The sequence below is a fragment of the Oncorhynchus gorbuscha genome, linkage group LG06 (genome assembly GCF_021184085.1).
Source record: "Oncorhynchus gorbuscha isolate QuinsamMale2020 ecotype Even-year linkage group LG06, OgorEven_v1.0, whole genome shotgun sequence".
Classification (NCBI taxonomy): Eukaryota; Metazoa; Chordata; class Actinopteri; order Salmoniformes; family Salmonidae; genus Oncorhynchus; species Oncorhynchus gorbuscha.
In genome coordinates this window covers 76,484,078-76,628,256 of record NC_060178.1, presented here as the reverse complement: position 1 = coordinate 76,628,256, position 144,179 = coordinate 76,484,078, and the positions used below count along the sequence as shown (strand labels likewise).

The 144,179-nt window shown below is 43.8% G+C and overlaps 1 protein-coding gene across 2 annotated transcripts; it reads left to right on the top strand.

Annotated features, from left to right (window-relative positions):
* The first annotated feature begins 47,944 nt into the window (after window positions 1-47,944).
* Window positions 47,945-126,240, top strand: spock2 (SPARC (osteonectin), cwcv and kazal like domains proteoglycan 2). 2 transcript variants are annotated; one of them, XM_046351939.1, is made up of 11 exons: window positions 47,945-48,283; window positions 80,111-80,119; window positions 80,943-80,991; window positions 111,219-111,333; window positions 112,382-112,487; window positions 112,960-113,071; window positions 113,254-113,391; window positions 113,840-114,058; window positions 115,486-115,548; window positions 122,583-122,720; window positions 125,922-126,240. In XM_046351939.1, the coding sequence occupies exons 1-11, from the start codon at window positions 48,095-48,097 to the stop codon at window positions 126,047-126,049; spliced, it is 1,266 nt and encodes a 421-aa protein (XP_046207895.1). In that variant the 5' UTR covers window positions 47,945-48,094; the 3' UTR covers window positions 126,050-126,240. The 2 variants fall into 2 exon arrangements, with proteins under 2 accessions (XP_046207895.1, XP_046207896.1); XM_046351940.1 differs by lacking the exon at window positions 80,111-80,119.
* Window positions 126,241-144,179: the final 17,939 nt, after the last annotated feature.

Here is a 144,179-nt window from a genome sequence, read left to right as displayed (position 1 = left end):
TATATCTACTACACCAATAGCTCTGGCCATGTCAGCACTCTGATGAACTACACAGCTTTCTTTTGATAGCTCTGAGCCTGAGTATGTGGGTTTCTCCCATTCTGCCTCTGGGGGGACCCAGGCCCTAAAGAGCCTCTGCAACTTGGGCCACAACCCCCCACCACCTCTGGCTGTAACACCAGGGTGAGTTGGAAGGTAGGAACCAGGTTAGGGTCAACAATTTTCTTCTCCACACTGCACAGTCATCCCCTGAATTCCCTTTGTTGGCCCCCCTGCTCCACACACAGGTCAATGAGCGCCCTCTTCAGGCCGCAAGGCTCATTAGCCACTAGATGGGGCAGCTCCTGGCTGATGTTGGGCAGGAGATGATCTGGTAGGAACAGTGCAGGACAGCGTCTGTGGCATCAGAGAGGCTCTCAACAATGGGCTGTAGAAGAGACCACTGTCAAATTCTGATATCATGGAGATGTCTGTGACTGCTCCTGGAACAGAGAAGAAAACCATAGGGTTACTTTTAATTCATTGTACAGTGCTGTTACAATCAAACTTGGGATCAATTTCAAAATGAGATTTCATATGAAGCCTGTGGATAAGCAACTATTGGAAAACTGTACATGCAAATATTTTTGGCAAAAGTGTTATGCTTTTTAGATCTATTTTGAATCAATATTGGACTGACTATTGCTGCATAGCTTTTGTGTGATACAATATTTTGTAACTTTGTAGCAACCCTCCTAAATAAAGCAAAGACTGTACTCCCCACTCAGCTGCAGCTCTACACACCAATTTCACTGTTGCTACCGCAATAATGGGGCCAGAGGAGATGGCTGCCATTTTACGGTCTCCTAACAAATTGTGCTATTGTGTGTGTTTTTTCATGTTATTTGTAACTTATTTTGTACATAATGTTTCTGCCACCGTCTCTTATGACCAAAAAGAGCTTCTAGATATCAGGACAGCTTTTACTCACCCCGTACAGGAAGATTTTTTTCTTGAATAAGTCGGACGTGAAGGATCTACTTCAGACGTCCGACAAGGCCCTGATCCTCGTCATTCATAGGAGAAAGAGATGGAGATATTGGGAACGTAGGTCTGGGTGCCTTGTAAGGATCCGACGGCGAATAGGTAATCTGCCTTTACCATCAGTCCTATTAGCCAACGTACAATCATTGGATAATAAAATAGATGAATGTTACGAATCCCTTTTGGCCCGACAGTCTAGGGGGGGATGGTAATGAGACCCGTAACATAACTCATGCAAATTATTATTGTGACAAAGTAAAAGTGTGCACGAAATAACCACGACAACAGAAATCTACCGTCAAACTCTAGGTTTATTTATAAACACACGGTAATGGGGGGAGCAGGAAAAGGGGCTGAGCTGGACCCAAGGAAAGAAACAATAAGTATTCAAAAACACCCCTAAGCTAGACTAGCCTACTTTAACAACAGCTAACTAACTAAGCAAAAATACAGTGGGTGGTCCGCCCAGTTCTAACTAGTGTATTTAACAAAGTTCAGCTACGGGTAGTGTATGCCCATGGGCGACTTGTCTTGGTTTCCCCCTTTTCCCACCAGCAATCAAACACAAACACCATAAACAAAAACAATACTCACAGGTGATGACAAAGTGCTATGAGGTGCTTAAACAAAAGAGAGGTTAAGACATAAAGCGAGAGTGAAACACAGAGACCTACAGACATGGCATTTACAGAGAGATTGAGCTGAGCTGAGCTTTAGAACAAACAAATGATGGGGTTTTTAAACCATGGGGAAGGAACTGTGATAGGTCAGGAAATAGGAGGAGGTGTGTCTTCTGATTGATGATTGATTGTTGACTGATTGGGGAGTGATGATTTTCACCTGTGAGGGGAGAAGGAGAGAAAAGGAACACACACACAGGATACACACACACAGGATAACTGTATCCGTAACAATGAACTACGAGCACGTATATCCTAACAACGGGACATTAAAAACTGTAATATCTTGTGTTTCACCGAGTCGTGGCTGAACAACGACATGAATAACATACAGCTGGTGGGTTTTACGCTTTTTCAGCAGGATAGAACAGATGCCTCTGGTAAGACAAGGGGTGGCAGTCTGTGTATATTGGTAAACAACAGCTGGTGCACAAAATCTAAGGAAGTCTCAGGGTTTTGCTCCCCTGTGATAGAGTATCTCATGATAAGCTGTAGATCACACTAATTACCAAGAGAGTTTTCATCTAAAAAGTCCAGACCACTTTTACTCCACACACAGAGACGCGTACAAAGCTCTCCCTCGTCCTCCATTTGGTAAATCTGACCATAATTCTATCCTCTTGATTCCTGCTTACAAGCAAAAACTAAATCAGGAAGTGCCAATGAATTGGTCAATAAAAAAGTGGTCAGATGAAGCACATAATAAGCTACAGGAATGTTTTGCTATCACAGACTGGAATAACCCTAACGCTCACCCTGATGTTCTTGCCGTGTCTGAATCCTGGCTCAGGAAGGCCACCAAAAATTCTGAGATTTCCATACCCAACTATAACATTTTCCGTCAAGATAGAACTGCCAAAGGGGGAGGAGTTGCAGTCTACTGCAGAGATAGCCTGCAAAGTAATGTCATACTTTCCAGGTCCATACCCAAACAGTTCGAACTACTAATTTAAAAAATGACTCTCTCCAGAAATAAGTCTATCACTGTTGCCGCCTGCTACCGACCCCCCTCAGCTCCCAGCTGTACCCTGGACACCATTTGTGAATTGATCGGCCCCCATTTAGCTTCAGAGTTTGTTCTGTTAGGTGACCTAAAGTGGGATATGCTTAACACCCCGGCAGTCCTACAATCTAAGCTAGATGCCCTCAATCTCACACATATTGACCTCATCCCGTCAGTTGAGGATGCCTGGTCATGCTTTAAAAGTAACTTCCTCACCATTTTAGATAAGCATGCTCCGTTCAAAAACTGCAGAACTAAGAACAGATACAGCCCTTGGTTCACTCCAGACCTGACTGCCCTCGACCAGCACAAAAACATCCTGTGGCGGACTGCAATAGCATTGAATAGTCCCTGTGATATGCAACTGTTCAGGGAAGTCAGGAACCAATACACGCAGTCAGTCAGGAAAGCAAAGGCCAGCTTCTTCAGGCAGAAATTTGCATCCTGTAGCTCTAACTCCAAAAAGTTCTGGGACACTGTAAAGTCCATGGAGAACAAGAGCACCTTCTCCCAGCTGCCCACTGCACTGAGGCTAGGTAACATGGTCACCACCAGCATTTCTCAATTGCTGGCCATGCCTTCCTCCTGGCTACTCCAACCTCGGCCAACAGCTCCCCCCCCAGCAGCTACTCGCCCAAGCCTCCCCAGAACCTGAAGAACCTGGACCCGTACAAATCAGCTAGGCTTGACAATCTGGACACTCTATTTCTGAAACTATCCGCCGCCATTGTCGCAACCCCTATTACTAGCCTGTTCAACCTCTCATATCGTCTGAGATCCCCAAGGATTGGAAAGCTGCCGCAGTCATCCCCCTCTTCAAAGGGGGAGACACCCTGGACCCAAACTGTTACAGACCCATATCCATCCTGCCCTGCCTATCTAAGGTCTTTGAAAGCCAAGTCAACAATCAGGTCACTGACCATCTCGAATCCCACCGTACCTTCTCCGCTGTGCAATCTGGTTTCCGAACCGGTCACGGGTGCACCTCAGCCACGCTCAAGGTACTAAATGATATCATAACCACCATCGATAAAAGACAGTACTGTGCAGCCGTCTTCATCGACGTGGCCAAGGCTTTCGACTCTGTCTATCACTATATTCTTATCGGCAGACTCAGTAGCCTCGGTTTTTCTAATGACTGCCTTGCCTGGTTCACCAACTACTTTACAGACAGAGTTCAGTGTGTCAAATCGGAGGGCATGCTGTCCGGTCCTCTGGCAGTCTCTATGGGGGTGCCACAGGGTTCAATTTTCTTTTCTCTGTATATATCAATGATGTTGCTCTTGCTGCGGGCGATTCCCTGATCCACCTCTACGCAGACGACACCATTCTGTATACTTCCGGTCCGTCCTTGGACACTGTGCTATCTAACCTCCAAACGAGCTTCAATGCCATACAACACTCCTTCCATGGCCTCCAACTGCTCTTAATCGCTAGTAAAACCAAATGCATGCTTTTCAACCATTCACTACCTGCACCCGCACGCCCGACTAGCATCACCACCATAGATGGTTCCGACCTAGAATATGTGGACATCTATAAGTACCTAGGTGACTGGCTAGACTGTAAACTCTCCTTCCAGACTCATATCAAACATCTCCAATCTAAAATCAAATCTAGAGTCGGCTTTCTATTCCACAACAAAGCCTCCTTCACTCACGCCGCCAAACTTACCCTAGTAAAACTGACTATCCTACCGATCTTCGACTTCGGCGATGTCATCTACAAAATAGCTTCCAATACTCTACTCAGCAAACTGGATGCAGTTTATCACAGTGCCATCCGTTTTGTTACTAAAGCACCTTATACCACCCACCACTGCGACCTGTATGCTCTAGTCGGCTGGCCCTCGCTACATATTTGTCGCCAGACGCACTGGCTCCAGGTCATCTACAAGTCCATGTTAGGTAAAGCTCCGCCTTATCTCAGTTGACTGGTCACGATGGCAACGTCCACCCGTAGCACGCGCTCCAGCAGGTGTATCTCACTGATCATCCCTAAAGCCAACACCTCATTTGGCCGCCTTTCATTCTAGTTCTCTGCTGCCTGTGACTTGCAAAAATCACTGAATTGCAAAAATCGCTGAAGTTGGAGACTTATCTCCCTCACCAACTTCAAACATCTGCTATCTGAGCAGCTAACTGATCGCTGCAGCTGTACATAGTCTATCGGTAAATATCCCACCCAAGTTTACCTACCTCATCCCCATACTGTTTTTATTTATTTACTTTTCTGCTCTTTTGCACACCAGTATCTCTACCTGTACATGACCATCTGATCATTTATCACTCCAGTGTTAATCTGCAAAATTGTAATTATTCGCCTACCTCATGCCTTTTGCACACAATGTATATAGACTCTCTTTTTTTCTACTGTGTTATTGATTTGTTAATTGTTTACTCCATGTGTAACTCTGTGTTGTCTGTTCACACTGCTATGCTTTATCTTGGCCAGGTCGCAGTTGCAAATGAGAACTTGTTCTCAACTAGCCTACCTGGTTAAATAAAGGTCAAATAAAAAATATAAAAATATGTTCTGGGATTCTTCCGATGGCATTGAGGAGTACACCATATCAGTCACTGGCTTCATCAATAAGTGCATCAATGACATTGTCCCCACAGTGACTGTATGGATTACAGGCAGTAGAGCTTCCGCTTTCAAGGTGCGGGACTCTAACCCAGAAGCTTATAAGAAATTCCGGTATGCCCTCCTACGAACCATCAAAAAGAGGCAAAGCGTCAATACGGGACTAAGATCAAGTTGTACGACACTGGCTCCAACGCTCGTCGAATGTGGCAGGGCTTGCAAACTATTACAGACGACAAAGGGAAGCACAGCCATGAGCTGCCCAGTGACACAAGTCTGCCAGACGAGCTAAATCACTTCTATGCTCGCTTCGTGACAAGTAACACTGAAACATGCATGTGAGCATCAGCTGTTCTGGACGACTTTGTGATCATAATCCACAGCCGATGTGAGTAAAACCTTTAAACAGGTCAACATTCATAAGACCGCAGGGCCAGACGGATTACCAGGACGTGTACTCCTAGCATGCCCTGACCAACTGGCAAGTGTCTTCACTGACATTTTCAACCTCTCCCTGTCTGAGTCTGTAATACCAACATATTTCAAGCAGACCACCATAGTCCCTGTGCCCAAAAACACTAAGATAACCTGCCTAAATTACTACCAACCCGTAGCACTCACGTCTGTAGCCATGAAATTCGCTTTGAAAGGCTGGTCATGGCTCACATCAACACCATTATCCCAGAAACCCTAGACCCACTCCAATTTGCATACTGCATCAACAGATCCACAGATGATGCAATCTCTATTGCACTCCACACTGCCCTTTCCCACCTGGGCAAAAGGAACACCTACGTGAAAATGCTATTCATTGACTACAGCTCAGTGTTCAACACCCCTACAGCTCAGCTCACCACACTCAACACCAAAGCTCATCACTAAGCTAAGGACGCTGGGACAAAACACCTCCCTCTGCAACTAGATCCTGGACTTCCTGACGGGCCGCCCCCAGGTGGTAAGGGTAGATAACAACACATCCGCCACACTGATCCTCAACACGGGGGACCCTCAGGGGTGTGTGCTCACTTCCCTCCTGTACTCCCTGTTCACTCATGACTGCACAGCCAGGCATGACTCCAACACCATCAATAAGTTTGCAGATGACACAACAGTGATAGCCCTGATCACTGACGATAATGAGACAGCCTATAGGGAGGAGGTCAGAGACCTGACTGTATGGTGCAAGGACAAAGGAGATGATTGTGAACTACAGGAAAAGGAGGACCGAGCACGCCCCCATTCTCATCGATGGGGCTGTAGTGGAGCAGGTTGAGAGCTTCATCATCTTGGTGTCCACATCATCAATAAACTAACATGGTCCAAGCACACCAAGACAGTCGTGAAGAGGGCTAGACAAAACCTATTCCCCCTCAGGAGACTAAAAAGATTTGGCATGGGTCCTCAGATCCTCAAAAGGTTTAACAGCTGCACCATCGAGAGCATCCTGACGAGTTGAATCGCTGCTTGATATGGCAACAGCTCAGCCTCCGATCGCAAAGGCACTACAGAGGGTAGTGAGTACGGCACAGGACATCAACGGGACCAAGCTTCCTGCCATCCAGGACCTCTATACCAGGCAGTGTCAGAGGAAGGACCTAAAAATGGTCAAAGACTCCAGCCACCCTAGTCATAGACTGTTCTCTCTGCTATCGCATGGCAAGTGGTGCCGGAGCTCCAAGTCTAGATCCAAGAGGCTTCTAAACAGCTTCTACCCCCAAGCCATAAGACTCCTGAACATCTAATCAAATGGCTACCCAGACTATTGCATTGCACTCTCTCCTTCTACACTGCTGCTACTCTCTGTTATCATCTATAGTCACTTTAATAACTCTACCTACATGTACATATTACCTCAATTACATCGACACCAGTGCCCAACACATTTACTCTGTACCGATGCCCTTGTAACCTCATGGGAGTCACAGATCATCTGACAAAAGAAGTAAAATCATTACATTTAATGACTGTTTCTGAAAATTATTTGGTTTGGTGTATAGGCTACAGTTTTTAAAATATGTTCTATTCACATAGTCTCCTTCATTTGGTCCAGAGGGTCTTTGAATGGGGAATGTGTGTCCCTTCTATAGCACCAATGGTCTTTTGGTATAATCTGTGTGATGAATTAGGATATTTTCCATTTGTATTTAGTTCCCTAGGTTTATTCATGTGAGATCAGTAAAGCATCGCTGACCGCAGTCAACTCTTCAATTCTGTAAAAGTCCTCCTTGATTATATGGACAGCTTTATGGCCAGGGAATGCAAGAAAGACATAAAAAATATATCTGCAATACCAGACAGACTTATTATGTCTCTACACACAGTTGCCTTGTGCTTTCCTACCGCTCAACTATACACTGCTCCATGCTCACAGGGGGGAAAAACTGCTGCCCCAATTCGCTCCATTCATTAAAATCACAATTTAACCAACACCCATCTAGTTTTGTGACTACCTGGACCTACCAATTGTTTTTTAAGTATTTAAACCAGGTGGATTTAAATTAAACGTATTTGAAAGAACATGAAAATGTGAATGTAAGACGCGAACATCATTTCAAATAGGATATAAGTCATATTAAACAGCATATAAACACTCTAAATAGGTCAGGAGCCAGACAGGGAGCCTAGGAGGAACGAAAATGAATTATTTAGGCTATATTATTTAAATGATTTCAAGGCTATAACCTACAAAGAAATACATTGTGAAGCATTTGCCAGTGCGACACAATAGGCTGGTAGGGACATAAAGTGCTCAGCGGTTAAACTACATTTTGTTGTATTAAATAATTACAGTCTATAAATTGCGCATATAGGCCGTGACTTACTTATAATTCAATTACATATTAAACGAAAAATGACTTATTAGTGCATTTGAATTCATTTTAGAATTCATTTTTAGAAACAAGATTTTGGCCAGTCTTGTGATGGTGCCTGGAGAGCCAGCCGGCAGCAGAGAATATACTCTGCACACTTGCAAAGCCACTGGGGATGCTAAACACCCCTTCGGCCACTCTTGCCAGGCTGGGCAGAGATGCAGAGTTGTTTATTTTTCTATAGGTAGGCATAAAGTGTTTTAGGCAAAATAACCCAATCAAAACGTACAGCTCCTTAAACGTGGGAATATGCCAGGCCTATTGGGCCAAAATCAATATGTTCTATTCTATAGATAACATAATGAAAATGAACAAAACCTTAAGAGATCAGATGTTTTGGTTTATAAATACTTTGCTACAATGACACAGTTATCTACCCACCTCATTCCTTTCTTTTAGCATGTGTACGTAGCATGCTTTTGGGATACATGGCTTTTCAGATTCCACAATGATTATTTATTTGTGAACATGACATCATCTTTGTAAATCGCCTTGATTTAGCACCTGTGTGTTTTATCAGTTTATTTTTGAACATATTTATGGAACTTCGCGACAGTATCTAAAGCAAGGGGCTATCGCAGCACGCAAGTAAATGCATGCTGGGGCGGGCATTCCCTGAGTCGGTGAAGTGAGCGCTACTGGAGTGAAATTGGAGCGGGCGAGAAGCCTTTGGGAATCTACCTTCACGTTCCAGTCAGATTGGGAACCTTCCACTTCTCGCTCCGCTCCAGCACAGCTCTGCTCACATACTCTGGTTGGGTTACATTTGCTACTGTAGCTAGGTGGGACAACCACACCACAGTCATAGTAAGTCAATATTTTCTCAAAATAGCCATCAGCAAAGTCAGAACTAGTAAGCGCTGAAAAAAAGTCAAGTGTGAGTGTTAGTTGACCAAAAATATTTTTATTGGGAGGGTTGAGGAGGAGAGGGTGGGTGCGGTGGGATTATTAATGATTTTCTTTGAAGAGGTAGTGTTTCAGATGTTTTTCGGGAAGAAGGGGCTGGGACTCTGCTCTCATAGCTTCAGGGGGAAGCTGGTTCCACCATTAAGGTGCCAGGACAGAGAAGAGCTTGAACTGGGTTGAGCAGGAGCTACTCTCTCATAGGGGTTGTTGGGAGACCAGAGGTGGCAGAACGTAGTGCTCGGATTCGGGTGTAGGGTTGGAGCAGAGCCTGAAGGTAGGAAGGTGCAGTTCCTCTTGCTGCTCCGTAGGCAAGTACTACATTCTTGTAGTGGATGCTTGCTTCGACTGGAAGCCAGTGGACTGTGCGGAGGAACGGGCCAACATGTGAGAACTTTGGAAGGTTGAACACCAGGTGGGCTGCAACCTTCTGGATAATTTGCAGGGGTTTGATGGCACAAGTGCTGAGCCCAGCCAACAGCTCGTTGCAATAGTCCAGACGGGAGACAAGTGCCTGGATTAGGACCTGCATCGCTTCCTCTGCGAGGCAGGGTCATACTCTATGGATGTTGTAGAGCATGAACCTGCAGGAGCAAGTCACTGCTTTGATATTTGCAGAGAATGACAGGTTATTGTCTAGGGTCTGTAGTGGCAAATCGGTTCAAATATGACACAACCAAGAACTTTGTGAAAATCAATATAGACTTTTAATACAACAGTATCATAAGCCGGAGCGGTCCGCGGAACACACACACTTTTTCAGAGCACTCGCTCTGAGTTATACACATACCACATAAGTCCCTCCCATATGCAAATTAAGTTACATCCCAATCTGTGCATCCTGCTTGTTCAGCCCAATAACGCCCACATCTGTTGTCCGTCAGATTATAATGATGACAAGACCCTTGCTTTGACCTAAAGATAATATACGTCCCTCTTTCCTGTGGCCTGTGTTTAGACCCTGTAATTAACTCCATGTGTCCTTTTGTATGTGTCTTTCATCTCCTTTAGGTTTAGGGTGTCCAGCTGTTCTGGTGCCCATGTGTCGTCTTCTCTTCATATGGTTGTCTAAGATCAAACAGACTTATGTGTCTATGTGTCTAGAGATATCTGCCAGGCACAGACATGAATGTCGCCACCTGGGTGTCAAATGGGGGAAGGAGAAAAGGCTAGAAATTAACGGTAGAACAGACAGTTCACCTTTTCCATTGATGTGTAAGCTAACGTTACTACTGTATGTCTGAATACTGTCATTTCTACTCAATGCATTGTAAATTGCAGCTGAGGATGATTTCATCAAAAGTGCATTGCAGTGGATTGGAAATACAGTGATATTTCTAAAGGAGGCAAATAATTAGTAGGGAAAAAAATAAATCATCATTTTAATGTTGCCAGAAAGACTTTAGATGCAGTATAACTTTCACTAGCTAGCTAAGATTGAGGGGAGACCACCAGATCTTAGATAGCAATGCTCACGTTAGCTAGCTATTTTTGATGCCATCTGTCTACAGTAAATTTGACGACATGATAATGATGACAAAGTTGTTTCCTACTAAATATTTGCCTACTTTAGCAATGTTATCATATTTGCAGGCCACTATTGTGTAATTTAGACAAAACAACCATTATCCCCCGTTCAGAATGACTGGGTTTATTATGACTTTTGGGCACCACTATGGCAGAGGTCGGCTTGAAAGCATTCATAACAATGACTTGACCGAGTGGCGGAGGTGCAACCTATGAATATATTCCCATCTCTATTTATTTGGACAGCCAAGTTAAATGTTTGAATTTGGCACTATACTCCAGCATTTTGGATTTGAGATCAAATGTTTCATATGAAGCGACAGTACAGAAGGTCACCGTTTTATTTGAGAGTATTTTCATACATATTTATTTTAACATTTAGAAATGAAAGCGCTTCATCTTTCTAGTCCCCCCATTTGAAGAAGTCATAAGTATTTGGACAAATTCACTTATAATGTAATAAAGTAGTCAGGAGTTAAATTTACTCAGACAGAGTTAAATTAACACTCATTGGTGTAAAATAGCCCTTGTGTTGGTGTTAATAACCATTGTTTGAGTGAAACAGAATGAAACAATCCCATCAAAACCACACCCATCATTATCATATTTACCAGCATGCTATGAAGGTATATATTTTTTCCAGGATTGTTTTTAATATTTGTGTTTTTGGATGTACATTGATTGGTTTATTTCATCTTATGCTACACAAAGATTAATAAAACAATTCTAAACGAATCCAATCAGTTAGTTAGATTTATTGCACCAGTTACTGAAATGGTTGTTCCCATTAAAATAGTTTAAGTATTCTCCTGTACCAGAGATTCTAACCCTGGATGTAATTCTGAATGCAGGTTGCGGTTGAATAAAAATGACAACGTTTGGATATCCTAACTCCTACAGGATTCCAAAAGGAATTACCCGTCACTTTGCCAGCTAGTATAATAAGAATTGCAGGCCTGATGTGGCCTGTAATTTGTAAACCAAGATTTTCCAAACACAGTAGGGTAAAATGAGGCCACCAAAGAAAGGCCTTATGATTAATTGTAATAATGTCTTGAAAACATTTCCTTAGGTACTCATTTGGTGAAAGCCACAGGCATTTTTAAAGGGAAGTAATTCAACAATCATGTGTCACGCACTGACATTAGAGAGCCTTTTAATGTCTCTATTTTGTTTGGGTGTGATTTGGGGTGGGCATTCTATGTTTTGTTATCTTTGATTTTGTATTTCTATGTTTTGGCCAATGTTGTCTCTGATTAGGCTTCATGGTATGTTTGTAGTGTTTATTGTTTTTGTCATCTTAAGTAAAGAATACATAAACTCACCACGCTGCACCTTGGTCCTCCTCCCCTCAACAGCCGTGAGATGTCTCTGTCACTAACAAAATACAGTCATGGGTGGTAACTTCACAATTCACTCAAAGGCACCATGGGAAATATGCAAATTAGGATTTACACCATAGTGTTAAAACAACACTCAAAATCACTTACTAAAAGTGTTTTTGCATGATACTAATAGCAATTAACTCTGGATTAAAGGGATACTTCGGGATTTTGGTCACACATACACAAATCTATGTATTTATCAAAGTTAGTCCACACGACACACTGCTTTTATTTTTATTTTGACTCCAGTGGGACACAATGATCACAGAGAAACAATCACAAAATTGCAACCAGATGGCCACCAGATTAATGCCATTGCCCAGTTTTTGAGATGTTGTCATCAGAATGATCAGGATTCTGTAATTTTTTTGTTGTTGAAAATAATCTGATAGGATCATTCTGATCCAGATACCACAATATCAAAATTCCATAATACAGATTTTCAGTGCTTTGAACAAGGCCTACACCATGCTATTGTTACGAGACAGATTATGGTACTATTTCTACACAGTCATAGGGAAACAGAAATTAGCAAACTACATGAATAAAGGTACCTAAGATTTAAAAAAATAATAGAGCCTGCATTTACAGTTGAAGTCAGAAGTTTACATACACTTTAGCCAAATACATTTAAACACTTTAGCCAAATACATTTAAACTCAGTTTATGACAATTCCTGAAATGCAATCGAAGTAAAAATTCCCTGTCTAATGTCAGTTAGGATCCCCACTTTATTTTAAGAACGTGAAATGTCAGAATAATAGTAGTGATATATTTCAGCTTTTATTTCTTTCATCACATTCCCAGTGGGTCAGAAGTTTACATACACTCAATTAGTATTTGGTAGCATTGCCTTTAAATTGCTTAACTTGGGTCAAACGTTTCAGGTAGCCTTCCACAAGCTTCCCACAATAAATTGGGTGATTTTTTGCCCATTCCTCCTGACAGAGCTGGTGTAACTGAGTCAGTTTTGTAGTCTTCCTTGCTCACACACACATTTTTAGTACTGCCCACACATTTTTCCATAGGCTTGAGGTCAGGGCTTTGTGATGGCCTCTCCAATACCTTGACTTTGTTGTCCTTAAGCCATTTTGCCACAACTTTGGAAGTACGTTTGGGGTCATTGTCTAATTGGAAGACCCATTTGCGACCAAACTTTTACTTCTTGACTGATGTCTTGAGATGTTGCTTCAATATATCCACATAATTTTCCTCCCTCATGATGACATCTATTTTGTGAAGTGCACCAGTCCCTCCTGCAACAAAGCACCCCCACAACATGATGCTGCCACCCACGTGCTTCACGGTTGGGATGGTGGTCTTCAGCTTGCAAGACTCCCCCTTTTTCCTCCAAACATAACAATGGTCATTATTTACATTTACATTTAAGTCATTTAGCAGACGCTCTTATCCAGAGCGACTTACAAATTGGTGCATTCACCTTATGACATCATTATGGCCAAACAGCTCTATTTTTGTTTCATCAGACCAGAGGACATTTCTCAAAAAAGTATGATCTTTGTCCCCATGTGCAGTTGCAAACCGCAGTCTGGCTTTTTTTATGGCGGTTTTGGAGCAGTGGCTTCTTCCTTGATGAGCGGCATTTCAGGTTATGTCGATATAGGACTCGTTTTACTGTGGATATAGATACTTTTGTACCTGTTTCCTCCAGCATCTTCACAAGGTCCTTTGCTTTTGTTCTGGGATTGATTTGCATTTTTCGCACTAAAGTACGTTAATCTCTAGGAGACAGTACGTGTCTCCTTCCTGAGCGGTATGTCGGCTGCGTGGTCCCATGGTGTTTATACTTGCATACTATTGTTTGTACAGATGAACGTGGTACCTTCAGGCGTTTGGAAATTGCTCCCAAGGATGAACTAGACTTGTGGAGGTCTACATTTCTTTTTTCTGTGGTCTTTGCTGATTTCATTTGATTTTCCAATGATGTCAAGCAAAGAGGCACTGAGTTTGAAGGTAGGCCTTGAAATACATCCACAAGTACACCTTCAATTGACTCAAATTATGTAAATTAGCCTATCAGAAGCTTCTAAAGCCATGTCATAATTTTCTGGAATTTTCCAAGCTGTTTAAAGGCACAGTCAACTTAGTGTATGTAAACGTTTGACCCACGGGAATTGTGATACAGTGAATTATAAGTGAAATAATCTGTCTGTCAACAATTGTTGAAAAAATTACTTGTGTCATGCACAAAGTAGATGTCCTAACCGACTTGTTAAAACTATAGTTTGTTAAAAAGACATTTGTGGAGTGGTTGAAAAACTAGTTTTAATGACTCCAACCTAAGTGTATGTAAACTTCCGACTTCAACTTTAGCTTAAGTACATAAAAACTGACCACATACCTATACTTCAATTAATTTACCATAATGAACCTTTGGTTTTCAGATGTAATAACGTTTTTTAAACCTCATCTTAGTTACATGGACATTTCTTGTTTGTAGTACATTTTTTAATTCACCCTTGCAGTGATCAAGATTATCCAGATTTTCGCCAACAAAACTATCCTAATCACTACTTTTGAATGAAATAACAAAAACAAATTACCAAATACGAATCCCTATCCAGAACGATCAGAATCTCCTTTTCCAGTCCAGTACCAGATCAATGTGCAGGGTATCCCTTGATAATGACTCTCAGTTTCATAGGGTTAGGGTCCCCACACGGCTGTATTTCCATGTTTACAGCGCTGGTTTACAGAAAACGGACGGAAGACAGACTGGACTGCAAAATATTGTCAGCTGCAATTGTGTTAAAACAGGTTGAAACAGTTTACAGTAAGTGTGTATTTTGCGTTTGAGAAATTATTTTGATGTGATATGAAAGAGTGATTTATGCTTCTAGAAACGTACCGCAATTGAGAATCGATTCACATTTAGATGGAGTATTTGGCGGTTTTGGCTTCTAGAACCAATTCGCCTTTAAACAGAACATGTAAGGTCTTAAGTGTTATGCAGGTGAATGAGGACCCAAAAGCGACTTGGCGAAAACAGAGTCTTTAATCCAGGTAAAGGAAATAGCAATACTCCTAGACAAATCGGAGCGGTAAATAAAGCATAAAAAAAACAATTCCACTCGTAATCACGAGAACTGACTGGAGACTCGATAATAAACTGCAGGTTGCCTCGGGAAGGCACTTGACCGTAGCAGACTCAGACACCTGCTCACCACGCAGCATCTGAGGGAAACACGACACGACAGGGCGATACAAAGACACAGCACGGTGAACAATCTACAAGGATCCGACAGGGCAGAAACGGAAAACAAGGGGAGAAATAGGGACTCTAATCAGGGGAAAAGATAGGGAACAGGTGTGGGAAGACTAAATGATTGATTAGGGGAATAGGAACAGCTGGGAGCAGGAACGGAACGATAGAGAGAAGAGAGAGAGGGAGGGAGAGAGAAAAAGGGGAACGAACCTAAAAAAGACCAGCAGGGGGAAAACGAACAGAAGGAAAAGCAAAATGACAAGACAATATAAGACAAAACATGACAGTACCCCCCACTCACCGAGCGCCTCCTGGCGCACTCGAGGAGGAATCCTGGCGGCAACGGAGGAAATCATCAATCAGTGAACGGTCCAGCACGTCCCGAGACGGAACCCAACTCCTCTCCTCAGGACCGTAACCCTCCCAATCCACTAAGTATTGGTGACCCCGTCCCCGAGAACGCATGTCCATGATCCTACGTACCTTGTAAATAGGTGCGCTCTCGACAAGGACGGGAGGGGGGAGGGAAGACGAACGGGGGTGCGAAGAAAGGGCTTGACACAGGAGACATGGAAGACAGGATGGACGCGACGAAGATGTCGCGGAAGAAGCAGTCGCACAGCGACAGGATTGACGACCTGGGAGACACGGAACGGACCAATGAACCGCGGAGTCAACTTACGAGAAGCTGTCGTAAGAGGAAGGTTGCGCGAGTGGAAAGCCACACTCTCTGGCCGCAACAATACCTTGGACTCTTAATCCTACGTTTATTGGCGGCTCTCACAGTCTGTGCCCTGTAACGGCAAAGTGCAGACCTCACCCTCCTCCAGGTGCGCTCACAACGTTGGACAAACGCTTGAGCGGAGGGAACGCTGGACTCGGCAAGCTGGGATGAGAACAGAGGAGGCTGGTAACCCAGACTACTCTGAAACGGAGATAACCCGGTAGCAGACGAAGGAAGCGAGTTGTGAGCGTATTCTGCCCAGGGGAGCTGTTCTGCCCAAGACGCAGGGTTTCTGAAAGAAAGGCTGCGCAGTATGCGACCAATCGTCTGATTGGCCCTCTCTGCTTGACCGTTAGACTGGGGATGAAACCCGGAAGAGAGACTGACGGACGCACCAATCAAACGACAGAACTCCCTCCAAAACTGTGACGTGAATTGCGGACCTCTGTCTGAAACGGCGTCTAACGGGAGGCCATGAATTCTGAACACATTCTCGATGATGATTTGTGCTGTCTCCTTAGCGGAAGGAAGTTTAGCGAGAGGAATGAAATGTGCCGCCTTAGAGAACCTATCGACAACCGTAAGAATCACAGTCTTCCCCGCAGACAAAGGCAGACCGGTAATGAAGTCTAGGGCGATGTGAGACCATGGTCGAGAAGGAATGGGGAGCGGTCTGAGACGACCGGCAGGAGGAGAGTTACCTGACTTAGTCTGCGCGCAGTCCGAACAAGCAGCCACGAAACGGCGCGTGTCACGCTCCTGAGTCGGCCACCAAAAGCGCTGGCGAATAGAAGCAAGAGTGCCTCGAACACCGGGATGACCAGCTAACTTGGCAGAGTGAGCCCACTGAAGAACAGCCAGACGAGTGGAAACAGGAACGAAAAGAAGGTTACTAGGACAAGCGCGCGGCGACGCAGTGTGCGTCAGTGCTTGCTTAACCTGTCTTTCAATTCCCCAGACTGTCAACCCGACAACACGCCCATAAGGAAGAATCCCCTCGGGATCAGTAGAAGCCACAGAAGAACTAAAAAGACGGGATAAGGCATCAGGCTTGGTGTTCTTGCTACCCGGACGGTAAGAAATCACAAACTCGAAACGAGCGGAAAAATAACGCCCAACGAGCTTGACGAGCATTAAGTCGTTTGGCAGAACGGATGTACTCAAGGTTCTTATGGTCTGTCCAAACGACAAAAGGAACGGTCGCCCCCTCCAACCACTGTCGCCATTCGCCTAGGGCTAAGCGGATGGCGAGCAGTTCATGGTTACCCACATCATAGTTGCGTTCAGATGGCGACAGGCGATGAGAAAAATAAGCGCAAGGATGAACCTTATCGTCAGACTGGAAGCGCTGGGATAGAATGGCTCCCACGCCTACCTCTGAAGCGTCAACCTCGACAATGAATTGTCTAGTGACGTCAGGAGTAACGAGGATAGGAGCGGACGTAAAACGTTCTTTTAGAAGATCAAAAGCTCCCTGGGCGGAACCGGACCACTTAAAACACGTCTTGACAGAAGTAAGAGCTGTGAGAGGGGCAGCAACTTGACCGAAATTACGAATGAAACGCCGATAGAAATTAGCGAAACCTAGAAAGCGCTGCAACTCGACACGTGACCTAGGAACGGGCCACTCACTGACAGCTTGGACCTTAGCGGAATCCATCTGAATGCCTTCAGCGGAAATAACGGAACCGAGAAAAGTAACGGAGGAGACATGAAAAGAGCACTTCTCAGCCTTCACGTAGAGACAATTCTCTAAAAGGCGCTGGAGAACACGTCGAACGTGCTGAACATGAATCTCGAGTGACGGTGAAAAAATCAGGATATCGTCAAGGTAGACAAAAACAAAGATGTTCAGCATGTCTCTCAGAACATCATTAACTAATGCCTGAAAAACAGCTGGCGCATTGGCGAGACCAAACGGCAGAACCCGGTACTCAAAATGCCCTAACGGAGTGTTAAACGCCGTTTTCCACTCGTCCCCCTCTCTGATGCGCACGAGATGGTAAGCGTTACGAAGGTCCAACTTAGTAAAGCACCTGGCTCCCTGCAGAATCTCGAAGGCTGATGACATAAGGGGAAGCGGATAACGATTCTTAACCGTTATGTCATTCAGCCCTCGATAATCCACGCAGGGGCGCAGAGTACCGTCCTTTTTCTTAACAAAAATAAAAAACCCGCCCCGGCCCGGAGAGGAAGAAGGCACTATGGTACCGGCGTCAAGAGACACAGACAAATAATCCTCGAGAGCCTTACGTTCGGGAGCCGACAGAGAGTATAGTCTACCCCGAGGAGGAGTGGTCCCCGGAAGGAGATCAATACTACAATCATACGACCGGTGAGGAGGAAGGGAGTTGGCTCGGGACCGACTGAAGACCGTGCGCAGATCATGATATTCCTCCGGCACTCCTGTCAAATCGCCAGGTTCCTCCTGAGAAGTGGGGACAGAAGAAATGGGAGGGATGGCAGACATTAAACACTTCACATGACAAGAAACGTTCCAGGATAGGATAGAATTACTAGACCAATTAATAGAATGATTATGACATACTAGCCAGGGATGACCCAAAACAACAGGTGTAAAAGGTGAACGAAAAATCAAAAAAGAAATAGTCTCACTGTGGTTACCAGATACTGTGAGGGTTAAAGGTAGTGTCTCAAATCTGATACAGGGAAGATGACTACCATCTAAGGCGAACATGGGCGTAGGCTTGTCTAACTGTCTGAAAGGAATGTCATGTTTCCGAGCCCATGCTTCGTCCATGAAACAACCCTCAGCCCCAGAGTCTATCAAGGCACTGCATGTAGCACCCGAACCGGTCCAGCGTAGATGGACCGACATAGTAGTACAGGATCTAGATGGAGAGACCTGAGTAGTAGCGCTCACCAGTAGCCCTCCGCTTACTGATGAGCTCTGGCTTTTACTGGACATGAATTGACAAAATGTCCATCAAATCCGCAATAGAGGCACAGGCGGTTGGTGATCCTCCGTTCCCTCTCCTTAGTCGAGATGCGAATACCTCCCAGCTGCATGGGCTCAGTCTCTGAGCCAGAGGAGGGAGATGGTTGCGATGCGGAGCAGGGAAACACCGTTGACGCGAGCTCTCTTCCACGAGCTTGGTGACGAAGATCTACCCGTCGTTCTATGCGGATGGCGAGAGCAATCAAAGAGTCCACACTGGAAGGAACCTCCCGGGAGAGAATCTCATCTTTAACCACTGCGTGGAGTCCCTCCAGAAAACGAGCGAGCAGCGCCGGCTCGTTCCAGTCACTAGAGGCAGCAAGAGTGCGAAACTCTATAGAGTAATCCGTTATGGATCGATCACCTTGGCATAGGGAAGCCAGGGCCCTAGAAGCCTCCCTACCAAAAACTGAACGGTCAAAAACCCGAATCATCTCCTCTTTAAAGTTCTGGTAATTGTTTGAACAATCAGCCCTTGCCTCCCAGATAGCTGTGCCCCACTCTCGAGCCCGGCCAGTAAGGAGTGAAATGACGTAAGCAACCCGAGCTCTCTCTCTAGAGTATGTGTTGGGTTGGAGAGAGAACACAATATCACACTGGGTGAGAAAGGAGCGGCACTCCTTGGGCTGCCCGGAGTAGCAAGGTGGGTTATTAACCCTAGGTTCCGGAGGCTCGGCAGACCAGGAAGTAACAGGTGGCACGAGACGAAGACTCTGGAACTGTCCAGAGAGGTCGGAAACCTGAGCGGCCAGGTTCTCCATGGCATGACGAGCAGCAGACAATTCCTGCTCGTGTCTGCCGAGCATGGCTCCTTGGATCTCGACGGCAGTGTTACGAGCGTCTGTAGTCGCTGGGTCCATTCTTTGGTCGGATCCTTCTGTTATGCAGGTGAATGAGGACCCAAAAGCGACTTGGCGAAAACAGAGTCTTTAATCCAGTTAAAGGAAATAGCAATACTCCTAGACAAATCGGAGCGGTAAATAAAGCATAAAAAAAACAATTCCACTCGTAATCACGAGAACTGACTGGAGACTCGATAATAAACTGCAGGTTGCCTCGGGAAGGCACTTGACCGTAGCAGACTCAGACACCTGCCCACCACGCAGCATCTGAGGGAAACACGACACGACGGGGCGATACAAAGACACAGCACGGTGAACAATCTACAAGGATCCGACAGGGCAGAAACGGAAAACAAGGGGAGAAATAGGGACTCTAATCAGGGGAAAAGATAGGGAACAGGTGTGGGAAGACTAAATGATTGATTAGGGGAATAGGAACAGCTGGGAGCAGGAACGGAACGATAGAGAGAAGAGAGAGAGGGAGGGAGAGAGAAAAAGGGGAACGAACCTAAAAAGACCAGCAGGGGGAAAACGAACAGAAGGAAAAGCAAAATGACAAGACAATATAAGACAAAACATGACATTAAGGAGTAGGCTCATTTAGTCCAATATTGGGCTATGTGCAGGGGTATGAGGTATTTGAGGAAGATATGTACATAAAAGCAGGGCAAAGTGACTAGGATATATAATAAGAAGAATTGAGTAAGAACAGAGTTGCAGCAGCATAGGATGAGTGTGAAAGTGTGTGTGTGAATGTGTCGTTTTTTGAGTGTCAGGTCCATCGTGTAGACTAGCCTAGCCGCACTCTATCTGCGAGCTGTTGGCAGGAGCAACAGTTTTTGTACGCTACTGGTAGGCAAATGCTGCGTATTTCTTTATGCAAATGTTAGAATAGTCACACAAATCTGTCGCCAATTGGATGGGAAACCTATCTGACATTTGGAAGGGAGCTATAATCCAGTTATAATAAAAATAAACTGTGTGTCGTTATTGTTCGAAATCATGTTTGGCTGCACTTACTTGCCGTACCTCGCTCCTCTTCGCACATGTGCATTTAGTTGAAAACAGCAGTATCACTGCCATGTGGACCGATTTGTAGTGAAATATGGCAGATAAATGAAGATAGTTCACTCAGGCCTTTTGCCGCTGAAAATAATTAAGTTCCGGTCAATTAAGGGGGTGGTGCTCCCATGGACACCAATGCGATAGCAGCTGTGTCTAGTCTACTTAGTTCATTGACTTCCATTGAAACAGAAAAGATAGGGTGTTGGATGTCTATTCTTCTGTAACTTTTTTGAGTAATGTTTACTGTTTATTTAACTTTTGTTTATTATCTATTCCACTTGCTTTGGCAATGTAAACATGTTTCTCATGCCAATAAAGCCTTTTGAATTTAATTGTTTCCCTTCCTCTTCCATCTCTTTTGTGACAACCTGGGACAACATCAGAGCTTGATGTTGACTGTAGAAAATCAGGAATCTCTGAAGTTTTCCCAGCTGAGGCAGGCATGCAACGGAGGTGCAACTGCAAAGACGCAGTGAATTGTTTTAAGCAAAGGAACAAGGCCTTATTCTTGTGGGTTTTTTGGTTGTAATCAAATTTGCTTTGCGTGTAATCTCCCATTCGTAGGGTTTTAAGAAATTCAGCAGTAATGGCAAAGATGGTGGATAATGAAGATGTCGCATAAAGGTTGTTTACCATTGAGAAAATTGGTCAATGTTCTTGTCTGTAAGTGGGCGTCCCTTCTCTCGCATGAGCATATGTTCAAACATCCTCAGAGGTGGTCACGCGAGAGAGGGAATACCCAGAGACAATGGGGAAACTGCCCAATAACAGCTGGCACTGCTCTTATTATTCCGTCTCTGGTAATAGCTATGTTTGATGGCATCAAATTTATGATGCATTTTGGCTGAATAGTGGCTGACTGAATTACATTTAACATTTACATTTAAGTCATTTAGCAGACGCTCTTATCCAGAGCGACTTACAAATTGGTGCATTCACCTTATGACATCCAGTGGAACAGTCACTTTACAATAGTGCATCTAAATCTTAAAGGGGGGGGGGGTGAGAGGGATTACTTATCCTATCCTAGGTATTCCTTAAAGAGGTGGGGTTTCAGGTGTCTCCGGAAGGTGGAGACACCTGAAACCCCACCTCTTTAAGGAATACCTAGGATAGGATAAGTACAAATAATAATGAGTCGTTATGATGCAAGGTGATTTGTAGAATAGTCCGCCTGCACTGTCGGTTGGAATGTCGAACAAGCCCATTGCATAGCACAGAGCTACATTGGTTGCACTTGGTCACTTACAGTATGTCTCTACTTGGAAAGTCGACCATTTGCAGGTTTGCATGCCCCATGTAATACTGGATCTGTCCAGAGGATGGCCTCAGTTTATCACTGAACCACCTTTGCATTCAACCCAACTTAAACATCCTTACCTGGTTGGACTCTGCAGTTTCCGATGCCTTGATCCAGGACTAACTGTCTGTGTGTCAAATCCATGGAGATTCAATACTGATCAGTAATAAGGGCCAAATGTATTTCCCCTATGCTTGTCTTCACCTATTTTTGTTGCTATAGGCTACAACAACAATCCCATGTATAAATTAATCAGGGAAAACAATGTGTATTTTGAAGCAGAAAGGGAATCAATCTTGGTCTAGTTCCTATCATTTGCCAGTGTGGTGGTCTGCAGCTGACCCTGTGCCTCTCAACCCTTGTGTGTGTCTAGAAGTGTATTGATAAAGGCAGAAGACTAAGAATTTCCGCTCTAACCAAATGGATGATGAAGTATATTTTATTGTATATTATTCTATTGCATCCTATTCTATTCGGGTGTAGAGAGCCAGCAGTGTGGTAGTGGTTTGTACTGTTGACATATAGTGCCTGGGGTAGAGAGTTAACTGTAATGTTACGAAGGAGAGGAAATCAAGTGTGACAAGGCTTGTGTTGTTCTTACAGTCTGCTAGCAGGCCTGTGAGGGATGTTAGGCTGCTTTGAACTGCCCCAGGTTAGGCAAACCATGAATAATACATGATTACACTGGCAAACAGATGGTTAAGTATGGAGAAGTAGTACTGAGAACTGTTCTACATCAAGGTACTGGGAGTGGTTAATTGTGGCACACTGACTTGAGCACTCTGTGTGTACATTAATTACAATAGGCTATTCAGAACAGCCATTGGCATTCAAACAATCTCTCTCACTCTCTCACTCTCTCACTCTGTCTCCTTTAGTTGATACAGTAACTGTTGAGCTCAGATATACAGTATGTGCATTCATTTGCATCCCTGGTCTCCTAAAATCAAGAGCTGTACTGATTTTTATCAGCATCACAAGCAGGAAGTATACTTATGGCCAATGATGTGCATAAACCCTGGATGACTGACCATATTTTAGCCTCCGCGAAGCTATGTTGATACTCCTTGTGAACAAATTTGTGCACAACATTTGAAAGAAATAAGCTTTTTGTGTGTATGGAACATTTCAGGGATGTTTTATTTCAGCTCAGGACCAACACATTACATGCTGCATTGATATTTTTGTTCAGTATTAAAAAAAATGTAAGCTACAGAAATGCATTTATTAAGGTCTACATTCGATTTTGACACGTTTATTCTATTACAGAAACATTAATGCATACTTTTACATTATGAGCTAAACATACATTTTTTCCTTAAAGTATCTTTTTTAGAGTGCTAATGTTACTGTCCCCATTTCAACAGAAAATGATACTTCAATACATGTAATTTTGTTCTTGAATTGAAATACGGTAGAATTCCTTTCATTCCTATGGAGGACTGCTCCTACTGGGAAGTGCCAATATGACTGACCGGTGGATTCCTGATCTTCTTGGCCTTCCTGTGACATCAGGTTTTGTAGGTGTCCTGGAGGACAGGTAGTTTTCCCCCAAGCACCACATCTGGAGGAAACCTGGCACCATCCCTACAGTGAAGCAGCATCATGCTGTGGGGATATTAATCAGTGGCAGGGACTGGGAGACTAGTCAGGATAGAGGCAAAGATGAACTGAGCAAAGTACAGAGCGATCCTTGATGGAAACCTGCTCCAGAGCGCTCAGGACCTCAGACTGGTTCACCTTCCAACAGGACAGTGACCCTAAGCACACGGCCAAAACAATGCAGGAGTGGCTTCAGGACAAGTCTCTGAATGTCGTTGAGTGGCCCGGACTTGAACCCGATCGAACATTTCTGGAGAGACCTGACAATAGCTGTGCAGCAACACTCCCCATCCAACCTGACAGAGAAGAATGGGAGAAACTCCCCAAATACAGATGTGCCAATCTTGTAGCATCATACCCAAGAAGACTCAATGCTGTAATCGCTGCCAAAGGTGCATCAACAAAGTACTAAGTAAAGGGTCTGAATACTTATGTAACTATCATATTTCCATTTTTTAGCAAACATTTCTAAAAACCTATTTTTGCTTTGTCATTATGGGTTATTGGTGTGTAGATTAGTGAGGGTTAAAAAAACAATTTAATCAATTTTAGGCTGTAACATAACAAAATGTGGAAAAAGTCAAGGGGTCTGAATACTTTCCAAAGGCACTGTGTATCATTGTTTACAGCATGGTTGGCCATAACCATAGAAATGCCATACTTTTGTGGAGTGAGGGCCTCCAGGTAGGAGAAGGGCAATGGTTGGAAAATGATGACTGTGGATGCGTTTTATAATTGGGATGTGCTGTGTTGAATGGGAGTAATATAATGTGTTGTGTTTTGTTTAAGCATGTTTTTAACAGAATCCCTCCTCCATTTGGACAGTGGCAGCAATACTTGTAAAGTCAGGGGTGTATTTAGTTTAGGCTGTCCCAATGCTGGCTAGCCTAACATTGCATAACGCTGCAGATAGAAGCAGAGTTTACAGATTGGATATGGTTCTCTCCATGCTACTATATCTGTCTGTAGAACATTGCAGTGTTCAACCAATTAGTTTCTTCCCAAGTTCTCCTGAAAGAGTTTTCTCTTCACAGTAAAATATGACAAAAGGACTATTATAGAACATGTATGCATTCCAAATGGCATCCTTAGGGCTCTGGTTAAAAGTAGCGCACTATATAGGGAATAGGGTGGGTTGAATTACACATTATAAACGTATAAAATATTGCCATTGACTGCCCAGGGTTTCCCTTACGGAAATGTGGCGCTGGACAACGTGGCCGGCAAGATTTTAATTTACCAGACATTTGAGAAATGTACCGGTCATCCATACCCATTGGGTGCTTAACGCATTAGGGCGTCCACCCACGGTGCTGAAAATCACATTCAGATTATTCTAATTCATCTTAAAATAATAGAAATTAGCATGTAAAGTTGTAATAAAATAAAGTAGAACGATGTTCTTATATAAACATGAAAGGTTTTATTGAAAAGCAAAACATTGCCTGTTGCATCTTCATCATAAATTATAACTGAATATAATTTTTTAAAACAAAAAATAAACATTTAGCCTAGAAGAACAAGTCACCTACACAGTAAAAAACACAACTTCAAAAATATAATATTTGTATAATATAATTTGCTGTTGGTATGGACATTTTGAATTAATAAGTAACAAAACACAACTGTTTTCTAGACATCTCTAATTGAATTTAGCCTAGGCATGGTCATTTTAATTAGGCCTAATAAATAACAAAACATGGCTGTCTACAAACACCAGGACCGGCCCGCCCCACTCCCCAGTCCCGCTTCGATTCAGCACCACAGCAGTGGAAAGAGGCCACTCTAGGCGGCCACAAAATGAAGAAATTGTAAAGGCTGGTGCATTGAGAGAAACTATGAAACTAGGACCGCTCATGCATTTATGAAAGCACTTATTTCCAAAGCTCAAATTATATATCACTTTTTTACAGTTGTACTGGAAGATGTTAATAAATGTTCTGTTTATTGTAATTTGAACTATCGTGGGGCTGTGACTCATGTCATGTGTGATATACGCGGCTTATTAATAACTGGTTCCTACAATAGGCAGTTGACTGCCTAGAGATTGCAACATTGTAACTCTCCTATGTGAATAGTTGGAAACGATGTTTCGTTTCCAAGTGCTACTGAATAAGCTCATCTGAAATGTACCAATTGCGCATGATTAACATCATTACTCTACTCTAGTTTATCAATCCATTCCTCCAAAATATGTTTTACTATATATGACACAGGCGGCATATGCTGATCTTGCCTAGGGCAGCAGCAGAACTGCTAGGACTGGGCCTGACAAACACATTTACTGCTCAAAGGGAGCCGCTGCTGTTGTGAAGTCTAAACTGTCCAACTCCTTGGAGCAACTTGTGACGCGCATCAGCCTCCTTTGTCCTCAAGAAGGTGTGATCTTTACACTGTTTTGGAGAAAGAATCCCCTCTCAGCGGGCACACTGGAAACGGGGTTAATCAATACAATCATTGCCAATTGTGCCCAGTCGAGGACCTCGTAAAAATACAAACACTCATTTCCAAGCAGCTTGAGGATGAAGTATATTTGCCTTTCGAGTTGGATCACATCGACTGATATCTCCATCAATCAATAAAAAGCATTATTTTGTAATGGATTACATTTTTTTCTGACAATTCGCCCTGCACAATTGTATTATAGACTTTTTTTTTATTCTGCCAAAAGTCTGCATTTACATGCTAAAGGAAACCCTGTAACTGCCATGCTTTCTTTAACAGATAAGATTGGTTTGATAAGTGTGGCAACAGTTCAAGATATTAACCCCTAAAACGAGTCCAGTCCAGAATGCCCAGATAGTCTCCAGTTACTATACATTGGGCTTAAAGCGCACCAATGCTATATCTAAAGTTGCTGTGGGCAGTGTAACACAGTGTTGGTGTTGGGATAAAGAACAGTGGGTCTCAGCAAGATTCGCCAAACATCACAGTTTCTCCTGTCCCCCCAGGGAGAGCAAAGCAGATTTGTTTCTGCCTCCTCAAGCAATAAATCACACAGCCCTAAATGGTGCATTGCCTCCACTCCAGTCACAAAGGCAGAGGCAGAGTCAGACAGAGGCAGAGTCAGACAGAGGCAGAGTCAGACAGAGGCAGAGTCAGACAGGGGCAGACTAAGGCCGAAAGAGTGACTTTTGCTCTGCTCACAGCTACAATATTTTTTAATTGAGGATTGCCTCTGTTCCAAACTCCAGGTAATTCCAGAAGAAGAGACAGGGAGAAAGAGAGAAGCAGAGAGAAACAGATGCAGACAGAGATATTTTCATAGTATTACTACACAGACATCCCATGTCTGCATAATATATTCCCTTCAGATGTTTTCTCCATACAATGTCTGTATAATAATACCTGATCTGTCCCTTCAAGCCGTAGGCTTTATCTTATATAATTAGATGTCTCTTCAGTACTGAGTCATGCAACATTAGCCCAGAGGATTGTCATGGACTGAATTGTCCTCATTATTAGTCCTTGAGAGAGGGAGGCTTTGTCTGTTTGATCACATAACCACTGTCTCCTGCTTAGTTCCAGTTAATTTCGACCAGATATTTTTGACTATTTTCAGATCGAGGACTTTTCTATGGCCGTATATTCTTCATAGAAGCAGTAATACTGTATGTACAGTATGTGCTGAGAAATACATGGGTATGGGAAATGTAAATTCAAGACAATTTGTAAAGGGTGTAATAGGTGCAAAGGGTGTGACAGTACACTGTGTCTTGCATAGCTCCCATTCATAACGACAAGAAATGTATTTCAGACGTGGAACTTTTGAATTTAATAATACATTATATAAGCACATTTAATGACTAATGAGCTATGCATGTTTTATCATGTTTCATTTTTCTCATAATACATTTCGTTGGTGGATGGAGCGAGACATGATGTCCCAGATGTGCTCAATTGGATTTAGGTCTGGGGAACGGGCGGGCCAGTCCATAGCATCAATGCCTTCCTCTTGCAGGAACTGCTGACACACTCCAGCATTGTCTTGCATTAGGAGGAACCCAGGGCCAACCGCACCAGCATATGGTCTCACAAGGGGTCTGAGGATCTCATCTCGGTACCTAATGGCAGTCAGGCTACCTCTGGCGAGCACATGGAGGGCTGTGCGGCCCCCCAAAGAAATGCCACCCCACACCATGACTGACCCACCGCCAAACCGGTCATGCTGGAGGATGTTGCAGGCAGCAGAACGTTCTCCACCGCGTCTCCAGACTCTGTCATGTCTGTCATATGTGCTCAGTGTGAACCTGCTTTCATCTGTGAAGAGCACAGGGCGCCAGTGGCAAATTTGCTAATCTTGGTGTTCTCTGGCAAATGCCAAACGTCCTGCACGGTGTTGGGCTGTAAGCACAACCCCCACCTGTGGACATCGGGCCCTCATACCACCCTCATGGAGTCTGTTTCTGACCATTTGAGCAGACACATGCACATTTGTGGCCTGCTGGAGGTCATTTCGCAGGGCTCTGGCAGTGCTCCTCTTGCTCCTCCTTGCACAAAGGTGGAGGTAGCGGTCCTGCTGCTGGGTTGTTGCCCTCCTACGGCCTCCTCCACATCTCCTGATGTACTGGCCTGTCTCCTGGTAGCGTCTCCATGCTCTGTACACTACGCTGACAGACACAGCAAACCTTCTTGCCACAGCTCGCATTGATGTACCATCCTGGATGAGCTGCACTACCTGAGCCACTTGTGTGGGTTGTAGACTCCGTCCCATGCTACCACTAGAGTGAAAGCACCGCCAGCATTCAAAAGTGACCAAAACATCAGCCTGGAAGCATAGGAACTGAGAAGTGGTCTGTGGTCACCACCTGCAGAACCACTCCTTTATTGGGGGTGTCTTGCTAATTGCCTATAATTTCCACCTGTTGTCTATTCCATTTGCACAACAGCATGTGAAATGTATTGTCAATTAGTGTTGCTTCCTAAGTGGACAGATTGATTTCACAGAAGTGTGATTGACTTGGAGTTACATTGTGTTGTTTAAGTGTTCCCTTTATTTTTTTGATCAGTATATATATACTGTACATGAGTATTTGTTATTTTTTCTAATTTTTTAATTGTTATTTGTAAAAAAATAGTCTTCGGAAGGATTTTCAAATGCTTTTCTCAAATACTATTTTCAAATATCTGGGTAAAATGGGATTGTATTTCAGTCTTTTCAAATACTTTCCAAGTGTATTTCCAAGTACATTCTAATATTTAACTACTTGTTTTTTCAAATAAAGTTTATCTGAATACTTCGGAATGTATGTAAAAGTAATTTATTTGCACCCATGGCTGAAAGGGATGTACAGTATGTATTAGATCAAATCTTATCCCCGAGATAAGAAAATCAGACCATGTCTGGTTGTGGCTGCCTGGCTCTCATTGATAAGAAGAACATTCCACATCCCAGAACCCTGTAATATCTGTGAAGTAAACAAACCAGTGGTGTGGTAGCCTAGTTATCAGATCAAGCACTGTAAAACTAATGTGTGGGAACTAGCTGGCAGGCTACTCTACTCACTGCAGCATTTAACTGGTCTAGAAAGAAGTCACACGGAGGTCGGTTGGTGCAGTCCCTCAGAAGTGCTGAGAGTAGGGAAAAACACACACGCATGCACGCACACTGCCACGCACGACACACACAGCCCTTTCCTCCCTGCTTCGAAGAGAAGAGCTGTTAGGTTGGGTGAGTCATTGATATTGAATCAATGTCAGTAAAGAGGAAAAAGCTACTGTAGGTGTTAAGTGCGAGAGGGAGGGGGAGGAGGAGAGAGGAAGACACCCCACTGTACTGTAGCCTATGTAGCGAGCTCTGCTAGCAGCATGACATCAAGGCCAAGGACAGGAAGGAAAACGATGATCATCATCATTTATAAGCAGCTAGCCTTACCTTGACTTCTCTCTCGCTTCGAACAGCACAAGCTGTTCCATGATGCCGTCTCTCTCTTCAGCACCACCTATACATTATTTAAAATATAGGATTGTCTCTATATTGCACTACTTTTGGATGCATTCATAATATATTCTCAGAGATAACTCAATCAATGCAAATGACTGCTGCTGTGACTGGCTTGGTGTCATGATGTAATAATTTTGTTATAGAAGGTTATTCATCAGATGGACCCCATATCTTTACATTACTTTCTTTATGCTATTTTAGACCAGGAGGTGTAGTCATAGGTAGCAACCCCATAAATGTGTGTGTGTGCACTACCGTTCAAAAGTTTGGGGTCACTTAGAAATGTCCTTGTTTTGAAAGAAAAGTAACGTTTTTTGTCCATTTAAAATGACATCAAATTAATCAGAAATACGGTGTAGACACTGTTAATATTGTAAACGACTATTGTAGCTGGGAACAGATGATTTTTAATGGAATCTCTACATAGGTGTACAGAGGCCCATTATCAGCAACCATCACTCTTGTGTTCCCAATGGCATGTTGTATTAGCTAATCCAAGTTTCTAATTTTAAAAGGCTAATTGATCATTAGAAAACAAGTCTCTGCCTTCTAGGCAGAGTTGCAAAGAAAAAGCTATATCTCAGACTGGCCAATATAAATAAAAGATTATGATGGCCAAAAGAACACCGACACTGGACAGAGGAACTCTGCCTAGGATGCTCACATCCCGGAGTCACCTCTTTACTGTTGACGTTGAGACTGGTGTTTTGCAGGTACTATTTAATGAAGCTGCCAGTTGAGAACTTGTGAGGCATTTGTTTCTCAAACTAGACACTCTAATGTCCTCTTGCTCATTTGTGCACCGGGACCTCCACCACTCTTCCTATTCTGGTTAGAGCCAGTTTGTGCTGTTCTGTGAAGAGAGTAGTACACAGCGTTGTATGAGATCTTCAGTTTCTTAGCAATTTCTTGCATGGAATAGCTTTAATTTCTCATAAATGTCAGGATTTGGCCAGGGTTGTTCCGGTTTTTGGTCACTAGATGCCCCCATTGTGCCTTTTGACCTTTTGTTTTCCCTTGATCCCCATTATTATTTGCACCTGTGCCTCGTTTCCCCTGATTGTATTTAAACCCTTTGTTTTCCTCAGTTCTTTGCTCTGTGTTTGTATTTTAGCACCCAGCCCTAGTACTCTGAGAACTCTTGTTGATCCCGGTGGACTCTCTTTGTGGAATTCTGTTTTTTGTTCTTGTTTGTTTGTTTTTTGAGTATCTTTTGAGGCTTTTTGTGCTTTACCTTCCACCTTGTGGATTTACCTTTTTTGTCTTGGAGGATTACCTTTGTTCTTGTAGGATTCCTTTTGAGGTTGTGGAGTTACATGTTTTCCTGAAGAACTTCACTTTTTACTTCATTAAATACACCGTCTCAAGTATTGCTGTGTCTGCCTCATCTTCTGGGTTCTGCCGACTATTCGTGGCTCATTTGGTTAAGTGACTGTTTCTCACTCCGGAGACCCGGGTTCGTAACCGGGTCCTGACAATAACATGTATATACTGATGTGTTTCAGAAGAAAGTCCTTTGTTGCTGGCCATTTTGAGCCTGTAGTCGAACCCACAAATGCTGATGCTCCAAAAACTCAACTAGTCTAAAGAAGGCCAGTCTTATTGATTCTTTAATCAGAACAACAGTTTTCAGCTGTGCTAACACAATAGCAAAAGGGTTTTCTAATGATCAATTACCCTTTTAAAATTATAAACTTGGATTAGCTAACACAATGTGCCATTGGAACACAGGAGTGATGGTTGCTGATAATGGGAATCGGCACGCCTATGTAGATATTCCATCAAAAATCTGTCGTTTCCAGCTACAATAGTAATTTACAACATTAACCATGTCTACACTGTATTTCGGATCAATTTGATGTTATTTTAATGGGCAAAAATGTGCTTTTCTTTCAAAAACAAAGACATTTCTAAGTGACCCCAAACTGTGTGTGTGTGTGTGTGTACATGTGTATATATATATATATATATATCTATATATATATATGTATATGTGTCGGACGTTTACATACACTTAGATTGGAGTCATTACAACTTGTTTTCAACCACTCCACAAATTTCTTGTTAACAAACTATAGTTTTGGCAAGTTGGTTAGGACATATACTTTGTGCATGACACAAGTAATTGTTCAAACAATTGTTTACAGACAGATTATTTCACTTATAATTCACTGTATCACAATTCCAGTGGGTCAGAAGTTACATACACTAATTTGACTGTGCCTTTAAGCAGCTTGGAAAATTCCAGAAAATTATGTCATGGCTTTAGACTAATTGACATCATTTGAGTCAATTGGAGGTGTACTGGCTCATCCTTGGGAGCAATTTACAAATGATTGAAGGTACCACGTTCATCTGTACAAATAATAGTATGCAAGTACAAACACCATGGAACCACGCAGCCGTCATACTGCTCAGGAAGGAAATGCGTTCGGTCTCCTAGAGATTAATGTATTTTGGTGCGAAAAGTGCAAATCAATCCCAGAACAACAGTAAAGGCCCTTGTGAAGATACTGGAGGAAACAGGTACAAAAGTATCTATATCCACAGTAAAACGAGTCCTATATGGACATAACCTGAAAGGCCGCTTAGCAAGGAAGAAGCCACTGCTCCAAAACCGCCATAAAAAAGCCAGACTATGGTTTGCAACTGCGGATGGGGCCAAAGAGTGTACTTTTTGGAGAAATGTCCTTTGCTCTGATGAAACAAAAATAGAACTGTTTGGCCATAATGACCATCATTATGTTTGGAGGAGAAAGGGGATGCTTGCAAGCCAAAAAACACCATCCCAACTGTGAAGCACAGGTGTGGCAGCATCATGTTGTGGGGGTGCTTTGCTGCAGGAAGGACTGGTGCACTTCACAAAAAAAGATGTCATCATGAGGCAGGAATATTATGTGTATATATTGAAGCAACAAGACATCAGTCAGGAAGTTAAAGTTTGGTCGCAAATGTAAACCTCTGACTTCAACTCTATATGTAGTACCAGTCAAAGGTTTGGACACACCTACTCATTCAAGGATTTTTCTTAATTTTTTAGTATTTTCTACATTCTAGAACAATAATGAAGGCATCAAAACTATGAAATAGCACATATGGAATCATGTAGTAACTGAAAAAGTGGTAAACAAATCAAAATATATATTTTTATTTTAGATTCTTCAAAGTAGCCACCCTTTGCCTTGATGACAGTTTTTTGCACAATATTGGCATTCTCTCAACCAGCTTCATGAGGTAGTCACCTGGAATGCATTTCAATTAACAGGTTTTCCTTGTTAAAAGTGAATTTGAGGAATTTCTTTGTTGAGAGAATTTCCAAGAGTGTGCAACGCCGTCATCAAGGCAAAGGGTGGCTACTTTAAAGAATCTAAAATAAAAATATATATTTTGATTTGTTTACCACTTTTTTGGTTACTACATGATTCCATATGTGCTATTTCATAGTTTTGATGTCTTCACTATTATTCTACAATGAAGAAAATAGTAAAAATAAAGAAAAACCCTTCAATGTGTAGGTGTTACAAAACTTTTGACCAGTAGTGGGTGTGTATATATGTAACGGCGTTCGTCTGTTGATGGAAGAGAGTCAGACCGAAATGCAGCGTGTTGGTTACTCATGACTTTAATGAATGAAATGTGGTACATGAAATAACTGAAAGATGAAAACAACAAACGGAACGTGAAACTATTACAGCCTATCTGGTGAACATTACACAAAGACAGGAACAATCACCCACGAAATACAAAGCGAAACTATGGCTCCCTAAATCCGGTTCCCAATCAGAGACAACGAGAATCACCTGACTCTGATTGAGAATCGCCTCAGGCAGCCAAGCCTATACAACACCCCTAATCAGCCGCGATCCCAAATAATACAAACCCCAATACGAAAACAACATATAAACCCATGTCACACCCTGGCCTACCCAAACACAAAATACAATGACCAAGGCGTGACAATATATGCATGTGTGTGTGTGTATATATATATATATATTACAGGATTCAAAAGTTGGAATTTTTTTACAGGAATTAAGTTCCTCTGTTTGTTATGCAGGTGAATGAGGACCCAAAAGCGACTTGGCGAAAACAGGAATTGACAATTGACAAAATGTCCAGCAAGTCCGCAATAGAGGCACAGGCGGTTGGTGATCCTCCGTTCCCTCTCCTTAGTCGAGATGCGAATACCTCCCAGCTGCATGGGCACAGTCTCTGAGCCAGAGGAGGGAGATGGTTGCGATGCGGAGCAGGGAAACACCGTTGACGCGAGCTCTCTTCCACGAGCTTGGTGACGAAGATCTACCCGTCGTTCTATGCGGATGGCGAGAGCAATCAAAGAGTCCACACTGGAAGGAACCTCCCGGGAGAGAATCTCATCTTTAACCACTGCGTGGAGTCCCTCCAGAAAACGAGCGAGCAGCGCCGGCTCGTTCCAGTCACTAGAGGCAGCAAGAGTGCGAAACTCTATAGAGTAATCCGTTATGGATCGATCACCTTGGCATAGGGAAGCCAGGGCCCTAGAAGCCTCCCTACCAAAAACTGAACGGTCAAAAACCCGAATCATCTCCTCTTTAAAGTTCTGGTAATTGTTAGAACAATCAGCCCTTGCCTCCCAGATAGCTGTGCCCCACTCTCGAGCCCGGCCAGTAAGGAGTGAAATGACGTAAGCAACCCGAGCTCTCTCTCTAGAGTATGTGTTGGGTTGGAGAGAGAACACAATATCACACTGGGTGAGAAAGGAGCGGCACTCCGTGGGCTGCCCGGAGTAGCAAGGTGGGTTATTAACCCTAGGTTCCGGAGGCTCGGCAGACCAGGAAGTAACAGGTGGCACGAGACGAAGACTCTGGAACTGTCCAGAGAGGTCGGAAACCTGAGCGGCCAGGTTCTCCACGGCATGACGAGCAGCAGACAATTCCTGCTCGTGTCTGCCGAGCATGGCTCCTTGGATCTCGACGGCAGTGTTACGAGCGTCTGTAGTCGCTGGGTCCATTCTTTGGTCGGATCCTTCTGTTATGCAGGTGAATGAGGACCCAAAAGCGACTTGGCGAAAACAGAGTCTTTAATCCAGTAAAGTAAATCTTCAAACTCCTAGACAAATCGGAGCGGTAAATAAAGCATAAAGAACAATTCCACTCGTAATGACGAGAACAGACTGGAGACTTGATCATAAACTGCAGGTTGCCTCGGGAAGGCACTTGACCGTAGCAGACTCAGACACCTGCTCACCACGCAGCATCTGAGGGAAACACGACACGACAGGGCGATACAAAGACACAGCACGGTGAACAATATACAAGGATCCGACAGGACAGAAACGGAAAACAAGGGGAGAAATAGGGACTCTAATCAGGGGAAAAGATAGGGAACAGGTGTGGGAAGACTAAATGATTGATTAGGGGAATAGGAACAGCTGGGAGCAGGAACGGAACGATAGAGAGAAGAGAGAGAGGAAGGGAGAGAGAGAAAAAGGGGAACGAACCTAAAAAGACCAGCAGGGGGAAAACGAACAGAAGGAAAAGCAAAATGACAAGACAATATAAGACAAAACATGACACTGTTTTAATTCTCAATTAAAATCAAACACTCTGTCAATTCATAAGGATTTGTATGACCCTTATTTGTATAAAATGGACAGAGCTCAGTCTTAAAGTCAACCAGCAGCTATTTATTCACGAGAGTACTGCTCCTTACACATTTTACCACAGGTTATAAACTTAAAATGACGTCATTAGTTTCAGTACCAGCCCGTGTCATCTCCGCTCTAGTACAATGGCTGTATGGTTCTCACATGTCTCTCCCTATTAAGATAATATAGACAGTGCCTTGTGAAAGTATTCGGCCCCCTTGAACTTTGCGATCTTTTGCCACATTTCAGGCTTCAAACATAAAGATATAAAATTGTATTTTTTTAGAAGAATCAACAACAAGTGGGACACAATCATGAAGGGGAACGATATTTATTGGATATTTCAAACTTTTTTAACAAATCAAAAACTGAAAAATTGGGCGTGCAAAATTATTCAGCCCCTTTACTTTCAGTGCAGCAAACTCTCTCCAGAAGTTCAGTGAGGATCTCTGAATGATCCAATGTTGACCTAAATGACTAATGATGATAAATACAATCCACCTGTGTGTAATCAAGTCTCCGTATAAATGCACCTGCACTGTGATAGTCTCAGAGGTCTGTTAAAAGCACAGAGAGCATCATGAAGAACAAGGAACACACCAGGCAGGTCCGAGATACTGTTGTGAAGAAGTTTAATGCCGGATTTGGATACAAAGAGATTTCCCAAGCTTTAAACATCCCAAGGAGCACTGTGCAAGCAATAATATTGAAATGGAAGGAGTATCAGACCACTGCAAATCTACCAAGACCTGGTCAATCCCTCTAAACTTTCAGCTCATACAAGGAGAAGACTGATCACAGATGCAGCCAAGACGCCCATGATCACTCTGGATGAACTGCAGAGATCTACAGCTGAGGTGGGACACTCTGTCCATAGGACAACAATCAGTCGTATATTGCACAAATCTGGCCTTTATGGAAGAGTGGCAAGAAGAAAGCCATTTCTTAAAGATATCCATAAAAAGTGTTGTTTAAAGTTTGCCACAAGCCACCTGGGAGACACACCAAACATGTGGAAGAAGGTGCTCTGGTCAGATGAAACCAAAATTGAACTTTTTGGCAACAATGCAAAACGTTATGTTTGGCGTAAAAGCAACACAGCTCATCACCCTAAACACACCATCCCCACTGTCAAACATGGTGGTGGCAGCATCATGGTTTGGGCCTGCTTTTCTTCAGCGGGGACAGGGAAGATGGTTAAAATTGATGGGAAGATGGATGGAGCCAAATACAAGACCATTCTGGAAGAAAACCTGATGGAGTCTGCAAAAGACCTGAGACTGGGACGGAGATTTGTCTTCCAACAAGACAATGATCCAAAACATAAAGCAAAATCTACAATGGAATGGTTAAAAAATAAACATATCCAGGTGTTAGAATGGCCAAGTCCAGACCTGAATCCAATCGAGAATCTGTGGAAAGAACTGAAAACTGCTGTTCACAAATGCTCTCCGTCCAACCTCACTGAGCTCGAGCTGTTTTGCAAGGAGGAATGGGAAAAAAATTCAGTCTCTCGATGTGCAAAACTGATAGAGACATACCCCAAGCAACTTACAGCTGTAATCGCAGCAAAAGGTGGCGCTACAAAGTATTAACTTAAGGGGGCTGAATAATTTTAGTACACATACAGCAACATATACAGTAACATAATAGTATTCTGATTAGTCAGTCCTGATTGAAATGTATACATAATTAGTCATCATTGATAAAAATTCCTTTAACAGAATTGTAAGAGTTGTTGCCCTGTCCCTTTCTCTGTGATTGTGATTCTAATGGAATCCAGAAAGAACAAAACCCTGTCCTCAAACATTTACATCAAAAGGTGCAAAGTTATTGACAAAAACACAAAACATACACATCAAAAAAATCAAATAACATGGAAAACAGCCACTTATTGTGCAGTATTAATTTCCCATCATTAAAAAACACTTCATGTGCATTACTGTATTGTACATAGACTGGTCATCTAGGTTTGTAACTAGACTTTCCATCACATGAAGAAAAACAATGCACATTACAGTAATTGTCACAACTTCCGCCGAAGTTGGTCCCTCTCCTTGTTCGGGCGGCGTTCGGCGGTCGACCTAACAGACCTTCTAGCCATCGCCGATCCACTTTTCATTTTCCATTGATTTTGTCTTGTCTTCCATCACACCTGGTTCCAATTCCATCATTTACATGTTGTGTATTTAACCCCCTGTTCCTCCCCATGTTCTTGTCAGTAATTCTTTCTTGCAGTGCTTATGCACGGTATGCTGGTGATTACCGGATTTTGTTTGACCCATGTCATGTATTGTTCTGTTGACGGTGGTCTATGTTTATTAAACGACACCGCTGTAAATCCGTTCTCGCTCTCCTGGGCCTGACTTTTCTGCCGCCAGGACGCACCGCATTACAGTAATTGAGTACATTGAGACATCAAGTGGTATGTGATGATGTGGCTCAGTTGGTAGAGCATTGCGTTTGCAATGCTAGGGTTGTGGGTTCGATTACAAATAAGTACAGTACAAATAAGTATGAAAATATATCCACTCACTACTGTAAGTTGCTCTGGATAAGTGTGTCTACTGAAGAGGAGTGATGTATAAACTATTTCAGTTTTCACATAGAAATAAGTATTTTTTTAAACTGGAAAACGTATATAAAGCAAGTATTTTTATATTCCACAAGTGTTATCAGATTAACTGTTTTGTACAGATAGTTATCAGACTCAAGTTACAAATGCTGGTAAACAATACAAATACATTTAGTTTAAATTGCTTCACAAAAGTAGTGCACTGGGCCTTTCCTAGTCTTGTATTAGCAGACTGAAATACTGATATAGACTTCTTCAATGCAGGCAATTATTATTTTTTGACATTCCCTGTCTGCAAAAAAGAAAATCACAGCAACCCTACTTCCTGCAGCTATGGTAGAAGCTATAGTGTTAGAGATCACATCCTTACCTTTGGGGGAGCATTTAACCTACTTCAAGTACAGTCTGTTAACATAAAATGAGTTGTCTGTTAATGACTTTTTGAGGTCAATGTAACTGGGCCTAATGCATTAACTGTCTTACCTTACCTTTGGGACTGCTTCCTCTAATGGCTTACATGGTTCCTTTAACACACACACACACACACACACACACACACACACACACACACACACACACACACACACACACACACACACACACACACACACACACACACACACACACACACACACACACACACACACACACACACACACACACACACACACACACACACACACACACACACACACACACACACACACACACACAGACACATTGTTATTAACATGTATTAATTTGTTTATTTCTCAGAAACCAAGTGTTTGTTCCAAATGGCAGCCTATTCCCGATATAGTGCCCTTGGGACCTGATCGAAAGTAGTGCACTACATAGGGAATATAATGCCATTTAGGAGAGCGGCATTGTAATGGGGACTCACTGAATATACCTAAATATACCTAAACTAATGAAAAACACAATGAAAGAACACTGGGCTTAACCACTTAAGTGTCAACAATCACTCTTAGAGAACTCTCTGCATTAATTTCTGATACTGATTCCATTGGTTGTCCATGGCTACAGTTTCAGTACCGACCATAACTCATATTTTCATAGGAGGCATGTTGAAGGTCTTGTTCATCATGAAGTACATCCAGGGCATGTTTTTTTAATAAGCCTCATTGGATCTCCGGATTTCACATCTCTCGACCCTGGAGCCGAGCAGCATTCAAGTTATTCTCCCTCTCCTTGAGAAAGAATGGGACTCGAGGAAACTGGAATTGCAGGGATTGTCATCATGATCGCAGCCATTGAGAGACAATATTTAGTCCCATCTGCTGTAAGGAGGGTATACTTGATCTCCCATCTCTCCACCCTGGAGCCAAGCATTCCCCCGCCACCATCAGTTTCTCTATCTCTCCTTGAGAAAGAATGGGACCCAAGGAATCTGGGATCACACAATTGGCCATGTTTATTATTCCCAGCTGATGTACTAAGGAGGGTACCTGAAACTGAAACCAGGATTACTCAGTCTTTTCTTATGGCTGACTCCTCTATTAAATAAGAAGATCATTCCTGGCCTATCAGTCACCTAGGACATAGAAATATAATTACTAGAATAGACGATGGTGCCGGTCCACCCATCATGAATTGAATGGGGATATCCGTTCTAGTAATTAATTTCTATGGTATACGCCTCTTCTTCTGTTCCTACTTCCTATTCTCTCTGTCTATGACACCTATCTCTAGGCCTCTGTCATATCCTCTACCTGTCGCATTTAATCAGTCCAGAGTCCTTGAATGCAGTACAGAGTGGTTACATGAGGCTAAGCCTATTTTCGAACCATGTGTGTTGGGTACAAGGACCATACAGCAGTGAGTAAGTAGGTGGTGGATGCAATTTAGAGAATTCTGATTCTACATTGATGTATACTGAACAAAAATATAAACTCAACATACAGCAATTTTAAAGATTTTGCTGAGTTACAGTTCGTATAAGAAAATCAGTCAAATGAAATAAATAAATTAGGCCCTAATCTATGGATTTCACATTACTGGGCAGGAGTGCAGCCATAAGTGGGCCTGGGAGGGCACAGGCCCACCCACTTGGGAGCCTGGCCGACCCACTAGGGAGCCAGGCCCAGCTGATCAGAAAGAGTCCCCCCAGACGATCTCACAGGTGAAGAAGCCGGATGTGGAGGTCCTAGGCTGGCGTGGTTACACGTGGTGTGCGGTTTTGAGGCTGGTTGGATGTACTGCCAAATTCTCTAAAATTATGTTGGAGGTGGCTTATGGTAGAGAAATGAACATTGAATTCTCTGGCAACAGCTCTGGTGGATCATCCTGCAGTCAGCATGCCAATTGCACACTCCCTCAAAACATGAGACGTCTGTGGCATTTTGTTATGTATGGCCTTTTATTGTCCCCAGCACAAGGTGCACCTGTGTAATTATCATGCTGTTTAATCAGCTTCTTGATATGCCATACGCATCAGGTGCATGGATTTTCTTGACAAAGGATAACATCCTCACTAACAGGGATGTAAAAACATTTGTGCACAAAATCTGAGAGAAATAAAAAAAATTGTGCATATAGTATGGAACATTTCTGGGATCTTTTATTTCAGCTTATGAAACATGGGACCAGCACTTTACACATGTTTAGTGTATTGCATTAGATGCTTCCTTAAAACCCTAGAAGTACTGTAGCCCTAGATCCAGAAATGCCTTGCCTTTTTACACCTCACTCATTTTGTGACTTGTTGGTCTAGTATCCTTAAGTAGGCAACCTTATTACCAGTAGATGTATCCTTATCATTCTGTATATGTGAGGTACTGTTTCTAAGATTCAGTTACTTGTTTGATTGATGTATGGTGTTGATCACTCTATACCAGTAGCAGTGTGTGGGTAAAATCACTGTGGAAGCCAAGCCAAGCCAAGCCAAGCCCCCCAATAAGACGACATAGTGGTAGAATAACTTCTACTTTTGTTATTATCACAAAACCGGATAGCAACCTCTGTCCAGTGGAGTCCACAAAGCTTATTGCATGTACAGTAAAAGACAGTTACATGACCTACAGCATGGTCAAGCAAGTTAATGTCTATGACATATTTGGACCACTAAACAACTATTGATTTAGAACCACCAAGAGTTACCGCAAGTCGCAAAGAAAACAGAATCTGCCATCACTATTCCAGCACAATTTCAACTTCAACATTTCAACATCATCAATTCACCTAATTTGTCTAATACAGTGACAACTAAAAGATCCCAAAAACAATTTTGTCCAATAAACGTAAGCTAAATATGATGTGGCGGTCCATGGTTCTGATTTCTTTGTGCGTGTGTGCGTGTGCTCGTGCAAATAGAGAAACATGTTAACTCACCCTACTTGTAAAGAAACGTCAATGCCATCCTTTCTCTCTTTCATGTTTCCGAAACGGTCTATCACTCTGTCATACAGTACAAGCTTTTATTTGTTGTTGTCCTAGGCTACCTGGCTAAAATGCTTGCTCGCTAGCCTAACTTCCATTCATGGGGAACATTAGCTAGATAACATTAGCCTTCTACATCTAGCTATATATTGAATTTCCATCCTCTCAGGCCAGGGGCTCAACAGTGTATGAATTAATGGTTGGTAAGAATTGCCGTTTTAATCATTGGCCAGTACGGAGAATTAAGTAAAACCACAAGTCCAAATCCCATCTCCATACATGGCTAATTTAGGAAAGGGACAATTTTAGCTAACTGGCTAGCTAGCCACCGGAGGATAACAACCCAACAAGATGCAACAATTCAGGTTTTTCTGTCAATGACGTATGCTCTCAATGGGATTTGATAGGAGTGACGCCAAATCCAAGCTGGCTTCTCTTGACACTTTTTTTGGTGCGCCAGGATCATTCACAGTTGAGCTCGCTCAGATTAGCTCAACGCTGTTTGGCAATTTTTGTACACATTTTTTTGTCAAGGGAGGCCCTTGCCTTCAATGCAACGTGTGGCAACAATGTCATACTTGTTTGGACCAGACAGCATCAGATGGATGGCCTACACATAGAGAGACAGAGGAGTGCTGTTTCGCACGCTTGGATGCTTTCTCCTATGAGAAAATGATGTAAGACTATAGATAGATTTTCTTTTTCTTGGTGAATTTTCTGGGGGAAGCCTAGGAAGCTTCCCTTGGCATTCATTAATACACGCCACTGCACTATATGTTATGCTGGTGAATGAGGACCCAAAAGCGACTTAACAGAAACAGAGTCTTTATTCCAGTCTTTAACAAAAACGATAATCCTGGAAATTATCTCAGGAAAATACAAACAGGAAAACTGAAATCCTCTCGTCAGTAGAGAGGAACGACTGGAGACGCGACCACAGACTGCAGGTCGCTTCGGGAAGGCACAGGCCGTAGCTGACAAAGACACCTGCTCACACGCAGCATCTGAAGAAGGCAAAAACACGACGGAACAAGAACACAGCACAGCAAACATCAAACAATGATCCGACAAGGACAGAAGCGGAAAACAGAGGGAGAAATAGGGACTCTAATCAGAGGGCAAAATAGGGGACAGGTGTGAAAGAGTAAATGAGGTAGTTAGGAGAATGAGGAACAGCTGGGAGCAGGAACGGAACGATAGAGAGAGAGAGAGAGAGAGAGAGAGGGAGAGAGAGGGATAGAAAGAGGGAAAGAACCTAATAAGACCAGCAGGGGGAAACGAACAGAAGGGGAAGCACAAGGACAAGACATGACAATATATGACAAAACATGACAGTACCCCCCCACTCACCGAGCGCCTCCTGGCGCACTCGAGGAGGAACCCTGGCGGCAACGGAGGAAATCATAGATCAACAAACGGTCCAGCACGTCCCGAGAAAGAACCCAACTCCTCTCCTCAGGACCGTAACGGGAGACGATGAAGAGGGAATCTAGGGCTATTACTCTTATAAAAATGAGACATGGGTAGAGAACTGTAAGCGTTAGAGCAATCAGGACCAAACAGGCCAGGAGAGTAACAACTAGGGACAGACTGAGACACAGCAAGGCTAAGACCAGGAACAGGAGAGAGGCGGTGGCTGTGGACAGACTGAGACACAGCAAGGCTAAGACCAGGAACAGGAGAGAGGCGGTGGCTGTGGACAGACTGAGACACAGCAAGTGCAGGAGCAGAACCAGGAGAGATGCGGTGGCAGGGGACAGACTGAGACACAGCAAGGGCAGGAGAGATGCGGTGGCTGGGGACAGACTGAGACCCAGCAAGACCAGGAGCAGAAGCAGAAAAAAAGTTACCGGACTTATTCTGCGCGCAGTCCGAACAAGCAGCCACGAAACGGCGCGTGTCACGCTCCTGAGTAGGCCACCAAAACCGCTGGCGAATAGAAGCAAGCGTACCCCGAACGCCGGGGTGGCCAGCTAACTTGGCAGAGTGAGCCCACTGAATAACAGCCAGACGAGTAGAGACAGGAACGAAAAGAAGGTTACTAGGACAAGCGCGGCGACGGAGTGTGAGTGAGTGCTTGCTTGACCTGTCTCTCAATTCCCCAGACATTCAACCCGACAACACGCCCCTCAGGGAGAATCCCCTCGGGATCGGTAGACGCTACCGAAGAACTGAAGAGACGGGATAAAGCATGAGGCTTGGTGTTCTTAGTACCCGGGCGATAAGAAATCACGAACTCGAAACGAGCGAAAAACAACGCCCAACGAGCTTGACGCGCATTGAGTCGTTTGGCAGAACGGATGTACTCAAGGTTCTTTTGGTCAGTCCAAACGACAAAAGGAACGGTCGCCCCCTCCAACCACTGTCGCCATTCGCCTAAGGCTAAACGGATGGCGAGCAGTTCGCGGTTAGCCACATCATAGTTACGTTCCGACGGCGACAGGCGATGAGAAAAATACGCGCAAGGGTGGACCCCATCGTCAGTATGGGAGCGCTGGGACAGAATGGCTCCCACGCCCACCCCCGACGCGTCTACCTCGACAATGAACTGTTTAGTGACGTCAGGTGCAACAAGGATAGGAGCGGATGCAAAATGCTTCTTGAGGAGATCAGTACAACAATCAAACGACCGGTGAGGAGGGAGGGAGGTGGCTCTAGACCGACTGAAGACCGTGCGCAGATCATGATATTCCTCCGGCCCTCCTGTCAAATCACCAGGTTCCTCCTGTGAAGAGGGAGCAGAAGAAACAGGAGGAATAGCAGACACTAAACACTTCACATGACAAGAAACGTTCCAGGATAGGATAGAATTACTAGACCAATTAATAGAAGGATTATGACATACTAGCCAGGGATGACCCAAAACAACAGGTGTAAAAGGAGAACAAAAAATCAAAAAAGAAATGGTCTCACTATGGTTACCAGATACTGTGAGGGTTAAAGGTAGTGTTTCACATAATATACTGGGGAGAGGACTACCATCCAAGGCGAACATGACCGTGGGCTCCCCTAACTGTCTGAGAGGAATGTCATGTTCCCGAGCCCAGGCTTCGTCCATAAAACAGCCCTCCGCCCCAGAGTCTATTAATGCACTGCAGGAAGCTGCCGATCCGGTCCAGCGTAGATGGACAGGCAAGGTAGTACAGGTACTTGACGGAGAGGACAGTGTAGTAGCGCTTATCAGTCGCCCTCCGCTTACTGATGAGCTCTGTCCTTTAACTGGACATGAAATGACAAAATGACCAGCGGAACCGCAATAGAGAGAGAGGCGGTTGGTGATTCTCCGTTCCCTCTCCTTAGTCGAGATGCGAATACCCCCCAGCTGCATGGGCTCAACACCTGAGTCAGTGGGGAAAGATGGTAGTGTCGGGGAGAGGAGGGACACAGTTAACGCGAGCTCTCTTCTATGAGCTCGGTGACGAAGATCTACCCGTCGTTCAATGCGAATAGCGAGTTATTCAATCAAAGAATCCACGCTGGATGGAACCTCCCGGGAGAGAATCTCATCCTTAACCTTAGCGTGGAGTCCCTCCAGAAAACGAGCGAGCAACGCCTGCTCGTTCCAGTTACTGGAGGCAGCAAGAGTGCGAAACTCTATAGAGTAATCCGTTATGGATCGATTACCTTGACATAGGGAAGACAGGGACCAGGAAGCTTCTTTCCCAAAAACAGAACGATCAAAAACCCGTATCATCTCCTCTTTAAAGTTCAGATAATCGTTAGTACACTCAGCCCTTGCCTCCCAGATAGCTGTGCCCCACTCCCGAGCCCGACCAGTAAGGAGTGATATGACGTAGGCGATCCGAGCTCTCTCTCTTGAGTATGTGTTGGGCTGGAGAGAGAACACAATATCACACTGGGTGAGAAAGGAGCGGCACTCAGTGGGCTGCCCAGAGTAACATGGTGGGTTATTAACCCTAGGTTCCGGAGACTCGGAAGACCAGGAAGTAGCTGGTGGCACGAGACGAAGACTCTGAAACTGTCCTGAGAGGTCGGAGACCTGAGTGGCCAGGGTCTCAACGGCATGACGAGCAGCAGACAATTCCTGCTCGTGTCTGCCGAGCATCGCTCCCTGGAACTCGACAGTAGAGTAGAGAGAATCCGTAGTCACTGGGTCCATTCTTGGTCGGATCATTCTGTTATGCTGGTGAATGAGGACCCAAAAGCGACTTAACAGAAACAGAGTCTTTATTCCAGTCTTTAACAAAAACGATAATCCTGGAAATTATCTCAGGAAAATACAAACAGGAAAACTGAAATCCTCTCGTCAGTAGAGAGGAACGACTGGAGACGCGACCACAGACTGCAGGTCGCTTCGGGAAGGCACAGGCCGTAGCTGACAAAGACACCTGCTCACACGCAGCATCTGAAGAAGGCAAAAACACGACGGAACAAGAACACAGCACAGCAAACATCAAACAATGATCCGACAAGGACAGAAGCGGAAAACAGAGGGAGAAATAGGGACTCTAATCAGAGGGCAAAATAGGGGACAGGTGTGAAAGAGTAAATGAGGTAGTTAGGAGAATGAGGAACAGCTGGGAGCAGGAACGGAACGATAGAGAGAGAGAGAGAGAGAGAGAGAGAGAGAGAGAGAGAGGAGAGAGAGGGATAGAAAGAGGGAAAGAACCTAATAAGACCAGCAGGGGGAAACGAACAGAAGGGGAAGCACAAGGACAAGACATGACAATATATGACAAAACATGACACTATACAAACAGTGACTTCAGGAAGTATTAATGTATAATAGAGCAAGATGGTGCCGACAGAGATGGTCGCCTCGATTCGAGTCCTTAGGAAACTATGCAGTATTTCGTTTTTTAATCTATTATTTCTTACATTGTTAGCCCAGAAGATCTTAATAGTTACTACATACAGCCATGAATAACTATTGGCTATAAGAGCGATGTCAACTTACCAACATTACGATCCTTTGTTCGGACCATCACCCAGGGCTTTGGATCTAATCCCAGAGGCCGATCCAAAACAACGTCACCGCAGAAGAGGTAGACGGAGCGGCCTCCTGGTCAGACTTCAAATGCCCACCGCTTCCGAGTATATTACTTGCCAATGTCCAGTCTCTAGACAACAAGGTAGACAAAATAAGGGCAAGGGTTGCCTTCCAGAGAGACATCAGAGATTGTAACATTCTTTGTTTCATGGAAACATGGCTCTCTCGGGATATGTTGTCGGAGACAGTACAGCCACCTGGTTTCTTCATGCATCGTGCCGACACAAATAAAAATCTCTCTGGGAAGAAGAAGGGCTTCATGATTATTGACTCATGGTGTAATCATAGAAGATCAGCGAAGTGCTGCCAATTTGCGAAGTGCAACCAATTTGCCAGAGCTTGAAAAATGTGCAGATATTGTACAATCCAGGTGTGCAATTGTTTTTAGAGACAACCCAGAAAGTCTCACAGCTGAGTTTAACATGTATTGACTCAGGGGGTTGAACACTTATCTAATCAAGATATATTAGTGTTTTATTATTTTTATTTATTTTTTTATTAGCATTATAATTGTGATTATTATTATTTTTTACAAATGTTCGAATTTTTCTTCCACTTTGACGTTAGAGTATTTTGTGTAGATCATTGACAACACAAATTACAATGAAATACATTTTAATCTCACTTTGTAACACAATAAAATGTGAACAAAGTAAAGGGGTGTGAATACTTTCTGAAGGCACCTTAAGTACTTTCCCTCCACTTGCAGTTTGTGATGAATGTGAGACATGCAAAGTCTTAACAATAAAGAAAAACCCGCGATATGTAGGCCTACTAGACAGTCACAATTCCCATCTGAATTCAATTTAGCTCTGTGTACTCGTGTGTGCGTTTTCAATCTAAACGATTTTCTCCCCCCTCGCTCTTTTGCTGGAAAACTGATTGCTTTCTGTGGAGAGATTAGATTATCCCCTTCGAATACTGGCTTTAGAGAGAGGAGCAATAAAATGGTATATTCAGTGAAGGAATAGTAAAGACGGCATCCGGTAATCCTGTATTATAATTACAGCGCGTCTACAACAGAACTCCCTTGGGGCTGGCTTGTCCCACCTAGCTCAGCGATATGCAGGTAGGAAAGTGATAGAGGAAATGAAATAGGCACGATAGTAATAGATAGAAGACTGATATAAAGTGATAGGCGATTCCCAGCTGTGAATTATTTGCACAGACTCATGATCTCTGTTACATCTGAACATGACCAACGGGTATTGGGTTGTCCGTGTACCTCGAGAGTGACCGTGTTATCCCACTGAGCTAAAGCACATGGCAGTGGCACTGACTTTGCTGATAACTTCTTTATTGAGGAAAAATGTACTTACTACGACTGTGATGTGGTTATCTTCAGATGAATGCACTGACTGTAAATCGCTCTGGATAAGAGCATCTGCTAAATAACTAAAATGTAAAAAGAGTGGTCACAGGAGGACGTTTTAACTGAATGATGTATTGCTTTCTTTAAGACAAGCGGTATATTCAGATCATAGGCTACAATTAGTTAGTTAAATGAGGTAAGATATGATTACACCATCCACCATTTATCAATTGATGCATGTGTAATGTCCTTATATACGTCATATTCAATGGGAGCAATGAGAGGGAATGTCATAACAGTAGACACTATTGTGCCTTTAATGCGTAACCTCGCCAGGTGCTATACATTTTGTAACACATGAAAGCGTCAACCCCCCCCCTCTCTCTCTCTTTCTCCCTCTACTTCTTTCTCTCTCCCCTCTCCTTTTCGCGGCAGCAGTAGTTGGAAGGCGCATCTCCGCAAACAGGTCACATTTCACTCTAGTCGCATCCTCGTCTTTTTCTCCAGAAAATAAGCTATATCGAGTGCCGCGCGCCTTTTCTAAGCACTTACCATGGTGATAATGACCGAATTGGGGGTCCTACTCGTCCCGGTGATGATGCTGGTGGGATTCACCTTGCAGGCGGAAATTAAGAACGGGAAAGAGGCAGAAAAAGCAGGGAATTTCATGGAAGACGAGCATTGGCTGTCCACCATTTCACAGTACAGCCGCAAGATCAAGCACTGGAATCGCTTCAGAGACGTGAGTCGCTGTTTTGGTTGATTGAGAGATCCGCGGTAATGCGGTAAGCTGTGTTGATAGGGCAACGGATGCGAGCGGTAGGATTCCGCCCGAGGCACTTCTTTATAATAACCATGTAGCTATTAAAAATATCGCATAGTCAGACCATTATTACTGTTCCAGCTGGCTGATATGCTTTATTATAGGTAATGTTAAAGGGATTAATCGGGATTTTGGCAATGAGTCTTTTTAGCTCACTTCCTCAGAGTCAGATGAACTCGTGGATACCATTTTTTATGTATCTGTGTCCAGTGTGAAGGAAGTTAGAGGTAGTTTCGCGAGCGAATGCTAACTAGCATTAGCGCAATGACTAGTTGATGGGTATCTGCTTACCTGCTTATTTGCAAACGGGACAGTTTCGTTGCACACAATACACACTGATTTGGCATTTGATAAATTATAAGATTAACACAGGCATATATCTCTGTCCATTCTTAGACTGTAATTTCAGTAATTTGTGTGGTATAAAAAATATTATGCTAGTAAAATTATGTAGAATTGCATGAAATGTTTAAAAAAGGCAATTGTTTTCTCTGATAGGCAAATACGATGATAGATGCTATGATTTACTATAAAGGAGATCTATCCACGCCTACTCTTGTCCATGGTGGTCTGAACCCGCAACCTTCTGGCCCGTAGCCTTGTACGATATACAAATTCCTGCGTTCACATGTAATGGTGAAAGGACGAAGAACAGTTTCTTAAACTGCATATCTAAGGCTCTAGTCTGTCCAATAAATGGTAGACGTTCTCTGCTATCCACTTTGTTTACATTATTATTTTGGTTATAGGGGAGCATCACTTGTTTTGTTTTTTCAAGCGTTCAGGGAGGGTTTAGGAAAACTATTTCCCTGAAGGGAGCGCCATCCATTTTCATTTTTGAGAGGTCAGATTTTCTCCAGGTAACCTTTTATTATAAATAACGTTCACTCCCCAACCTTTAATTAGCATACTTCTTCAATTCCCGACTAAACTTCCACCCAGAATTCGGCACAGAATCTGCAATTCTCTTGTTGTGTGATATGTGCAACGGCAAGTTTTGAGAACGGTGATTGGTCAGCAATATCAAACGACAGCTCAGGAATGGCCAATGAGAGCCAGTGAATAAAATAATAATAATGTATATTTTTTGGGGAACTCAGTCAGAGTCTGAACAGACGTCAGAATAGTATTCTGAACTAAAATATAAACGCAAGTTGCAACAATTTCAACGATGTTTCTGAGTTTTATTTATTTAACCTTTATTTAACCAGGAAGGGCTCATTGAAATTAAAATCTCTTTTTCAAGAGCGCCCTGGCCAAGATAGGCAGCACCAAGTCATTACAAAAAAATTACAGACAGACAACATGAAAAACTACAAGTAATCTAGTAAAAACCATTGAATTCACAAGAGTATAAAACAGCAAATTAAAAACATTGACAGGTCAGGGAAATCAGCCTCAAAATCCTTCATCAGTGATTTAAAAACAACAACCGGGACAGGTTCTTCCAGTTTAAAAGTATTTTGTAAGGTGTTCCAAGACGATGGCGCAGAGTACATAAAAGCCCTTTTACCAAATTCAGTTCGGACATTTGGAACAGTTAGCAGGATAAAGTCCAGCGAACGAAGAGAGTACCCACCACATTTCTGAACAAAAAGTATACCAGTGACTGAGCCTACGAGTGACTAGAGAAGGCCAGCCAACCCTGGTATACAAAGTGCAGTGGTGCGTAAGGGTTTTGCAGTTTAAAATAAATCTCAAAGTGCCATGGTAAAGAGTGTCAATTGATCTCAAACACTGAGCGGAAGCATTCATATATAAAATATCCCAATAGTCTAGTGAAGGCATAAATGTAGCTGATACTAGCCTCATTCTGGTTTCAAACAAAAAACGGGCCTTATTCCTAAAATAAAATCCCAATTTCAGCTTCAATTTTTTTGTAAGTTGTTGAATATGCAATTTAAAAGAGGGGCCGTCATCAATTAAAATTACAAGATATTTATATGAGGTTACAACCTCAATCTCCTTGCCTTGACAGGTAGTAAGTAATAGGTGAAAGGTTCAGAGGTCTATTTCTTGCATTAGAAAACACCATTAGTTTAGTTTTGTCTGTATTGAGGATAAGCAGTAAATAATAACAGTAAATAACAGTATCGTCAGCATAAAAATGAAGTTGTGCATTTTTGACATTTGTCTAAATCATTTATATAAATAGTGAATAAGAGAGAGGACCAAGTACAGAGCCTTGGGGCACACCATTCAAGACAGACAATTTAACAGACATAAGCCCATCAAATTGTTTGCACTGAGTTCGATCAGACCGATAGTTAGCAAACCATGCAACTGCATGCTCCGAAAGACCTACACTCGACAATCTCTGCCTTAGTATAGCATGATCAACTGTATCAAAAGCCTTTGAGAGATCAATAAAAAGTGAGACACAGTGCTGTTTTTTGTCAATGGCTTCAGTGATATCATTTAAAACCTTCATGGCTGCTGTAATTGTGTTATGCTTCTTCCTGAAGCCCGATTGGTACATTGATCAAACATAGTTAGTAAATAAAAACTATTTTAGCTGTTCACTTACAAGGGTTTCAAGTATTTTCACTAGGGATGACAGCTTTGTGATTGGCCTATAATTATTTAAACGAGTTGGATCTCCCCCTTTTAAAAGTGGTCGGACAAATGCTGATTTCCAGGTATTTGGAATTTCATTACATTCCAGGGTTAGATTGAACAGAGAAGTGGTTCAGCTATGAAATCAGCTGCCAGATTTAAAAAGCAGGGATCCAAAAGATCAGGACCTGCAGGCTTTCTCTGATCTAAGGATTTCAGGGCTTTATGTACCACCTGCACTGAGAATGGCAAAAAGCTAAAAGTTTGACCAGCTCTCACTGGTTCATCCACACAGGGTTGTACAGAGACAGAGGGCACTGAATAAAACAGCCTACCAGATGATACAAAGTGCTCATTGAAACAATTCAGCATTTCAGTTTTGTCATATATAGCAACAGTCGTTCAATTGAAATAAATGTATTAGGCTCTAATATATGGATTTCTCATGACTGGGAATACAGATATGCATCTGTTGGTCACATACACCTTAAAAAAAGGTAGGGACATGGGTCAGAAAAACAGGCAGTCTCTGGTGTGACCATCATTAGCCTCATTCAGCGTGACACACCTCCTTCGCATAGAGTTGATCAAGCTGTTGATTGTGGCCTGTGGAATGATGTCCCACTCCTCTTCAATGGCTGTGTGAAGGTGCTGGAACACGGTGTTGTACACGTCGTTCCAGAGCATCCCAAACATGCTCAATGGGTGACATGTCTGGTGAGTATGCGGGCCATGGAAGAACTGTGACATTTTCAACTTCCAGGAATTGTGTACAGATCCTTGCAACATGGGGCCGTGCATTATCATGCTTAAACTTGAGGTGATGGCGGCGGACAAATGGCACGACAATGGGCCTCAGGATCTCGGTGTCTCTGCATTCAAATTGCCATCGATAAAATGCAATTGTGTTCATTGTCCATAGCTTATGCCTGCCCATACCATAAACCCACCGCCACCATGGGACACTCTGTTCACAACGTTGACATCAGCAAACCGCCCACACAACGCCATATATGCTGTCTGCCATCTGCCAGGTACAGTTGAAGTTGGGATTAATCCGTGAAGAGCACACTTCTCCAGCATGCCAGTGGCCATTGAAGATGAGAATTTGCCCATTGAAGTCAGTTACGACACCGAACTGCAGTCAGGTAAAGACCCTGGTGAGGACGACAAGTACACAGATGAGCTTCCCTGAGACAGGTTCTGTTGTCTGACAAAACTGCACATTTTAGAGTGGCCTTTTATTGTCCCCAGCACAAGATGCACCTGTGTAATGGAGAAATGCTCACTAAGAAGGATGTAAACAAATTTGTGCACAACATTTGAGAGAAATAAGCTTTTTGTGCGTATGGAAAATGTCTGGGATCTTTTATTTCAGCTCATGAAACATAGGCCCAACACTTTAGAAGTTGAGTTTATGTTTTTGTTCAGTGTAGAATACACCAGGTGCAATTTTGTAATGTGGTTGTGCAGCAGCAGTTTATCTCTTGTTATGTCAGGTACTGATAGTCAGCTAACAATTGTTTTGATTGCAATTTGTTCTCCTTTAAAGCACTGCACCCACATTCACCCCTTATACGGTTTGCCACGTCCACTTTCTCACAATATGCATTCTGGCCTGCTGTCATCCTGCTATTGACTCAGCCAAGTGTTTGCAAATGGCATGTTACAAACAGAATAGGCACAATGCAATAATGCAATTATAATACAAGTTCTGATCATTGATTACCAAGGTAATGCAGTTAGCTTCAAACTGAACCCGGCTTTTAGCCTAAATGGCATCTAGATATTGCTTGGTCTACGAATATTGTGTGTGTGTGTGTGAAATCCTGACTCTATCCAGCCTCAATATGATTACTAACGATCACAACATGACTTGGACGAGAGGCCTGTTGGATTATACAATGAGTGTAGAAAACATTATGAAACCCTGCTCTTTCCATAACATAGATTGACCAGGTGAATCCAGGTGAAAGCTACAGTGTGGTCAACTCAATATTAGGAATGTGTTCTTAATGTTTTGTAAACTCATTATTTTCAATAATTATATCCCTGTTGTTTTAATTGATCCCATATCTAGGTTGAGGGAGTATGACTTAATTGGAGCATACAACACAATACCAGCTTTTTTCTCTGAGTTAATTATTGCAAGGAAATGTGTGGAAATAGTCCTTATTTCTGTATTGAGGTGATGGTTGGCCCCTCCATGTCCAAAATAATTCAATAATGTGTCATTGTAAAGGGCAATTCGACATTAATGGAATTACGATTTGACTCAGATTTTCCACTTTAAAATCTCTTAGATGTAAAATCCCCTGTTTAGGGTACCTGCGTGGTTCTGGTACCGATTCCGACTGACATTTTTGTTTATAAATCGATCTGTGGACACCATAGATAGAAATGGCTTGGTTTGAGCGATGTCCGCGGGGACCAGGCCTATCAAAGAAAGCACCAGAACCACTGCAAAATCAATGTAATCTCGCATTTTGCAACACACGGTTGAAAAAAGCATGTGATCAAACAAAGCTTTGGACATCATTGATGACGACCTTCTGATTAAGTGATACAAGCATCGGCACAGTGCTTCAAAGTTAGCTGCTTACGCTTCGATCACACCGACAGCATCCTTGTGCAAAATAGTATGCAGCATCATCTGGATATGTATGCAACAAAAGTTCAAAATTCACCTTCTGCTACCATTTCTGTCAAGCAGTTTATGCATACAGTTTAGCACATACGTTGGATAAATACAACGTATGCACCGAGCGCAATGCTGCAAGGCAAATGCAGCATTTCATTGGAAATTAATGTAATTTTGGTGTACCAAAATGCAAAGACACTGTTGGTGTACCAAAATGCAAAGACACTGTTAGTGTACCAAAATGCAAAGACACTGTTAGTGTACCAAAATACAAAGACACTGTTGGTGTACCAAAATGCAAAGACACTGTTAGTGTACCAAAATACAAAGACACTGTTAGTGTACCAAAATGCAAAGACACTGTTGGTGTACCAAAATGCAAAGACACTGTTAGTGTACCAAAATGCAAAGACACTGTTAGTGTACCAAAATGCAAAGACACTGTTAGTGTACCAAAATACAAAGACACTGTTAGTGTACCAAAATGCAAAGACACTGTTGGTGTACCAAAATGCAAAGACACTGTTAGTGTACCAAAATGCAAAGACACTGTTGGTGTACCAAAATGCAAAGACACTGTTAGTGTACCAAAATGCAAAGACACTGTTAGTGTACCAAAATGCAAAGACACTGTTGGTGTACCAAAATGCAAAGACACTGTTGGTGTACCAAAATGCAAAGACACTGTTGGTGTACCAAAATGCAAAGACACTGTTAGTGTACCAAAATACAAAGACACTGTTGGTGTACCAAAATGCAAAGACACTGTTAGTGTACCAAAATGCAAAGACACTGTTGGTGTACCAAAATACAAAGACACTGTTAGTGTACCAAAATGCAAATACACTGTTGGTGTACCAAAATGCAAAGACACTGTTGGTGTGATCGAAGCTTTAGTGATTTCGATGCCTGCCTTGGAGCTCCGGTATCAAACGTAACGTCACTAGCCAGCATCCCATATGCCTAATGTTTGAAGCTATCTCTGCCACGGGATAAGATATTATCTTCCCCAGTTATTTAAGTTGAAGTTATTGCCTTAAAGGTTGACTTAGTGAAATGACGTTGCCATGAGCAGCACCGGAGATGTTGAGATGAGCGAGATGCAGGACTTCGCTCTCACACATAAACACACTATCTGCGCTTGTGCACGAGTTCGCTTCAAGCTGTTCACAGCGTGTTAGCCAGATCACCAAAACAGCAGAGAAGTTGAACCTTGCGCTTCAACACTTAGTTGTTGCTGAAATTGACCCACTATGACAGGGGTGTCAAACTCATTACATGGCAGGCCTAGTGTCTGCGGGTTTTGGGGTTTTCCTTTCAATTAAGTCAGACAACCAGGTGAGGGGAGTTCCTTACTAATTAGTGACCTTATTTCATCAAATCAAGTACAAGGGAGGAGCAACTAATGTGCAGATACTCGACCCTTTGTGGAAAGAGTTTGACACATGCATTATGCTGTTTACTTTCTGCATCTAGGTCATATCGCTGAGTATACCTTTAAAAGGGCCAGTAGTTGATTTTGAAGGTTACCCATGTTTCTTTGAGTAAAAACATCTTTTGTGACCTGAAGGATCCCCTAGCTAGCTGTCAAGCCTTTTGAGTTAAATAAATCCCCATTTGAGAACAGAATTGCGTTGTCTGACTCTTGGTTTTGCACTACCACACGTGACAGTCCTCCAACTATGGAGTGGTGACACATCTTTGAACAGAAATAAATGGAAAATGCAAACAATTGGAAAATGAGTTAAACGGCAGTTTTTCAGGAAATTACTTGGTTATTCTATGAAGGATCACCCATGACACTGTTAAATAAGCCAAATTTACTCAAATGATCGCTGACGCTCCTTTGAGGGACAGGAAGTTTAATATTAATGCAACAATGGAAAACAATAATTATAAGCAGATCATAAGAACATGCACACAAATATGCTTCGCACTCACAGTATATACACACACACAACCACAAAAACATACATGAATATTAAATATGTATTCTATTTCAAAATGAATACTTACGGTATGCAGAACTTGCATTGGATTTTTTGTGGCCGACGGCTGTTTCGCTTTTGATAAAATCTCATCCCCCAACGCTAAATAGACTTGATTCTTGTTCTTTCTATATTCCTGGTATAGTCAGTGTCTTCTGTACCCTAGCGTGATTCACTGTTGAGCCAACATGCTTTATCCCCTGGCCTCCTCTTCAAATGGCCATTGTGATGATGAAACAGTCATTTTGCACTCTATTAGTAGTCCATGTTCAATATGAACTCTTAACACAAAGCAAACGGACACCGAAAGAGGCTGTTGATCCAGCAAAGGAAATTGTATTGGTCGCATACACATATTTTGCAGATGTAATCGCAGGTACAGCGAAACGCGTATGTTTCCTATTTGTCTCAAACTCCATTAAATGTCTCAAACTCTCCTTTTCCACCCAGGTTTCACAGTCACACAAAATGGTCAAAATGTTAATATGTTAATAAGATGTTCAATGAGACTCCATTATAGGGGTGATGAGATATGATTGTTGTTATTACTCTATCAACCTGGATCAAATTTAGATAGACTCATCCGATGAGTCCGGTTATGTCTTAAATTGCACCCCATTCCCTATGTAGTGCACTACTTTTGACCAGGATGTATAGCACTATATAGAAAATAGGGTACTATTTGGGATTCAGCCTCCATCATTGTGTAGCAGCTTACCAGTCAAGCCACCATCTTATCCATTCTTGTTAAAAAAAATAATTAGATGACACTGCATTATTGAAATTGCAGTCATTCTGCACGTTATGCATAATTTATCAGATTTAGTCTCTCTGATTGCAGAAGCCAAATCAACAGTGAATACAATTTTATGCTCAACTAACTTCCCCCTATTAACGTCACATTGTGAAGTCATACTTTCAAATCAGTCTGATCAGCATTGGAGACAGTGGGCTTGTCCCAAATGGCACCCTATTTCCTACATAGAGCACTACTTTTGGTCAGAACCCTATGGTGTTTTCTATCGTTGATGATGACACAGAATAGATCCGTTTAGAATGTTCATCAGACTGCTAATGAGACGCACCTGTGGGAGAGGATCACACACACTCCTTATTTTTAGGAGAGTGTGTAGTGGTGCCGAAACACACAAATGCACTCACACAGTAGCACACTGTTGGAATAAAAACAAGCAGAGCTGACCTATCCTTAGGTCTCTCTCTCTCTCTCTCTCTCTCTCTCTCTCTCTCTCTCTCTCTCTCTCTCTCTCTCTCTCTCTCTCTCTCTCTCTCTCATCGAATCGGTTCAATCTGCATTCCCCCTCCAACAATTCTTCCCCCTTTCTTTCTTTATATCCTACTCTTCATCACCCCTCTCTCTCACTCTCTCTCGGTGCTGGTTAGAAGTAGCAGTAGCACTAGAGAGCGCAGGTCTCTTCCACAGCAGTGGGCCAGGGCTGTGCCACTAAGTCCCTGCCTGCACCTGTTCTTCTCCTCCACTTCATTTTTAATGAACAGAAAACGTTTTGTGCATTCACACAAACCTCAGTCTCCCATGCAGTCGATGCCAGTCAACTAAAAAATTCAGGATGGCTGGGCACGCAGGTAGGTCGGGGGGGGGGGGTGTAGACAGTTTGGTTGTCGAAGCGAAGCTCATTATGAAGATTCAGTGATTCAGGCCCGGATGTGGTCATGATGGTGTTGGGTTCAGTGTGTGTCTGTTGTTTGCCAGCTTGATCATCAAATCATGTGCATGTCGTTTCGCTTGTGTTTGTGAACCGTTAAAGCTAGAAAGTAATGCAAGCAGTTGGTGGCTAAAGCAATATAACCTGCCACATGGAGCCTAGCGTTCACCTGGGCTCCGAGACAATGATCTTTATGTCAGGGTGGTTGCATGACATATATGTTGCTCCCAAATGGCACCCTATTCCATATATAGTGCACTACTTTTGACTAGAGCCCAAGTACGGAATAGGATGCAATTTGGGATGCATCCACACACACTCTTGGACTTAACAAAACACACACAAAACAAAGGTTGTTTGATAAACGCCAACCATGGCACCTGTTCCTCATCTTGTCTGATGTTGGCACAACAAACACCCGCCCCTTCAGTCCCCCAAACAGAAATTGTTAAGACCACACTGTAAAATGGAAACAGAACCCATTGGCCTTATTCAAATACTTCAGAAATGCATCCTTCCCTGAGGAAGATTACCACCTTATTACTTTCACCAATCCAACCAAATGAGGTCTGTGATTACTTCAAGGAAGGATGCATTTCTGAAGTATTTGAATAAGGCCAATGGGTTCTGTTTCCATTTTACAGTGTGGTCTTAACAATTTCTGTTTGGGGGACTGAAGGGGCGGGTGTTTGTTGGTGACAGTGCAGCCAAATACTCAATTTAAGATGATTCAGGAGATTACTGTGTGGGTGATGTCAGGGAATTATTACTGTAGCTTACTGTACCAGTCCTGGATATTGCCCTTGTTCGGAATGTCAAAGAGAAACTCATGCTTTCCCTTTAACAGCTGTTTATTTAATTATTATTTATTTAAAGTATGTTTATGTTTTTAGATTGAGATATGTCATGTCATTTCCTCATTTGGTTAGTATTTATAGCTTTTTTCAAGAATGATCCCCTCACCAACACTTTGTTGTCTTGTGAACATAGATCAGCAGGCATGGCGTAGTAGATAGTGTGCCTAGATCAGCAGCTATATAGCGCTGTTGGGTGTCTTGGCCCAGCTCCAGAAGATGTGGGCTCTTGGGAAGTCTGCGTAGATAGACTGTGCCTAGATCAGCAGGCATGGCGTAGATTGAGTGCACCTAGATCAGCACTGACAGAGAGAGGGGTTGAGAGCATCATGCTGCTCTGTGGGGTGTTTAGGCTCCGCATCAGAGGTTGAGAGCACAGTGCTACACTGTGGGGTGTCTTGGCCCAGCACGAGAGAGATGGGTGGGATGAAATAGAATGAGAACAAAACAAAATATCCTTTCATCATCCTCCACTATGCACTCCCAGACAGCTTGCCAAATGACAACCTATTCCCTGTATAGTGCACTACTTTTGACCAAGGCCCATAGGGAAAGACACAATAATTATTGTGAATTGCTATAATTTCCTGGAAAGACACAATAATTCATAATAAGTGTCCTAGTCGGTCTCTGAAATGCCACTGAAGTTGTGTTGTTTTGCCTTGAGGCACTTGGGCCCTGGTCAAATGTACTGCACTACATAGGGTACAGAGTACCACTTGGGAGACAGCCTGTGTTTCAGTGCAGGCTGTTGTGTTGTATGAAATGTAGACCTTTCTGTTCCTCTTCCTCCCACTGTGTGTGTTGTGGAAGACAACTGCGCTGTATGTGTGAAATAATTCAATAGTATTGAAATATTCGCAATACTCAATATTTCACAACTGGATTAACCAAGTATTCTTGTTTGTTCTACTTTAATCTCACTATACTACCCTCTGTCACTATTGTAGCATTAATGCAGTGACGGGTCATACACTCCTGTGAAATGGTATCAGGCCTGATTAGATCACTTTAATTCCCTTGCTGAGTCCAGAAAGGGTTCTAAATTCAGCAGTATTTAGGATGGCCTGCCCGGCCGTGGCTGCAAGCAGCAGCAGCAAAACACGCAATCTATAATCAATTACAGCTGGATACTGTGACAGTACTGTGTGTGTGTGTGTGTGTGTTTGACAGCACGGGGACATTAATAACACAGCATGGGGGGAAATGGAAACACTTAGAGGATTTAAAATGTTCAATAGCTTTCTGCTCTTTTCTTTTTTTCTTGTTTTTCTCTGGTTCTCCTCTCTCTTGCTCTAACGCTCTTTCTCTCTCATCCCTCTTTCTCTGTCTCTCTCTGCCCCCTTCTCTCTCACATGCTCCCTGTCACTCATTCACCCTCTTTCTCTCTTCATCTCTCCTTTTCCCACTCTCCCTCTGTATTCTCTAAGTCCGACTCTCCCAGCGGTACTGAACACCTCTCACCTCGCCGCTCTGACAGCTCTCATATAACTCTCTACCTCCCTACCCTCCCAGCCACCCCTAGCCTCTACTCTCTACCTCCCTACCCTCCCTAGCCTCTACTCTCTACCTCCCTACCCTCCCAGCCACCCCTAGCCTCTATTATCTACCTCCCTACCCTCCCTTGCCTCTACTCTCTACCTCCCTACCCTCCATAGCCTCTACTCTCTACCTCCCAACCCTCCCTAGCCTCTACTCTCTACCTCCCAGCCACCCCTAGCCTCTACTCTCTACCTCCCTACCCTCCCTAGCCTCTACTCTCTACCTCCCTACCCTCCCAGCCACCCCTAGCCTCTACTCTCTACCTCCCTACCCTCCCAGCCACCCCTAGCCTCTACTCTACCTCCCTAGCCTCTACTCTCTACCTCCCTACCCTCCCTAGCCTCTACTCTCTACCTCCCTAGCCTCTACTCTCTACCTCCCAACCCTCCCTACCCTCCATAGCCTCTACTCTCTACCTCCCAACCCTCCCTAGCCTCTACTCTCTACCTCCCTACCCTCCCAACCCTCCCTAGCCTCTACTCTCTACCTCCCTACCCTCCCAGCCCTCTAAGCGCTCCCATGATCAGCAGCTTCTGAGCTGGATCCCCCCACACAAGACCTGACCCTGCCTCCCTACAGCTCCCTACATTTCCCTACAGCCAGAGGGAGGTGTATAGATATATATATATATTCTTAATTCCATTCCTCTACTTAGATGTGTGTATTGGATATATGTTGTGAAATTGTTAGATATTACTTGTTAGATATTACTACACTGTCGGAGCTAGAATCACAAGCATTTCACTACACCCGCAATAACATCTGCTAAACACGTGTATGTGACCAATAACATTTAATTTTGATTTGATTTGAGAAGCGGAGTGGGCTGGTGCTGCTGCTACTGCAGTGTGGGATCTGCCTCCATTCACTCCACACTTTTAATCTGGAAACCTGGTTGGAAACGAGGGAGACCCCTGTGTCAATATATACACACATCCATGCATATCAAACAATTAGTAGGCTCTAGTGATCTTTTTTAAATTTATTTTTGAAATGTATTGGTTTTAGATCACAACAGAATCAAAACAAAATATATATACATTTACATTTAGGCTCTAGTGAGCAAATCTGTGCTTCACAGCTCCTGTGAAGCAACACACTGCTGACATAGCAACACACTGCTGACATAGTATAACACTGCTGACATAGCATAACACTGCTGACATAGCAACGCACTGCTGACATAGCAACGCACTGCTGACATAGCAACGCACTGCTGACAGAGCAACACACTGCTGACATAGCAACACACTGCTGACATAGCAACACACTGCTGACATAGCAACACACTGCTGACATAGCAACACACTGCTGACATAGCAACACACTGCTGACATAGCAACACACTGCTGACATAGCATAACACTACTGACATAGCAACACACTGCTGACATAGCATAACACATTGGAGGAGAGAAGAAAGTATACAATGTTCTGGAGTCCAGAGAGGATGTCCCATGTGTTTTCCTCTTAGACCATGACTGATTAGATCCACAATCAAAGGGAGGAGTCTGTGTTACTTATGGTGAAGAGTCTGTATCTGGTTCTCAGGAGACTAGAATATAAGAACATGATGTAGCACAAAGCCTGTACATATGTAGCAAAGCAGTACTGCAGTAGAGGCTCCTACAGATGGAACTGAAGGTTTGGTTCTAAACTTCGATCTATTATCAAATCAAATTGTATTGGTCACATACACATGGTTAGCAGATGTTAATGCGAGTGTAGCGAAATGCTTGTGCCTCTAGTTCCGACTGCAGTAATATCTAACAATTATTTGATCAAATTCACAACAACTACCTTGTTGTACACACAAATACACGCAAATGTAAAGGGATGAATAGAATATGTACATATAAATATATGGATGAGCGATGGCGTGCGGCATAGGCAAGATGCAGTAGATGGTATAGAATACAGTATATACAGTTGAAGTCTGAAGTTTACAAACACTTTAGCCAAATCAAATCAAATTTATTTACAGTGGGGCAAAAAAGTATTTAGTCAGACACCAATTGTGCAAGTTCTCCCACTTAAAAAGACGAGAGAAGCCTGTAATTTTCATCATAGGTACACTTTAACTATGACAGACAAAATGAGAAAAAACAATCCAGAAAATCACATTGTAGGATTTTTAATGAATTTATTTTCAAATTATGGTGGAAAATAAGTATTTGGTCAATAACAAAAGTTTATCTCAATACTTTGTTATATACCCTTTGTTGGCAATGACAGAGGTCAAACGTTTTCTGTAAGTCTTCACAAGGTTTTCACACTGTTGCTGGTATTTTGGCCCATTCCTCCATGCAGATCTCCTCTAGAGCAGTGATGTTTTGGGGCTGTTGCTGGGCAACACAGACTTTCAACTCCCTCCAAAGATTTTCTATGGGGTTGAGATCTGGAAACTGGCTAGGCCACTCCAGGACCTTGAAATGCTTATTGCGAAGCCACTCCTTCGTTGCCCGGGCGGTGTGTTTGGGATCATTGTCATGTTGAAAGACCCAGCCACGTTTCATCTTCAATGCCCTTGCTGATGGAAGGAGGTTTTTGCTCAAAATCTCACGATACATGGCCCCATTCAGCAGGGTAACCTAGTGGTTAGAGCGTTGGACTAGCATTCGACTAGTAACCGAAAGGTTGCAAGTTCGAATCCCCGAGCTGACAAGGTACAAATCTGTCCTTCTGCCCCTGAACAGGCAGTTAACCCACTGTTCCTTATCCGTCATTGAAATTAAGAATTTGTTCTTAACTGACTTGCCTCGTAAAATAAAGTTAAAAAAAAAAAAAAAAAAAAAAAATTCATTCCTTCCTTTACACGGATCAGTCGTCCTGGTCCCTTTGCAGAAAAACAGCCCCAAAGCAAGATCTTTCCACCCCCATGCTTCACAGTAGGTATGGTGTTCTTTGGATGCAACTCAGCATTCTTTGTCCTCCAAACACGACGAGTTGAGTTTTTACCAAAAAGTTATATTTTGGTTTCATCTGTCCATATGACATTCTCCCAATCTTCTTCTGGATCATCCAAATGCTCTCTAGCAAACTTCAGACGGGCCTGGACATGTACTGGCTTAAGCAGGGGGACACGTCTGGCACTGCAGGATTTGAGTCCCTGGCGGCGTAGTGTGTTACTGATGGTTTGGCTTTGTTACTTTGGTTCCAGCTCTCTGCAGGTCATTCACTATGTCCCCCCGTGTGGTTCTGGGATTTTTGCTCACCGTTCTTGTGATCGTTTTGACCCCACGGGATGAGATCTTGCGTGGAGCCCCAGATCGTGGGAGATTATCAGTGGTCTTGTATGTCTTCCATTTCCTAATAATTGCTCCCACAGTAGTTTCTTCAAATCAAGCCGCTTACCTATTGCAGATTCAGTCTTCCCAGCCTGGTGCAGGTCTACAATTTTGTTTCTGGTGTCCTTTGACAGCTCTTTGGTCTTGGCCATAGTGGAGTTTGGAGTGTGACTGTTTGAGGTTGTGGACAGGTGTCTTTTATACTGATAACAAGTTCAAAAAGGTGCCATTAATACAGGTAACAAGTGGAGGACAGAGGAGCCTCTTAAAGAAGAAGCTACAGGTCTGTGAGAGCCAGAAATCTTGCTTGTTTGTAGGTGACCAAATACTTATTTTCCACCATAATTTGCAAATAAATTCATAAAAAATCCTACAATGTGATTTTCTGGATTATTTTTCTTGTTTTGTCTGACATAGTTGAAGTGTACCTATGATGAAAATGACAGGCCTCTCATCTTTAAGTGGCAGAACTTGCACAATTGGTGGCTTACTAAATACTTGTTTGCCCCACTGTATGGGGCAAACACTGTACTGTACTCTGTACCACTGTACTTGTTTGCCCCCCACCCTTCTTACATCAGCTGATATCTCAAAGTGCTGTACAGAAACCCAGCCTAAAACCCCAAACAGCAAGGAATGCAGGTGAAGAAGCATGGTGGCTAGGAAAACTCCCTAGAAAGGCCAAAACCTAGGAAGAAACCTATAGAGGAACCAGGCTATGAGGGGTGGCCAGTCCTCTTCTGGCTGTGCCGGGTGGAGATTATAACAGAACATGGCCAAGATGTTCAAATGTTCATAAATGACCAGCATGGTCAAATAATACTAATTACAGTAGTTGTCAAGGGTGCAGCAAGTCAGCACCTCAGGAGTAAATGTCAGTTGGCTTTTCATAGTCGATCATTAGGAGTATCTCTACCACTCCTGCTGTCTCTAGAGAGTTGAAAACAGCAGGTCTGGGACAGGTAGCACGTCAGGTGAACAGGTCAGGGTTCCATAGCCGCAGGCAGAACAGTTGAAACTGGAGCAGCAGCGTGGCCAGGTGGACTGGGGACAGCAAGGAGTTATCATGCCAGGTAGTCCTGAGGCATGGTCCTAGGGCTCAGGTCCTCCGAGAGAGAGAAAGAAAGAGAGAATTAGAGAGAGCATACTTAAATTCACACAGGACACCGGATAAGACAGGAGAAGTACTCCAGATATAACAGACTGACCCTAGCCCCCCGACACATAATCTACTGCAGCATAAATTCTGGAGGCTGAGACAGGAGGGGTCAGGAGACACTGTGGCCCCATCCGATGATACCCCCCGGACAGGGCCAAACAGGAAGGATATAACCCCACCCACTTTGCCAAAGCACAGCCCCCACACCACAAAGAGGGATATCTTCAACCACCAACTTACCATCCTGAGACAAGGCCGAGTATAGCCCACAAAGATCTCCGCCACGGCACAACCCAAGGGGGGGGGGGGGGGTTACGACAGAGCCTGGGCACCCAGACAGACAGGAAGATCACGTCAGTGGACGTCAATACATTTAAACTTAAAAAATAAAATAAAATCACTTTCACAATTTCGGACATTTAAACCTTGTAAAAATTCCCTGTCTTAGGTCAGTTAGGATCACCACTTTATTTTAAGAATGTGAAATGGCAGACTTATGGTAGAGAGGGTGATTTATTTATTTAAGATTTTATATCTTCCATCACATTCCCAGTGGGTCAGAAATTGACATGCACTCAATTAGTATTTGGTAGCATTGCCTTTAAATTGTTTAAGTTGGGTCAAACATTTCGGATAGCCTTCCACAAGCTTCCCACAATAAGTTGGGTGAATTTTGGCCCATTCCTCCTGACAGAGCTGGTGTAACTGAGTCAGGTGGGTAGGTGACCTTGCGCGCACACGCCTTTTCAGTTCTGCCCACACATGTTCTATAGCATTGAGGTCAGGGCATTGTGATGGCCACTCCAATACCTTGACTTTGTTGTCTTTAAGCCATTTTGCCACAATTTTGGAAGTATGCTTGGGGTCATTGTCCATTTGGAAGACCCATTTGCGACCAAGCTTTAACTTCCTGACTGATGTCTTGAGATGTTGCTTCAATATATCCACGTAATATTCCTTCCTCATGATGTCATCTATTTGGTGAAGTGCAGTCCCTCCTGCAGCAAAGGACCCCCACAACATGATGCTGCCACCCCCGTGCTTCACGGTTGGGATGGTGTTCTTCGGCTTGCAAGCCACTCCCTTTTTCCTCCAAACATAATGACGGTCATTATGGCCAAACAGTTCTATTTTTGTTTCATCAGACCAGAGGACATTTCTCCAAAAAGTGCGATCTTTGTCCCCATGTGCAGTTGCAAACCGTAGTCTGGCTTTTTTTATGGCGGTTTTCGAGCAGTGGCTTCTTCCTTGCTGAGCGGCCTTTCAGGTTATGTCGATATAGGACTAATTTTACTGTGGATATAGATACTTTTGTACCTGTTTCCTCCAGCATCTTCACAAGGTCCTTTGCTGTTGATTGATTTGCACTTTTCGCACCAAAGTACGTTCATCTCTAGGAGACAGAACACGTCTCCTTCCTGAGCGATATGACAACTGCGTGGTCCCATGGAGTTAATATTTGCGTACTATTGAACGTGGTACCTTAAGGCGTTTGGATATTGCTCCCAAGGATGAACCAGACTTGTGGAGGTCTACAATTTATTTTCTGAGGTCTTGGCTGATTTCTTCTGATTTTTCCCATGATGTCAAGCAAAGAGGCACTGAGTTTGAAGGTAGGCCTTGAAATACATCCACAGGTACACCTCCAATTGACTCAAATGATGTCAATTAGCCTATCAGAAGCTTCTAACGCCATGACATCATTTTCTGGAATTTTCCAAGCTGTTTAAAGGCACAATCAATTTAGTGTATGTAAACTTCTGACCCACTGGAATTGTGATACAGTGAATTATAAGTTAAATAATCTGTCTGCAAACAATTTTTGGAAAAATTACTTATGTCATGCACAAAGTAGATGTCCTAACCACCTTGCCAAAACTATAGTTTGTCAACAAGAAATTTGTGGAGTGGTTGAAAAACAAGTTTTAATGACTCCAACCTAAGTGTATGTAAACTTCCGACTTCAACTGTACATATGAGATGAGTAATGTAAGATATGTAAACATTATTAAAGTGGCGTTATTTAAAGTGACCAGTGATACCTTTATTAAGTCCATTTATTTAAGTGGCCAGAGATTTGAGTCTGTATGTTTGCAGCAGCCTTTCTATTAGAGGTCGACCGATTAATCGGAATGGCTGATTAATTAGGGCCGATTTCAAGTTTTCATAACAATCGAAAATCTGTATTTTTGGACACCGATTTTGCCGAATTAAAAAATATATATTTTAATTTTTTACACTATTTTATCTAGGCAAGTCAGTTAAGAACACATTCTTATTTTCAATGACGGCCTAGGAACGGTGGGTTAACTGCCTTGTTCAGGGGCAGAACGACAGATTTTTACCTTGTCAGCTCGGGGATTCAATCTTGCAACCTTACAGTTAACTTGTCCAACGCTCTAACCACCTGCTTTACATTGCACTCCACGAGGAGCCTGCCTGTTATGCGAATGCAATAAGAAGCCAAGGTAAGTTGCTAGCTAGCAGAAAACAATCATTTAATCATAATCACTAGTTAACTACACATGGTCAGGGCCTCCCGGGTGCCGCAGTGGTTAAGGGCGCTGTACTGCAGCGCCAGCTGTGCCACCAGAGACTCTGGGTTCGTGCCCAGGCTCTGTCGTAACTGACCGCGACCGGGAGGTCCATGGGGCGATGCACATTTGGCCTAGCATCGTCCGGGTTAGGGAGAGATATCCTTGTCTCATTGCGCACCAGCGACTCCTGTGGCGGGCCAGGTGCAGTGCACGCTAACCAAAGTTGCCAGGTGCACGGTGTTTCCTCCGACACATTGGGTTGGATGCGCGCTGTGTTAAGAAGCAGTGTGGCTTGTTTGGGTTGTGTATCAGAGCACCCATGACATTCAACCTTCGTCTCTCCTGAGCCCGTACGGGAGTTGTAGTGATGAGACAAGATCGTAGCTACTAACAATTGGATACCATGAAAAAGGGGTAAAAAAAAAAAAAAAAAAAACTACACATGGTTGATGATATTATTAGTCTATCTAGCACGTCCTGCGTTGTATATAATCGATGCATTGCGCATTCGCGAAAAAGGACTGTCGTTGCTCCAACGTGTACCTAACCATAAATATCAATGCCTTTCTTAAAATCAATACACAAGTATATATTTATAAACCTGCATATTTAGTTAATATTGTCTGCTAACATGAATTTCTTTTAACTAGGGAAATGGTGTCACTTCCCTTGCAACAGAGTCAGGGTATATGCAGCAGTTTGGGCTGCCTGGCTCATTGCAAACTGTGTGAAGACTATTTCTTCCTAACAAATACAGCCAACATCGCCACACGGGGGAGCGTCTGCTAAATGGCATATATTATTATTATTATATTAACAAAAGCGCATTTGCGAAAAAAGCACAATCGTTGCACAACTGTACCTAACTGTAAACACCAATGCCTTTCTTAAAATCAATACACATAAGTATATATTTTTAAACCTGCATATTTAGCTAAAAGAAAAATACAGGTTGGCAGGCAATATTAACCAGGTGAAATTGTGTCACTTCTCTTGCGTTTATTGCATGCAGAGTCAGGGTATATGCAACAGTTTGGGCCGCTTGGCTCGTTGTGAACTATTTTGCTAGAATTTTACGTAATTATGACATAACATTGAAGGTTGTGCAATGTAACAGGAATACTTAGACTTATGGATGCCACCCATTAGATAAAATACGGAACGGTTCCGTATTCCACTGAAAGAATAAACATTTTGTTTTCGAGATGATCATTTCCGGATTCGACCATATTAATGGCCTAAGGCTTGTATTTCTGTGTGTTATTATGTTATAATTAAGTCTATGATTTGATAGAGCAGACTGACTGAGCGATGGTAGGCAGCAGCAGGCTCGTAAGCATTCATTCAAACAGCACTTTTGTGCGTTTTGTCATTATTACAAATAAATAAATAAAAACTGTCAGATTAATCGGTATCGTCTTTTTTTGGTCCTCCAATAATCGGTATCGGTATCGGCGCTGAAAAATCATAAACGGTCGACCTCTACTCTCTATGTTAGTGATGGCTGTTTAACAGTCTGATGGCCTTGAGATAGAAGCTATTTTTTAGTCTCTCGGTCCCAGCTTTGATGCACCTGTACTGACCTCACCTTCTGGATGATTGCGGGGTGAACAGGCAGTGGCTCGGGTGGTTGTTGTCCTTTGAAGTTTTTGGCCTTCCTGTAACATCGGGTGCTGTAGGTGTTCTGGAGGGCAGGTAGTTTGCCCCCGGTGATGCGTTGTGCAGACCGCACTACTCTCCGGAAAGCCTTGTGGTTGAGGGTGGTGCAATTGCCGTAGCAGGCGGTGATACATATTTAAAAGTTTGTGAGTGTTTTAGATGACAAGCCAAATTTCTTCAGCCTCCTGAGGTTGAAGAGGTGCTGTTGCACCTTCACCACGCTGTCTGTGCAGGTGAACCATTTCAGTTTGTCCGTGATGTGCACGCCAAGGAACTTAAAACTTTCCACCTTCTCCACTACTGTCCCGTCGATGTGGATGGGGGTGTGCTCCCTCTGCTGTTTCCTGTAGTCCACGATCATCTCCTTTGTTTAGTTGACATTGAGTGCGAGGTTATTTTTCTGACACCACACCCCGAGGGCCCTCACCTCTTCCCTGTAGGCCATCTCGTCATTGTTGGTAATCAGGCCTACCGTTGTAGTGTCGTTTGCAAACTTGATGATTGAGTTGGAAGCATGCATGGCCACACAGTCGTGGGTGAACAGTGAGTGCAGGAAAGGGCTGAGAACGCACCCATGGTCTCGAGCTTAATGACGAGTTTGGAGGGTACCATGGTGTTAAATGCTGAGCTGTAGTCAGTGAACAGCATTCTTTCATAAGTATTCCTCTTGTCCAGATGGGATAGGGCATTGTGCAGTGTGATGGCGATTGCATCGTCAGTGGACCTATTGGGGCGGTAAACAAATTGGAGTGGGTCTAGGGTGTCAGGTAGGGTGGACGTGATATGATCCCTGACTAGCCTCTCAAAACACTTCATGATGACAGAAGTGAGTGCAATGGAAGATGAACTAAGGGGTACGGTTACAACCTCTACTCAACGGCTGGATCAGTGTTAAACTGGAACTGTATGTTATCATCAGTGATAGAACATGAGAGAGGGAATGAAAGAGGGGAAGAGTAGTTTGAGATGCAGAGGAAGGAAGATGGGAATTAAGAAAGAGGAGAGGGGGATGGAAGAGAGGTGAAAGGGGATGAGATAAAAGAGAATGAGAGAGAGAAACAGAAGGAAAGAGAAGACAGAGATAATCACATATGGAGAATAAAACCGAGACGGTGAGAGGAATGGAAATGAGGAAAGTGCAGACTGCAGAGTCTTACATGGTCTAAAATAATTTTTGGGCCGGCGGTCGGGTGCCAGGCGAAATGAGAGCTGCCCAGCAGGTAGTGTGAAGCAGCAGGGTGGAACTGAATTTAGTCCGAAGCAGAGAGGCAAAGCAGAACTCACTTTATTTTCCTCTCTCTGTCATCTCAAAGGGTAATAGCTTCTATAAAGAAAAAAACTCCATTTACCTCAATGATGAGCGGTTGTAGACTCAGTTGGTAAGAGTGTGGTGCTGGCAACCCCATGGTTGTGGGTTCACTTCCTGCAGAGAACAAATACACATGCTCTGATACTGCAGTCCGTCATTGAGTAATGTTAGAAAGGAAGGTGTTGAGAAGGTCATTCCCTATGAGATTAGTGTTGCTAATTGCTCGTGTTTTAAATGCCTCCCCTGATAGATTACTGATGTTTTCTCCTTCCTCGTCTACACATGATGAAAGATTTTTTGGATCCCCAATAGTGTGTGGATAGTCATGCATACATAGATTATCAGCGGAGGTGCATGTCCCACTACCTTCTGTTTTGGTATTGTGATCCACCCCATCCCCAGTACTTTCTTTGGGACAACTGAACAGGATGTGACAGCTGACGTCTACTTAGAAATACCTGTCATTCACTGACAAACATGTGCACGTGAGCACATCCACACACACACAGGCTGAGTCTCGCCCCAGTGATATGAGGGATTATAACCTGTCAGTCAGGGTGTGGATACACAGCAAGGGGTGGAGCTGTCTGCCATGTCAGATACTGAGACATCCACAGTTAAGTAGATACCTGTCATATACATGTAGCTACCTCCCCCCCCCCCCCACACACACACACACACACACACACACACACACACACACACACACACACACACACACACACACACACACACACACACACACACACACACACACACACACACACACACACAGAGAGAGAGTAGACATCACTGAGGGGTTCTTACATGACATCAGGTGTTCGGCCCATTAATTTCAAATGGTTCAAACATGCTTGAATATGCATCCTTGAAGAATGGCAGGCATTTGCATACCAGAATGATTTGTGATATCGTGGCCCTCTTTCACCCTTTTTTATTTGATTTATTTTTATTTCACCTTTATTTAACCAGGTAGGCAAGTTGAGAACAAGTTCTCATTTACAATTGTGACCTGGCCAAGATAAAGCAAAGCAGTTCGACACATACAACGACACAGAGTTACACATGGAGTAAAACGAACATACAGTCAATAATACAGTAGAAACAAGTCTATATACGATGTGAGCAAATGAGGTGAGATAAGGGAGGTAAAGGCAAGAAAAGGCCATGTTGACAAAGTAAATACAATATAGCAAGTAAAACACTGGAATGGTAGATTTGCAGTGGAAGAATGTGCAAAGTAGAGATAGAAATAATGGGGTGCAAAGGAGCAAAATAAATAAATAAAATAAATACAGTAGGGAAAGAGGTAGTTGTTTGGGCTAAATTATAGGTGGGCTATGTACAGGTGCAGTAATCTGTGAGCTGCTCTGACAGCTGGTGATTAAATCTAGTGAGGGAGATAAGTGTTTCCAGTTTCAGAGATTTTTGTAGTTCATTCCAGTCATTGGCAGCAGAGAACTGGAAGGAGAGGCGGTCAAAGAAAGAATTGGTTTTGAGGGTGACTGCTGCTGGAGTGTGTGCTACAGGTGAGTGATGCTATGGTGACCAGCGAGCTGAGATAAGGGGGGACTTTACCTAGCAGGGTCTTGTAGATGAAATGGAGCCAGTGGGTTAGGCGACGAGCATGAAGCGAGGGCCAGCCAATGAGAGCGTACAGGTCGCAATGGTGGGTAGTATATGGGGCTTTGGTGACAAAACGGATGGCACTGTGATAGACTGCATCCACTTTTTTGAGTAGCGTATTGGAGGCTATTTTGTAAATGACATCGCCGAAGTCGAGGATTGGTAGGATGGTCAGTTTTACAAGGGTATGTTTGGCAGCATGAGTGAAGGTTGCTTTGTTGCGAAATAGGAAGCCAATTCTAGATTTAACTTTGGATTGGAGATGTTTGATGTGGGTCTGGAAGGAGAGTTTACAGTCTAACCAGACACCTAGGTATTTGTAGTTGTCCACATATTCTAAGTCAGAGCCGTCCAGAGTAGTGATGTTGGACAGGCGGGCAGGTGCAGGCAGCGATCGGTTGAAGAGCATGCATTTAGTTGTACTTGTATTGAAGCTTGCCTGGAGGGTTGTTAACACTTTTGACATTGCCTAGTTGCCACAAACTGCAATTAAACCTTGTGACATTTCCCCAAATGATAATGTCACCTTGCTACCGTGTGCACTTTTGCCACTATATGTGTTTCGCAGTCGATGTCCATGATACATGTACATGTACATGTCTAGTGGTTAGAGCGTTGGACTAGTAACCGGAAGGTTGCAAGTTCAAACTCCCGAGCTGACAAGGTACAGATCTGTCGTTCTGCCCCTGAACAAGGCAGTTAACCCACTGTTCCTATGCTGTCATTGAAAATAAGAATTTGTTCTTAACTGACTTGCCTAGTTAAATAAAGGTAAAATAAATAAAACATGTACACAAAATAATAAATTCTCCCTGAATAAATGTTTTGTAGCCTTCTCTGCATAAAAGCATTGATTTCCACTTCTTGACAGAAGGACACCTATTACACTGGGCCTGGCAGAATACCAAACAAACACACACACACACACACTTACTTTAAATAATGCACGAGCTGCAGCATCAATAACAATAACATCAGAGGTGTCCAATTTAATGGTTGGGTCATAAACTCTGTGACACACACAAGGCCCAGCTAATGTGTGACTCCATAAGGGTAAACTACGAGAGCCAAAAATTCACAGAGCCAAACAGCAAGTGTAGCCTAGTGGTTAGAGCGTTGGACTAGTAACCGGAAGGTTGCAAGGTCAAATCCCCGTGCTGATAAGGTACAGATCTGTCGTTCTGCCCCTGAACAGGCAGTTAACCCACTGTTCCTATGCTGTCATTGAAAATAAGAATTTGTTCTTAACTGACTTGCCTAGTTAAATAAAGGTAAAATTACATTTAAAGAAAGGTAGATTTAAAGGCAATGTACAGTCAAAATCATGTTTTTCATGAAATTGGATGACATTTAGATGAAACCAGATCAAAGTATGATGACCAAAGTCAGAAAAATGACTATTGCTTCTACATTGATAAAGTTTGTTCATAAAGTTACTGGTCCGATACCCTGTGTCAAACACTTGGATTCAGGAGGCGGGATTGTTAAGAGGATAGGATGAAATCTCCTTAACTCTCTCATTTTAATACACCAATTGTAACATGCGTGTTTGCAAAGGGGCGTGGTTTAAATAACTAGATACAGTGCTTTCGGAAAGTATTCAGGTCCTGGATGGCAGGAAGCTTGGCCCCAGTGATGTATTGGGCCATACGCACTACCCTCTGTATCGCCTTACGGTCAGATGTCGAGCAGTTGCCATACCAGGCGGTGATGCAACCGGTCAGGATGCTCTCGATTATGCAGCTGTAGAACTTTTTTTAGGATCTGTGGACCCATGCAGAATATTTTCAGTTTATTTTCATAGATATTCAGACCCTTTACTCAGTAATTTGTTGCAGCACATTTGGCAGCGATTACAGCCTCGATTCTTCATGGGTATGATGCAACAAGCTTGGCACAACTTTGGGTAGTTTCTCCCATACTTCTCTGCAGATCCTCTCAAGCTCTGTCTGGTTGGATGGGGAGCATCACTGCACAGCAATTTTCAGGTATCGCCAGAGATGTTCAATCATGTTCAAGTCCGGGCTGTGGCTGGGCCACTCAAAGACAATCTATCAGGCTTGAAGGTAAGACCCAGATGTAGACTGTGTCGGAGTAACAATGTGTATTACAGGCAGCAGGGCAGGCCAACGACAGGTCAAGGTAGGCAGGGGTCGATAACCAGAGTAGTGGGGTAAAGGTACAGGATGGCAGGCAGGCAGGCAGGCTCAGGGTCGAGTCAGGCAGAGGTCGGTAATCCAGAGGTGGGGAAAAGGTACAGGATGGTAGGCAGGCTCAGGGTCAGGGGCAGGCAGAGTGGTCAGGCAGGCAGGCTCAGAGACGGGACAGGCAAGGGACAAAACCAGGAGGGCGAGAAAAAGAGAGACTGGGGAAAAGCTGGAGCTGAGACGAAAAGCGCTGGTTGACTTGACAACAAGACGAACTGGCAATACCCCCCCCGGGGCGGCACCTGGCATCCTACTTGGGCGCATATCTGGTTGACCGGGGTGCCAGCAGTGGAAGTCGGCGATGAGGACTGGGTCCAGGATATCTCTAGCGGGGACCCAGCACCTCTCCTCAAGGCCATAACCCTCCCAGTCAACCAGGTACTGGAAACCCCTACCCTACGGTCGCACAATCAGGAGGCGTCTCACCGTGTAAGCCTGTTGGCCGTTGATGAGACGGGGGAGAGGAGTGGGCCTGGAAACAGAAGACAAAGGGTTGTGAGACGTGGGTTTAACTTGGGACACATGAAAGGTGGGGTGTATACGAAGGGTACAGGGCAACAGAAGACAAACAGCAGAGTGACTAATCATTTTAGAGATGGGAAATGGCCAATAAACCGGGGGGAGAGTTTACGGGATTCCACCCGGAGGGGCAGATCCTGTGTGGATAGCCATACCTTCTGCCCGAGACGATACCAGGGAGTCAGGGTCCGATGGCAATCCCGCTTGTCGTCGATACCTGGAGGTGGTGTTCAGGAGGGTCAACCGGGCTCTCCTCCAGGTACGACGACAGCGGCGGATAAACATCTAGGCAGAAGGTACACTGTACTCTTCCTTCTGCTCAGGGAAGAGCTGGGGCTGATACCCCAGGGAACATTCAAAGGGTGATAGGCCCGTGGCAGAGCAGGGAAGGGTGTTGTGTAAATATTCCACCCACACAAGCTGCTGGCTCCAGGTGGTGGGGTTGGAGGAGACCAGGCAGCACAGAGTTGTCTCAAGGTCCTGGTTGGCCCCCATTGGACTGGGGGTGGAACCCAGAGGACAGGCTGGCCGACGACCCAATGAGGGTGCAGAACGCCTTCCAGAACTGGGACGAGAACTGAGGACTCCAGTCGGAGACCATGTCCACGGTCGGTCCATGGATCTGGAAGACGTGCTGCACCATGAGCTGGGCCATCTCCTTGGCCAAGGGTAGTTTGGGGAGAGGAAAACCGGTCGACCACAGTCAAGACGGCAGTGTTGCCCTCAGACGGGGGGAGACCCGTGACGAAATTCAGAGATATGTGGGACCAGGGACGGTGAGGGACAGGCAGAGGTTGCAAAAGGCCAGGCGGAGCTTGCCGAGGAGTCTTGTTCTAAGCACACACTGCAATCGGTGATGAATGCGGAGACGTCAAGGACCATGGTGGGCCACCAAAAGTGTCGTTTCACAAATGCCAGGGTCCGGCGGGAATCCGGGTGGCAGGCCAGTCTGGAGGAGTGGGCCCACTCCAGGACCGCGGAGCGGACTGTGTCAGGCATGAACATCCAGTTATCAGTTCCCCCGTCCCCCGGGTGTTTGGCTGGGAACACTGTGCCTCCCCGACCTGTTTCTCTATACCCCAGTTGAGTGCCCTTGCCAGGCACGGGGTAGGAAGGATGGTCTCGGGCTCCGGGCTAATAGCCGTGGGGCTATAACAGATGTGATATTTAAATTAAAATGCCTTCACAAATATTTTGCAACCTTTATGGCGCCACTATCAACATTTTGGTCCTCAAGTAAAACGGATATATATTTTTTTTAACAAGTTCCCTACCTTCTTCCACTTGCCTCCTCCATTATTGCGGTAATGCTGCAATCAGTTGGTTGTAATTTTGGATAAAGCAAACATTTCCATATATTTTGGTGACATTACTCCACCTTTCCTATTCATAATATCATTAACAAGAGATAGTTCGTGTTTTTTTAATGTTTCCATAAATAATTAATTTTTTTCATCAATTAGTATATTTGAATTTAATATTTATTTTCTGAAGGATGAAACTGGAATTGAGTGAGCCATTCTTACTAATCTACTGGAGAAACAGTTTAAGTATAACTTTGGTATGCTTTTAGTGAGAGGCTTAATGCTTTAATATTTAATCACTTTAGCCCCTCAAATGTATTATCAGTATATAAATAAGCATGTTTAATTTTGTCTTGCTTTCCAATCCAAGTTTTTTTTCTCAAATAATTTAAACTGATAAAAATCTGTCGTAAATAGGTAAACAGGGATATATCTAAGTAATTAATCGGTGTGATTTTTCCATAAATAGAAAAGTATTTACCTTTCCATGGTAGCAAGATCTTAACTATTAACTTCCTATTAAAATGAGTTGTACTACACTGGTTTATTTCTTTAAGGATATGAATAACTGTGTGTGGTGTTAGCTAGTTACAGGCTAGATGGGTCTTCAGCCAGCATGGAACAAAAGGGGGGGGGAAGGGTCATTCAAAACTCAGACGCAGTTGTCAAGTCAACGCATCCATCAGTGCTGCTGTGAACCGTATCACATTTTGTACATAATTATCTAGGTTTCCATCCAATTGATGACAGATTTTCATGAGAAAATCTGCATAAAGAAAATATGTGCATTTTCCCACCCCACCCAACAAACTTGTTGTGGATAACAATCAGTGCATGATGACTTGGTGCACACAAAATGTACTTTTTCTCTTAGGTTTTCATGTACCGAATACATTTTTGGAGTTCAATGTGTTTCCAGTGCATTTCCAACTCAACCTATAGTATTTTCACAAAACCTGTTGTATTAAATAGTCATTTCCACCAACATTTCTCGCATAATAAATTTTACAGACACAAAAAGATCCCACCATGTAGAATTAACAAATGATCTGTCAGCATTTATAAAATTGTACAGAAACAACATGTTTTTTGTACAATTTTATTTACGATTTATATTTTTTTAATACAAAACATCCACATACAAACTACAACATACAGAAATACACAAACATTCACAACATCACCCCTGTCTAGATTCACCTGCTCACACCCCCATCTCCATCGCCCGTATCACTCTCTGCCACATGGCCGGCCTCAAACTGCACCATGTTGTTTCTCTCCGTCACGCTTGCACTTTCAACATTTAGAAAATAAAACCTTGACCTTTTACATTGTGTTAACAGTGGAGGATTGGTTGATTTCCAGTTTTTAACTAAACTTTTTATTTTTTAAAGTAAATTTACATCGTACTACATCTGACAGCCAACTTTCTAACTTTGCCCATAACTTTTGAACTTTATAGCATTCCTAGAAGGCATGGCTTATTGAGTCAGTGATTTTTTTATATACGGTATGACTTTACTCACATAAAAACTGTGGATGGAAACGTGGTTAGTGATGCAATTTCAATGTTGATTGAGTAGCTTTGTGTACCATCAAATTAGCTTGAGATGATTTTACTGCAACATTGCTCACTGCAATCAAGTTACTTGGCATTTCAAAGATCTGTCAGTCAAGGCAAGCTCATGAATATAATCTCCCTGCCCACTCAGCCAGTCTTTTCAAACTTTCTGGTACTTAGCCATGAGAGAAAAATAAAACATTTCTTAAATTTTGAGCACTTCTATCTAAAACAAATATTATTTATGATGTTTTAGTCACTCAAAAGGCTATTTTACATCAGAATGACTGTTTTGAGACTTTTAAATTCAGTTCCTCCCCTTGTCAGAGACACCACCCAGTTTACTGTAAGTACGCTGGCTGGGACTGAGGAGAAGAGAGGGATGGGGACAGATAGGGGAAGTGGAGAGAAATGGGTTCAGGGAAATCAGCTCATTCCCAGTGGAGGGAGAGAGAGAGAACATCAGTGTTGTGGTCTGGGAGGTTCTAAATGGCAGAGTCTCTGCCATTAGCTAGGTTAACAGATTTTCCCACCAGAGATGTGATGCCATTAAATTGACTTGTTGCGGATAAAAGCCTGTGCGTGATGACGTGGTTCACATTTGCGGTTAAATTCCCATGTACAAAAAAAAAAGTTAAATGGGTTTCCATCGCATTTTCAAATCTGCTGATGGTTTTGTCACAAAATGTTTTGCATTATATAGTGAATGTTCCCACTCTGGTATTGACACGCGCGGTATAGCCAACAGATACAGTGCGGCTAGGCTCTACAGGTAGTGTTGCCGACTTAGCGACTTAGTCGCTATATTTAGCGAGTATTCAGACCCGTCTAGCGACACATTTTCAAAAAATCGACTAGCGACAAATCTAGCTACCTTTTCTGGTGTTATTGGAGACTTTTGGAGACCCTGACATGAAAGCACTTTCGTTCTTACTCTTCTCAACGAGCAGCGGGTGCTGCCGTGCGTGGGCCCCACCCCGTCCCAAAGCACTCACAGGCGTCTCAGTCCTCGCGTCCCTCTGCGTCCAGACTGCAAATGAATCTGTAAATGTAAAATGTTCTTTGCCTAAAATAAATCACTGCACAAAAATCAATCACTGCATTTGACTCACACAGCCTCAGTCACTTACTCACCTTGTCCACTGTGTGTGCCTCTCTGTGACATAAGCTAAACATCTAGCTGGCTTGCTCATCATGTCTCAGTCTAAACTGTACACTCAAAAATACAGAAAGGAGTGGGAATCAAACCCTGAATTCAAAAGCTGGTTGAAGTCGTTTATTGGAGATGATACACAGGCATACTGCCTGCCTGTATTGTAAGGCTGATTTCTATGCCAAAACACATGACAACTCAAAAACATACTCAAAAGCCAAAGCCTTCTAACAGTTCCACCCAAAACAACCTGCCATTTATGGTTAAAAACATTGACTCTTTAAAAAAGGCTGAGGCCACCATGGCATTAGCTATCGCTGAACACTGTTCAATGCTGGCATGTGATCACATTGGAGAAGCATGTAGAGCTGCTTTCTCAGACTCCACTGCTGCTACCCACTTGAAAGAGCACAGAAATGATTAATGGTGTTCTAGCACCATACTTTCTGAAAAAGTTGGTTGCAAATGTGGGTGATCAGCGTTTCAGTCTCCTCCTCGATGAGTCCACAGATGTGGTTGACCAGCGTTTCAGCCTCCTCGATGAGTCCACGGATGTACGTGTTTCTACGTACCTGGGTGTTGTGATAAGGTACTTTAGTGACACCAAGCAGACAATTGTATTAACATTTCTGGGGCTTGTTGAGTTGGAGGAGATGCCAAATATATAGCCCGTGCTGTTGTGGCTTTCCTTGAGAAGTGTTGTCTTAAAAAAGAGAAACTCCTGGGGATAGGAACTGACAATGCCTCTGTTATGACGGGGATTAACAATGGGGTCCATAAAGTGATGGAGGAGGAGTAAAGCCTCAAATATCTGGTTCTTATTCGCTGTGTGTGCCACCCTCTCCAGCTTGCTCATTTGTAGTTATAAACATATTTCGTTTTTTACTCACTTTTTGTCTCCCCCAAGACATTATTCCTCTCTCTTACAGTGTCCATCACAGTTACATGCACATGGCCAATTATGCAAATTAGGTGATGATGTCATTTAGAGACTTCTAGTGACTTTTAGGACAGCCAATAGCTACTTTTCTTACTGAGGAGTTGGCAACACTGTCTACAGGTAGGCTAGTCTACTTGATGAGATTATTATCGATAAGAGCTAAATACTTTTTTTGTCAAACGGCAACCAAGCATCGATCATCATGTCACCAGAATAAGACCCTTAATATTTATTGAAATCAGCATCAAGCTCATCACCCTGTGAAGTTCATCATAATTTATTTAATCTGTAGCCTAATAAACTGCATGCTTTCCCAAATCGTCGTGGGAGGACCACACACGATATCATCGCGTGACTACAACTTTAGTTTGATATGATGGTTAATATATCAATATTTGTTCATAAAAGGAATTCCACTGCCATTTCTCACATATTTAATTTTACAGACACAAAAAAATCCCACTTTGTATAGCATATTTAGTTTTGCTGTTTCCATCAGGCCTGTCCTGTCATTTGTTATCCGACATGTACTTTACTCTCATAAAAAGGTTGTATGGAAACCTGGTTATAGATGGAAAATATTTCCCTCCATGAAAACAGCCCCAAGGAGCAGAGAGGGGAGACCCCAGTACGCCTTTATGAGGGTGTCACGCTTTATTGCTTCCATTGGGAGCTTTTTGGCACCTATTCTTCCTGTACAGTAAATGTTTATGGTGATGTATTTCCTGGCGAGTATGCCATCGCTAAGTAGGGAGAGCGTATATTTCACCAAATGGCTGCTATTTACTGTTCTGAGGCCAAGAGATAGGCCTAAGCCAATATGCTTAATTTCTTTGCTGTTTGCTATAGAGCATATTCACAACCAAATAGACACAGGGAGGATATCACAATGTACATTTGTGTATATTTATTGATACTGGGGAAATATGCTTGCTCTTTCTTTTACTTCTGTTGTGCATTCAGTTTTATGAGGATACAAATGCTTTGAACAATATTGTTTTTTCTCTGCTTGTTGCAGAAGCAATTATATGTGAATTCGCTGCTAACAAAAGCTGGTTGTTATTTATTGTGTCTTTGTGGAAACCTTAGCAATAATCAAGAGACACTGTATACTGAAGATGGTGATGAATGTTGATTAATACACTTCAATATATTTGATGTTACACTTCTTATCCTCAAACTATCCCTCTGTTTTCTTCTCTTTTGCATCTCGTTCTACCAGGAAGTAGAGGTCAGTTTCTTTTTAATCTATATTCTACTCTTCCCTTTTTCTTTTGTCTGATGTCTTTAAAAAAATACTTGTAACTCATTTTCATTGTGTCTCTGTCTCTCTCTTTATTGCAATTTCCTCACTCTCCCGCCCGCCCTAGACTCTCTCTCTCTCTCTCTCTCTCTCTCTCTCTCTCTCTCTCTCTCTCTCTCTCTCTCTCTCTCTCTCTCTCTCTCTCTCTCTCTCTCTCTCTCTCTCTCTCTCTTAGGACTTTCAAAAAGCAAATTGTCATTTGCCGCATCATCATGATGATGCAAATGACTTCATAAGATGCAAAACGCATCACTATGATGATGTGGCAAATAATAATTTGCTTTTTGAAAGTCCTGTATCTTGAAAACGTCATTGCTGACATGCAAAACATTTGGGACTATATCAACAGTGGACTAATGAAAAAAATACCAAAAGATAGTTGTGGAGTGATTTTTCCTTTAAGTATAAAAAGTGAGGATTACAATTCAAAGCCAAATGCATCCAGACTCCATTCCCTATATTGTGCACTACTTTTGACTTTACACCAGAGCCCCATGGGATAAGTAGTGTGTTATATAGGGAATAGAGTGCCATTTGGGACACACAGTGTGTGCAAGACTATTCTGGTGAATTACTACAGGCTGCCATGCTGCTCCTTAAATCCCCATGCAGACCCATAGGGCTCTGGTCAAAAATAGTGCACTATATACCGAATAGGGTGCCATTTGGGAAGCAACCATTGACTCACTCACTCAGTTAATCATGATGCTTATTTTACTGTGGGTTAACTTGGAACTCTCTGTCTTTGCAGGATGACTATGTGCGGACCTTGGATGAGAATCAGGGAGGCTCTAATGAAAGTATGTTTCACCTAAGTTCTTTCAAGTTCTTTTATCTATTACAGTGCCTTCAGAAAATATTCACACCCAAAGCTTGTTGTGTTACAGTCTCAATTTACATGGATTACATTTCGATTGTGTGTTCCTGGCCTACACACAATACCCCATAATGTCAAAGTGGAATTATTTTGGGGGAAATGTTACAAATGAATTGAAAATGAAAAGCTGAAATGTTTTGAGTCAATAAGTATTTAACCCCTTTGTTATGGCAAGCCTAAATAAGTTCAGGAGTAAACATTTGTTTAACAAGTCACATAATACTGTCATGACGTTGGCCTCTTTGGGTATAGCAACCCCATCCCCATCTCCCTGCCTCCCCCTTGCCTCCTTCAACTAGGCTGCTGTGGTCAGAGGTTGTAAATTCCTGAGAAGACCCTGCCACATGGCCACATAGTAGAGAGAGAGTACATTTTCATAGAGCACAATGGAAATTCTTCCACCTCACAGGACTTGAGGTACAAAAAAAAGTCATGTTCCGGAGAAAGTATAAAAGATCGGTGAAGAATCCAGCTACGAACTGGTCCATTTGGTACAACTTGGGGAAGGTCATTTATTTATTTTTATTTCACCTTTATTTAACCAGGTAGGCAAGTTGAGAACACGTTCTCATTTACAATTGTGACCTGGCCAAGATAAAGCAAAGCAGTTCGACACATACAACGACACAGAGTTACACATGGATTAAAACAAACATACAGTCAATAATACAGTATAAACAAGTCTATATACGATGTGAGCAAATGAGGTGAGATAAGGGAGGTAAAGTTAAAAAAGGCCATGCTGGCAAAGTAAATACAATATAGCAAGTAAAACACTGGAATGGTAGATTTGCAATGGAAGAATGTAAAAGTAGAAATAAAAATAATGGGGTGCAAAGGAGCAAAATAAATCAATTAATTAAATACAGTAGGGAAAGAGGTAGTTGTTTGGGCTAAATTATAGGTGGGCTATGTACAGGTGCAGTAATCTGTGAGCTGCTCTGGCAGTTGGTGCTTAAAGCTAGTGAGGGAGATAAGTGTTTCCAGTTTCAGAGATTTTTGTAGTTCGTTCCAGTCATTGGCAGCAGAGAACTGGAAGGAGAGGCGGCCAAAGATAGAATTGGTTTTGGGGGTGACGAGAGATACACCTGCTGGAGCGTGTGCTACAGGTGGGAGATGCTATGGTGACCAGCAAGCTGAGATAAGGGGGGACTTTACCTAGCAGGGTCTTCATGGGAGACGGTGTGGCCACATTACCATAACGCTGTTTATATAATAGCCTCAGATATGAGGTTTACATCTAATTGTTGTATAAGATGAATGAGTGAGTATGATACTGTTTGTATAATTGTGTAATATAATTTTGGACTGTTTAATGACAAAAAATACAATTCCCTTTTGATTTGAAATAAATCAGAGGACCGCCCCTGAGCCCAGTTAGGGTCAGACATCCTGGGACAGCCCTCTTCGGCCCTTCCGAATAAAACCCCCACTCGGGTTTTTGATCAGCAGACTGAGCTTACCTCAATTATGAGATGACTAAAGGTTGCAGACCATGTTTTCCTCCATTAGGAGGACGTAAAAAGAGGGGTTGGCAAGTGGTGGGACACAATGCAGATAGCCCGGTCAGCCAATGTGCGGGAGCACTGGTTGGTCGGACCAATTGAGGTAGTATGTACCTGTACATGAATGTAAAGTTAAAGTGACTATGCATATAAGATAAACAGAGAGTAGCAGCAGTGTAAAAGAGGAGATGGGGAGGGGCACACAATGCAAATTGTCAGGGTAACTATTTTGTTTACTTGTTCAGGAGTCTTATGGTTTGGGTGTAAAAACTGTTGAAAAGCCTTTTTGTCCTATACTTGGCACTCCGGCACTGCTTGCCATGCGGTAATAGAGTCTATGACTGGGGTGGCTGGGGTCTTTGACAATTTTTAGGGCCTTCCTCTGACACCGCCTGGTCTAGAGGTCCTGGTTGGCAGGCAGCTTTGCCCCAGTGATGTACTGGGCCGTATGCACTACCCTCTGAAGTGCCTTTCTGTCGGAGGCCTAGCAATTGCAGTATCAGGCAGTGATGCAACCAGTCAGAATGCTCTCGATGCTGCAGCTGTAGAACCTTTTGAGGATCTTAGGACCCATGCCAAATCATTTTAGTTTCCTGAGGGGGAATAGGCTTTGTCGTGCCCTCTTCAAGACTGTCTTGGTGTGTTTGGACCATTCTAGTTTGTTGTTGATGTGGACACCAAGTAGTTTGAAGCTCCACTACAGCCTCGTCGATGAGAATGGGGGCATGCTCGGTCCTCCTTTTCCTGTAGTCCACAATCATCTCCTTAGTCTTGGTTACGTTGAGAGATAGGTTTTTATTCTGGCACCACCCGGCCAGGTCTCTGACCTCCTCCCTATAGGCTGTCTCATTGTTGTCGATGATCAGGCCTACCACTGTTGTGTCGTCTGCAAACTTAATGATGGTGTTGGAGTCGTGCCTGACCGTGCAGTCGTGGGTGATCAGGGAGCACAGGAGGGGACTGAGCATGAACCCCTGGAGAGCTCCAGCGTTGAGGATCAGATGTGTTGCTACCAACCCTCACCACCTGGGGGTAGCCTGTCAGGTTGTCCAGGATCCAGTTGCAGAGGGAGGTGTTTATTTCCAGGTTCCTTACCTTAGTGAAGAGGTTTGAGGGTACTATGGTGTTGAACGCTGAGCTGTATTCAATGAATAGCATTCTCACGTAGGTGTTCCTTTTCTCCAGGTGCGAAAGGGCAGTGTGGAGTGCAATAGAGATGGCATCATCTGTGGATCTGTTTGGGCGGTATGCAAATTGGAGTGGGTCTAGGGTGGTGTATCAATACACCCAGTCACTACAAAAATGCAGGCTTCCTTCCTAACTCAGTTGCTGGAGAAGAAGAAAACCGCTCAGGGATTTCACCGTGAGACCAATGGTGACTTTAAATCAGTTACAGAGTTTGTCTGTGATAGGAGAAAGCTGAAGATGTATCAACAACATTGTAGTTACTCCACAATACTAACAAAAATGACAGTGAAAAGAAGGAAGCCTGTTTGCAATAAGACACTAAAGTAAAACTGCAATAAATGTGGCAAAGAAATTAACTTTATGTCCTGAATACAAAGCGTTATGTTTGGTGCAAATCTAACACAACACATCAATGAGTCCTATTTTCAAGCATGCTGGTGGCTGCATCATGTTATGGCTACACTTGTCATTGGCAAGGACTAGGGAATTTATTTAGGATAAAAAATAAACAGAATTTCGCTAAACAGGGGCAAAATCGTAAAGAAAAACCTGGATCAGTCTGCTTTCCAACAGACACTGGGAGAAAAAAAATCACCTTTCAGCAGGACAATAACTTAACACCTATGGCTAAATTTACACTGGAGTTGCTTACCAAGACAATATTGCATGTTCAGGAGTGGTATAGTTACAGTTTTGGACTTAAATCAGCTTGAAAATCTATGGCAAGACTTGAAAATGGTTGTCTAGCAATGATCAACAACCAACTTGACAGAGCTTGAAGAATGTTTTAAAGAATAATGTGCAAATATTGTACAATCCAGGTGTGCAGAGCTCTCAGAGACTTACCTAGAAAGACTTACAGCTGTAATCGCTGTGAATACTTATGCAAATTAGATATTTCTGTATTTAAATTTCAATCCATTTGAAAACATTACAAAAAACATGTTTTCACTTTGTCATTAAGGGGTATTCTGTGTAGATTGGTGAAAAAAAGAAGATTGAATCAGTTTTGAAATCAGGCTGTAACACAACATAATGTGAAATAAGTCAAGTGGTATGAATACTTTCTGAAGGCACTATATGTTTGTGTGCTGTCCATGTAATTTACTATGAACTTTATTTAGGATGATGCATCGCCCAATCCGGTTTTTCTTTCTGAATCAAAAAGGGTCTTCGGTGGTGGGCATGGCAGGGGGGGTCAGCGCAGTTACATTATTGAGAAAATGTTTGCATCCCCCATCTGGGCAGTGTAGAGACATTTTCGCCATGCAGCTGCGAAAGAACTTTGTTGTTTTAAAGCAAATTTCCTATGATTCTACATATTCTGCATATTCTGCCATTTAGCAGTTGTAAAGCTATTTTCCTGAAATCCGATGCATTGCACCATGGCTAATGCTGTGTTCTATTGATCAAACATAATAACATAATTTATACTGGTAAATGCATTTATTTTGTTATTTTCCCTGACTGTCTATCTTTTTATTTTGGTGGTTGTTTGTCCTCAAAGATTATATTACATATATATATATATATATATATATATAGGTCCATAATCTTTTCTACATACTTTATATCTGTTTTTAGTTGTTTAAGTTAACACTGAAAGTGTTTTTCCATCCCAAAAAAGAATTTCAACCCCCCCCCAATAAATATATATAGTACATTCGGAAAGTATTCAGACCACTTGACTTTTTCCACATTTTGTTACGTTACAGCCTTATTCTAAAATTGATTACATTAGTTTTTCCCTCATCAATCTACACACAATACCCCATAATGAAAAAGCAAAAAAATATTTTTAGAAAACTTATTGTACATTTACATAAGCACTCAGACCCTTTACTCAGTACTTTGTTGAAGCACCTTTGACAGTGATTACAGCCTGAAGTCTTCTTGGGTATGATGCTACAAGCTTGGCACAACTGTATTTGGGGAGTTTCTCCCACTCTTCTCTGCAGATCCTCTCAAGCTGTTTCAGGTTGGATGGGGTGTGTTGCTGTACAGCTATTTTCAGGTCTCTCCAGAGATGCTCAATCTGGTTCAAGTCTGTGCTCTCGCTGGGCCACTCAAGGACATTCAGACACTTGTCCTGAAGCCACTCCTGCATAGTCTTGGCTGTGTGTTTAGGGTCGTTGTCCTATTAGAAGGTGAAGCTTTACCCCAGTCTGAGGTCCTGAGGGCTCTGTAGCAGGTTTCATCAAGGATCTCTCTGTACTTTGGTCCATTCAACTTTCCCTCGACCCTGACTAGTCTCCCAGTCCCTGCCGCTGAAAAACATCCCCACATCCCCATGCTTCACTGTAAGGATGGTGCCAGGTTTCCTTCAGACGAGACGCTTGGCATTCAGGCCAAAGAGTTCAATATTGGTTTCATCAGACCAGAGAATCTTGTTTCTCATGGTCTGAGAGTAATTTAGGTGCCTTTTGGCAAACTCCAAGCAGGCTGTCATGTGCCTTTTTACTGCCTTTTTACTGTCAGTGACCATCGGGTTCTTGGTAGAGGTCGACCGATTATGATTTTTCAACGCCGATACCGATTATTGGAGGACCAAAAAAGCCGGTACCGATTTTTGAACACTTATTTTTACTTAATATAATACATCAATAAAATCAATTTAGCCTCAAATAAATAATGAAACATGTTCAATTTGGTTTAAATAAGGCAAAAACTGTAACGAACCTCGTCCTCCTCTTCTGAGGAGGAGTAGCGAGAAGGATCGGAGGACCAAAACGCAGCGTGGTAAGTGTCCATAATGTTTATTTTAAAACATAAACTGAACACTACGAAATACAAAACAAATAAACGTGAAATGAACGAAACAGTCCCGTGTGGCGACAAACACGGACACGGAAGACAGATAAATACCCACAACCCAAAAGTGAAACCCAGGCTACCTAACTATGATTCTCAATCAGGGACAACAATTGACAGCTGCCTCTGATTGAGAACCATACTAGGCCGAACTCGAAAAGCAACATAGAAAAACAAACAGACTGCCCACCCAACTCACGCCCTGACCATACTAAAACAAAGATAAAATAACAGAACTATGATCAGAACGTGACAAAAACAAAGTGTTGGAGAAGTAAAAGTGCAATATGTGCCATAAAAAAGCTGACGTTTGAGTTCCTTGCTCAGAACATGAGAACATATGAAACATGAGACTTCAATATTCCAAGGTAAGAGGTTTTAGGTTGTAGTTAATATAGTATTTATAGGACTATTTCTCTCTATACCATTTGTATTTCATATACCTTTGACTATTGGATGTTCTTATAGGCACTATAGTATTGCCAGTGTAACAGTATAGCTTCCGTCCCTCTCCTCGCCCCTACCTGGGCTTGAACCAGGAACCCATCGACAACAGCCACACTCGAAGCAGCGTTACGCATCGCTCCACAAAAGCCGCGGCCCTTGCAGAGCAAGGGGAATATCTACTCCAAGTCTCAGAGCGAGTGACGTTTGAAACGCTATTAGCGCACACCCAGCTAACTAGCTAGCCATTTCACATCGGTTACACCAGCATTTAGGCTGATAGGCTTGAAGTCATAAACAGCGCTGTGCTTGCGAAGAGCTGCTAGCAAAACGCACTAAAGTGCTGTTTGAATGAATGCTTACGAGCCTGCTGCTGCCTACCATCGCTCAGTCAGACTGCTCTATCAAATCATAGACTTAATTATAACACAATAACACACAGAAATACGAGCCGTTGGTCATTAATATGGTCGAATCCGGAAACTATCATTTTGAAAACAAAACGTTTATTATTTCAGTGAAATACGGAACCGTTTGGTATTTTATCTAACGGGTGGCATCCCTAAGTCTAAATATTCTTGTTACATTGCAAAACCTTCAATGTTATGTCATAATTACATAAAATTTGGGCAAAGTAGTTCGCAATGAGCCAGGCTGCCCAAACTGTTGCATTTACCCTGACTCTGCGTGCAATGATCATAAGAGAAGTGACACAATTTCACCTGGTTAATATTGCCTGCTAACCTGGATTTCTTTTAGCTAAATATGCATGTTTAAAAATATATACCTCTGTGTATTGATTTTAAGAAAGGCATTGGTGTTTATGGTTAGGTACAGTCGTCCAACGATTTAGCTTTTTTCGCAAATGCGCTTTTGTTAAATCATCCCCCAGCGTTGCATCGATTATATGCAACGCAGGACACGCTAGATAAACTAGTAATATCATCAACCATGTGTAGTTATAACTAGTGATTATGATTGATTGATAGTTTTTTATAAGATAAGTTTAATGCTAGCTAGCAACTTACCTTGGCTTCTACTGCATTCGCGTAAAAGGCAGGCTCCTCGTGGAGTGCAATGAGAGGCAGGTGGTTAGAGTGTTGGACTAGTTAACTGTAAGTTTGCAAGATTGTATCCCCCGAGCTGACTAGGTGAAAATCTGTCATTCTGCTCCTGAACCCACCGTTCCTAGGCCGTCATTGAAAATAAGAATGTGTTCTTAACTTACTTGCCTAGTTAAATAAATCTGCAAAATCGGCCCCCAAAAATACAGATTTCCGATTGTTATGAAAACTTGAAATCGGCCCTAATTAAATCTGCCATTGCGATTAATCGGTCGACCTCTAGTTCTTGGTCACCTCCCTGACCAAGGCCCTTCTCACCCGATTTCTCAGTTTGGCCGGGCGTCCAGTTCTAGGAAGAGTCTCGGTGGTTCAAACGTCTTCCATTTAAGAATGATGGAGGCCACTGTGTTGTTCTTGGACTTTCAATGCTGCAGACATGTTTTGGTACCTCGACACAATCCTGTCTCGGAGCTCTACAGACAATTCCTTCGACCTCATGGCGTGGTTTTTCTCTGACATGCAATGTCAACTGTTGGACCTTATATATATAGACAGTTGTGGGCCTTTCTAAATCATGTCCAATTAATTGAATTTACCACAGGTGGACTCCAATCAAGTTGTAGAAACATCTCAATGGTCAATGGAAACAGGATGCACCTGAGCTCAATGTCCAGTCTCACAGCAAAGGGTCTGAATACTTATGTAAATAAGGTATTTCTGTTTTTAATTTTTTATAAATTTGCAAATATTTCGACAAACCAGGTTTTGCTTTGTCATAATGGGGTATTATGTGTAGATCGATGAGTAAAACATTGATTTTATCAATTTTAGAATAAGGCTTTAACGTAGAAAATGTGGAAGAAGAGAAGGGGTCTGAATACTTTCCAAATTCACTGTATTTACACCGTTTGGACTTATGCGACCCCAAACAATGCTTAAGTGGCCTGACAAAGGATTTAAATGGCAGAAACAAATCCTGTCAACCACTCTTGAGAGCTGACTAAATCAGTGTAGGCTAGCTAGCTAACCATCTGAGAGACCGGTCCGCAACATCACAATGACCAGTGCTGGGCAAGAAACTGGGGGTTGAAGATCACTGTGTTTATCAGACACGACACGGTACATAGGAATGAGAATCGATGCACCACGACGCGCTCAAGCCCAGGTTGAATAAAAGGGAGCAAAAAGGTGCTCAACTGAGGAACGAAACGCTGCTCTGGTGTATTAGACACAACAGGGTGAATGTTTGTTTACAATCCCATTTGTATTCTCGGGTCAGATGTTGTCCACACGTGTAGTGGCCTCTCAGTGAAAAGTTCAAGTGATGTTAGAGATGTAAACTCACTGTAGCAGTAGCCGTCTGTCTCTCTCTCTCTGTGGAGGTTCTGAACTCTGCTGTCGACCACCTACCAATCAACATTGAGTACCCTGTGTTTTCTCTAATCTATCTGCCTGTGGCTGAATTAAAGAAAAAGTCATGACATCCAGGCTGCATCCCAAATTACACCCTATTCCCTATATGGTGCACTACTATGAGCCCTGGTCAAACATAGTACGCTATATACAGAATAGGGTGCTATTTGGAACATAGACTGAAATCATGTCCATGACCATTGTCTTGATTTGCAGCTCAAATAAAGTAGTGAGAATGAAATGGCTGAGTCCATTAGTACTGCTATATCTCTCCGAGTTTAATTAGTGGGTAATTATGACTTCCTGTAGAGGGCTGGAGAGAGAGGGAGAGGAGGGAGAGAGAGATTGTCTTGCTGGAGTCCATTTTGTGTCCGTTGTATTTTATTATAATCAATCATTTAAATATCAAACGATGCTGTAGAAATTGTTGGAGCGCTCATCTTAATAATCTATTGATAGGCTTTCCTCTAAGGCTGAGGCAATGGAGAGAAGAGAGAGAGAGAGAGAGAGAGAGAGAGAGAGAGAGAGAGAGAGAGAGAGAGAGAGAGAGAGAGGAGAGAGAGAGAGAGAGAGAGAGAGAGAGAGAGAGAGAGAGAGAGAGAGAGAGAGAGAGAGAGAGAGAGAGAGAGAGAGAGAGAGAGAGAGAGAGAAATGGAGAGAAATGGAGAGAGGGAGAGAAATGGAGAGAGGGAGAGAAATGGAGAGGGGGAGAGAGAGAGAGAGAGAAATGGAGAGAGGGAGAGAAATGGAGAGAGGGAGAGAAATTGAGAGGGGGAGAGAGAGAGAGAGTTAGAGAAATGGAGAGGGGGAGAGATTTTGTCCCTCAGACATCTCTAGAGTCAGTGTGATGTCTCACTGTAGAGCCAGGCTGATCAGACACCATTTCAGGCCTCGTTAGTCTAAACCCAGAGAGGATAGACCACCAATCCCACTCAATACTGTCACACACAATGGCTGTGTTTACACAGATTTTTCTTCCGTAGACCGATCCTATCTTTTTTACTGACTGTCCACACAGCGTTTTACATTTGAACTATTACAGATTTGCTCACTCAAAAGATGTAGCATCTGAAATAGCATACAGATGCTATGCTCATTTATTGTCACTGTTCCTTTAAATGTTGAGGGGGTTGTCTTGGTAATGGTAGGTTATGTGCAACAAAAAAATATGCTTCATAGCAAAAAAATCTGATCTGAGAATCCAGACAGAAGTTACATGTGGAGGATCAGGTTTGTGTCCAGATTTAAATCCACACATAGAGGTGGTATAAATTGTAACTAAAAATATCAGATTCCGTGTGTTGTTTTGCTGTTTACACATTAGGGAAAAGATCCGATAGGTATCAGATATGCAAGTAATTGGCAAAATAATTGTGCTGACTTTGTAAACACAGCCATATGAATGTAGTATAAATCGCAAGTCAAAAGATCATGGAATAATTGTTATTTAGTAGACTCAATAGACATAACTATTGTAGAGAATGCAACACTGTCACAAAAGCAGGAAGGCACTGCCAGGTCACAAATAACATAGTCTACATATAGGCTACAGTTATACACATAAATAATATCACCCCAATACATCCCTCCATGCAACGAATACAATACCGATGGCTTTTTCATCAGTGTTTTCGTGATCATGTGTAGGGGCTTTGAAAGCTGGAGGATTCGTCCAGTCCTCTAGGTTCCTGATAGTAATTTGCTCAGCAACTGGTTTGACCCAGAGAGGACAGGTGAGCGGACGTTCACTCTCTGACTAATCAATGACCTTGAATCAATTTCCTCAAATCAGTGACGGTGTACTCTAAGGAGGTAGGGAAACTAGCTGGCTCTGCAGCCCCCAGGTCTATAGTTTAATACCCCTGCTACAGGGACTGTAGGGTATCGATATGTTAGCAGTTTAATACCCCTGCTACAGGGACTGTAGGGTATCGATATGTTAGCAGTTTAATACCCCTGCTATAGGGACTGTAGGGTATCGATATGTTAGCAGTTTAATACCCCTGCTACAGGGACTGTAGGGTATCGATATGTTAGCAGTTTAATACCCCTGCTACAGGGACTGTAGGGTATCGATATGTTAGCAGTTTAATACCCCTGCTATAGGGACTGTAGGGTATCGATATGTTAGCAGTTTAATACCCCTGCTATAGGGACTGTAGGGTATCGATATGTTAGCAGTTTAATACCCCTGCTATAGGGACTGTAGGGTATCGATATGTTAGCAGTTTTCCGACCTTGAATATGTGGACATCTATAAGTACCTAGGTGTCTGGCTAGACTGTAAACTCTCCTTCCAGACTCATATCAAACATCTCCAATCGAAAATCAAATCAAGAGTCGGCTTTCTATTCCGCAACAAAGCCTCCTTCACTCTCGCCGCCAAACTTACCCTAGTAAAACTGACTATCTGACTATCCTACCGATCCTCGACTTTGGCGATGTCATCTACAAAATTGCTTCCAACACTCTACTCAGCAAACTGGATGCAGTTTATCACAGTGCCATCTGTTTTGTCACTAAAGCACCTTATACCACCCACCACTGCGACTTGTATGCTCTAGTCGGCTGGCCCTCGTTACATATTCGTCACCAAACCCACTGGCTCCAGGTCATCTCCATGCTAGATAAAGCTCTGCCTTATCTCAGTTCACTGGTCACGATGGCAACACCCATCCGTAGCACGCGCTCCAGCAGGTGTATCTCACTGATCATCCCCAAAGCCAACACCTCATTTGGCCGCCTTTCGTTCCAGTACTCTGCTGCCTGTGACTGGAACGAATTGCAAAATTCGCTGAAGTTGGAGACTTTTATCTCCCTCACCAACTTCAAACATCTGCTATCTGAGCAGCTAACCGATCGCTGCAGCTGTACATAGTCTATTGGTAAATAGCCCACCCATTTTCACCTACCTCATCCCCATACTGTTTTTATTTATTTACTTTTCTGCTCTGCTTTCTGCTTTTCTGCCCTGTTGCACACCAATATCTCTACCTGTACATGACCATCTCTGTGTGTGTGTGTGTGTGTGTGTGTGTGTGTGTGTGTGTGTGTGTGTGTGTGTGTGTGTGTGTGTGTGTGTGTGTGTGTGTGTGTGTGTGTGTGTGTGTGTGTGTGTGTGTGTGTGTGTGTGTGTGTGTGTGTGTGTGTGTGTGTGTGTGTGCGCCTTCGTCCCGCATTATAGAACATTACGGATTGATGACATAGCACTTACTTGAACTATAATAGCAATATAGTTTAAGAAACTCTATTTTTGTAACTTTTCATTTTGATATAAAATAAAACATCTGCCAAGATGGAGTCTCAGATCCGCCAGAACTATCACCACGATTGCGAAGCTGCCATCAACCGGATGATCAACTTGGAGATGTTTGCCTCCTACACCTACACCTCAATGGTCTAGACAATTAATAGCAAATAACAACCCGGTCGCATTCACAGGTAGTATCACATTTTCACTTCATTTCATTACAGTACAACGGTTTGATTTGTTTGATCGTAGCTAGCTACATAGCTAGCTACATAGCCGTCTTTGTATCAAAGATAATTGTGTAGTCTAGAGCGATTTTCTAGGTTCGCTAGCCAGCTATTGTCGTTCTTTTAACGCAACGTAACGTAAACAACACTGCTAGCTAGCCAGCTAGCCCCCGAATAGCAACACTGCAGAAACTATTACATTCAACGGAACGACTTGATTAGTGTTGTGTCAACAACGCACCCACTGCCAGCTAGCCTACTTCAGCAGTACTGTATCATTTTAATCATTTTAGTCAATAAGATTCTTGCTACGTAGCTTAACTTTCTGAACATTCGAGACGTGTAGTCCACTTGTCATTCCAATCTCCTTTGCATTAGCGTAGCCTCTTCTGTAGCCTGTCAACTATGTGTCTGTTTATCCCTGTTCTCTCCTCTCTGCACAGACCATACAAACGCTCCACACCGCGTGGCCGCGGCCACCCTACTCTGGTGGTCCCAGCGCGCACGACCCACGTGGAGTTCCAGGTCTCCGGTAGCCTCTGGAACTGCCAATCTGCGGTCAACAAGGCAGAGTTCATCTCAGCCTATGCCTCCCTCCAGTCCCTCGACTTCTTGGCACTGACGGAAACATGGATCACCACAGACAACACTGCTACTCCTACTGCTCTCTCTTCGTCCGCCCACGTGTTCTCGCACACCCCGAGAGCTTCTGGTCAGCGGGGTGGTGGCACCGGGATCCTCATCTCTCCCAAGTGGTCATTCTCTCTTTCTCCCCTTACCCATCTGTCTATCGCCTCCTTTGAATTCCATGCTGTCACAGTTACCAGCCCTTTCAAGCTTAACATCCTTATCATTTATCGCCCTCCAGGTTCCCTCGGAGAGTTCATCAATGAGCTTGATGCCTTGATAAGCTCCTTTCCTGAGGACGGCTCACCTCTCACAGTTCTGGGCGACTTTAACCTCCCCACGTCTACCTTTGACTCATTCCTCTCTGCCTCCTTCTTTCCACTCCTCTCCTCTTTTGACCTCACCCTCTCACCTTCCCCCTACTCACAAGGCAGGCAATACGCTCGACCTCATCTTTACTAGATGCTGTTCTTCCACTAACCTCATTGCAACTCCCCTCCAAGTCTCCAACCACTACCTTGTATCCTTTTCCCTCTCGCTCTCATCCAACACCTCCCACACTGCCCCTACTCGGATGGTATCGCGCCGTCCCAACCTTCGCTCTCTCTCCCCCGCTACTCTCTCCTCTTCCATCCTATCATCTCTTCCCTCCGCTCAAACCTTCTCCAACCTATCTCCTGATTCTGCCTCCTCAACCCTCCTCTCCTCCCTCTCTGCATCCTTTGACTCTCTATGTCCCCTATCCTCCAGGCCGGCTCGGTCCTCCCCTCCCGCTCCGTGGCTCGATGACTCATTGCGAGCTCACAGAACAGGGCTCCGGGCAGCCGAGCGGAAATGGAGGAAAACTCGCCTCCCTGCGGACCTGGCATCCTTTCACTCCCTCCTCTCTACAGCGAGAGTTGCACCCCTTCTGAAAAAACCTACACTCGATCCCTCCGATGTCAACAATTACAGACCAGTATCCCTTCTTTCTTTTCTCTCCAAAACTCTTGAACGTGCCGTCCTTGGCCACCTTCTTGATCCAAATCAGTCAGGTTTCAAGACTAGTCATTCAACTGAGACTGCTCTCCTCTGTATCACGGAGGCGCTCCGCACTGCTAAAGCTAACTCTCTCTCCTCTGCTCTCATCCTTCTAGATCTATCGGCTGCCTTCGATACTGTGAACCATCAGATCCTCCTCTCCACCCTCTCCGAGTTGGGCATCTCCGGCGCGGCCCACGCTTGGATTGCATCCTACCTGACAGGTCGCTCCTACCAGGTGGCGTGGCGAGAATCTGTCTCCTCACCACGCGCTCTCACCACTGGTGTCCCCCAGGGCTCTGTTCTTGGCCCTCTCCTATTCTCGCTATACACCAAGTCACTTGGCTCTGTCATAACCTCACATGGTCTCTCCTATCATTGCTATGCAGACGACACACAATTAATCTTCTCCTTTCCCCCTTCTGATGACCAGGTGGCGAATCGCATCTCTGCATGTCTGGCAGACATATCAGTGTGGATGACGGATCACCACCTCAAGCTGAACCTCGGCAAGACGGAGCTGCTCTTCCTCCCGGGGAAGGACTGCCCGTTCCATGATCTCGCCATCACGGTTGACAACTCCATTGTGTCCTCCTCCCAGAGCGCCAAGAACTTTGGCGTGATCCTGGACAACACCCTGTCGTTCTCAACCAACATCAAGGCGGTGGCCCGTTCCTGTAGGTTCATGCTCTACAACATCCGCAGAGTACGACCCTGCCTCACACAGGAAGCGGCGCAGGTCCTAATCCAGGCACTTGTCATCTCCCGTCTGGATTACTGCAACTCGCTGTTGGCTGGGCTCCCTGCCTGTGCCATTAAACCCCTTCAACTCATCCAGAACGCCGCAGCCCGTCTGGTGTTCAACCTTCCCAAGTTCTCTCACGTCACCCCGCTCCTCCGTTCTCTCCACTGGCTTCCAGTTGAAGCTCGCATCCGCTACAAGACCATGGTGCTTGCCTACGGAGCTGTGAGGGGAACGGCACCTCAGTACCTCCAGGCTCTGATCAGGCCCTACACCCAAACAAGGGCACTGCGTTCATCCACCTCTGGCCTGCTCGCCTCCCTACCACTGAGGAAGTACAGCTCCCGCTCAGCCCAGTCAAAACTGTTCGCTGCTCTGGCCCCCAATGGTGGAACAAACTCCCTCACGACGCCAGGACAGCGGAGTCAATCACCACCTTCCGGAGACACCTGAAACCCCACCTCTTTAAGGAATACCTAGGATAGGATAAGTAATCCCTCTCACCCCCCTTAAGATTTAGATGCACTATTGTAAAGTGACTGTTCCACTGGATGTCATAAGGTGAATGCACCAATTTGTAAGTCGCTCTGGATAAGAGTGTCTGCTAAATGACTTAAATGTAAATGTAAATATGTGTGTGTGTGTGTGTGTGTGGTTCTGTGTGTGTGGTTCTGTGTATGTGCATTTATACACACACGTGAGTGAGCACACACTGTGTGTGTTCATAAACTAAAGATGTCTGAGTAATAGCTCCGTTTATCTATTTCCAGGAAAAAGCTATATGCAGTAGCTGATGACATTAGTAGCAGAGAGTTTGTAAACAGAGGATGAGAGATGATGATGAGGCAGTGGACTGAGCTGAGCTCCCCATTCTCCAGCCCCAATATGCAGGGATTAGCCTGATGATGATCTGTATTAGGATGGATATCCACATACAGGGCCTAATTTGGAGAGTTTATAGCAGCACACTCTTATGGCATAACAAGGATAGAGATGGAGAGCGATGATGGGAAGAGGAGTGAGAGATGATGTGAGGACAATACAGAGGGAGAAGGCTGTAGAGTGTGAGACTCGGGATGTAAAAGAGACTGTTGAGAGATACCATGATAAAGAGAGAGTAGATGTGGAGACAGAGAGACAAAGGGAGATGGTTGTTGAAAGAGAGCGAGCGTGGGAGGAAGAGGAAGGGGGGGACAGGGGGTACTGAGAGGGAGAGAGTGAAAGAGAGAGAGTTCTCAGTAATATAGCAGATTGAGCTGCAAATCACAGTCAATCCAAAAACTAGACCCCCATCAGACCGCAGTGCACAGAGCCTGTTGCTATGGAGACGTAATCGTTGTGGTGCAGGCACTACTTTAATCCATGGAAGCATGTTAAATTATCACTGGGCTAAGGCAACCACCTTATGCTATTGTACAACACACAACGCAACTCCAAGCCTGCCAGCGCTGGTATTGTGGCGGCTGCTATACCAACAAGATTTATTTACAAATGTTTTCTATAAACATTACGAAGATTTTCTTTTCTATTTTTTCTATTTTAGAGAGAGAGAGAGAGAGAGAGAGAGAGAGAGAGAGAGAGAGAGAGAGAGAGAGAGAGAGAGAGAGAGAGAGGATCAATGCCAGCCGCAGAGGAGAATGACCAGTTGATGATCGACTGAAAGGGTGATGGTCTTGGTCATTTTGTAAATAGTAATTATTTTCTGGAACTGCTACATTTACCCAACTCATTATTATAAGAGAAACCCATTGTTTTTGCACCCACCATGCGTCATTTCCGCAATGGTCATGTGAGGTTTGTTTGATCTGACGAAGAGCCGTTTTGTCAATAAAGCGGTGAATTGGGAGCTTCAACAGTGTGCGGCCATTCTTGTTCTTCACAGGCTGGATCTTCACCATGACTCTTCTGTGGCTCTGACGTCTGCACATGCAAGTGTGAGGCACAACAGGCCCGTGGCGGACGAATAGGGGCTGTATTGTTTTGGATTTGCTTTTCCAAACTGATCTGTGGGTTTGCTCTGATAATCTGCTATGATAATCTCCTATGATAATCTGCTGCAGAACTCTTTTTTTACAGATTTAGTCTTCTTCATCCTACAATGCCATAACATGAGATGATACCGGTCACCACAGGCATAGATATAAGATGACTAGGTGTACAGTATGCCTCTGTGCATCACAATATCTGCTCTGATTGTGCCATAAGAGCTGATTTAGAAGAGAAGAGAGAACAGCAATTCTGTTATGAGAATGCTGGAGATGTGAGAATGAATAGAAATGTCAAGGCATTTAAGTCTTGCTAATTGATAAAGCACTAAGTGGTATTGTGTTGTAAGGACCCAGTTGCCTGCAGTAGCCTAAGGTATTGATGGATATGTAACCAAATATAGTGTTGCTGTATGGAGGTGGGGGAGGGCGAGAATGTGTCATCCGGTTCAGGATTTGGTGGGCTTTATAGTTGCATACAGTGGTAACGTGTAAGTGTGTACGTCTGTGTGCGCGTCATCCGGTTCAGCCTCGGTGGGCCTGTTAGGAAGACGTGTGTGTGTGTGTGTGTGTGTGTGTGTGTGTGTGTGTGTGTGTGTGTGTGTGTGTGTGTGTGTGTGTGTGTGTGTGTGTGTGTGTGTGTGTGTGTGTGTGTGTGTGTGTGTGTGTGTGTGTGTGTGTGTGTGGTGCCGAGACACAGCCACTGGCGTACCGGACCCTCCCTCAAGAGGGGGTTGACCTTTACTGGTACATAATAGCAAGTACACATTCTTGTTCCCCGGCCCCAGTATGCCCACATGTGTTCAGAGAAAACAGTGCTCTGCTCACTGGTGCCTCTGATGACTGCTCTGCTGTCTCTCTGATCAATATGATGCACACTCGGATGAGTTTGGTTACATACACTGCATTTGAGACGTCTATTGCAGTCTCTTGTGCCCACTTGACAAGCAACCAAAACAAATTCCCTTTTCCTTTAGGAAACCAATCTTCTCCCTGTGGCTCCTTTTCCTAAGTTGTGGACACAGCTCCAATTTGTGACGTGACAGACGTGTGATGTGTTGGGTTTGGGGGGGGGGGTTGCTCTGGTGATGACATGCTGGTAGCAGATCTGCCCCCTGTGTATTTGTGAATAGACGTGTGAATGAGCCTCGACGTTTGGCCTTTGAGTCTTGCTTCTGGATTGTATATGATCTATTCTCACCTGTTTTTCCATGAACAGGATGAGATCAAGTAGTCTTGCACGCCTGCTCCTGTAACTCACAAGCAGCTGACCTCCACCTCTCCCTGACTTTGTAGGGTAATTACAGGATGATGTTCTTTAAGCTGGAGGCCAGATCCATCTCGCCCATATCTACCATTCCATTACAACAACCTCTGGGCATTTCGCTACACCGGCCATAACATCTGCTAAATATGTGTATGTGACCAATACAATTTGATTTGAGGTATAATGCATAGGCCTGTAATGCCTTGTGGTCTTTGGATTTGATGCTAGGCCAGCTAAAAGCCTTCTCCATGCATTGGCAAACTTGTATTCATTACCGTAGTTCTCCTTTAATCAGCACTTGGCTTTCTGATAGCCTTATCTGGAGCCATATGTTGGTAGCTCCTAACCAGCTCTCGAAGGCTGCCCTCTGGTTTAGTGTTCGAGGAAGTGCCGTTTGTGTTGACTAGTTTGGCCTATATACCATGTTCTAATGACTGAATGAAGGACCTGTACTGTAAAATGTCACCATTAAAAAGAGTCATTTCTCTGGATGGCAGAAAGGAATGATGTTGCTGTTTGACTATCATAGCAGTAACCTCATTCTGTCTTTGGAGAATGGTGATGAGAGGGTTTTCTATGTTTTCCTGTGAAGTGTCCTGAGCGCCGTCCTGTGAATTGGAAAGTCTTGCCTGTTCTCCCCGTGGCCCTCTGTGTGAGTTGGTCAGCACAGATGGGCCTTGTCCTGTATAGGCCTGCAGACTTGGGTTAGAGTCTTGTGCAGCAGTGTGCTCTCCGTGAGCTGCTGTCTGAATCACACAGTGTCCTGACTGTTCTGATTGAACTGAAACAGTGTGAGCCTGGGCTGTTTGAAGGTCAATGTGCTCAATGAATTGGGGTCCTTCTTTGGGACGCATACTTGGTGCATGCCTGGCAGAAGTCTCCCTCTGCCCTGTGTGAAATTCAAGGTCAGAGATCTTGTATCTCTCTGCCGTTTCCTCAAAGTAGTCATTCAGGCCATCTATTATTGAGTTGGCCTTTCTTTCCCTACAGATGTCTAGACTATGAGCTTTGCTGAGGCAGCTGCTATTTCAGTTTATAGCTCAAGAGTCTCCCTTCTTTTCCTCAGTTCCATCTTTTGTTGGTTTAATTCCTCCTCCCTATCCTCTAGAAGGTGTTTGAACTTGAGAGCAGCAGCCTTTGTTATTAATGCTGCTCTGTCGGCCTCTGGTCGGATGCAGGCTGAGGATGTGGAGGATTCACCTGAGCGTGAACTCCTGTCCTGCGGCTGAAGGTTTGGCTGGAGGTTTGGGACACACTGTCAGTAGGTTTAACATCTTTCTCATCAGTGCATTCATCAGGTTTCTCTGGTGCTGGGGCTGCACCTGCAATCCATTTCAAATCAAATCTAATTGTATTGGCCACGTACACATATTTAGCAGATGTTATTTTGGGTGTAGCGAAATGCTTATATGTTGGACACAGAACTAGAAATGTGTGAATATGCTGCCATTTGGGTTCATACCAATTCAGCATTTCATTTTTTCTTTCATCCTCAGGTATCATGTGATGATAAGAATTAATAAAATCTTTGAATCCATTCAACATTTCATTGAACTGAATCATGTTTTTTTTTTTTACAACTCAGCCATCAGATCAGTAACCATGTTCATTTTTCTAGTCAGCATTGCCAGTTTTACCCCTTCTGGACTTGCACATTTGGGAAACGTTCTCCTACAAGGCCTTTTCTGATAAAGGCTCCTCCACTAGCGCCGTATCGCCCCCATACACAATTCTATCTGCAGTGGTAGAATTCAGCCATATTCCATCAATAGCCTATCACAGTAATATCTATATAAACAGATGCATATCTGGATTCCCAGTCATGTGAAATCCATAGATTAGGGTCATATGAATTTATTTCAATTGACTGATTTCCTTATATGAACTGTAACTCAGTAAAATCTTTGAAATTGTTGCATGTTATGTTTATATTTTTGTATTTCCCCTATAATGTTATCATCCTACCTCCTCTTTCTCTCTCTAGTGTGGCTTCATTCCTTCCTCACTTTCAGCAGTTAAATGAAATACGTTTCCTTGTCCTTATTTTAATCATTCTAATGATATCCTTTAATAATATTGGACTAGAATTAGATGCAGAAGGCGTTCACTTCTCTTCAAGAAGAATGGTTATGGGTCTGAATAAGTAACTGCTATAGCCTACCGCCATCACGCGTTCGCTCTCCTTTCAAACTACCTGTGAGTTCTATTAGCTGTTGAACTTTTGGATGGACATTTAGCAAAGAAACAGTGTTCTTAATTTTTGGTAGTGCGCACAGCGTTTGGGTGAGACGGTGACCTTAAAGGGCAAGCGCAGTCATGTCAGTTTGTTTATCTTAAAGATGAAATGATCAGGGACCAGTTAATTGAAAGAACCCCCAGCTCACTCGTGCTTCTCCTTGAAGATGATGATCTGACTTTAGTAAAAGCTGTAGCCATAGCTTCCCAAGTGGAATCAGCAGCTCACTGTGCAACTAAGATCTCTGAGGCACAGGCACATGCTTCCATGGTCAAGCTGTGCAGCAGTCTCAGTGCTCAGACTGTGGATGTCACTCAGACATGAGTGCCTCAGTGCAGTTGATGAGTACCCAAGGGCGTCAACAGTGTGCCAACTGTGGTTCCAATAGACACAATTCATGTGCCCCTGACTGCCCTGCTCGTGGACAGACTTGTAGATGATGTCAGAGGCCAAACCATTTTGCAAAGTGGTGTAGGTCAGCTCCAACACTCACGCCCCATGGACACACCACCTGCTGTCAGTCACACTGTTGGCTCAAACCCAGCTGGGTTTTCCACCTGTGCTGTATACCTGGGTGACTCCTGCATTCCTCTCGTGCTCGACACAGGAGCAAAGGTGTCGCTCTTCAACATGGCTACCTATGAGCGGTTCTTGTCCCACCTACCACTCCAGCCACCCAGCCTTAGCCTGTACGGATATGGGTGCTCTGTGATTGATGTTATCGGCTTTATGTACTCACCTGTGCAGCATGGCAACAAGTCCTTCACAGTTCCCCTTCCACATCACATGGCACTAATATCTTACATTTAGACCTGTTCACCAGCCTGAGGTTCTCTCTGTTGGAAAGAGCAATGACCCACCCTCTTCAATGGCGTAGGTGCCCTGACAGCGTTCACACATAAGCCCTTTCTCGACCCTACGGTGACTCCAGTCATTCAACTTCTACGCCATATTCCACTGGCTGTATATATGAGGAGGTCACTAAAGATCTACAGAAGCAGCTGGAGGGTAGAGTCATCGAACCGGTGGATGCCTCCCCATGGGTGTCCAACTTGGTCATTGCTAAAAAGAAGTCGGGAGAGCTGCGGGTCTGCTTGGATCTGGCCAACAAGGCCATCATTCCTGATCGGTACCCACTGCTGACTATGGAAGAACTGACCACTCACTTCTACGGGTCGACGGTCTTCACAAATCTGGATCTTTGCAAGGGCTACCTCCAAGTTCACCTACACCCAGAGAGTAGGCACCTGACAGCCTTCGTCATTCATAATGCGGTGTTCCCCTACACCCAGAGAGTAGGAACCTGACAGCCTTCGTCACTCATAATGCGGTGTTCCCCTACACCCAGAGAGTAGGAACCTGACAGCCTTCGTCACTCATAATGCGGTGTTCCCCTACACCCAGAGAGTAGGGACCTGACAGCCTTCGTCACTCATAATGCGGTGTTCCCCTACACCCAGAGAGTAGGAACCTGTCACAGCCTTGACAGTCACTCATAATGCGGTGTTCCCCTACACCCAGAGAGTAGGAACCTGACAGCCTTCGTCACTCATAATGCGGTGTTCCCCTACACCCAGAGAGTAGGAACCTGACAGCCTTCGTCACTCATAATGCGGTGTTCCCCTACACCCAGAGAGTAGGAACCTGACAGCCTTCGTCACTCATAATGCGGTGTTCCCCTACACCCAGAGAGTAGGAACCTGACAGCCTTCGTCACTCATAATGCGGTGTTCCCCTACACCCAGAGAGTAGGGACCTGACAGCCTTCGTCACTCATAATGCGGTGTTCCCCTACACCCAGAGAGTAGGGACCTGACAGCCTTCGTCACTCATAATGGGGTGTTCCCCAACACCTAGAGAGTAGGAACATGACAGCCTTCGTCACTCATAATGCGGTGTTCCCCAACACCTAGAGAGTAGGGACCTGACAGCCTTCGTCACTCATAATGGGGTGTTCCCCAACACCTAGAGAGTAGGAACATGACAGCCTTCGTCACTCATAATGGGTTGTTCCCTGAAACCCAGAGAGTAGGAACATGACAGCCTTCGTCACTCATATCGGAGTGTTCCGCTACACAAGGATGCCTTTTGGTCTCAGTTTGGCCCTCGGCTGTTTCCAGAAGATAATGACCACCATCCTTGCCGGGGTCTCTGGAGTGGCTGTCTACTTGGACAACATTGTCGTCAATGGTAAACATCTGCAAGCAGCCTTCGCAGCACTCAGTCAACACAACCTCACACTCAACACTGAGAAATGCCTGTTCTGAGTGCCAGAGACTGACTTTGTCGGGTTCCGTGTGTCAGCCTGAGGTCTCTCGTCGCTGCAGTCAAACGTGGAAGCCATCCATCGTGTCCCAGAACATACATCTGCTACACAACTTGCCTAATTTCTGTGAATGACGGGTTCCTACATGCACTTCCTGCCCCAGTACTTGGCAATCACTTCCCCTCTGCATCAGCTGTTGAAGAAGGAGGTGTACTGGGCCTGGACACCCAACTGTGCACAGGCTGTCCACTCTCTCAAAGAACTGCTGACCACCTTCTGTCCTGGCCCACTTTAACCTCACCAGCCCAACTCTGGTCACCTGTGACGCATCAGCTGCAGCAGTGAGATTGGTTCTTTCTCAGCTTCAGAAACCAGTGGCTTGTGCATCTCGCCCCACCGAACAGAAGTACTTTGTTCAAATCAAATCAAAGTTTATTTGTCACTTGCGCCGAATACAACAGATGTAGACCTTACAGTGAAATGCTACTTACAGGCTCTAACCAACAGTGCAATTTCTAAGTAAAAAAGGTATTAGGTGAACAACAGAAAAGTAAATGAATAAAAACAACAGTAAAAAGACAGTGAAAAATAACAGTAGCGAGGCTATAACAGTAGCGAGGCTATGTACAGGCACCGGTTAGTCGTGCTGACTGAGGTAGTATGTACATATATGATAAACAGAGAGTAGACGGGGTGGTGGGTTGCGGGACACAATGCAGATAGTCCAGGTAGCCAATGTGAGGGGGAACCAGTTGGTCGGGCTAATTGAGGTAGTATGCACATGAATGTATAATTCAAGTGACTATGCATATGTGATAAACAGAGAGTAGCAGCAGCGTAAAAGAGGGGTGGGGGGGGACACACAATGCAAATAAGTCAGGGTAGTCATTTGATTACCAGTTCAGGAGTCTTATGGTTTGGGGATAAAAACGGTTGAGAAGCCTTTTTGTCCGAGACTTGGCACTCCGGTACCGCTTGCCATGCGGTAATAGAGAGAACAGTCTATGACTGGGGTGGCTGGGGTCTTTGACAATTTTTAGGGCCTTCCTCTGACACCGCCTGGTCTAGAGGTCCTAGATGGCAGGCAGCTTAGCCCCAGTTATGTACTGGGCCGTACGCACTACCCTCTGAAGTACCTTGCGGTCGGAGGCCGAGCAGTTGCCGTACCAGGTAGTGATGCAACCAGTCATGATGCTCTCAATGTTGTAGCTGTAGAACCTTTTGAGCATCTGGGGACCCATGCCAAATCTTTTTAGTTTCCTGAGGGGGAATAGGCTTTGTCGTGCCCTCTTCACAACTGTCTTGGTGTGTTTAGACCATTCTAGTGTGTTGTTGATGTGGACACCAAGGAACTTGAAGCTCTCAACCTGCTCCACTACAGCCCTGTGAAAGAATGGGGGCATGCTCGGTCCTCCTTTTCCTGTAGTCCACAATCATCTACTTAGTCTTGGTTACGTTGAGGGATAGGTTGTAATTCTGGCCCCACTTGGCCAGGTCTCTGACTAACTCCCTATAGGCTGTCTCGTCGTTGTCGGTGATCAGGCGTTGTGTCGTCTGCAAACTTAATGATGGTGTTGGAGTCATGCCTGGCCATGCCGTCGTGGGTGAACAGGGAGTACAGGAGGGGACTGAGCACGTACCACTGAGGGGCTCCAGTGGTGAGGATCAACGTGGCTGATGTGTTGCTACTTACCCTCACCACATGGGGGCGGCCCGTCAGGTTGTCCAGAATCCAGTTACAGAGGGAGGTGTTTTGTCTCAGGATACTTAGCTTAGTGATGAGGTTTGAGGGTACTATGGTGTTGAACGCTGAGCTGTAGTCAATGAATAGCATTCTCACGTAGGTGTTCCTTTGTCCAGGTGGGAAAGGGCAGTGTGGAGTGCAATAGAGATGGCATCATCTGTGGATCTGTTTGGGCAGTATGCAAATTGGAGTGTGTCTAGGGTTTCTGGGATAATGGTGTTGATGTGAGCCATTACCAGCCTTTCAAAGCACTTCATGGCTACGGACGTGAGTTCTACGGGCCTGTAGTCATTTAGGCAGGTTGCTTTTGTGTTCTTGTGCACAGGGACTATGGTGGTCTGCTTGAAACATGTTGGTATTACAGACTCAATCAGGGACATGTTGAAAATGTCAGTGAAGACACCTGCCAGTTGGTCAGCACATGCCCGGAGCACACATCCTGGTAATCCATCTGGCCCCGCAGCCTTGTGTATGTTGACCTGTTTAAAGGTCTTACACACGTCGGCTACGGAGAGCGTGATCACACAGTCGTCCGGAACAGCTGATGCTCTCATGCATGCATCAGTGTTGCTTGCCTCGAAGCGAGCGTAGAAGTGATTTAGCTCGTCTGGTAGGCTCGTGTCACTGGGCAGCTCGCTGCTGTGCTTCCCTTTGTAGTCTGTAATAGTTTGCAAGCCCTGCCACATCTGACGAGCGTCGGAGCCGGTGTAGTATGATTCAATCTTAGCCCTGTATTGACGCTTTGCCTCTTTGTTGGTTCGTCGCAGGGCATAGCGGGATTTCTTGTAAACTTCCGGGTTAGAGTCCTGCACCTTGAAAGCGGCAGCTCTACCCTTTAGCTCAGTGCGAATGTTGTCTGTAATCCATCGCTTCTGGTTGGGGTATGTACGTACAGTCACTGAGGGGATGACATTCTCAATGCACTTATTGATAAACCCAGTGACTGTTGTGATGTACTCCTCAATGCCATATGAAGAATCCCGGAACTGGTTCCAGTCTGTGATAGCAAAACAGTCCTGTAGTTTAGCATCTGCTTCATCTGACCACTTTTTTATAGACTGAGTCACTGGTGCTTCCTGCTTTAATTTTTTCTTGAATCAGGATGATGGAATTGTGGTTGGGTTTACCAAATGGAGGGCGAGGGAGAGCTTTGTACGCGTCTCTGTGTGTGGAGTACAGGTGATCTAGAATGTATTCCCTCTGGTTGCACATTTAACATGTTGATAGAAATTAGAAATATAAATCCACTCTGTTGGCGAGAGGGAGGCACTAGCATGTGTCTGGGCCTGCTAGCGGTGGCACATTTACCTGTACGGACGTTCTTTCACCCTTACATACCGGCCACCAGGCACATTTACCTGTACGGACGTTCTTTCACCCTTACATACCGGCCACCAGGCACATTTACCTGTACGGACGCTCTTTCACCCTTACATACCGGCCACCAGGCACATTTACCTGTACGGACGTTCTTTCACCCTTACATACCGGCCACCAGGCACATTTACCTGTACGGACATTCTTTCACCCTTACATACCGGCCACCAGGCACATTTACCTGTACGGACGTTCTTTCACCCTTACATACCGGCCACCAGGCACATTTACCTGTACGGACGTCCTTTCACCCTTACATACCGGCCACCAGGCACATTTACCTGTACGGACGTTCTTTCACCCTTACATACCGGCCACCAGGCACATTTACCTGTACGGACGTTCTTTCACCCTTACACACCGGCCACCAGGCCCTCACAGCTTTGATGTCTACCTCAGGCTCGGGTCACAAGCCCCTCTGCATGTACCACTGTTCAGACCGCCTCCAGCAGTATAACTTTAATCTGCAGTTTATGCCGGGCAGGGACAATGTGGAATCAGACTCTGCCCAGGTTAACTCCGAGTAGGACCTAATCCAGCTCCTACACTCACCTCTCCAAGATACAGTGTCGCTCAAGGAGCTGACCCAAGAATCAACCAACGACCCCACCTTCACGATCTCACAGGAATACGTATCCAATGGCTGGCCTGCACAGCTCCCGTCGGAACTCCAACCATATGCCAAGTTCGAACATGAGCTGTCATGCTGAAATGACATATGTCTGGGTCAGGGAAACTGCACTGTCATACCAAGCAGCCTCAGAGGATAAGTGTTGGCCACGGCTCATGAGGGCCACCTTGGCATTGAGAAGCTAAAGCAGCGCTGCCGGGACCTGGTATGGTGGCCTGGCATCGATCATGATATCAAAGGGCTAGTACGTGACTGTGCTCCATGCCTTGTCAGTGGAAAGACAGGCCCACCTCTGCCACCACCACTGCAGACACTGGCCTGGCCCTCCCGTCCATGGGAACATATCCAACTGGACATCTGCGGTGATCTCTACAATGTGCCACATCACCAATGCTTCCTGGTGGTTGCATATGACCTACATTCAAAATGGCCAGAGGTCACACCCATGGGTTCTGTCACATCAGGGGCCGTTATATACTTCCTGGATATGCTCTTTTCTATCTGGAGACTGCCTGCGACTCTGAACACGGACACTGACCCCTCACTTGGCCACGGCCGAGGTCAGCAACAACATCCAAAGCAAGGGGATCAAGCACATCAGAACAGACTACTACCTTCCCCAGGAAGAGGTTCAATCAGACCCTGAAAAATGGACTGGGGGCTCACCTAGCTCAGGGTTGCTCAGAGTCCTTGTCGCAAACTCTGTTGCACTATAGAGCTGCTCTGCACCTTCTTGTCAACACCGTGTCATGTTTGACGGCAGCTGGGCGCAGCAACATTTCAACTGACTGATGGCTCTCGCTGGCATGCCAGCCGACTGAGGAAGGTGCCACCTCCTGCATGTCCCCACTCTGCCATTGATGCCACCTTGAGTGGTTCACTACCGGTGGCAGACGTTCCCTTGGCCCTAGCTGAAGTACAAGTGCCAGCCCCACAGGCACCTGTTGTTGTTGCTGCAGCACCCGCTCTGAACCCTCTAAGTGTGCGCTCTAGACCTGTTCACCTTCACTTTATCACCTCCTTTCATGCCTAGTTTAAAAGGGATGGGGATCACTGATTGTCTATTATAGCATCCATGATTCGTATCATCAATTGGACAGTCTATTTTGTTTATATGTTTTTTATCGGAAATGACTAAGTGATTTGGTGGTACTATTTCTGTTGTTTTATGAGATGCTACTCTTTGAGATAAACGTCAGCTTCAACTGAGAACAAGGGTTTGTTTGTTAAAAAAACAAACATAACAGGACTCGCTAAGGAGCGTTTTCTAAGGAGAGAGGCCAGCGTGTGTATTGTGCAAGAGACATAGGCTGTACATTAGAAGCTTATTATGCATTATATTACTGTAGAATAGGCTATGCTGCAGCAAATGTAGGCCTACCTGTCACAAGGAAAAAGGTTACCATGATGAGATAGCTCTACGTGCATTGTGAACTGCGCTCCATACTGAGATGGGCTGTCTGTCCGCACCCTGAGCGTTGATGCTTCATCATGCAGAGAGAAGGCCGTAGAGGAGCCAGATGTAGACATGGCATATAATGTAACAGTTCCCTTTCATGTCATGCTGTTCATATAAATAATGTATTATAATTTACCGGTTTCTCACAGTTATTCATCCCGGGAAAAGGGAGTGGTTTTGGGCGGTAGATCTCGGCAACCAGGTTCAAGCTATTCAACCCTAGTCTGGTATGGTCAAAAGACTGTGTGCTGCCATTCCAGTCACTCCCAGTAGGCCTTGGAGCATTTTTATTTGTTATTGAACCTTTATTTAACCAGGTAGAACAGTTGAGAACCAGTTCTCATTTACAACTGCGACCTGGCCAAGAGAAAGCAAAGCAGTGTGACACAAACGACAACAGAGTTACACATGGGATAAACAAACGCACAGTCAATAACACAATACAATAGTCTATGTACAGTGTGTGCAAATGAAGTAAGATTAGAGAGGTAAAGGCAATACATAGGCCATAGTGGCGAAATAATGACAATTGATCAATTAAACACTGGAGTGACAGATGTGCATGTATTCCTTTTAACAGTTTTCTCCATTGGCCTGTAGAGGGGTCACACACGCTTGACAGGGGATTAGTGGCAAACACACATACAACTGAAATTCATCATGAACTGGAATAATTGGACCAATTTAACGTATTTGGCTCCTACACCGTTCACAGCACAAACAAATGGTGCACTCATGCGTTTAATGCAACAGCAGTAATGGAGTTTATAGAAATGTAAATGTTTATACTTGGCAGGCATGAATGGAGAAGGGTGGTTCAACGTGATTAGAGAGCTTGTATCATCACACAAGCCGTTGCTTCTAGAGATTATATCTGTCTCATAATTGGCCTGGACTATTGTTTGCATTCAAGACCAGGTCGTTTCTATTGCTCTGTTTGTCACTGTCAGAGTAGCCACTCATTTCTGTTAGTTGTGTGGTATTAAAAATGATTATGCTAATTTCATCGATCCAGCATGTAAAAAAAAATGTAAAAAATCCAGACCCTGCACATTTAAAAAAAATGTGGAAATCCTAGAAACTTGTCTGCTCAACTGTATTCCACTATGCAAATTCAATTATAGATGCATGCAATGCTTTATTATGGGCCTTTATTACACCCCTCTGGCAGCACCACCCAACTCAAAATGTCTTCCCTCAGCCAGGGGACTTTCCTCTTTTGTTCCTCTGTTGTTCTTCAAGCAGGGGGGGGGGGGGATCACGGATTCCCATCAGACCAACTCCTTGAATGCCCTACTCCTTGAAGTTTGCAGTTGTGTTTAGAAACACTATTTTGCTTTAAACATTTTTTTTACCCTTTAGTGTGTGTACTTTACTGTATTTATTCTTGGGATATCGCTTTTCAACAGAAAAAGTAAAAAAATCGCTGGAGGAAGTATTTTAATCCATGAGATTCAGCTGGGTTCCGTCACGCTCCTTACTGATTACTTCTGGCTTCAGGTGCAGGTGAGGGCGTGGATAGGAAGTTGCTACCCCTCACAGCACCACAGGTAGAAGAAATACCATTCTAGACCATCTACAAAATCCATATAGGCCCCTTGAAGAAAAAACTTAATTGCGCCTAGGTCTTCCTCTACATAACATACTGTATAGTCTCTCTACATGCTATGCTCAACTACAGAGGAAGTGTTAAATGCATGGTTTTAGCATTGAACCACATGCTAACTGACACGTCAGAACACAAGAGCAACACCACCTGGAACAGACCCATTGAAAGAGCACAGTCCCTTGAAGGTCCTCCCCCTAGACCTAAGAACAGAGGGGGCCTATAATTGACAGCATCTGGACCTGGAAGGCCTGTTGATTGGCTTTATCTACTGGGTAGTGAAGTTGATGTCCACGTCACTGTAATGGCTATGTGAGGAAGGGTGGACTTCCACCTTCAGACATTTAAATATTGCCATTATTTGCCAAATGAATGAGTAGTCATGTTGAACAGGGGAGGGGAGGGGAGGGGAGGAGGGTCGGCAGGGTAGCCTAGTGGTTAGAGCGTTGGACTAGTAACCGGAAAGTTGCAAGTTCAAACCCCCGAGCTGACAAGGTAATCTGTCATTCTGCCCCTGAACAAGGCAGTTAACCCACTTTTCCTAGGCCGTCATTGAAAATAAGAATTTGTTCTTAACTGACTTGCTTAGTAAAATAAAGGTAAAATAAATAAGAAAGAAAGAAAATGGAGAAAGTGGTCACAGCAGAATGTTACGGCTTTCTCGGTGTGAAGGAGAGTCGGACCAAAATGCAGCGTGTAGATTGCGGTCCATGTTTATTAAACTGAAGCAACACGAATCTAAATACAAACACTACAAAGCTATAAACGTAACGAAAACCGAAACAGCCTAATACTGGTGCAAATAAACACAGAACAAGGACACTAAGGACAATCACCCACGAAACACTCAAAGAATATGGCTGCCTAAATATGGTTCCCAATCAGAGACAACGATAAACACCTGCCTCTGATTGAGAACCACTTCAGACAGCCATAGACTTAACTAGAACACCCCACTAAGCTACAATCCCAATACCAACACACCACATACAAAAACCCATGCCACAACCTGGCCTGACCAAATAAATGAAGATAAACACAAAATACTTCGACCAGGGCGTGACACAGAAGGTTTACGCCAAGCATGGAAAGAGGCAAGCAAAGAGTGAAAGAGAACCGGATAGTCACAGGAAGAGAGAGCTGGTGAGAAACATACATACTGTAGGAAGAAAGATTGCTCTTCTCGTTTCCTCAGAAAAGGGCACGGAAAATGAGATGGATAAAGGGGAGGGAGAAGGCGAGAAACACCAAGAGATTTCTATCGTCTGATCTTCTTGTCTGTCCATAGATGTTGACACCACCAAGGACCCCTGTCAGAAGGTGAAGTGTAGCCGACACAAGGTGTGTATCGCCCAGGGATACCAAAGGGCTGTGTGTGTCAACCGCAAAAAGCTTGAGCACAGGTGAGTGTGTCTAGCCCTCAAGGAAGATGGTTGATGAATTTGACTTGCCATGCACTCAAAGAGACAAATGTGTGAGCGCACACACACATACTAACGCAAGCACGCACACACACACACACACACACACACACACACACACACACACACACACACACACACACACACACACACACACACACACACACACACACACACACACACACACACACACACACACACACACACACACACACACACACATACTAACGCAAGCAAAACACACACACACACACACAAACACACACATACTAACGCAAGCAACACACACACACACACACACACACACACACACACACACACACACACACACACACACACACACACACACACACACACACACACACACACACACACACACACACACACACACACACACACTAACGCAAGCACACACACACTGTGGCCTTCAAGTACTAGATACAGTATGCTGTTACAGAATGAGAGTCTATTTCTATGGTTAGCACCCTAAAAGTGCTTTTCCCTCATTACAGCCTGAGGTTGAAGGATTCTGCTGCGCTGTAGACAGATGATTAAACACCTCTAGGCGTTCTGTACTGCACAGTTACTGTACGTTCCCAGGTTTAACTCTAGCTCTATAAATACCCTGTGGTTGTTATGATACGAGGAAGGATCCTCAGGACATGTCTGTGGATGTGTTACCGGGTAGAAAACAGCACAAGCTTTCACTAAATGCAATATAAATATATAGTATTATTATGAGATGGAATTCATTCAAAACAAACGGATGTATACAACTCAGTTTACTGTAATGTTTCACGGGGGAAGTACTTTATTGTAGCTATGGTGAGCATTATAGAACCTCTGTTCCCTCTGTGTACTGGGTGTGTGTGTGTGTGTGTGTGTGTGTGTGTGTGTGTGTGTGTGTGTGTGTGTGTGTGTGTGTGTGTGTGTGTGTGTGTGTGTGTGTGTGTGTGTGTGTGTGTGTGTGTGTGTGTGTGTGTGTGTGTGTGTGTGTGTGTGTGTGTGTGTGTGTGTGTTTGCTCTGTAGACTGAAGCAGCCTTCCCTGAGGTCTCCTGAGGGAGGATGCCGGCCCTGCCCCATCTCCTCCTCTGTTCCTGTGTGTGGCTCTGACGGACACAACTACGCGTCACAGGTATTGCAACACACATAGTGACGGGGGAATTGATTTCAGTCCCAGATACAGATGAAATATTCATAAAGGTAACTGTCGACTGACTGTACACCTTCTTTTGAATCTCTCTCCGAAACAAGCCTTTAGATGAATAGAGCATAGTCTTTTCATTTCCTGTTTCCTCTTCAACATATCATTTCTCAACAAGGTCAGAGACAGTCCCAGAAGACGAAGCATAAATCACTAAAAACACATGCGAGAGATGCCTCACCACGACAACCCTCTGGTCCTGCTGTTCCTCTGAGGCTATTTATCACGACCCTTTGGCATTGTGTTGTATATCTTTGGACACTGTTCACCTCTAACAGTATCTATACCATTATGTACATGTTCTAGATTCAGGAGAGACGACTCAACAGCCGTGTTTTAATTCACTGATAATCACCAGAAAACACAGAGAAACATAGCCTGGTAAGAAATGTGTGTGTTGCAGTGTAAACTGGAGCAGCAGGGGTGCCTCACAGGGAAGGAGCTGACTATGAAGTGTTCAGGTCTTTGTCCCTGTCCAACCACAGCGCCCATCACAGAGACAGAGGTCAAGCATGGTGAGTATGCACATGCAAACACACAAATGTGCACACACGCCCAAATGCACACACATGCTCACACACAAAACTGCAATGCTATACAATCTCTCTCTCTCTCTCTCTCTCTCTCTCTCTCTCTCTCTCTCTCTCTCTCTCTCTCTCTCTCTCTCTCTCTCTCTCTCTCTCTCTCTCTCTCTCAGAGAGTTGTACAGGGCAGGACCTCTCTGATCTGGGGGAGAGGCTGAGGGACTGGTTCCAGCTGCTGCAGGGCAATGCCAAGCTGAACAACAACAGCAAGACTGGAGGCAGCAACCCAGCAGTGGCTAACACTGGATCAGGTAAGAGATAGATCCGATGCAGAGCCTGGGGTCTAGAGGTAACGTAAACTCCTCTCCCCACCGGAGACGGTGGTTCAAATTCCTCTCCAACCCTTTCATCTCCTTATCCCACCTGTCTGTCTCACCCTATGTCATTGCATAAATGTCTCAATAAAGTAAACAAATACAGTAGATGAGAAGAAAAAAAAGAGACAGCTAAATGATTATAGGGCCAGCACTGCATCAGGTCAGATTAAAATAGGACCAGCAACATACTGTATCAGATGCAACAGTGAAGACATTCACCTTTCTTTTGCAATCTAGTGACATTTTACTCACTGTAATCCTGACTTCTACCACTGTTATAAATATTTGATCTGTATATGAAGATTATAACTCATTCCCCCTCCCCCTTTTCACTGTGTGTGTGTGTCTCTCTCTAATATGTGTCTCATATCTCTGTCTGTAGTCATGGACAGGAACGTGGTGGCCAGCTGTAAGGACTCTATAGGTTGGATGTTCTCAAAGCTGGACACCAACAGTGATCTGTATCTGGACCAGGCCGAGCTGGCAGCCATTAACCTGGACAAGTATGAGGTCTGCATCCGACCCTTCTTCAACTCCTGCGATTCCTACAGGGATGGGAAGGTTTCTACAGCCGAGTGGTGCCTCTGCTTCTGGAGACAGAGTGAGTATACTGTGGGGAGAGGAGTGTGTGTCTGTGAGGGAGTGAGTATACTGTGGGGAGAGGAGTGTGTGTCTGTGAGGGAGTGAGTATACTGTGGGGAGAGGAGTGTGTGTTTGTGAGGGAGTGAGTATACTGTGGGGAGAGGGGTGTGTGTCTGTGAGGGAGTGAGTATACTGTGGGGAGAGGAGTGTGTGTCTGTGAGGGAGTGAGTATACTGTGGGGAGAGGAGTGTGTGTCTGTGAGGGAGTGAGTATACCGTGGGGAGAGGAGTGGGTGTGTCTGTGAGGGAGTGAGTATACTGTGGGGAGAGGAGTGTGAGTATACTGTGGGGAGAGGAGTGTGTGTCTGTGAGGGAGTGAGTATACTGTGGGGAGAGGGGTGTGTGTCTGTGAGGGAGTGAGTATACTGTGGGGAGAGGAGTGTGGGTCTGTGACGGAGTGAATATACTGTGGGGAGAGGAGTGTGTGTCTGTGAGGGAGTGACAGAGTGTGTGTCACTGTGGGTGTGTGAGAGAGTGAATATACTGTGGGGAGAGGGATGTGTGTCTGTGAGGGAGTGACAGAGTGTGTGTCACTGTGGGTGGGTGGGTGTGTGTGAGAGAGAGTAAGACGCTAAGGTCTGCACCGTTGCCTGGTAACTCTGTTTCCAGAGAGTGAATATGGGGGATATTGTGTGTGTGTAGATGGGGGGTGGAATGTGTGTGTGTCCGTGTGCAGTTATGTGTGTTTTTCATGTAACGTGGCATTCAGAGTTCCCTACTGTGGCCATGGCTACACAACGTACAGGTATAGAAAACTCTGTGTCCTCTCTCCTCTCTCTCGCCCCTCACCCTTTTTGCCCCTCTCACGGTCCATCACAGTTTGTCTCCCCCATTGTTGTTTTGGGGGAATGGCCACCATTGTGCAGTAACAACATGACTGTAGCTTGTTGACAGGCTGGTCCTCACAGAGCTCTCACAGACTGTATGTGTGTCAGCCAAGCAGCCAAGCAGAAACCAGACGAGACCTGTGTTTACCACTGGACCTGGCTGGAGCCACTGATTGTGTTCCAAATGGCACCTTATTCCCTGTCTAGTGCACTACTTTTTGCCAGAGCCCATTAAAGTAGTGCACTATGTAGGGGATAGGGTGTCATTTTGGGCACGACTTCTGTGGAGTCCACGTCCACTGCATAGCCTACAGAGGGGGGAACCTGAGAAAAACAGTAGTTCAAAGTAGCATTTAAATCATGCATAATAACGGGAGGTTTGTGTGAATGTTTGACTTCTGAATTATTTTCTACAGATTTCCTACGCCTTGATTTCAAAGTTTACCGTTGACTTACCAATAAAAGCTCAACCCAATGTGTACACACACACGCACACGTGTGCTTTAGTGTTTGTGTGTATTGGAGTGATGAACTGAAGCGTTGGTGTGTTTCCCCCTCAGAGCCCCCCTGCCTGGCTGAGCTGGAGAGGATCCAAGTCCAGGAGGGAGGCAAGAACAAACTGGGTGGGTATTATTCCTGCAGGATTCACATTGCCCAGATGAATGTGTGTGTGTGTGTGTGTGTGTGTGTGTGTGTGTGTGTGTGTGTGTGTGTGTGTGTGTGTGTGTGTGTGTGTGTGTGTGTGTGTGTGTGTGTGTGTGTGTGTGTGTGTGTGTGTGTGTGTGTGTGTGTGTGTGTGTGTGTGTGTGTGTGTGTGTGTGTGTGTGTGTGTGTGTCACTGAGGAGTTTCATTAAACAGATGCCAAGCAGAAGGCAGGGATAATCCCCTGATCAGCCCGGTGGATTATAGCTCCATACAGACAAGCGGCTAGGGTCTGCAGGAACCAGGGTGTGTGTGTGCAGTGGTGGAAAAAGTACTCAATTGTCATACTTGAGTAAAAGTAAAGCTGCCTTAATAGAAAATGACTCAAGTGAAAGTCACCCAGTAAAATACTACTTGAGTAAAAGTCTAAAAGTGTTTGGTTTTTAAATATGCTTAAGTATCAAAAGTAAATGTAATTGCTAAAATATACTTAAGTATCAAAAGTACAAGTGAAAATATCTGTTTTTATTTATTTATGGATAGCTAGGGGTATACTCCAACAAATAAAGCATTTGTGTTTAGTGAGTCTGAAAGATTAGAGGCCAGAGGGATGTCCAGGGATTTTCTCTTGATAAGTGTGTGAATTGGACTATTTTCCTGTGCTGCTAGGCATTGAGTACTTTTGTGTGTCAGGGAAAATGTATGGAGTAAAAAGTACATACTTTTCTTCAGGAATGTAGTGAAGTGACACAATGCGGACTGTGCGTGTGTGTGTTATGCAATACACTGAGTGTACAAAAATGTAAGGAACATGACATAGACTGACCAGGTGAATCCAGGTGAAAGCTGTTATCCCTTATTGATGTCACTTATTAAATCCACTTCAATCAGTGTAGATGAAGGGGAGGAGACAGGTTAAAGAAGGATTTTTAAGCCTTGAGACAATTAAGACATAGATTGTGTATGTGTGCCATTCAGAGGGTGAATGAGCAAGACAAAAGATTTAAGTGCCTTTGAACGTGGTATGGTAGTAGGTGCCAGAAGCACCGGTTTGAGTGGGTCAAGAACTGCAACACTGATGTTTTTCACGCTCAACTGTTTCCGGTGTGTATCAAGAATGGTCCACCACCCAAAGGACATCCAGCCAACTTGACACAACTGTGGGAAGCATTGGAGTCAACTTGGGCCAGCCTATCTGTGGAATGCTTTCCACACCTTGTCGTCCATGCCCCGACGAATTGAGGCTGTTCTGAGGTCAAACGGGGATGCAGTTCAGTATTAGAATGGTGTTCCTTGTTAGTAGACTCGGTGTATATCGTGTGTAAGGTTTTCGTGTTTGTGCGTGTTTGTGTGTGTGTTGTGTGTGTGTGTGTGTGTGTGTGTGTGTGTGTGTGTGTGTGTGTGTGTGTGTGTGTGTGTGTGTGTGTGTGTGTGTGTGTGTGTGTGTGTGTGTGTGTGTGTGTGTGTGTGTGTGTGTGTGTGTGTGTGTGTGTGTGTTGCTGACTTGGCTAAGCTGTGTATCAAGGCTCCTCAAGGACACGGAGTGGAGCAGAGAGGAGGCTGGGCAAATTCTGCCAGTGATACTCAGACACAGTTCCCTTAAAAGCCAATCACTCAGGGACTAGAGGGCTGCCTCAGCTGATAAGAACACAACCCAATGCAATGTTATGTCATTTATTTACATGAACACATTTTTCAACTTATTCTCTCACTTACATTATAGAAGTCCTATGACATCCTATCCCAATGTCATTCCTTTTTGGGGAGCAAATTCTGACCCTCTGTAGGAGGCTGTTTAAATAGTAATGCATATATTATATTATTATAACATACAGTAGATGCTGATATATTCCAAAGTATCTCAGCATTACATTTACATTTACATTTAAGTCATTTAGCAGACGCTCTTATCCAGAGCGACTTACAAATTGGTGCATTCACCTTATGACATCCAGTGGAACAACCACTTTACAATAGTGCATCTAAATATTTTAAGGGGGGTGAGAAGGATTACTTTATCCTATCCTAGGTATTCCTTAAAGAGGTGGGGTTTCAGGTGTCTCCGGAAGGTGGTGATTGACTCCGCTGTCCTGGCGTCGTGAGGGAGTTTGTTCCACCATTGGGGAGCCAGAGCAGCGAACAGTTTTGACTGGGCTGAGCGGGAACTGTACTTCCTCAGTGGTAGGGAGGCGAGCAGGCCAGAGGTGGATGAACGCAGTGCCCTTATTTGGGTGTAGGGCCTGATCAGAGCCTGGAGGTACTGAGGTGCCGTTCCCCTCACAGCTCCGTAGGCAAGCACCATGATCTTGTAGCGGATGCGAGCTTCAACTGGAAGCCAGTGGAGAGAGCGGAGGAGCGGGGTGACAGCAGTCTTGTAAAGGTTAACTAGTCCAGATTCAGAGCATGTCTGTCCTTGTTCTCTTGTTATTAGCCAGCCCCTTGGTGCAGCAGTAGTATGCTGACCATAGAGTATTAGAATTCGATTGTCATTCTATCTCTATGGTACTGACTACAGTTATTCACCTCCATCTCCTGACTCCTTAATGTGTTCATGAAATGTGAAATATGGCCGATGGTTTGCCAGAATGTATAGTTTACTGGCCTACAGACGGAGGATCTTTAATCACCCTGTTACAGGGGAACTTTCCTGCAATGCATGACATTTCTAACTTTGTGTTTAAGGTTTAAAAAGGCCTTTAAAGTTTGTAACTTTTTCCATGAATTATTTTCCTGCTGTAGCAAACTGGCTCAAATTAAGATCTGCCATCTGTGTGCAGGTCTAACTGTAGATGTTCACCTGCACACATCAGCAAGTCAAATGCTTTTTGAATATGGATCTCTTGATTCAACAGAATAAATGAAGAAAAATGAAACTCACAATGAACATTTTATTTACAAATAGCCTGGTTCTCCAACAATGATTAAAAATAAGCACCAAAGACCGAAAATAACAAACCAAAAAAGAATGAACAATGTGTCATGAACAGGTGCGCCAGTTGAGAGTTGCTCTCTGTTCTCATAAGTGTTGCAGGACAGTCATTTTCCTGTGTGGTTGACGGTGGCGATGCCTCTCGGGTACACAGCCAGTGGTTTATTCTGGCAGTCCTCCGCGAGCTGCTTCAATTCCTGCTCGCTGCTGCGCAGAAGTTGCAACTTTAGTAGCGGTTGACTACCAGCGAGGTACTGCTCCTTCTGCAGTGTCATCCTATGCTGTTGTAGTTGCAAGGCATCGAAGAACTAACAAATTGTGGGTTTTGTCACTGTGGAATAGGTAATATGCCCCACAAACGACCGACAACAGCCTGTTGGGATGTTATTGGCCTTCCCCATGTCCTTCAGGACAGCGTCTTAGTAGTTCCACATTTCTGAAGTCCAAAGATCGAAACATGTTAAACACCCATTTGCCATTGTCTTTAACCTTGTTGCAATAGCCTATTATACATATTATACTCACATTACTATTAGTATATAATTATTAGCCTATTAGTAGGGCCTATTTTGTTAGATTATTTAGTGTTATTAGTAGTATAATAACATTGCATGTACTAATGAAATGACTGGCCTACAGACATCAAGACAAGTACACACCCATGGCAAATTCCGGTGCTCTTCTGCGTTGTTTTTTTACCCTTGCCCATCGGGCGCCCAATCCATGTGTCCTCAAAGTTGGCCACAAATGTGGACAGCGCCGGGTCCTGAAAGAACAGATTTTGCTTCATCTCCTTGAAACATCTCACCACTTCAGCGGGCGGGGACAAATGTCAGCCTGTGAAGCATCTTGATGTGGAGGGCGAAGTCGGGGTCTCTCCAGGACTTTGATGCCACTTCAGGACAGCGGGGCAGTTGCTGCCTAAAAAGTGGACCCAGATGGAAGAAGCATCACTGGTTGTGGATTCCCGGAAACACCTTCTTTACGGGAGCTGCTGGCTTGAAGTCAGTCATGAAGGATTCTGGTTTCAGATCCAGGTTCAAGTTCTTCAGTGCAAGGAAGGCACGAGGGAATGTCCGCAAAAAAATATAAAATAGTAGGCTGTTGTATGTTGATGTTTACCCCTCATTCAAAACCATATTTTATGGTTTTGAATGCATCACTAACCGAAACTACCCATTTCCACTAGCATTGCTACGTTCTCCAAAAATCTAGCCAGATTCGTATTCTTATTCTCAACCTTGCTTAATAACCAGCTAACAAATGTTTTAAAGGTTTGAAGGAAACAACCACAGCCCAGGGATGTCGAAAACAAGCAACAACAGAACAAGAGTCAACTATCCCTTTAAAACAACTTCAATAGGCTCGTGAAGGATGATGCCTACCTCAGAATTATTGGGCAACATAATAATGGCTGCTGCAATCACGTGCTCCTGTCGCATCAGGTCGGCTTCATTTGGTGAATATGTGGGAATTCCATGGATGGTATTCACCTGCTGGAACAGACATGGGACCTTCTTGAATGTTCCGTTGGCAAGCCAGGGATCGCAGTTGCACAGGAATTCCAAGTTGTCTTTGGTTGTTAAGATCAGAAGCCTGTCTGGGCCTGGCCCACTGTTGTGTTGGAGGAACAGGTCTCCACAATGTGTGGTTTGATAGAGCTCAGATATTACGAGGTTGGAGAGGGTTGCAGGTGTAACCTGGCCTCCACCCACTGCCGTACCATTGCCCCCAGGAACTGGAGTCAGTACCGGCGACATCTGCTTGTCTTTGTTCTTCTGCCGGTGCCTCTGTATGCACCTTTTCAAGGTATTTTCTGAGGGCAAATCATGCCTTACAACACCCGTCACGGCCCGATGTAGCAGGCTCCAAAACATGCAGCGCGCTTTCCCCAGTCTCCCAACTCCTCTTCTTCAAGTTGTTCAGTACCTGTCGGACTTCAATCTGCTTTCCATCCGGGATGCGGTTGTGGTCTCCAGATACCTTGGAGATAACCCTGTCAATGAGGACAATGCAACCTCGGCACGAGTATGAATGGTACTCGGTGCATTTCCAGATTGATTTGTTGGCCATGATCTTGTTTCTTTCTATAGGTGTATCCGCCCCAGGATTCTGCTTCCACGCACAGAGAGGACAAGCTTGAGTTCTGCAGTTCCAAAGTTGGGTCTCATTGTAGCTCCATTGGACCTCAGAAATGAAAGACTGATTTTTTTCTGTAAAACAATCTTAGGGTTATTAGCATTCTAGCAGTGGCGTGCCGTGGGCCTGGGGCCTGGGCCTTCAGTGAAGTCCTACACAGTCCCACCCGAATTAATCCACCTCTTATTACCATCATTATGATGCCATGGCTCTAGACACTATACATTTAGACAGAAACGCAGTATAACCAGGCGTTGCGTCACCTTGAAATTGACATTTTTATTCAGAGAATTGCAGGGGAAGAGTACAATACCTTTTCATTGTGCAGCTTCATTGCCCTGCTCGCTTGTTCGTTGAGCTGTAGATCCACTCGGGTGTCCCCAAAAGTTTTCAAAAGCACCATTGCTTGTAAGTGCCCAGCCGTACTTTGGGGTCTTGTTGCTGCCTTGGTTAGAAAACTCAAGTTTGCAAAGCCAGTGTGGCTCCAAACACCAAATCGATCACTTGCAAATAATAGGCATTCCCAGCAGTACAGTTTGCAGTGCTTCTCGGAGCCTGTGAGCCATTGATAGCGCTCGTAGTTGGAACTTTGAAAGTGGTGAACGAACCCCTTTCCCGCCTGTGACAGGCTTTGTAGCGTCGGCAAAGAACTCTCCTGACAATGTCTAACTTTTCTTGAAAAGTTTGTCTTGAGAATGGCGTTATAAATCAATATCTTCTCCTTCCGCCATTGTGGGTTGAAAAAACAGCTTAGTAGTACGCAAATTAATTTGTTTATCAAATTCAGTTTCCTAGTTCTGAGATTCTGCATAGACCTGCCCATATAGGACCTGCCTCTCAATATTGGTAATCCAATCAAAAGACGTGCACGCACTACGCCTGCTAGCTGGCTCCTGTGTAACACTGGAGCCAGCCAGCAGGCCTTCAATAGCCAACTCTAAAGCTGATTAGTTGACACTAAATTTTAACTTCCATTCACTTTAAGCTACAAGCGCCCGCACTGTTGATTCTGAAGGCCTGTGGGCAGATTTTAGACCCCTGGCAACACATGATGGCTGAATATGATTGGATAAAAGATCTAACATAAAGACCAGCCCTCCAAATCTCAACCTGGGGCTGGAAGCAGTGCAACCAAGAGGAAAGCTATGAAATGAAGAGTATAACTCTTACTCTGGGGAATAATTTAATACATATTTGTTTGAAAATATATTTTAAAAAAATTATATTCTGATGATGTTTAGGCCAGCAGAGAAGGCCTTGCTGGCCCTGACGGCCCACCACTGCATTCTAGTGATTTGCTGGTCTGTTGTTGGACTATCAAGGTCCCTCCACACAATGTGTCTATTCAGTGTGCATTATGTTCCTATTCAGATGCATTTCAGAAGTCTTAATGTTGGGAAAGAATGTGCACCTATAGCTGCACCCACCCACAGCAGTTAGGCCTATTATAGGCCACAGGTGTTCATGTTTGGATCACTTTCATGACTATATATATTACTTTCTACAATCATGTGAAAACGAGCCTTTTTGTCATGTGAAACGACCAAGCTGTCTTCTAATGCAAACCACAAAATGTATAATTAAATATATAAAATCATAGGATAATGAATAGTAAATAATAGGCTTGGAATCACAAGTGACTAGGCAAGTCAGTTAAGAACAAATTCTTATATACAATAACAGCCCAGGGACAGTGGGTTAACTGCCTTGTTCAGGGGCAGAACGGCAGATATTTACCTTGTCAGCTCGGGGATTTGATCTCGAAACGATTCGGTTACTAGTCCAACGCTCGAACCACTAGGCTACCTGCCGCCCCATATATGTAATGGAGTAGGCTAATGAAAATGTAACATCACATACACCGCAATGCAAATCTAGATTTATTCGGTCTAAAAAAGCATGTGTGCCTCCTCTAACTTCCCTTTGTGTGTGTGTGTGTGTCATAGGCCTGTTCATCCCTAGCTGTGATGAGGATGGATACTATAGAAAGCTACAGTGTGATCAAGCCAGGGGAGAGTGCTGGTGTGTCGACCAACACGGTGGAGAACTAGCCAGCTCCAGAATCCATGGCAACCCTGACTGTGGTAAGACCCCCATCAGTGTTCAATTGCTCTCAAATCTCAAACTGATGGTGAAAACCCTGGCACACACTCCATATAGAACCTCACACACATACTTGGGTTGGCTACAGACCATCACACACAAGCGGTATGCCAAAACACACACACACACCCTCACACCCTCAGTATTGATACCCATACACTGTCGAATGATCAGTATTGACCCGTCACACACACTCTGTACCCCAACACATGCTCAAACACTTGTTGCAGAACCTCGACACACACCGTCTATATTGATTGTCATACACACTCGATACAGATCCCTACACACACTCAGTACAATGCACCCTTTATGCATCAGCTCGGGCTCAGGTCCACAGCACCACTAGCCGTCAGGCACAGTGCCACATTCAAACCATGTTGTCAGGGATCATTTGCATTCTAAAGGGTCGCTTGTCGCTGAGAGAAAAGTCTTTCAAGATAAATGGTTGTCTGGCTGAACGGAACCTGCTCCTGATAAGAATGGCTCCCCTGGCAGGGTCCAGAAATAGCCATTAAAACCCAGACAAAGTCAAACACATGCCCTTTACCTCACCACTGTCAAATTCCCTCAGTGTTTTTTTTAAACAAATGTATTTCTCAGATTAAATAGATGGAATTGATCAAAGCCGGGAAGTATACATGCAGGGAACAGAAGTCAACTTCGAATGAAATGTCATATTTGGATACAGGTACATTGATTAATTCAATCTCTCTCTTCCTTCTTCCACCCCTCTGTCTGTCTTCCTCTTCTCCCATCCCTGTCTGTCTCTGTCTCTCTTCCTTCTTCCACCCCTCTGTCTGTCTTCCTCTTCTCACATCCCTGTCTGTCTCTGTCTCTCTTCCTTCTTCCACCCCTCTGTCTGTCTTCCTCTTCTCCCATCCTTCTTCCACCCCTCTGTCTGTCTTCCTCTTCTCCCATCCTTCTTCCACCCCTCTGTCTGTCTTCCTCTTCTCCCATCCTTCTTCCACCCCTCTGTCTGTCTTCCTCTTCTCCCATCCCTGTCTGTCTCTGTCTCTCTTCCTTCTTCCACCCCTCTGTCTGTCTTCCTCTTCTCCCATCCTTCTTCCACCCCTCTGTCTGTCTTCCTCTTCTCCCATCCCTGTCTGTCTCTGTCTCTCTTCCTTCTTCCACCCCTCTGTCTGTCTTCCTCTTCTCCCATCCCTGTCTGTCTCTGTCTCATCTTCCTTCTTCCTTCCCCCTCTGTCTGTCTTCCTCTTCTCCCATCCCTGTCTGTCTCTGTCTCTCTTCCTTCTTCCACCCCTCTGTCTGTCTTCCTCTTCTCCCATCCCTGTCTGTCTCTGTCTCTCTTCCTTCTTCCACCCCTCTGTCTGTCTTCCTCTTCTCACATCCCTGTCTGTCTCTGTCTCTCTTCCTTCTTCCACCCCTCTGTCTGTCTTCCTCTTCTCCCATCCTTCTTCCACCCCTCTGTCTGTCTTCCTCTTCTCCCACCCCTCTGTCTGTCTTCCTCTTCTCCCATCCCTGTCTGTCTCTGTCTCTCTTCCTTCTTCCACCCCTCTGTCTGTCTTCCTCTTCTCCCATCCCTGTCTGTCTCTGTCTCTCTTCCTTCTTCCACCCCTCTGTCTGTCTTCCTCTTCTCACATCCCTGTCTGTCTCTGTCTCTCTTCCTTCTTCCACCCCTCTGTCTGTCTTCCTCTTCTCCCATCCTTCTTCCACCCCTCTGTCTGTCTTCCTCTTCTCCCATCCTTCTGTCTGTCTCTGTCTGTCTTCCTCTTCTCCCATCCTTCTGTCTGTCTCTGTCTGTCTTCTTCTTCTCCCATCCTTCTGTCTGTCTCTGTCTGTCTTCCTCTTCTCCCATCCTTCTGTCTGTCTCTGTCTGTCTTCCTCTTCTCCCATCCTTCTGTCTATCTCTGTCTGTCTTCCTCTTCTCCCATCCTTCTGTCTGTCTCTGTCTGTCTTCCTCTTCTCCCATCCTTCTGTCTGTCTCTGTCTGTCTTCCTCTTCTTCCATCCTTCTGTCTATCTCTGTCTGTCTTCCTCTTCTCCCATCCTTCTGTATGTCTCTGTCTGTCTTCCTCTTCTCCCATCCTTCTGTCTGTCTCTGTCTGTCTTCCTCTTCTCCCATCCTTCTGTCTGTCTCTGTCTGTCTTCCTCTTCTCCCATCCTTCTGTCTGTCTCTGTCTCTCTTCCTCTTCTCCCATCCTTCTGTCTGTCTCTGTCTCTCTTCCTCTTCTCCCATCCTTCTGTCTGTCTCTGTCTCTCTTCCTCTTCTCCCATCCTTCTGTCTGTCTCTGTCTGTCTTCCTCTTCTCCCATCCTTCTGTCTGTCTGTCTCTGTCTGTCTTCCTCTTCTCCCATCCTTCTGTCTGTCTTCCTCTTCTCCCATCCTTCTCTGTCTCTGTCTGTCTTCCTCTTCTCCCATCCTTCTCTGTCTCTGTCTGTCTTCCTCTTCTCCCATCCTTCTGTCTGTCTTCCTCTTCTCCCATCCTTCTGTCTGTCTTCCTCTTCTCCCATCCTTCTGTCTGTCTCTGTCTCTCTTCCTTCTCCCACCCCTCTGTCTGTCTTCCTCTTCTCCCACCCCTCTGTCTGTCTTCCTCTTCTCCCACCCCTCTGTCTGTCTCTGTCTCTCTTCCTTGTCCCATCCCTCTGTCTCTCTTCCTCTTCTCCCACCCCTCTGTCCTGTCTCTGTCTGTCTTCCTCTTCTCCCACCCCTCTGTCTGTCTGTCTCTGTCTGTCTTCCTCTTCTCCCACCCCCTGTCTGTCTTCCTCTTCTCCCACCCCTCTGTCTGTCTTCCTCTTCTCCCACCCCTCTGTCTGTCTTCCTCTTCTCCCACCCCTCTGTCTGTCTTCCTCTTCTCCCACCCCTCTGTCTGTCTTCCTCTTCTCCCACCCCTCTGTCTGTCTTCCTCTTCTCCCATCCCTCTGTCTGTCTTCCTCTTCTCCCATCCCTCTGTCTGTCTTCCTCTTCTCCCATCCCTCTGTCTGTCTTCCTCTTCTCCCATCCCTCTGTCTGTCTTCCTCTTCTCCCATCCCTCTGTCTGTCTTCCTCTTCTCCCACCCCTCTGTCTGTCTTCCTCTTCTCCCACCCCTCTGTCTGTCTTCCTCTTCTCCCACCCCTCTGTCTGTCTCTATCTCTCTTCCTTCTCCCATCCCTCTGTCTGTCTTCCTCTTCTCCCATCCTTCTGTCTGTCTCTGTCTCTTTGTCACTCTTCCTCTTCTCCAGATGAGGCGCTGACATATTCAGGTGATTTTGGTAGTGGGGTAGGATGGGAGGATGAGGAAGAGAAAGAAGCGGAGGAGAATGAAGAGGAAGAGGAAGGAGAGGCGGATGACGGAGGATATATTTGGTAGAGGTGAAGAAATAATGGAGTCTAGCTGGTCCAACATTACTACCGGAGCATCTCAACTTCTCTTGCTTCTCTGTCTCTTACACACACACACACACACACACACACACACACACACACACACACACACACACACACACACACACACACACACACACACACACACACACACACACACACACACACACACACAAATAATGTTCCCGAAAACACACTCTGAACAACACTGAATCAGTCCTGGACTAAGGGAGGGGGTTGGAGGGACAGATGGGGGGTGGGTGTAGTGGCGTGACAATGTGTGATATCAATAGCTAGCAACTGTGGTCTGACGAGTCAGGAGATGTGTCCTAAATACCTGGGAATATCTTGGCTCTTTTTTTCTGTTGTATGTACAAGACAACTTTCTCATGGAGCAGTTTTTAGCAGCTTAAAATGTTTTATTAAAGGCAGGAAGCAACTGGAGGTTATGTGCTCATTTTAGGAACTGGAGACACAATTGGGTGCATCTCAGTAGTCAAAAGTGGCATCCTCCCCTTGCTTCCGTTCCTTCATTTCCTCCTTTCTCTGCACTGATGTGAACAAACTGGACAGGCAATTATAGTCAGGCTTTCACCTTACTGTTTTCACCAACCCGGGGCTTTCAGTTCAGGGCAGATGGAGAGGAGACAAAGAGAGGAGTCCACTTTAGACTAATTGCATATTCCGTTTGCATCCTTTGACTTTCCCCATTCCATCCCGTATGCTTCACCTCATATGACAGTAGTGCTCTGTCTCATCAAGTAGAATAGAATAAAGTTTCTCACGCTACACTCCTAAATGTGAATAAACTGTGTATCTGAAGACAGATTGGCCATTATTATTATTAGTCCTGTATTGCTAATGCCTTGAGAGACTGGCAGACTGTACTGCTTGATTGACAAGTGTCCATTGTATTATCTGCAGATCAACATTGTGTTTAATAATAAAATTAATTGGTTCTATGTGGCCCAACAAGGCCACCATATTCCTCTGTCATACTGTTCTTCCCTTGGCTAAAAACCGACGTTGGAGATGAAGTTGAAGTTGAACATTTAATGTAGGAGAGACATGGAACAGCGTCAGAACCAGGTAACAAAATGACATATGAACATTAATGCAGCTGTGGGGAACAGAGCTGGGGAACTGACAAATAAAGGGGAGGTAATAAACAGGTGATTGAGTCCAATAAATCGCTGATGCGCGTGACGAGATGAGGGAAGGCAGGTGTGCGTAATGATGGTGGCACGAGTACATAATGCAGGGCAGCCTGGCGCCCTACATTTCGCATAACCTTTTTCTGCAGTTTCTGAGGCTTACATCTATAGGAGGCTAGAAAACACATATTACATTGTATGTAAGTAATATACATTGTGTGTAAACTTTTTAGCTGAAACATGATCTAAGTCGTATATTGCACATCTGCAATTCTAGAAAAAAACAATACCATAGATGCCCCTTCTACCCAGCATCCTGAAGACATTTACCTGTAAGCTACTGCCATGTAAACCAGTAACCGTGGTGCTTTATGTTGTCATATGTAAGTATGAGCCTTCAGCTTTCCCAGTCCCTCGTAGCTCTACTGCCTGGTTTTGTGCTATTTGAAATGGACAAGTAATCAATCATTTTAAATCATGTTTCTCGGCATCATAGTTCTGCCATGATGGAATCTGGTAATGGCCCGGTGAGGTCAAGAAGAAGATGTACCGTATGTTACCTCAGAGTCTACAACAGATTTGGAGTCAAATGCTATTTAAAATCTTTCAAAAACTTTTGAGTATTCATGAAGTGCAAGTTGGGTGATGTTTTCAGTTTTGTGACTATTCTATTGGTCCTTTGCATCAGGCAAGATAAATCAAGCCTAGCTAAAGTATATTCAATTACTTCAAATAGTACTTGAACCCAGGTTTGGCATCTATGCCTTTTTCCTGACGCTCCTCTCCGAGTGCAGGGGAGAGAATAACAGATGTGTGACAGCTTTTATATCTGAGCTACCCAGGGGAGAGAATAACACATGTGTGACAGCTTTTATATCTGAGCTACCCAGGGGAGTGAATAACACATGTGTGACAGCTTTTATATCTGAGCTACCCAGGGGAGAGAATAACACATGTGTGACAGCTTTTATATCTGACAGCTACCTAGGGGGAGAGAATAACACATGTGTGACAGCTTTCATATCTGAGCTACCCAGGGGAGAGAATAACACATGTGTGACAGCTTTTATATCTGAGCTACCCAGGGGAGAGAATAACACATGTGTGACAGCTTTTATATCTGAGCTACCCAGGGGAGAGAATAACAGATGTGTGACAGCTTTATATCTGAGCTACCCAGGGGAGAGAATAACACATGTGTGACAGCTTTTATATCTGAGCTACCCAGGGGAGAGAATAACACATGTGTGACAGCTTTTATATCTGAGCTACCCAGGGGAGAGAATAACACATGTGTGACAGCTTTTATATCTGAGCTACCCAGGGGAGAGAATAACACATGTGTGACAGCTTTTATATCTGAGCTACCCAGGAGAGAATAACACATGTGTGACAGCTTTTATATCTGAGCTACCCAGGGGAGAGAATAACACATGTGTGACAGCTTTTATATCTGAGCTACCCAGGGGAGAGCATGTGTGACAGCTTTTATATCTGAGTTACCCAGGGGAGAGAATAACACATGTGTGACAGCTTTTATATCTGAGCTACCCAGGGGAGAGAATAACACATGTGTGACAGCTTTTATATCTGAGCTACCCAGGGGAGAGAATAACACATGTGTGACAGCTTTCATATCTGAGCTACCCAGGGGAGAGAATAATACATGTGTGACAGCTTTTATATCTGAGCTACCCAAAGATGCCAATCAGTCTGTGCAACATGTCAGATAATCAGATTTCTCGTCCCATCCTGCCTGGCTGGATGCGAGCCACGTGTAACGTTACCAGGGGTAAATCTCGCACTTGAGATGTTGATGCGAAATGGTTTTAGTTTTACATCCAGACTAAAGTGTACAGGTACAGTATGAAAGTAGAAATGGAAGAAACATAATAATAATGTCAATGCTCATGGGCTTGAAGCAAAATCTCACCTTGTTAAGTTGCAATTTTCAGCCCAGAACTCGGGAGGAGTCAATGATCAAGGCAGCTGGGACCATAGTCACCAAGAAAACAAGAAGAAAACAATTGCATGAGATGGTGGAAACCACTGAAAGTGTTAGATACACATTCTCTGCTTCAGATTAGTATCTAAAGCTTTATGTGTGCTCTCATGCTGTGAATACTCAGATAACTCAGCTCGTTTTAAAAGCCCTTATGGAGCTAGGCACCTGTGTGTATAGTCTGTTACATATTAATATAGTGTCAGAATGGAACAGAAAGCATGGAGAGAGTAATCACCGCATGAATGAATCATGTATCAGCACTGAAAATCAGATCCATTTGGAATAGCCAGTCTCCAACCTTAATCCATAGCTCTGGGACCAGTTTCTGCTAAAAACATCTTTAGTCTACATGGGTTTTAAGCTATTTTGGAAATACATTAGCATGTTAGCTGACCCTACTAATGAACCCTTTTAGCGTGTAGGATCCCTTCACATGAAATAATTAATACAAAACAACAAACCTACACCTGAGCTACACTAACCTACAATTAACCTAACTCCTGAAAACCCTAACCCTTAGCCACCAGATTAGTATCTAGCCAAGAATAGACACACCCCTGTACACATATCACAAAACTTTGCAAATTCACTAACATATTGTAAACGCCCTTGCAAATTCGTGACGTGGTACTATTTTGCTGGCCCTTTTCTGATTAGTTACTATCTTGTCTGGCGCTTGGCCCAAATTCTGTAACATATCATATTAATTGTAATTAGTTACATATCGAAGAGGTGATGGACATCCATGTATATTAATACATACCATTTGGAAACGTAACATACAATGGGACCAGTTTCCTAAAAAAGGTATTTGATCCTAAGCTGATTTTGAAATACTAGAATGTTTGCAGACCACTGACAAAGAAATGATCAGCTATCTATCATTTAATGGTAGGTTTATTTGAGCAGCTGAGAGACAAAATAATAAACAACAAACCCAGAAAAAACGGAGGACATGCTCAAAAATGTTATTAATTGATTTGCATTTTTGAGCTGGGCAAATTCAGTAACATAACACGGTGCCTGCCCCTCTCAATTAGAAATATTTCTGATGCTAGAACCGGCCCGCAGACCCCAAGGTGTCTTTTATACAGGTAACAAGCTGAGATTAGGAGCACAGTCTTATTTTTTAAATTATTATTGTTATTATTTTTACATTTTACACCCCTTTTCTCCCCAATTGTTAGTAGTTACTATCTTGTCTCATCGCTCAAAAACAACTCCCGTATGGGCTCACCATTGGAGAGAGTGACAGAAGGTCATGAAAAAAGCCATGCATCCTCTGAAACACAACCCAACCAACACTGTGCAACACAGAGTCTCTCAAAGATGTTTCGAGCAGTGCCCTAGACCAATGGGAGACCAGGAACACACTCTTAAAGGGAGTGCTCCTAATCTCAGCTTGTTACCTGTATAAAAGACACCTGTCCACAGAAGCAATCAATCAATCAGATTCCAAACTCTCCACCATGGCCAAGACCAACTAGCTCTAAGGATGTCAGGGACAAGATTGTAGACCTACACAATGCTGGAATGGGCTACAAGACCATCGCAGTTCAAGTTTAAAAGTTAAAGTTTAATAAGCAACTTGGTGAGAAAGTGACAACAGTTGGTGTGGTTATTCGCAAATGGAAGAAACACAAAATAACTGTCAATCTCCCTCGGCCTGGGGCTTGAAGCAAAATCTCACCTTGTTAAGTTGCAATGATCATGAGAACGGTGAGGAATCAGCCCAGAACTACACGGGAGGATCTTGTCAATGATCTCAAGGCAGCTGGGACCATAGTCACCAAGAAAACAATTGGTAACACACTGAAGGACTGAAATCCTCCAGTGCCCTCTGCAAGGTCCCCCTGCTCAAGAAAGCACATATGCATGCCCGTCTGAAGTTTGCCAATGAACATCAGAATGATTCAGAGGACAACTGGGTGAAAGTGTTGTGGTCAGATGAGACCAAAATGGAGCTCTTTGGCATCAACTCAACTCGCCATGTTTGGAGGAGGAGGAATGCTGCCTATGACTCCCCTAAGAACACCATCCCCACCGTCAAACATGGAGGTGGAAACATTATGCTTTCGGGACAGAGGGGCAACCGGGACAGGGGGTGTTTTTCTGCTAAGGGGACATGACAACTTCACCGCATCAAAGGGACGATGGACGGGGCCATGTACCGTCAAATCCTGGGTGAGAACCTCCTTCCCTCAGCCAGGGCATTGAAAATGGGTCGTGGATGGGTATTCCAGCATGACAATGACCCAAAACACACGGCCAAGGCAACAAAAGAGTGGCTCAAGAAGAAGCACATTTAGGTCCTGGAGTGGCCTAGCCAGTCTCCAGCTGAAGGTGAAGGTGGCTCTGGATAGACCGGACCGTGCAGGCGCACGAGTTGCCAAACATCAGCCTCGAAACCTTGGAGAAGATCTGCAAAGAGGAGGGGGTGGGACAAAATCCCTCCTGAGATGTGTGCAAACCTGGTGGCCAACTACAAGAAACATCTGACCTCTCTGATTGCCAACATGGGTTTTGCCACCGTGTATAATTGCTTAGGGGTACTAACTCGCTCTGGGTCGGAATGTTTTGCAGCTTCTGGGGTCAAATGAACTTATTTCCCGAAATCATTAAAATAAAGATAAATCAATTTATAACATTTTTGACATCAGGCTGCCTTTTTCCGAGACAACGAGAATCAGCTTTTTGTTTGTTATTTCTGTACAACATATCATGTCACTGTTCAAATAAACCTACCATTAAAATTATAGTCTGATCATTTCTTTGTCAGTGGGCAAACGTACAAAATCAGCTGGGGATCAAATACTTTTTTCCCTCACTGTATCATACTAAATGGAGTTTCCAGGATTTCCGTAAAAAATAATAGAAAATGCTCTGAGACCAGGTTGCCCAAAACCATTGCTATTAACATTGCACTTAAAAATGCTAGTAATCTAACGCCTACCTCTGACCACTCGTAGAACAGCTAAGTGCATTGTCAGATGCTTTTTTTCCCTTTATTAACAGAAGATCTCAGAGAAAATAAAATCACATTATCAGTCTCTCTGTGAACGCTGATACCTTCAGAACAAAGTTGACCAGAAATGCAAAGTTGCCAATATCTTTGCAATTGATACAAACAAGCGACATGAGCTATAAAACGATGCTTCAAATGAAAACCGAGATGACTGCATTCAAATATAAACAGTTGGCTATCGACCTATTTCAATCATATTGAAATACAATGAACAAAAATAGAAATGTAACATGCACCAATTTCAAAGATTTTACAATTGTGATTGTTGTCCTTAGCTCATGTTTGCCCATAGCATAACCCCACTGCCACCATGGGGCACTCTGTTCACAACGATGACATCAGCAACTGCCATCTGCCCGGTACAGTTGAAACTGGGTTTAATCCGTGAAGCGCACACTTCTCCAGTGTGCCAGTGGCCATTGAAGGTGAGCATTTACCCACTGAAGTCGGTTACAATGCCGAACAGCATTCAAGTCAAGACCCTGGTGAGGAAGACGAGCACGCAGATGAACTTCCCTGAGACGGTTTCTGACAGTTTGTGCAGAAATTCTTTGGTTGTGCAAACCCACAGTTTCATCAGCTGTCTGGGTGGCTGATCTCAGACAATCCCGCGGGTGAAGAAGCCGGATGTGAAGGTCCTGGGCTGGTATGGTTACATGTGGTCTGCGGTTGTGAGGCTGGTTTGACATACTGTCAAATTCTCAAAAATGACGTTGGAGGCTGCTTATGGTAGAGAAATGAACAATTCTCTGGCAACAGCTCTGGTGGACATTCCTGCAGTCAACATGCCAATTGGACACTCCCTAACAACTTGAGACACGAGTGGCATTGTTGTGTGGCAAAACAGCACATTTTAGAGTGGCCTTTTATTGTCCCCAGCACAAGGTGCACCAGTGTAATGATCATGAGGTTTAATCAGCTTCTTGATATGCCACACCTGTCAGGTGGATGGATTGTCTTGGGAAAAAGAGAAATGCTCACTACAGGGATATAAACACATTTGTGCACACAATTTGAATGAAATAAGCTTTTTGTGGAAACATTTATAGGATATTTTATTTCAGCTCATGAAAAATGAGACCAACACTTTACATCTTGCATTTATATTTTTGTTCAGTATACAGTTGAAGTCGGAAGTTTACATACACTTCGGTTGGAGTCATTAATTCTCGTTTTTCAACCACTACACAAATTTCTTGTTAACAAACTATAGTTTTGTCAAGTTGGTTAGGACATCTACTTTGTGCATGACACAAGTATATTTTCCAACAATTGTTGCAGACAGAATATTTGACTTAGAATTCACTGTATCACAATTCCAGTGGGTCAGAAGTGTACATACACTAAGTTGACTGTGCCTTTAAACAGCTTGGAAAATTCCAGAAAAATGATGTCTTGGGTGAGAACCATGAGCCTCCTAGGCTTGGTATTAGAATCAATGTACCCACTGGAGGATGGAAGTTAGTTGCACTCTGGCTACACCATGGTGCTCCCCTACAGTGCTGTTGAGGCTACTGTAGACCTTCATTGCAAAACAGTGTGTTTAAATGAATTATTTGGTGAATATATTTAGTATAATTTTATCTAAAAAAGCTAACTTTTGAAATGTTTTACAATTCTTATTTTTATGAAATTCACTGAAGAGGATGGTCCTCCTCTGAGGGGCCTCCAACGGTTTCAAAATATTAGGAACACCTTCCTAATATTGAGTTGCACCCCTCTTGCCCTCAGAACAGCCTCAATTTGCCTCCCGAGTGGCGCAGTGGTCTAAGACACAGCATCGCAGTGTGCGATGTGGCTGGCTTCCAGGTTAAGTGGGCATTGTGTCAAGAAGCAGTGTGGTTGGCTTGTGTTTCGGAGGACGCATGGCTCTTGACCTTCGCCTCTCTCGAGTCCGTACAAGAGTTGCAGCGATGAGACCGTAACTACCAATTGGACACCACGAAACTACCAATCGGACACCGAGAATTAAGAAAAATAAAAAAAGAACAGCCTCAATTAGTCGGTGCATGGACTCAAAAACTTTCTACAAGGATGCTAGCCCATTTTTGACTCAAATGCTTTCCACAGTTGTATCAAGTCCTTTGGGAGGTGGACCAGTTCTTGATACACACGGGAAACTGTTGAGCGTGAAAGCGTTGCAGTTCTTTTGACATACTCAAACCGATGTGCCTGTCATCTACTACCAAACCCTGTTCAAAGGCACTTAAATATTTTCTTGCCCATTTATCCTCTGAATGGCACACATACACAATCCATGTCTCAAAGCTTAAAATCCTTCTTTAACCTGTCTCCTCCCCTTTATAAACACAAATTGAAGTGGACTTCACAAGTTACATCAATAAGGGATCATCGCTTTCACTTGGTTAGTCTATGTTATGGAAAGAGCAGTCAAGATGTTTTGTACACTCAGTGTATTTTCTATGGTCAACAAGTGCCCCCCCAATGTTCAAAAAGGGTATAACTCTTTCCAAATCAATGGTTGCCACCATCCCACCTTGAGGATTTTGACTAGGTGGTAAACAGCTACGACCGGTAGCAGGTTAGGAGAGTTAACATAGCAGGTTAGGAGAGTTAACATAGCAGGTTTGTCTCCTAACTTGTTACAAAAAGTTTATTCCGGTCATAGCTGTACTCCATCTAGTCACTATCCTCCTGGAGAGCTGTGTACAGACTTTTGTTCCAGCCTTGGCCGATCATCAGGGCCTGGAACAAAAGCCTACAAACCCAATAGCTCTCCCAAGAGTAGGGTGGCCTAACCTAGCGGCTCTCCTGATTCTGCACGCACCACAACTCCCCCGCTGGTGCCTGCCTGCACTGCAATGGTGGTCTGCAGCATGATGGCCGTGACAGCTGAAGGCCCTAGACAGGATGTCACTGACCAGAGAGGGAAAGCAGCGCTGGCCGAAGGCTCCGTAACCCACCCCCACCACATCCTCACCTGGGGACAGACCCAGGTAGATATTTCCAGATAATTTAAATTTTTCTCAATCACCTTTTGTTTATAAAGCACGTTTTACATCAAAGTGCTTTAAAGTAATTCGGCTTAGTAGACCTACAGACCCTAAAGAGAGATCAGAAAAACAATGGCAAGGAAAAACTGCCTGGAAGGAGGAAACCGTGAGGAAGATCCTGACGTGGCAGAAAGGCCCATCCTCCTCTGGCTGTCCTCATGTGCAGAGAACAAAAATTGCCCGCCCTGAAGACATCTATATCTGTCTGCTAATGCAGGACTAGTAAAGCCCCAGTGCAATACTTTTGTGAAAATATATACAGTGGTGCAAAAAAGTATTTAGTCAGCCACCAATTGTGCAAGTTCTCCCACTTAAAAATATGAGAGAGGCCTGTAATTTTCATCATTAGGTACACTTCAACTATGACAGACAAAATGAGAGAAAAACATCCAGAAAATCACATTGTAGGATTTTTTTTATGGATTTATTTGCAAATTATTGTGGAAAATAAGTATTTGGTCAATAACAAAAGTTTATCTCAATACTTTGTTATATACCCTTTGTTGGCAATGACAGAGGTCAAACATTTTCTGTAAGTATTCACAAGGGTTTCACACACTGTTGCTGGTATTTTGGCCCATTCCTCCACGCAGATCTCCTCTAGAGCAGTGATGTTTTGGGGCTGTTGCTGGGCAACATGGATTTAACTCCCTCCAAAGATTTTCTATGGGGTTGAGATCTGGAGACTGGCTAAGCCACTCCAGGACCTTGAAATGCTTCTTACGAAGCCACTCCTTCGTTGCCCGGGCGGTGTGTTTGGTATCATTGTCATGCTGAAAGACCCAGCCACGTTTCATCTTCAATGCCCTTACTGATGGAAGGAGGTTTTCACTCAAAATCTCACGATACATGGCCCCATTCATTCTTTCCTTTACACGGATCAGTCATCCTGGTCCCTTTGCAGAAAAACAGCCCCAAAGCATGATGTTTCCACCCCCATGCTTCACAGTAGGTATGGTGTTCTTTGGATGCAACTCAGCATTCTTTGTCCTCCAAACACGACAAGTTGAGTTTTTACCAAAAAGTTATATTTTGGATTCATCTTACCATGTGACATTCTCCCAATTTTCTTCTGGATCATCCAAATGCTCTCTAGCAAACTTCAGACGGGCCTGGACATGTACTGTCTTAAGCAGGGGGACACGTCTGGCACTACACTTGGGTCGTTCCACAAAGTGAGTGCCTTTTGTGTCCCTTTGATATTTTAAGTAGAAATTGTCCACAAATATTGAATTTTAAAAGCCTGTTAAATGAAACGAAGTGCCATTTAATATAGACCACATGGACAATTCAATAAATCCGATTTTTTTATATGAATAAAGTTGCTAAAGTGCACAGACGGTATTACAGGGTGCGTTCTCCGAGCATGAGCAGAACAGCTGGCAGGCATATTTACGGTCCTTTTCACAACTCCTTGTCCCAGTTGGTAATTCCCATGTCTTAAACTGACCACCATCATTCCTGTTCTAAAGAACTATAAGGCTTCATACCACAATGACTACCGGCCTGTAGCACTCATTTCTGTAATCATGAAGTGTTTTGAGAGGCTGGTTATGGCACATAACTCCATCATCCCAGACACCCTAGACCCACTCCAATTTGCATACCGACAGTGGTGGAAAAAGTACAATTGTTATACTTCAGTAAAAGTAAAGATACCTTTTTAATAGAAAATTAATAGAAAAGTCATCCAGTAAAATACTACCAAAAGTCATTTTCCTGTCCTGCTAAGCATTCAAAATATAAAGAGTACTTTTGGGTGTCAGCGAAATTGTATGGAGTAAGAAGTACATTAATGTAATGAAGTAAAAGTTGTCAAAAATATAAATAGTAAAGTACAGATACCCCCAAAAACTGCTTAAGTAGTACTTTAAAGTATTTTTACTTAAGTATTTTACACAACTACATACTGCCCCAACAGATCCATCGATGACGCAATTGCACTCCACACTGCCTTCACCCACCTATATAAGAGAGAAACTCCCCAGTCCTTGCCGACGACAAGCATACCCATACCATAATGCAGCCACTGCTATGCTTGAAAATATGAAAAGTGATACTCAGTGATGTGTTATGTTGGATTTGCCTCAAAAAGAACACTTAGTATTCAGGACAAAAAGTTTCTTCATTTGACACTTTGTTTTCAGTATTACTTTAGTGCCTTGTTGGAAACAGGATGCATGTTTTGGAATAGTTGTTTCATTCTGTACGGGCTTCCTTATTTTCACTCTGTTATTTAGGTTAGTATTTTGGAGTAACTACAATGTTATTTATACATGCTCAGTTTTCTCCTATTATTACAGCCATTAAACTCTGTTTTAAAATCACCATTGGCCTCATGGTGAAACCCCTGAGCGGTTTTCTTTGTCTTCCGGCAACTGAGTTCGGAAGGACGTCTGTATCTTTGTAGTGACTGCTTGTATTGATACACCATCCAAAGTGTAATTAATAACTTCAGCATGCTCAAAGTAATATTCAATGTCGGCTTTGTGGTTGAATCTGTGCTTGAAATTCACTACTTAACTGAGGGACCTGTCGTGGAAATTTCCTCTATTTACCAAATCATGAGCGCAAACCACACACAAGTCAGAGTTGGTTATCAAAGTCCATCTTTATTATATGAGCTCTATCACAACCCTGTGACTCTCAGATAAATTCAGTGTCTATCAATGAATTCTCTGAGAGCCCCATTACAATGCAACTGAGATCCTTTAATAGCAAAGAACACACAGTCAGACAGCATAGACATAATAAATCATTCAGCTTTGTCTCCTTACTCAAACCCCAGAACCATAAACCAATCCTCCATATCAACAGGCATATATCAAATTGTCATTTAGATACAACCAATTCTAAATACAACCAATCCTGGACAAGCTCACGGGGAGCATAAAATGATTCCAGACACTGCCATCCTCCTCTCCCCGATGGGAACAGTAGGGAGTGACTGGCACACAGACACAGTGGAGCAACAGATATTTTTACACATGATGACACCTTGACCTCTCCCCTCTCTGCGGCCCATGCAACTTAGTCTTGACATAGAACAGATAACTGCCAATGGCCACCACTATAGTACAACAAAATACATTCTTATGAGAAATAACTCATAAGCATATCATAAATATAAAACATAGTATCTATGTTACCCACCAATTCTGATTATTCCCCAACAGACCTTACAGATAATTGTATACAGTTGAAGTCGGAAGTTTACATACACTTAGGTTGGAGTCATTAAAACTCGTTCTTCAACCACTAAACTATAGTTTTGGCAAGTCGGTTAGGACATCTACCTTTTTTCATTTTTCCAACAATTGTTTACAAACAGATTATTTCATATATAATTCAATGTATCACAATTCCAGTGGGTCAAGATTTTGCATACACTAAGTTGACTGGCCCTTTCATCAGCTTGGAAAATTCCAGAAAATGATGTCATGGCTTTAGAAGGTTCTGTTAGGCTAATTGACATCATTTGATTCAATTGGAGGTATACCTGTGGATGTATTTCAAGGGCTACCTTCAAATTCAGTGTCTTTTTGCTTGACATCATGGGAACATCTAAAGAAATCAGCCAAGACTTCAGGAAAAAAATTGGAGACCTCCACAAGTCTGGTTCATCCTTGGGAGCATTTTCCAAATGCCTGAAGGTACCACGTTCATCTGTACAAACAATAGTACGCAAGTAAAAACACCATGGAACCACTCAGCCGTCATACCACTCAGAAAGGAGACGCGTTCTGTCTCCTAGAGATGAACTTACTTTGGTGCAAAAAGTGCAAATCAATCCCAGAACAGCAGCAAAGGAACTTGTGAAGATGCTGGAGGAAACGGGTACAAAACAATCTATATCCACTGTAAAATGAGTCTTATATGGACATAACCTGAAAGGCCGCTCAGCAAGAAAGAAGCAACTACCCCAAAACCACCATAAAAAAGTCAAACTATGGTTTGCAACTGCAGATGGGGACAAATATTGTACTTTTTGGAGAAATGTCCTCTGGTCTGATAAAACAAAAAATAGAACTGTTTGGTAATAATGACCATCGTTATGTTTGGGGGAGGCTTGCAAGCTGAAGACCACCATCCCAACCGTGAAGCATGGGGTGGCAGCATCATATTGAGGGGGTGCTTTGCTGGAGGAGGGATTGGTGCACTTCACAAAATAGATGGCATCATGAGGTAGGAAAAGTATGTGGATATATTGAAGCAACATCAGTCAGGAAGTTAAAGCTTGGTCACAAATGGATCTTCCAAATGGACAATGACTTAAGGACAACAAAATCAAGGTATTGGAGTGGCCATCGCAAAGCCCTGACCTCAATCCAGTAGAATATTTGTGGGCAGAACTGAAAAAGCGTGTGTGATCAAGGAGGCCAACAAACCTGACTCAGTTACACCAGCTTTGTCAGGACGAATGGGCCAAAATTCACCCAACTTATTGTGGGAAGCTTGTGGAAGGCTACACGAAATGTTTCACCGAAGTTAAACAATTTAAAGGCAATGCTACCAAATACTAATTGAGTGTATAGTCGTGGCCAAAAGTTTTGAGAACGACACAATATTTTCAAAGTCTGCTGCCTCAGTTTGTATGATGGCAATTTGCATATACTCCAGAATGTTATGAAGAGTGATCAGATGAATTGCAATTAATTGCAAAGTCCCTCTTTGCCATGCAAATGAACTGAATCCCCCAAAAACATTTCCACTGCATTTCAGCCCTGCCACAAAAGGACCAGCTGACATCATGTCAGTGGTTCTCTCGTTAATACAGGTGTGAGTGTTGACGAGGACAAGGCTGGAGATCACTATGTCATGTTGATTGAGTTTGAATAAAAGACTGGATGCTTCAAAAGGAGGGTGGTGCTTGGAATCATTGTTCTTCCTCTGTCAACCATGGGTTCCTGCAAGGAAACATGTGCCGTCATCATTGCTTTGCAAAAAAAGGGCTCCACAGGCAAGGATGTTGCTGCCAGTAAGATTGCACCTAAATCAACCACTTATCGGATCATGAAGAACTTCAAGGAGAGCGGTTCAATTGTTGTGAAGAAGGCTTCAGGGTGCCCAAGAAAGTCCAGCAAGCGCCAGGACCATCTCCTAAAGTTGATTCGGCTGCGGGATCGGGGCACCACCATTACAGAGCTTGCTCAGGAATGGCAGCAGGCAGGTGTGAGTGCATCTGCATGCACAGTGAGGCAAAGCCTTTTGGAGGATGGCCTGGTGTCAAGAAGGACAGCAAAGAAGCCACTTCTCTCCAGGAAAAACATCAGGGACAGACTGATATTCTGCAAAAGGTACAGGGATTGGACTGCTGAGGACTGGGGTAAAGTCATTTTCTCTGATGAATCCCCTTTCCAATTGTTTGGGGCATCTGGAAAAAAAGCTTGTCCGGAGAAGACAAGGTGAGCGCTACCATCAGTCCTGTGTCATGCCAACAGTAAAGCATCCTGAGAACATTCATGTGTGGGGTTGCTTCTCAGCCAAGGGAGTGGGCTCACTCACAATTTTGCTTAAGAACACAGCCATGAACAAAGAATGGTACCAACACATCCTCCGACAGTAACTTCTCCCAACCATGGAGGAACAATTTGGTGACGAACAATGCCTTTTCCAGCATGATGGAGCACCTTGCCATAAGGCAAAAGTGATAACTAATTGGCTCAGGGAACAAAACATCAATATTTTGGGTCCATGGCCAGGAAACTCCCCAGACCTTAATCCCATTGAGAACTTGTGGTCAATCCTCAAGGGGCGGGTGGAAAAAGAAAAACCCACATATTCTGACAAACTCCAAGCACTGATTATGCAAGAATGGGCTGCCCAGAAGTTAATTGACAGCATGCCAGGGCGGATTGCAGAGATCTTGAAAAATAAGGGTCAACACTGCAAATATTGACTCTTTGCATCAACTTCATGTAATTGTCAATAAAAGCCTTTGACACTTATGAAATGCTTGTAATTATACTTCAGTATTCCATAGTAACATCTGACAAAAATATCTAAAGACACTGAGGCAGCAGACTTTGAAAATTGATATTGGTGTCATTCTCCAAACTTTTAGTCATGACTGTTTGTAAACTTCTGCCCCACTGGGAATGTGATGAAAGAAATAAAAGCTGAAATAAATAATTCTCCAAACTATTATTCTGACATTTCACATTCTTAAAATAAAGTGGTGATCCTAACTGACCTAAGACAGGGCATTTTTACTAGGATTAAATGTCAGGAATTGTGAAAAACAGGGTGGCAGGTAGCCTAGTGGTAAGAGCATTGGTCTAGTAACCAAAAGGTTGCAAAATCAAATCACCGAGCTGACAAGTTAAAAACTTGTTTTTCTGCCCCTGAACAAGGCAGTTAAACCCACTGTTCCAAGGCCATCATTGAAAATAAGAATTTGTTATTAACTAACCTGCATAGTTAAATAAAGGTTAAAAAACAGTTTCAATGTATTTGCCTAAGGTGTATGTAAACTTCTGACTTCAACTGTATGTGGGGTACAGAGATGAGGTAGTCATAAAAAAAAAACATGTTTACCACTATTATTGCATACAGAGTGAGTCAATGCAACTTGTGATTTGTTAAGCAAATATTTACTCCCAAACTTATTTAGGCTTTCCATAAGGACGTTGAATACTTATTGACTCAAGACATTTCAGCATTCATTCATTTGTAAAATGTTCTAAAAGCCAACATTTGACTTTGACATTGTGGGGTATTATGTGTAGATAAGTGACACATCTCAATTTAATCCATTTTAAAATAAGGCTGTAAAAACAAAATGTTAAACGTCAAGGGGTGTAAAAACATTCCTTACTATAGCAAAATAATAACTTAGAGTGGGCTATTAGACCACCATTTCTCTCTATGGGTATTTAGTGATCTAGATCAAACTTGAGGCAATTCAAATATCATAGATTGTAGTCTCATATCCATTGCAATTTTAAGACAACCAACCATAAGTGTGTCATAGCATTTAAGAACATAAATTATAATATAGCAAAACAGATTGTCCAAAATATTTTTGGGGGTATCTGATCTAAACCGAAGGGGAAAAAATTCTAAATCAATAAACGACTGTAAGAGGTCATGCAGAATTTCACATTATTTACAAAAAGGATAAAAGGCACCCTCTATCTACTGCACTCTCAGATATTGTGAGTCTGTCCTACAAAGCCTATTATCTTTAGTACCACACAAGTACTCTCATAAACTCAGCAAAAAAAGAAACATCCACTCACTGTCAACTGCGTTTATTTTCAGCAAACTTAACATGTGTAAATATTTTAACATAACGAGATTCAACAACTGAGACATGAACTGAACAAGTTCCACAGACATGTGACTAACAGAAATGGAATAATGTGTCCCTGAACAAAGGGGGGGGGGGTTGAAATCAAAGGTAATAGTCAGTATGTGGTGTGGCCACCAGCTGCATTAAGTACTGCAGTGCATCTCCTCAAACTGCACCATATTTGCCAGTTCTTGCTGTGAAATGTTACCCCACTCTTCCACCAAGGCACCTGCAAGTTCCCAGACATTTCTGGGGGGAATGGCCCTAGCCCTCAACCTCCGGTCAAACAGGACCCAGACGTGCTCAATGGGATTGAGATCCAGGCTCTTCGCTGGCCATGGCAGATCACTGACATTCCGGTCTTGCAGGAAATCACACACTGAACGAGCAGTATAGCTGGTGGCATTGTCATGCTGGAGGGCCATGTCAGGATGAGCCCTCAGTCCAGCCTCTCTCAGCCTATTGCGGACAGTCTGAGCACTGATTGTGCATTCCTGGTGTAACTCGGGCAGTTGTTGTTGCCATCCTGTACCTGTCCCGCAGGTGTGATGTTCGGATGTACCGATTCTGTGCAGGTGTTGTTACACATGGTCTGCCACTGCGAGGACAATCAACTGTCCATCCTGTCTCCCTGTACCACTGTCTTAGGCGTCTCACAGTATGGACATTGCAATATATTGCCCTGACCACATCTGCAGTCCTCATCCCTCCTTGCAGCATGCCTAAGGAAAGTTCACACAGATGAGCAGGGACCCTGGGCATATTTCTTGAGGTGTTTTTCAGAGTCAGTAGAAAGGCCTCCTTAGTGCCCTAAGTTTTCATAACTGTGACCTTAATTGCCTACTGTCTGTAAGCTGTTAGTGTCTTAACGACCGTTCCACAGGTGCATGTTCATTAATGGTTCATTGAACAAGCATGAGAAGTGTTTAAACCCTTTACAATGAAGATCTGTGAAGTTATTTGGATTTTTACAAATCATTTTTGAAAGATGGCCCTGAAAAAGGGACATTTATTTTTTTGCTGAGTTTATTATAGCTATGAGCAGCCAATAGTCACCAAGTACTTATTTTACAGTAACAAAACCCATGTATACGGTTGGTAGACTATAGGGAATTGCATACATTATCTGTAACCTACAAAGTTGTGATAAAACCCTGGTAATTACAAAATACTGCACTTTTGTATTAAACAATTTATAAATAAAAAGTGTTAATGCACTTGGTAGTCACATTCATGTCATTGGTTGGTAGTGAAACAACTGGAATTATCAATACAAAAACAGTCATTTATGAGAAAACAACAACTTTGTCCTCGTTGGTAAAACCTGTCTGGTATGTAACTATTTCTAAATGGTCAAATAACCTGAAAAGGCATGAACTGAGGGGTGCTGCTATATTAAGGAGTACATATAGAACAGAATAATAGGATATCAATATATTCTTGAAGGAAGCGGAATTCTACTGGAATAGCCATGTAATAAAACATCAATTATCATCTGCATAGATTCCATGTTTTGTACAGTAAAATACATTTAGGGCACCATTGCTTTCCTTTTATGATATGCATTTGAAAAGATAACTGCTTAGAATAAATGTAAGGGTGTAGGCTTATACGCTTTGGCAGT

Coding starts and splice junctions, on each gene's coding strand:
- spock2 (XM_046351939.1), top strand. CDS start 48,095: ATGGTGATAATGACCGAATTGGGGGTCCTACTCGTCCCGGTGATGATG. Junction 113,392..113,839: donor AGTGGCTAACACTGGATCAG/GTAAGAGATAGA, acceptor CTCTGTCTGTAG/TCATGGACAGGAACGTGGTG. Junction 114,059..115,485: donor CCTCTGCTTCTGGAGACAGA/GTGAGTATACTG, acceptor TTTCCCCCTCAG/AGCCCCCCTGCCTGGCTGAG.